Source organism: Somniosus microcephalus, chromosome 13 (genome assembly GCF_052327205.1).
Source record: "Somniosus microcephalus isolate GS21.2 chromosome 13, FLI_Smic_1.0, whole genome shotgun sequence".
NCBI lineage: Eukaryota > Metazoa > Chordata > Chondrichthyes > Squaliformes > Somniosidae > Somniosus > Somniosus microcephalus.
Genome location: NC_140999.1, coordinates 164,203,607 through 164,347,785, shown reverse-complemented (window position 1 = coordinate 164,347,785; position 144,179 = coordinate 164,203,607). Strand labels below are relative to the sequence as shown.

The following is a 144,179-nucleotide window of genomic DNA, read 5'->3' as shown; positions in this document are numbered from 1 at the left end:
CCTCATTCTTCCTACCAAAATGAATCACTTTACACTTCCCTGTATTAAATTTCATCTGCCATGTATCTGCCCATTTCACAAGTCCGTCTATGTCCTCCTGAAGTATGCTATTGTCCACCTCACTGTTTACAACATATCTGAGTTTCATGTCATCTGCAAACTTTGAAATTATTCCCTGTATACCCAAGTCCCGGTCATTAATGTATATTAAAATGTCAGGACCAGAATTAACACCAGAGCAAACTGAAGTGACATTCCCTGTGCACACATGGACACTAGAATTTGTGGTCTCAGTTCGCTTCACTCAGTTTGGGCCTTAATGTGTAATTTGCACACAAATTTAGCATTGGTGCAATGCTGAAACCACTTTGCACTCTCATTAAAATTGTAATATAACTGCACCCTAAATGCAATCTTTCCAGTTCTGACAAATTGCCTACATCCAAAACATTATCCCCTCTATTTATAGGTGATGAATGGTCTGCTGCATATTTCCATCATTTTCCAGTTTTGTTTCATATTTTTGTGTAACGTGGGAACCTTAAAATTCTTGCATGAAACATTCTCTTTGTTATTTTCCACATTTTCAAACAATATGAGAGAAATAGAAACAGAGAGAAGTAATCAAATATCAGTACTCTATCGAACAAGGGGAAATTCAAATTCAAATATACTTATAAATTATATATATCCATATGCTTCCTATCTGTCAGACTTCAGACATCACACACTGACTAATGACATTTTCTGTGTCGCACTTAAGGAAAGTATAAAGGTTGAATAGAATGAGCCTATATTCTCTGGAGTTTAGAAGAATGGGGTGATCCCATTGAAACGTATAAAATTCTTAGAGGGCTTGACAGGGTAAATGCTGAGAGGCTGTTTCCCCTGGCTGGAGAGTCTAGAACTAGGGGTCATCGTCTCAGGATAATGAGGTTGGCCATTTAGGACTGAGATGAGGAGAAATTTCTTCACTCAGAGTGTTAGGAATCTTTGGAATTCTCTACTCAAAAAGGCTGTGGATGCTCAGTCATTGAGTATATTCAAGACTGTGTAGGAATTATTTATGACTTTCACACCTTCCACATTCAGGACTGGATTTTGCCAGCCCTGGGGAGGTGGGTTTGGAGGAGTGACTGCCGGGAAAATGGCAGAATTTGGGAGCGGGTGCCTAACACGCCTCCATGCCATCTTGCCAGGAGGCGGGTAGCCGTCCCACACCGGGGCCCATCTCCTTGGAGGCAGGAAGGAATTGCAGCCACTTAACTGCATGTTAACAGGTAGTTAACAAGCAGAAAATAGGATTATCCCCTTTTGCTCTCACAAGTGCAGGCTTCCCGAAGGCTCCGAAACCCGCCAGGGTCACCGAGGCAAGTAGCGGGTCTGCGGGGGTCGGAGAGGTCCAAAAGTGTGCTGTGAAGGTAAGTGATGGGTGCAAGTGTGGAGAGGTGAGTATCTGAGGTAAGTGCAAAGTGTTAGAAAAGGTGTATTTACCTTTGTTTCTTCCTGCAGGCTTCAATCCTTGGGTGTGCAGAGAGTCTCGCACCTCCGCGGTAGAGATGACAGATGGCCATTGCATTCTCCAATGCAACAACCATCTCATTTCTGCAAAAGAAAGAGGTTTGATGAGGTCTTAAATTCAAGACCTCATCAAACTACAGAGAATGTCACTGTTTGACAGCTTCACAGAGCTGTCAAATGATGACAATTCAGCTGTCAAAAATTTTTGACAGATGAAACGTCATACGTTGATGTTCTCTGCAACCGGCTTTCCCTTAATTGGCCTGCTAAGCCCGCTGGGTGGGCTTAACAAGGTCAATCAAGGGAAAATAGCGTGGGTTGGCCAGAAGTTGATGGAGGTGGGACTGAAACCCGACAAGTGGGAGTCCTGCCTCCAAAAGCTCCACATTGGCAAAATCACCCCCTAGGTGTTAGAGTGGGGTTTTTAGTCCTGAATCCACCTTAACAGAAACACACAGATACACTATCTCTCACGGAGATCTTTTATTTAACCACTAACACACGGATTAAATAAGACACACAACTTGCCAGCACAGGCACACCGGGCCAAATGGCCTCCGTCTGTGCTGTAAGTTTCCAGGCCTGTTCTGGAGTCTTCAAGTGTCTGGTGGCCAAAACGACGATCACCTGAAGTCTGTTGAAACCTTTAGATGTCTTCTTTCCATTAGACCATGACACGTTTGTTCTGGCCGACTGCAGTAAAAGAGCTAGATATTGTTAAGTTCTTATATTCTTTGTGTCCAGACTTCTCTAGTGATGTTCACATGCACGTCTCAATGATTGGTTCCTTCAAGCGTGGCTATTCCCCTTGTTGTTCATGGTTCGTTCAAAGTTTAGTGGGGTTACTTCATCATGCGTGTCACTTGTTGAAGTTTAATGAGGGTCTTATCTCAAGACAGTACCAGTCGGTTCCATAGCAACCCAAGATTTGTCCTTGGTTACAAGCTGCCTTTGTCTGACATAATGGCCTGAAATTTGCGGTCAGCGGCAAAGCGATGGCGCTTGTCGCTGATCTTGAAGAAAGCTATCCACAATAATAATAATTCAACTTTATTGTCATTGTACAATGCACAACGAAATGTGATCTTGCAAGCTCCCATGAGTCCAGTACAAATAACATTAAACGTAAATAGCACCGTCCTGGGAGAAGCAAAGCCGTTGCGTCTGTGCGCGCCACCATTCCATTTCCACCATTCCTCCTGTCCGACAATCTTCAGCCCAACGCCCAGGTCTGCTCATCCAGCCGCCCCTCCTGGGGCTCCTTTCGTGACTTTCTCACCAACTGCCCCTCCTCGGGGCTCCTTCCGTGACATTCTGCACCTGGTCTTCCCTGATGGTCACCCCTCCAGGTACTAACCAGGCCTGGCTCTATGCTTAGCTTCTAAGCCTTGCCAGTGACCCTGTCCCTAGTCCCAGGAACAGATCTCTGTGGCATAGATTTCAGCTCTCCTGACCTTTGTTTGAATCTGGTGCCAAATAAAGTGAATCTCCAGCATCCAGCAACAGGTGTCTTCAAGCTGGCTAAGCAGCCACTCACACTGAAAAATTTACACAGACAGCAAACCAGGAAGTAAAATGCACAGATTCTAATTTACCTTTCATAGATTTTACAGAGAGCGAAATAAAGATTGAGACATAAGCATAGGATTATGCTAGAAGCTGAACTATCATAAACAAACTTAAAAAAATATTGTTTTAAAAAACATTTAATTCTTAATCATATTAATGGAAACATTTGAAATTCCACAAATACAAAATTCATTTTTCAGGGCCAGAACAGTTGTTCAGCAGTCAATACACCGTTAAAAACCCAGTTACACCTCTTTCAACAAATCTTAACTTTATTTTGGTGGGGGGGTTTGTTTAACAGCATAATGGGGGAAGTTTTCATCCTTCAGTGTCATTTAGAGTCATAGGGGAGAAATTGGGTTGTTAGCAGCACCGATTATCGCCTAAAAAGGCCGAAAAGTGGGGCGATAGCCAATTTCTAGGCCATAGAGTCATAGAGTTATACAGCATAGAAAGAGGCCCTTCGGCCCATCGTGTCCGCGCCGGCCATCAAGCCCTATCTATTCGAATCCCATTTTCCAGCACTTGGTCCGTAGCCTTGTATGCTATGGCGTTTCAAGTGCTTATCTAAATGCTTCTTGAATGTTGTGAGGGTTCCTGCCTCTACCACCCTTTCAGGCAGTGAGTTCCAGATTCCAACCACCCTCTGGGTGAAAAAGTTTTTCCTCAAATCCCCTCTAAATCTCCTGCCCCTTACCTTGAAACTATGCCCCCTGGTTATTGACCCCTCTACTAAGGGGAAAAATTCCTTTCTATCTACCCTCTCTATGCCCCTCAAAATTTTGTACACCTCAATCAGGTCCCCGCTTCAGCCTTCTCTGCTCTAAGGAAAACAACCCCAGCCTGTCCAGTCTCCCTTCATAGCTGAAGCGCTCCAGTCCAGGTAACATCCTGGTGAATCTCCTCTGCACCCTCTCCAATGCAATCACATCCTTCCTATAGTGTGGCGACCAGAACTGCACACAGTATTCCAGCTGTGGCCTAACTAGCGTTTTGTACAGCTCCATCATAACCTCCCTGCTCTTATATTCTATGCCTCAGCTAATGAAGGCAAGTATCCCATATGCATTTTTAACCACCTTATCTACCTGTCCTGCTGCCTTCAGGGATCTATGTACATGCACATTAAGGTCCCTTTAATCCTCTGTCCCTCCTAGGGTCCTACCATTCATTGTGTATTCCCTTGCCTTGTTGGTCCTCCCAAAATGCATCACCTCACACTTTTCAGGGTTAAATTCCATTTGCCACTGTTCTGCCCATCTGACCATCCCGTCTATATCGTCCTGTAGCCTGAGGCTTCCCTCCTCGCTATTTACCACTCCACCAATTTTCGTGTCATCTGCGAACTTACTGATCATACCTCCTACATTCATATCTAAATCATTAATGTACACTACAAACAGCAAAGGGCCCAGCACCAATCCCTGCTTCTTCTTCTTAGGCAGTCCCTCGGAACCGAGGATGACGTGCTTCCACATTAAAAATGAGTTTGCAGGTGACTGATGAGTCCAATGCGGGGCCTACAGTCTCTGTCATAAGTGGGGCAGACGGTGGTTGAAGGGGTGGGTGGGTAGGGTGCTTGGGTTGACGTGCGTTCCTTGCGCTGCCTGCGCTTGGCTTCCACTTGCTCCCGGCGAAGAGACACGAGGTGTTCGGCGCCTTCCCGGATGCCTCTCCTCCACTTTGTGCAGTCTTGGGCCAGGGATTCCCAGGTGTCGATGGGGACGTTGCACTTTTTCAAGGAGGCTTTGAGGGTGTCCTTGAAGCGTTTCCTCTGCCCACCTGGGGCTCTCTTGCTGTGCCGGAGCTCCGAGTAGAGCGCTTGTTTTGGGAGTCTCGTATCAGGCATGCGGACACTGTGACCCATCCATCGGAGCTGATCGAGCGTGGTCAAAGCTTCGATGCTGGGGATGTTGGCCTGAGCAAGAACACTGACGTTGGTGCGCCTATCCTGCCAATGGATTTGCAGGATCTTGCAGAGGCAGCATTGGTGGTGCCTCTCCAGTGCTTTGAGGTGCCTGCGGTACACCACTGGACACAGGCTTCCAATTCAATTGATTGCTGACTCTGGGGAGTTCCACAGCGGAACCTGTGGCGGAGCAGGGAATGACTGGCCGCAACTTCAGGATTTCCACGTTTATCTGCCCTTGCGCTAAATCCTGAAGTTGCTGTCAGTTTCAGAGGGTTAATGACGGTGAACACTGACAGTTTTGTGTGTTAAAAATGTTCCTCCATATTCCTGTTTCTCAACTTGCATTTTAACGTGGTTTAGCCATCATTAAAAGTTCTTGTTGTTGGGGATGTTTTAAAACAGATTTTTCCTTCAACTGAGATGGGTAGACTTTTGGACACTTAAGGGTATCAAGGGATATGGGGATAGGGCTGAAAAGTGGACTTGAGGTAGACGAGCAGCCATGATCTATTGAATGATGGAGCGGGGCCGTATGGCCTGCGCCTGCTCCTATTTCTTATCTTCTTATGAAACAAAGGCAATAATTTGGAATGTACAATGTCTCCAGTGGTGAAATACTAGAGCTACAATAACTGCAGCTGTTAATTGACTTTTGTATGAACACACCCAGTTTTTAATTAGCATCATTTAACTTTTACAATCTACAGGGACACACACCTATATTTCGACAGACTATTACAACATGTTATAAGTATGGGAACCTTTTATAATGTATAACAGCCATTGCTCTGACGTAATGTGAGCAATACTACATTAAATAGCAAGGGTAAAATTGGATAACTGGCGAGTTTGAGTCTGACGGTACGAATTATGTGCAGGGAGCAATCCCAGCACCGGAACAGGTTGGCCCAAGGCTCACTCAATTTTGGATTTCATTTAAGTGGATTTAAATGGCCTCATTTAAATTAGGCCAGCGAGATGTGGGTGTCCACTGGGCATCCCCAGGCATTCAAGAGGTGAAAGAGTGGGAATGTAACTCACTGCATCACCAGTTTAAACATCAAGGCCTAGAAATTCAGTTGGTAGCGCCAGCCACTAGCGCCTTAAGAGGGCGATAAGTGGGGCGCGAAGCGGCTAGTGCCCGGGCGCGGCACGATCTGTGCCTCTCGCGAGCTTGAGTGAAGATTTAGCGGCGGCGCAAAACCGCAACGCCCGCTCAGCTGCGCGCGCAGATCCTGATGCCATTTCATGGTGCAACGCCCTTGGTGCGCCCCGAACCGGAACTTCAGTGGCGCCCCCCTTTCCGCCTGGCGCTAGCAGCGACTGGTTGAGTGGAACGGTTCCCAGTCGCTGTGGGGCTGGGGGGGCGCTATTTAAATGGGACTCTTCCTGCATTCTTTGTGGTAGCCATTTTGGACCACTCCTTCTGTGTGAGAGAGAGAGAGATTTGCAGAGAGACAAAGGGAGAGAGCTTTCTGCATTGAGTCAGCGCTCGCACAGGTACTTCTGGCTTCAGCCCAGAGCTTTGCAGTTGGATTGATTTTTCAGTGCCATAGCCTTGAGTGGCCACATATAATGGGGGCTGCAATGGGTGGAAACGTTGGGTTTCTCCATTGCATTGAGAGGGCTCAGAGACACCGAGAGAGAGTGCCAATCATGGCCAGACGGAGGAGGGCCAACAGGTGTCGGCACAGGAGGCCTTACCCTCCCAGGGTATACCGCCAGCAGTTCTCATACCTCAACATGTCTGAGGAGCAGTGTATTCGGAGGCTTCGATTCAGCAGGGAGGTGGTCACTGAGCTCTGCCACCTGCTTCAGACAGATCTGCAGCCTCAGCTGAGGAGCAGGACGTCTCTGTCGGTGGCAGTGAAGGTGACAGTGGCTCTCAACCTCTATGCCACCGGCTCCTTCCAATCCGCTACTGGGGACATTGCCAATGTCTCCCAGTTTGCGGTGCATTGCTGCATCCGCCAGGTCACGAATGCCCTCTTCAAAAGGAGACGTCAGTACATTTCCTTCCCCATGACACTGGAAAGCAGCAAGAGCGTGCAATGGGATTTGCAAGAATAGCGGGCTTCCCCATGGTCCAGGGTGCCATTGACTGCACGCATGTGGCTTTGCGGGCGCCTCTAGAGAATGCCGAGGATTACCGCAACCGGAAGGGGTTCCATTCGTTGAACATGCAGTTGGTGTGTGACCACAGGCAGCTGATACTAGCTGTCAATGCCCACTTTCCAGGCAGCAGCCACAACACCTTCATCCTGCGCCAGACTTCTGTGGCAGACATTTTCGAAGCCCCGGCTCACCCAGGAGGCTGGCTTCTCGGGGACAAGGGCTATCCTTTGTGCACCTGGCTGATGGCCCCGCTCCGTGCGCCCACCACCCCTGCTGAAGAGCGATACAATGACAGCCATCAAGCGACCAGGAACATCATTGAGCACACAATCGGCGTGCTAAAGCAATGGTTCCACTGTCTGGACCATTCCGGGGGAGCCCTACAGTACTCACCTGAGCGAGTCTCCCATTTCGTTGTAGTGTGCTGCATGCTGCACAAACTGGCTATCCTCAGGACTCAGCCACTGCCAGCAGACATTGGAGGACCACAGGAGGAGGAGGAGGAGGAGGAGGAGGAGGAGGAGGAGGAGGAGGAGGAGGAGGAGCGCCAAGATGGGAGGGAGGCACAAAGTGCAAGGGCCATCCGTCAGCGGCTTATTGCAAGTCGGTTCTAGGCCCCCTCTCAGGGAATGGCTTGTGCCATTGAAAGAACATGAATGGACCCGCTCCGCAAACCCTGAGCCAGTCAAGGCAACAAATAGTTCAAAGTGCAAACATGCACAATCTGAACAAAGACAATTATTTATTTAACAAACTCTGTGCCCTTCCCGCATGACAAACAAATACAGAGAAACCCCCCAAAAAACAGTCAGACACATAACTGGCTCTCACAACCTGGAGACAATGAACAAAAGAGTTAAACAAAAATGACCATGATCCTCGGCCTTCACAAAAAAGAAACACAACATTTTGCCACACCTCCTACTTTTTGGCCTGCGAGGGTGATCTGCCTCACTTGCGAGATTGGCCCCTTCCCGCCCTGCAGCTCCTCCACAATGGGACCCCAGTGGCTGCAGCAAGGCTGGGGGAAGGCTGCTGAGGGTCAGATAGTGAGTCGGCAGATGCCCTTGGGGGATGGCCTGGACCAGCTCTGGGCCTGGAGGGCCCGGCTGCTGACTGCTCCAACTCTGCTTGGGTGGCAGCAGTCTGTCCTACTGGTGGTGGCAGCTGCAGTGGAGGAGTGACAGTGTTGGCAGCAGGAATGCTGCCAACCTGACAGAGCACAGGCACTCCCTGGTCGGACGAGACACTGGCACTCGCACGGGGCAACACTGAAGTATGCGCAGCAATCTGCTGAAGCACAGACTGCTGGCCTGCTGTGGCGCGACTAGGGCCCCGGCGAATCCTGGCCGATCCAGTGACGGTGGCAGCAGTTAGTGCTTGTGTGGCCCTGATCTGTGTCTGCATCAGACCAGCCAGTGACTGCATGGCACGACTAAGCACTTGGTTGGAAGCCGCGTGTGCTGCACCAAAGTCCTGAAGACTCCTTGCCTGTGCTGCCCCGAAGTCCTGCAGACTCCTTGCCTGTGCTGCCCCGAAGTCCTGCAGACTCCTTGCCTGTGCTGCCCCGAATTCCTGTACACTCCTTGCCAGTGACTCTATGGAGTCAGGCATCCTTGCCACTGCAGCCATGAGCTCAGTGTGCCTGTGCTCCGCCTGGGCGCCCATTTCACCAAGGAGCCGCACCTCCTCTGTGCTCACTGTAGCAGGACTGGATGCCACACTCACCCTCCGGAGAGAAGGCCGCCGAGCTTCCCTACCCCCCCGCGTTGCTGCAGCCCGCTGGGCCCCGGAGCTTCACCCTCCTCAGACCCTTCGCCCCTGCTCCCCTCCAGGGAAGACGTATCCCCATCATGGCCATGGGCTGCCTCAGCTGAGGGCGGCATTGATGTTCCGGTTTCCTCTTCCTCCTCCTCGCCTTCCGATTCACTCATAGTGCCAGCTTGAGGGCCCGCCTCCTCACCTGGCGAATCAGCATCTGAAAGCAGGGAGGTACAAGAGTTGCTTTAGTGTGAGGACAGGGTGGCAGCGAGGGAGGCATGAGTGCTGCAATGCACTGCATTGGTTCGATAGTGGCAAAGGATGCTGGTGTGAGGCACAAGTGGAAAGAGAGAGGTCAAAAAGGTGATGACTGTAATGTATGTACCTTTAAGGGGAGAACTACTTTTTACAGCTCCTGTATACTGTAGTACCGGCAGTGACCACACCTGTATATAAACCCTGAGTAGTGATCTGTATAGTTAGTTCTAGAGTAACCCTCATTCAGTAAACACCTGTTGATTGTTCCCTGCAGTCTCTTATCTGATTATTGAAGGACACAACATTAGATACACGGATCTACCAATGACCTTACCATTGCTGTCCAGAACGGGGTCGGCATCTCCAGTGGCAACGGGGCCAATCAGCTGGCCTGCCATAATCCATTCCACTCGCTGCTCCAGATCGCTGAGGTCTTTAAGTTCAGGATGGCTTCCCCCGGTCCGTTGCTGCTGCCTCCTATTGTGGGCCAACTTGCCCTGCAAGAGAAAGGACGGGCTCTGAGTACAGTGTGAAGCCCTGATCTTGCCTGCACTGCCTCCCATGGTGGAATAGCCCTGACAGTCTCAAGCCCTGATCTTGCCTGCACTGCCTCCCATGGTGGAATAGCCCTGACAGTGTGAAGCCCTGATCTTGCCTGCACTGCCTCCCATGGTGGAATAGCCCTGACAGTGTCAAGCCCTGATCTTGCCTGCACTGCCTCCCATGGTGGAATAGCCCTGACAGTGTCAAGCCCTGATCTTGGCTGCACTGCCTCCCATGGTCAAATAGCCCTGACAGTGTGTAAAGTGGTGAATGTGCATGTGATTTTCATGAGAGTCCCATAGGCGTTGGATGAGGGCTGGGCATTGGGGCTTTCAGGACCCTTTGGCCATAAAGTGAGGTGCACATGCAGGGATGAAGAGGATACTGGAAAGGGTACTCACCCTGACAACCCGAGTGAGGTCGTTGAACTTCTTTCTGCATTGCGTTGGGGTCCTAGGGACCATGCTGCTGGAGGTCACTCTGTGTGCCACCTCCCTCCAAGCTTTTCTATATTCGCTGGGCAGCGGCCTCCTGCCACTGTCAAGAAAGAGGATAGGTCGCCTGCGCTCCACTGCGCCAACCAGAACCTTCAGGGCCCCCTCACTGAAGCGCTGTGCTCGCTCCCTGGCCTTCTCCATGGTCGTAGGTGTAACGATATCGTAGCAGGTCTGTCCAGGCCTAGAATCAGTGCTCCAATGTGCAGGGCGTGGCTGCAAGCCAAATCGACCCTCCCCCTTTAAGAGGTGACTGACGCCAGCGTGTCTGCCTGCAATCGCTAACTCGCTGCACCTGCGCTGCGCCCGCCCTCGGTGGTAGCGCCTCGGCTCGCTGGCTTAGCGCCTTAGGATAGTCGTGCACCGCCTGCTTTAGTGCAGCAGCAACCTCTTGGGGCGATGCAACTCAATTTCGGTGAAGGTGGCACTAAGTTGCGCCAGGCGCTAAATTTAGCGCACGCTCGACTGTAGCGCCCCAAACATGGTGATACTGAATTTCTAGGCCCATATTCTTTTGTAAGTAGTCACAAAATCTTGCCATTTTAAACTTGAGAAATTGTGCTGTATCATCTCCATTGAAGTACAAAAGGCAAATACTGTATCATCTCAGAACATTTTTATTGTAGTTGAAGCATACAGCAGTATTACAACTCTCAATCAACAGGCAAACGACAAAAGCCTCGAAAACAAATGGTCAAAAATAAACGTCACACTTGTTTAGCTTGTTGCAGATTAAAATAAATCCAAATGTTTTTGAAAGTTTGTCACATAAAACTTTAGCTGCAATTGTAATTCTGTTTAACTGTTATTTCAAGGAAGTGATGTTAAATTTGCACACAAATTGGTTAGGCCACAGCGTGAACATTGTGTACTGTTTTGGGCAACCATTATTAGAAAGATATTAGAGTAATGGAAAGGATACAGCAAGGATTCATTAGAATGATACCAGAAACAAGAGGTATAGTTATGAAGAAAGACTTGAAAAATTGGAGCTTTTGTCGCTGCAGCGGAGAAGGTTAAGGTGGAACCTAATATAGGTTTTTAAAATCATGAAAGGTTTCAGAGGGTAAGCATTTAAATATTGTTTCCATTGGTTGGTGAATCAGAAACAAGGAGAAATAGAGTGATTATCATTAGAAGAATGAAGGGGGTAGTTGGAAGAAATTTTTTACACGATTATTAGAATATAGCTACTTGTGATAAAGCATTCTAGTGAGAAAAAGACTGTGGGCTAGATTTTCCCAGCGGAGGCGGATTCACGGCGGGAGTGCTGGTTGGCGGGTTCCGGTCCCGCTCCCAGCTACAGCCGCTCTGTCAAAAGGATTTTCCGTTAATAGGGCTTGTTAAGCCCGCCCTGCGGGGTTCGCGGCCAATTAAAAGGAAGCGGGTCTGATGATGTCACTTGATGACGCGTCATCAGCTGGTTTCTGTTAGATCTGTGATTCTGAGAGTATGATGTTTTTCAATAACCACACGGATGCTGTAACTTAACAATCAACAGGTATTTACTGGAGTAGGGTAGTCTCAAGACTGGGGGTACAGAGGCATGCGCAAGGCTTATATACAGGTGTGGTCACTGCCGGCACTACAGTATACAGGAGCTGTAAAAGTAGTTCTCTCTTAAAGGTACATACACTACAGTTTCCTTAAAGGGACCACGGCCACATTAATTTTGACAGTTGTGCTGTCAGTGTTCTGCAGCATTGAGGTGCTGCAAACACTGACAAGCACTGCACAAAGGTGCACGGCTGCACCCAGGCTCATGCATGACTCCCTCCATATGCTTATGGAGGAAGTCACAGCACGCAAGGTGATTCTCTTCCCTTCTCATGGGTGGAAGAGACCTCCCCAGGACACCAACGCAGCCTGGTTGTACATTGCACAGGAGGACACAAGCAGGGATGTCCTCAGGAGGACCTGGCTGCAGTGGCGCAAACCTTTCAATGATCTCAGTAGATCACGAAACGTTACTGCAAAACCACACTCAACCTTATCCTGGTGTGCCACTCATCACATCCCCATCACTCTGCCTTCCCTACCCTACTCCTGCACATCCTTACTCACACCAACTTACCTGGCACCTCCACCCATCCCTCTCTATCTACATTATCACTTCCCCATCTCACTAGCCACCCCTCACACTCACCCTAATCCTTGCCCAATCATTCCAACTAACAACACACAAGGGTAGGCACTTGGGTGTCCTATGTAATGTTCGTGTAAATTTTCTGTTAATATGTTGTCAAACATTGAAATCTTTATTTTCAACACTTTGCCTTATTGTACCAATCTGTGCTCACCTTTGGAAGTGTCTTGGTGAGTTGCAGTGAATGGTGAGACATAACGGAATCCCCTGCAATGGTGATGAGTGTGAAAGGAACAGCTTGGTCATTGTAGGGATGCTTTAAGGTGTTGTTGTCGGGTGCTGTTAACCTGGCGCATCGTGTGGCAGCCAGGGTGTAGAGCGTCAAGTGAAGTAAATCTGGCCATGGTGATGCCATCGCTGGCCTCCCAGGCAGCAGTGAGGTGGGGTGCTGATGCCCTGGGTCCTGTGCAGCATCAGGTGATTGCGGAGAAGGTTGCTATTGTTGTTGGTAATGTTGGTATGCCTGGTGATGTTGATGTTGGGGCTGATCGTGGAGGGATTCAGAGGACCAAGGTGAGATTTTTTCAAGGGCACCGATGTTGCTGGAATACATGGCAGCTGAAGTTGAGATGACAGAAGCGATCTGTCAATGGTGAGACAGCTTGCTCCAAGGAGGTGACAGTGGAGAGAGAGTTTACTCCAAACACTTCCAAACTGCATACAGCTCAAAAGTCCTGAAGGCTCAAGCTTCTGACATTGAAAGTGACCAGCTGTGAAATGATAGCTTTCATACCATATTTGCAGCTGTCACCTATTCACAGCAATGGGGTGACATAGAGAACCCGACCTACTTAGCTGATGTGATCTCCGAACGACGTGAACCTCGTTAAAAAAGTGGGAAAATAGAAAAAGGCTGGCAAACTAGTAGTTAACAAACACTTAACAAGCAGTTAACTATCTTAAATGCCTCACCCACCGCTTGGTGTTAGCTCTGTTCTGAAATTGGAGACCCGGCACTTTGGAAACGTACACGAAGGCGAGTTTGCGGTGGGTTCCCAACCCGCCGTCAATCATTTCGAATTTAACAGCTGACCCGCCTCCAAACCCGCCCTCTGAGCACCGTCAAAATTGCGACCTATATAGGATAAGCATTTGAAAAGGAAGAATGTAAAAGGTTACTGAGAGAGGGTGGGGAAATATGATTAGATGAATTAGCTTCAAGAGAAGAGTTAATGCCCTCACAGGCATGATGGACTGATTGGCTCCCTTCTGTGTTGCAAATTCTATAATTAAGATATCCAACAAAAGATGTAGGGGGAGAAATTCGGTTGGCAGCGCCTCCAATTAGCGCCTAAAGAGGCCGAGAAGTGGGGCGTTAGCCAATTTTCGGCCAGGCGCAGTGAACCCAGCGCCTCCTCCCATATTGAGTGTGCATTTTGCGCCGGCGCTAAACCTTAACGCCCGCTCGCGGGCGCAGGCAGATCATGACGTCATTTCAGTGTGCAACACCTTTTGGGCGCCCCGGACCGGAAATTCAGTGTTGCGCCCCTCCGTTCCGCCTGGCGCTAATAAAGACTGCTTACCTGGAACGTTCCCCAGTCGCTCTCGGGCTAGGGGGGCACTCTTTAAAGGGGACTGCACTGGTATAAAAGCGGCAGCCATTTTGGGAGCACAACTTCCTCGAGACTTTCACAGAGTTGCTGAGCTGCACTCTGAGAGCCATTGCTCCAGTGAGCCAGCACTGGCCAGAGGAACTTCAGCCTTCTGACCATCACCTTGCTGCTGGTGAGCATTTACAATGTTTACAATTTCTTGTGCGCTATTATTATGGGGGCTGCATTGGAGGGGAACGTCCTGCTGCTGAACCATCTGGAAAGGGCACAGAGACGCAGGGAGAGAGGGGCAGGAATGGCCAGACGGAGGAGGGCCAACAGACGTCGCCACACCAGACCTTACGCTGCCAGGGTTTTCCGACAGCAGTTCTCTTACTTGAACATGTCAGAGGAGCAGTGTCTTAGAAGGCTGCGCTTCAGAAAGGAGGTGGTGACTGAGCTGTGCCACCTGCTTCAGCCAGATCTGCAGCCTCAGATAAGTTGCAGGACCTCTCTGTCGGTGGCTGTCAAGATGACTGTTGCCCTGAATTTCTATGCGAGCGGCTCCTTCCAGGCCGCAACTGGGGACATCGCTAACATATCGCAGTTTGCGGTGCATTGCTGCATCCGTCAAGTAACAGATGTCCTATTTAAAAGGAGGCGGCAGTACATCTCCTTCCCTGTGACACTGGAGAAGCAGCGGGAGCGCGCAGAGGGCTTCGCAGCAATAGCGGACTTCCCCATGGTGCAGGGCGCCATTGACTGCACGCACGTGGCTTTGCGGGCGCCTGTTTTGAATCCGGAGGAGTTCCGCAACCGCAAGGGGTTCTATTCCTTGAATGTTCAGCTGGTCTCTGACCACCGACAGCTGATCCTCGCAGCCAATGCGCAGTTCCCTGGCAGCAGCCACGACGCCTTCATCCTGCGCCAGACTTCAGTTGCAGACCTATTCGAAGCCCCGGCTCACCCAGGAGGCTGGCTTCTCGGTGACAAGGGCTATCCTCTGTGCCCATGGCTGATGATGCCGCTCCGTTCGCCCAGCACTCCTGCTGAAGAGCGCTTCAATGCGAGTCATCAGGCGACGAGGAACATTGTGTAGCACACAATCGGTGTGCTGAAGCAGCGGTTCCGCTGTCTGGACCATTCCGGAGGTGCCTTGCAGTGCTCACCAGAGCGAGTCTCCCACTTCATCGTAGTCTGTTGCATGCTGCATAACCTCGCCATCCTACGCACCCAGCCAATGCCACCAGCCATTGAAGCACCAGCGGAGGAGGAGGAGGAAGAGGAGGAGGACCAAGACGGGAGGGAGGTACAAACTGGAAGGGCCGTCCGTCAGAGGCTGATAACAAGCCGCTTCGAGGCCCCTCTGACGGAATGCTTGGTGCCATTCGATGAGGAGGAATGGAACCGTCCGGATAACCCAAAGCCTATGAAGGGCAGTGAATGTAAATATCAGACATGGCAAATGTAAATTAAAAAAGTTGTTTATTTTGATAAATGTGCTTCCTTCCAACATGACAAAGCAATGGCAACAGAAAGCAAAACTAACACAGTAACTCATAAGTGGCTCGCACACCCGGGAGACTATCCAAAACATTACTAACATTCAGACCAGCATCCATGGCCTTGATTTCTACAAATAAGACGTCTCAGCTGCACCTTCTACTCTTTCCCCCTTGATGGTGATCTACTTCTCTTGCGAGATCGGCCCCTTCCCTCCCTGCAGCTCCTCCGTAATGGGACCCCAGTGGCTGCATCAAGGCTGGGGGAGGCCTGCTGGCTGTCTGAAAGCGCAGATGCCCCTGAGGGACGTCCTGGACAACCTCTGGCCTTGGAGGGCCCGGATGCTGACTGCTCCAACTGTGCATGGGTGGAAGCAGTCTGTCCTGCAGGTGGTGGCAGCTGCAGTGGAGACGTGCCAGCGGTGGCATCAGGAATGCTGACATCCTGAGAGCGGACAGCAGCTCCCTGGTCGACCGACACACTGGCACTCTGACGGGGTAGCACCGCAGCATGCGCACCAATCGGCTGGTCCACAGATTGATGCCCTGCTGTGGTGCTGCAAGGGCCCCGGGTAATCCCACCTGATCCAGTGAGGGTGGCAGCAGTCATTGGTCGCGTGGCCTCAATATGCGTCTGCATGAGACCAGCGAGTGACTGCGTGGCAGCACTCAGCACTTGCGTGACAGGTGCCAGTGCTTCGGTGAAGCCCTGGACAGTCCTTTCCAGTGCTTCGCTGAAGGCCGGGACAGTCCTTTCCACTGCTTCGGTCAAGCCCTGGACAGTCCTTTCCAGTGCTGCCCCAAAGTCCTGCGCATTCCTTGCCTGTGCTGCCCCGAAGTCCTGTGCACTCCTTGCCTGTGCTGCCCCGAAGTCTTGGACACTCCTTGCCAGTGTCTCGATGGATTCAGGCATCCTTGCCACTGCAGCCATGATCTCAGTGTGCCTGAGCCGAGCCTGGGCGCTCATTTCTGCGAGGGAACGCACCTCTTCTGCGCTCTGTGCAGCAGTACTCGCGGCCTGACTCGCCCTCCGGGGAGATGGCCCCCGAGCTTCCCTACCCCCCTTGCGTTGCTGCAGCCCGCTGGTTCCTGGAACTGCTTCCTCCTCAGAGCATTCCCCCCCGCTCCCCTCCAGGGAAGTAGTCTCCCCAGTCTGCAGAGGGGCTGGCTCGCCTGAGGGTGGCAGGGATGGTCCAGCTTCCTCCTGCTCGTCGCCTCCGGAGTCAGTGGCAGTGACAGCTTGAGGGCCCGGCTCCCGAGCTGGTGATGCAGCATCTGAAAGCAGGGAGGTTGAAGAGTGGCTTTAGCGAAAGGACAGGGTGGCAGCAAGGGATGCATGAGTGCTGCAATGCTCTGACATGGGTCCAGAGTGAAAAAGCATGCTGGCGGGGGGAAGAAGTGGAAGGAGAGAGTTCAAAAAGGTAATGACCTTACCATCGCTGTGCACAATGGGGTCAGCAGCTCCAGTGGTGACAGGACCAATCATCCGGCCTCCAACAATCTGGTGGACTCATTCCTCCAGGTCCGTCAGTGTCTGCAGCTGAGGAGGGCCTCCTCTGGTGCAAAGCTGCTCCCTCCAGTTCCTGGCCAGCTTGGCCTGCAGGAGAAAGGACGGGAAGTGATGAAACATACTGGCCTGAGCTGACATCACATGCCCCCATGGTAGAATAGCCCTTCCATTATGCATTGAGCTGACATCACATGCCCCCCATGGTAGAATAGCCCTTCCATTATGCATTGAGCTAAATGTGCGTGTGTGTTTCCAGAAAGGGCCATGGGTGCTGGCTGACAGATGGCCATTGGGGCTTCGCGCACCCTCTGGCCATAATGTCAGGTGCAGATGGAGGGATGAAGAAGATGGCGAAAAAGGCACTCACCCTAATGACCCGAGTGAGGTCGTTGAACTTCTTCCTGCATTGCACAGGAGTCCTGGCCACCACGCTGGTTGAGGTGACTCTTTGACAAACTTCCCTCCAAGCCCTGCGGTACTCACTCTGATGAGGCCTCCTGCCATTGTCGGGGTACAGCACAGCTCGCCGGCGCTCCACTTCGCCAACCAAAGCATCCAATGCCCCATCGGTAAAGCGCTCCGCTCTCTGCCTCACCCTCTCCATATGTTCAAAGTTTGGAATGCCACAGAAAGCACGGCGCCGATTTTGAGGCCTACAAGGCGCAGAGTGTGGCTGCTGCTCCTAATTGACCTGCCCCTTTAAGAGCTGGCCGGCGCCAGCATGTCTCGGGGGTAATTGATTATTGACAGCACCTGCACTGCGCCCGGCCGCCAACATATTGAGTAGCGCCGCCGGGTTAGCGCCTTAAGACTCCCGTGCAGCGCCTGAATCAACGCCGCAATCACCTTTAGGGGCGCAGCAACCCAATATCGCTCGAGGTGGCGATAAGTTGCGCCTGGCGATAAAATTTGCGCAGCACCAATTCTAACGCCCCAAACGGGCCTATACCCAATTTCTCCCCCGTAGAGTGTTTAGTTCATCATTACACAATCTTTTTTAAAACAATTAGGCCTAGAAACTGGGTTTTGGCTTAGCCAGGGCTTTAGCGCCGGAAATTAGTGCCGGCGCTAAGTCCCCTGCGCGCGCCAAAAATTCAGTGGCGCCGCGCCCAAACGGCTGCCGGCGCTACTGAAGGGTCTTAGCGCCTGGAAAAGGGCGCTAACTGCCGTTTCGCGCCGCAATTCCGGCGCTGCGGCACCCGATGCGGTGCGGCAGGCTGGGGAAGTGCAGGCCTCCTCCTTCCGTTAAGGAGGAGCTGCCTGCACCCGGCCGCGGCCCGCGCAAATCTGCTTAAAAATGAGCCCGGCACCTTGGACAAGTGCCGGGCTTGCATCTGTTCCGGGGGGGGGGGGGGAGAGAAGTCCGGGGAGGGAGCTGCGGGCAGGCGGCCGGCGGGAAAGCGGCCGGCCGCCGCGGGGCCTTTAATGCGCCGGCGCTAACTGCAGTAAGGCACCTCTGACAAAACGCTGGTTGCGGCTGCCACGGGCGAGGCGGCCGCAACTCAATTTCGGAGTTCGGGCGGGTTACCACGGCAACCGGGACGCTGCGCACACCGATGACGTCATCGGTGCCGGCGCAGCGCTACCGGAGCAACGCCGATTTAGGGCCCCAGGGAATTTCACTACTGGCCATAACTCCGGCGCAAGGCCCTCTAGCGCCTCAAATGAGGCGCTAAGGCTACTGAATTTTCAGCCGTTACTCTCTGTATGTTCTAAGTATACATAAGCCTAGAAATGACTTTTTGCAATATTAGTGGACTAATGGTTAATAAAGTCCTACAACATTCCTATTTTAACATTAACCTATTCATATTAAATGGCCTAATGTCTGCATTAAAATAGCAGGAAAAGGATCGTTCAGCTACATGTGCGTCCCCCTTCCTTCCAGTGTATTAATGGTGACCTTGCCTTCAGCCGCCTCGGCCTCATTCTCTGGAATTCTCTCCCTGAACTCTCCGCCTCTCCACTTCCTTATTCTCCTTTAAATCACTCTATAAAACCCACCTCTTTGACAAAGCCTTTGGTCACACTTCTAATTTTTCCTTCTTTCGTTCTGCGTCCATTTTTCCTTAAATTTCTGTGAAATGCCTTGGAATGCTTTTCTGCATTGAGGGTGCAGGTAAATGCAAGTTGTTTTTGTTATAGGGACTCATTACCTGATGGTATTAAATGCATTAACAGCTCTGCTAAAATAATATATAATGGAATATCATGTGAGTGCATTAAGTGTTAGCCTGTTAATGTCAACAACAGTATTTTCTGGGCTATACAATTTTTTGTAAAGCTGGACACAATTATTACAGTCCATACAAAAATACAAAATGCATAACATATTGATCACACTGCATGAAGAAGCTCGCTGTCTTCAACTAGCATTTGAGCTGAGAACAGATAAGCAAGTGCAGAAACAGCATTTTATCTCTTTCATTGCGGGGTCACATGGGCTGACTATCAACACCCGCAAAGAGCACAGCAATGTTAGTGATGTCTGCTGGCAGCCACATTGCTTCTCACTGCTGTCATTTCCATGATTAGGTGAAAGATATAACATTGTGCAATCATAATATTCATGAGCATTTCCATGAATTGTATTTACATGGCTTTCACCACTGGCCATTTCTTTGTGGTGAAACAAACAATGCAGGCAGACCTTGAATAACTGTTACCATCACTGCCATCTGCAGACACGATGACATGAAAATAAGAGTTTCCATTGATTTTTACCCAATTTATAATGTTGCTAATGTCTTATTTTGCTTTATTGTGTACCTACAGAGGTATTACAAGTCATCACAGAATGCTAGTTTACAGATAGCTATTTCACCAAAAAAGGGGCTTCATTTGATGTCAATATGAGGTATGACTGTAGGGGGGAAAAATTGGGTGAGTAGCGCCACCTGTTAGCGCCTAAAGAGGCAATCAGTGGCTGTAGCGCCACTGGCTGCGCCTCCCGTGATATTCAGCAGGGGCGCTAATGGTGGCGTTAGCCTTTTGCGCTGCGCCGCCACCGATGACGTCATCGGTGTGCGCAGTGCCCCATTCGCGCCCCGATCGCGATATTTGGTAGCGAACGCCGCTGTAGCGCCGTTCGCTACCCGCGCCCGGTTCACGGGGCCTTGCTGCGCCGGCAGAGGCGCAAGTTAAGGTGGAGGTGCGGGGCGGTCGCTTTATCGGCGGCCGCCTGCCAGCACCTCCGTCCCCGGCCTCCTGGTCCCCCCCCCCCCCGCGGCATTGCCGGCTGTTTCCCGAGAGCCCGGCACTTCTCCTTGGTGCCGGGCTCTTTTGCCGGCACTCGTGATCGGGGCTCGCGCTGTTGCAGGCCCCTCCCCCTTAACAGTGGGAAGAAGGCCTGCAGTACCGCAGCGTGCCGTGCCGCAGCGTGTGGCGCTGCGGCACGTAGCGCTGCAAAATTCACTTTCAGCGCCCTAAGAGGGACGCGGAGCGCCTCGAGCCGCGCCCCATCTCCCTCTAGGGGCACTTCAACTGAATTTGCGGCGATCGCGGTGCAAATTCCAGCGCCCAGGCGAACTTTGCGCCGCTTGGGCGCCTCAGGCCAATTTCTAGGCCTATATCTCACTTGTAAGAGAAGACTTTGGAGCTGAAGAACAAAAACAGTAGCCTAGAAATTACTGTTTGTGATATTAGCGGATGAACACTTGACATATTTGTATGACATTCTGCTGTCCACTATTGTAACAGAGGTGTTAAACCATTTATTTTGAATGGGTTGACACTTGTGTTAAAATAAAAAAAGAATGTCCTAGTAAGTGTTTGTCTGCCAATATCACCAACAATAGGTTCTGGTTTAATGTGCTTAAAAAATTCTACGTTAGTAATACAGAATCATAGAATAGTACAGCATAGAAGGAGGCTATTCGGCCCATTGAGTCTGTGCTGGCTCTTTTGAAGAGCAGTCCAGTTAGTCCTACTCCCCCTGGCTCTTTCCCCAGATCCCTGCAATTTTTTCTTCTTCAAGTATTTATCTAATTTCCTTTTGAAGGCGACTGTTGAATTTGTATCCCACCGTATCAGGCAGTGCATACCAAATCCTAACCACTCATTGTGTAAAAAAGTTTTTTCCTCATGTCATCTCCGGTTCTTTTGTCAATCACCTTAAACCTGTGCTCTCTCGTTATTGACCCTTCAGCCATTGGAAATAGTTTCTCTTTTATTTACTCTATCTAAATCCTTCATGATTTTAAACACCTCTATCAAATCTTCTCTTAGCCTTCTCTGCTCCAAGGAGAACAAGACCAGCTTCTCTAGTCTATCTTATTCCCTCATCCCTGGAACCATTCTAGTAAATCTCTTCTGTACCCTATCCAAAGCCTTCACGTCCTTCCTAAAGTGTGCTGCCCAAAATTGGACACAATATGCCAGCTGGGGCTAAACTAGTGTTTTATATAGATTTAGCATAACTTCTTGGCTTTTGTACTCTATGGGCTTGATTTTGTCAATGGGGAGGTGGGACTCCCACTTTTTGGGTTGTAGTCCCACCTCCATCGACTTGTGGCTAACCCATGCTATTTTCCCTTGTTAAGCCCGCCCAGCGGGCTCAGTAAACCAATTAAGGGACACCTGGTTACTGGTAACGTCAGCGATTGACATTTCATCTGTCAAGAGCTTTTGACAGATGAAAAATCAGCGTTTGGCAGCTCTGTGAAGTTGGCAAACACTGACAATCTGTCTTCTAACTTGAGTCCTTCTACTCAGACTCAGTTAGAGAGCTCTCCAGACCAGAAAGCAGAGGCTGCAGCTTTTGACAGTTCAGCGGCCATTCTGCTTTCTATGCCGGTGAGCTGAAGAAAGGAAGCCTGCAGGAGAAAGTAAAGGTAAGTCAAACTTATTAAAACACTTTACACTTACCTCATACACTTACCTCTGCATACATGCACCCATCACTTACCTGCACAATGGACATCTCGACCCCTCCAACACCTGCAGACCGACGGTCCGCCTTGCTAACTTTGCGTGGTTCGGAGCTGTCGGGCAGCCCACACTTCAGGGGCTAAAAATAGGGATTAGGCAAAAAACTGCCTGTTAACTACCTGTTAACAGGCAGTTAATTGGCACTAATCCCCTTCCCACCTCGGGGAGGCGGCTCCCAGCACAGGTCGGGTACCCGCCTCCTGGGACATTGGCACGGAGGCGGGTTGGGGGCGGGATGGGTTTCTGCCTCCCGATTCTGCAATTTTCCCACCACTCCCGCCTCCAAACCCGCCTCCTCGGGGCTTGGAAAATCGAGCCTTATGACTATTTCTAAAGCCCAGGATCCCCAATGCTTTACTAACCGCTTTGTTAACCTGTCCTGCCACCTTCAAAGATTTCTGCACAAGCACCCCCTTTAAAATGGTACCATTTAGTATGTATGGTCTCTCCTCATTCTTCCTACCAAAATATATCACCTCACACTTCTCTGCGTTGAATTTCATCTGCCATGTGTCTGCCCATTCCACCAGCCTGTCTATATCTTCTTGAAGTCTATTATTCCTCACTATTTACTACACTTCCAAGTTTTGTGCCTTCTGCAAATTTCGAAATTGTGCCCTGTACCCCCAAGTCCAAGTATTAGCCAATTAACAGTGCTGGGAAATCGCACAAAAAGACACAATGAAAGTCTTTAATTTATTTTTTCCAACATGTTAATAATAAACTGAACATAAAATTGTTGACCTTAGAATAAATAAAATACTACCCTATTTACAGTTAATTACAGGAATTTCTTACTTGGTAGATGCGGATCTCTTATTCTTAGAGCTATCCATGTAATCAGTTACTACGACTGTAATATATTGGACAAGCAATGGAGGGCCATTAGAACTGAATACCGATAGTTACCCCTTTCTTTCACAAGCTGCTGTCTCCTACCAGCACATCCTTTGATTCAGCAGGGAAGATGAAACAGTTTGAGCTGCAGAATTCTCTACAACTGACATTAGTGCTGCTCTATGTGCAAGTAGATTACATTGTTTCTGACTCCCCTCCCCCCATAACTCTTCATTCCCCCGAGATAGAGAGCTTCGCTGCTGTGCTAGCTCATTCTGGCAAGAAAAAAATAATTTGAATGCCAGACAAGGATGTGTTATATCTCCCACGGCCAAAAATCCAGTGTTCTAAATTACAATTATTTCTTTCAATTGTTATTATTTCTTATAGGGTATTAAAATATGTTGCAATTATTTGTTAAATGCATCAAACATTCATTAAATACATTTTGTTAAACAGTAGCAGCTCTCTGCAGTCCTATATCACCTATGAAACATTAAAGACACTGAAATGCTAATAATACATTCTCAGATTTAACTCATTCAATGCAAACAAAGTTCTCAACCCATTTGACTTCATGTTTGTACTGTATTAGCAGATATCCTCTGGTGAGTCAGCAGATATGCTAGTTTATAACAATTGGGGTGTTATGCCAGGTAATGCACATTGTATTATCAGGGCCAATGATTTAAGGTAACTAAATAAGTCAAATTCCATTTTTGCTACTTGCTATTCTTAGATTTTTATTGGTTTTTCCAAGCTTGAATTCAGTGATTCTTCACTTTCTGTGAAAACTGTAAACTGGTGGCCTTACATGTTCATAAATAAGTAGCCTTCATTTTACATATATTCTTTTACCTAGGTATTTATTTTAGTTTTAATTGTTTGCCTTTTTAAAAACTGAGTATATGTAGAAAGATACACTGGGTTGGAGATTGGTACTTTGTATTTAGTAGCACTTGATAGGGGAGGTCATGAGGTTTAGCAACACTGGGGTAGTTCAGGGCTTTGGTAGAACTGGGGGTCATGGCCGGGGTGGGGGGATTGATGGTCTTGGGACTCCTGTTGTCTATCAGCTATGGAAATAGGAAGGATAAGGTCTGACAGCACTGGTTTGTAAGTTTTTAAAGGATTTCTACAAACATTTAATTAATTATTTTGTGATTGGTCTTGGAAAACTATTATCCCCTTTCCCCTTAAGTTAGGCCATATAATTTGGACTGGTTAATACCTCTTCTCTCAGCTGCTACCCTAAATACACCTTCCTTATCATGCCTAGATCTCTCCTACTGGTCCATATAGTATAGGTTTCCCTCTGAATCCATTTTGACTGCTGTTCCAGTCCCAGCTCCTCACTCCCCCATTCATCCTTTCTGGCCATTGCGGGCCTTGTTCTCTATTCCTTTACTTCCCATCCAGCTATGCCCCCCTTTCTCCTTTTCCTTTTCCAGTGTCATTCCTCCCTCTTGCCACTATTTCCCAGCCTACGTTTTCTCTTGCTGTCATCCCAGGTTTCAGTCCCTCCTGAACAAGCCCACAGCCCCACTTGGTATGCATTACTATGCCACAGTGGCACCTGTCACTTGCTTTCCCAGAGTGGCAATCCCAACTACCTCACCCTCTGCTGCTGGCAGTTATCACACTTGCCTGTTTCTCGTGGGTTAATCTCTCTAAACCTCCTTCCCATCCCTCTGACCGCTTCATCTGCCATCCCCATGATCCTTTTGGCAAATTTACTTTTACTGCCCATTCTGTATCACCCTCTAGACGATTTACTCCTTTGTGGCCAAGTCCCTCACCATGCTAACTTTATTGTGAGGGAATCTATTGGCATCCTGGAATTGACATGAACATGGCTCATGGCTGGTGATTTCTTCCCTCTCACCGAAGCTTCCCCAGTTGACTACACATTCTATTGTTTGCCTTGCCCAAATCATCACAGCAGCGGTGAAGCTCGAATTGCTAAATCGCATCTTGTCTTCTCATTCGAGCACCTCACTCTCTTCCATCCTGCTCAACCTCCAATTGTGTACTGCCTTCCAATCATCCTTATATTTATCTATATATGCTTCCCCATGGTGACCATATTTTCTGAACCAAATCCAAGGACACACAGGGTGGGAGCACAGCAAGGTAGCCAGGACGGAAAATGCAGGTTGCGCAGTGTAGTTTCTAGTTTCTCCCTTAGCTCCTGCTCTTTCTATGAGAATGAGATCCACCTCTTGGCTCGCTTGACCCCATTCCCACTAAACTGTTGGCCACTAATGTATTACGAGTGTTTATTTCAGTATCACTGCACACAAGCTAAAAACAATGATGAAAGGGCCTAAAAAATAAATCTGTGGACTGTAAGGATTGATTAGATAAGATAAAGAAACTACATATGCTAGAAATTTGAAACAAAAACAAACAGCTCAATCAGCATCTATGAAAATAAATAATTTTTTGGGACCAGAGGTTTTTTAGAACTTGGGGTTGAATAAAGCACCTCAATTAGTAAGAATATCTCCACTTGGTAGTTCAGTCGTCTGTGTCTCGGGTGAAATATTAAAAGTGCAGTGAATTAGGTACTGAGGTGGGAATCCCAGGTGGAAATCCAGAGACAATAAATATTGTTCACCAAGGGCATGCTCCCATATTACAAGGCCTCGTTTCAGCTGATAGAAAGTGTGATCTTGCCTTTGGCAGTTGGCTTTTGTGTTGGGCCTGAGAAAACGTGTCTGAAGAAGTCCGAGTCATAGAGTCACAGAGTTATACAGCACAGAAAGAGGCCCTTCGGCCCATCGCGTCCGCGCCGGCCATCAAGCCCTGTCTAATCGAATCCCATTTTCCAGCATTTGGTCCGTAGCCTTGTATGCTATGGCATTTCAAGTGCTCATCCAAATGCTTCTTGAATGTTGTGAGGGTTCCTGCCTCTACCACCCTTTCAGGCAGTGAGTTCCAGATTCCAACCACCCTCTGGGTGAAAAAGTTTTTCCTCAAATCCCCTCTAAACCTCCTGCCCCTTACCTTGAATCTATGCCCCCTTGTTATTGACCCCTCTACTAAGGGGAAAAGTTCCTTTCTATCTACCCTATCTATGTCCCTCATAATTTTGTATACCTCAATCAGATCCCCCCTCAGCCTTCTCTGTTCCAAGGAAAACACCCCCAGCCTATCCAGTCTTTCTTCATAGCTGAAGCGCTCCAGCCCAGGTAACATCCTGGTAAATCTCCTCTGCACCCTCTCCAAAGCAATCACATCCTTCCTATAGTGTGGTGACCAGAACTGCACACAGTACTCCAGCTGTGGCCTTACCAGCGTTTTGTACAGCTCCATCATAACCTCCCTGCTCTTATATTCTATGCCTCAGCTAATGAAGGCAAGTATCCCATATGCCTTTTTAACCACCTTATCCACCTGTTCTGCTGCCTTCAGGGATCTATGTACATGCACACCAAGGTCCCTCTGATCCTCTGTCTTTCCTAGGGTCTTACCATTCATTGTGTATTCCCTTGCCTTGTTAGTCCATCCAAAATGCATCACCTCACACTTTTCAGGGTTATATTCCATTTGCCACTGTTCCGCCCACCTGACCAACCCATCTATATCGTCCTGTAGCCTGAGGCTTCCCTCCTCGCTATTTACCACCCCACCAATTTTCGTGTCATCTGCAAACTTACTGATCATACCTTTTACATTCACATCCAAATCATAAATGTAGACCACAAACAGCAAGGGACCCAGCACCGATCCCTGCGGTACACCACTGGACACAGGCTTCCAGTCACAAAAACAACCTTCCACCATCACCCTCTGCCTTCTGCCACTAAGCCAGTTTTGGATCCAATGTGCCAAGGCACCCTGGATCCCATGGGCTCTTACCTTCCTGCCTAGTCTCCTATGCGGGACTTTATCAAAAGCCTTACTGAAATCCATGTAAACCACATCCACTGCACTACCCTCATCCACACACCTAGTCACCCCCTCGAAAAATTCAATCAAATTGGTCAGACATGATCTTCCCTTGACAAAGCTATGCTGGCTATTCCTAATTAATCCTTGCCTCTCCAAGTGGAGACTAATTCTGTCCCTCAGAATTTTTTCCAATAATTTGCCTACCACTGATGTTAGGCTCACTGGCCTGTAATTCCCTAGTTTATCCCTACAACCCTTCTTGAATAATGGTACTACGTTAGCTGTTCTCCAGTCCTCTGATTAGCAACTAGTTGCCTGACCCAAACTTTCACTCTAGCCAGGTGATGCTAAGTAGTTATAAACACCAGCCATACCGATACTAATACAAAAAGAAAATACTGCAGATGCTGGAAATCTGAAATAAAAACAGAAAATGCTGGAGAAACTCAGCAGGTCAGGCAGCATCTGTGAAGAGAGAAACAGAGTTAACGTTTCAGGTCGATGACTTCACAAATGTTTCTCTCTTCACAGATGCTGCCTGACCTGCTGAGTTTCTCCAGCATTTTCTGTTTTTATACCAATACTAAGTGTTGTTAAATCAAATGGTTTCAAATTTTATCACATGCTCCCTGCCCCTCAACTACCCCCCATGGCTAGACCAGGATCAGCTGATATTTAAGGGATTGTGGTGATAGTGAGTCCAGGGAGGGAAAGGAAGAGAGACGTGGCCACCGGGCCTGGGGTGAGAGGCAGCTTCTGGGCCTGGGGTGAGAGGCAGCTTCTGGGCCTGGTTTCTAGCCGGGGAATGGAAGCATTGTGACGCTGGGTGAGGCAGGTGAGGAATCCGGGGAGGGAACAAAACTAAATGTGAAGTGGGATTTAACGAGCTGGCCGAGTCCAGGCTGCTTTGGACCTTGGAGCTGAGAGACCTCGGAATACCCAGAGGAGGATATACAGCCAGGCAGTAAGAGTTGGTCCTTATCTTCCTGGCATCGTTTGGCGAACTCCTGCCGGGTGCAACTGCACCTGAGGGGTTTTCACGGCACAAATGCAGCTTGCGCAAGACGCTCAGATTCTGGCCAGGATGGCCTGAGGCCACTCCGCTTCTTCCTTGAACAGTGGCCCAACCAGTCCCCATCCACCACCACCTTCTTCCGCCTGGCTGAACTTGTTCTCACATTGAACAACTTCTCCTTTGACTCCACTCATTTTCTCCAAATTAAAGGTGTTGCTATGGGTACCCACATGGGTCCTAGCTATGCCTGCCTTTTCGTGGGATATGTGGAACACTCTTTGTTCCAGTCCTACTCGGGTCCCTTCCCTCACCTCTTTTTCCGGTACATTGATGATTGTATCGGTGCCGTTTCCTGCTCTCGCACTGAACTAGACAATTTCATTCACTTTCCCTCCAATTTCCACCCTTCCCTTACCTTCACATGATCCATCTCCAACTCTTCCCTTCCTCGACTTCTCCGTCTCCATCTCTGGGGATAGGTTATTAACCAACATTCACTACAAGCCCACTGACTCCCAAGGCTACCTGGACTACACTTCCTCCCACCCCGCCTCCTGTAAGGACTCTATTCCATTCTCCCAGTTTCTCCGTCTCCGCCACATCTGCTCCGACGATGCCACCTTCCACACCAGTGCTTCCGACATGTCTTCCTTTTTCCTCAACCGAGGATTCCCCATTACCGTGGTTGACACAGCCCTCGACCGTGTCAGTTCTATCTCCCGCACTTCTGCCCTCACCCCTGCCCCTCCCTTCTGGAACCACGATAGGGTTCCCCTTGTCCTCACCTTTCACCCCACCAGCCTCCACATTCAACGGATCATCCTCCGCCATTTCCGCCACCTCCAACGTGATCCCACCACCAAACGCATCTTCCCCTCCCTCCCCTTTCAGCATTCCGTAGGGACCGCTCCCTCCGAGACACCCTAGTCCACTCCTCTATCACCCCCAGCACCCCTTCCCCTGGCACCTTCCCGTGCAAGCGCAGGAGGTGTAATACCTGCCCATATACCTTCCCCCTTCCCACAGTCCAGGGCCCCAAACACCCCTTCCAGGTGAAACAGCGATTTACTTGTACTTCTCGCAATCTAGTATACTGTATTCGCTGCTCACGATGTGGTCTCCTCTACATTGGGGAGACGAAACGCAGACTGGGTGACCGCTTTGCGGAACACCTCTGTTCAGTCCGTAAGGGTGACCCCGAGCTTCCGGTTGCCTGTCATTTCAATTCACCGCTCCATTCCCACTCGGACCTCACCATCCGCGGCCTCTTACATTGTTCCTCGAGTTTACACTGAGCTTCCGTGGAACAGCACCTCATCTTCCGATTAGGCACTTTACAGCCTTCCGGACTCAATATTGAGTTCAACAATTTCAGATCATAACCTCGGCCCCTTTTTTATATTTTTTATCCACACCTTTGGTTTGTGCCTTTTCCTCTCTCTCTCTCCCACAAGGCAGCTGTCTCTCACTCTGCCAGCGCATTTCACACTTCATCTAGAGCCATTGTTTGTTTCTTTACCTGTCCTATTACCATCTCATCTCACCTTGAATATCTCTTAATGTCTCTTCTTTCATCCCCTCCCCCATTTCCCAGCCCCCAAACTACCTTTTAATCTTTTCATTTACTGCCTTTTTTTCTCAGTTCTGTGGAAGGGTTTCAACCCGAAACGTTAACTCTGTTTCTCTCTCCACAGATGTTGCCTGGCCTGCTGAGTTTTTCCAGCGTTTTCTGTTGTTATCTCAGATTCTGTTCATTGGCGAGTGCTTAGAAAGATACTTAAAAGATACTGGTTAAATAAACTTATTTCCTTAAATTTAGCCTGCTGTCTGCTCCATCCCGCCTCTGCCTGCACTTTATTCGTCTAATTTATTTATGATGTAGCTGCAGCTCAATTTCCCCCTGCTTTGATTGGTCAGTTCTGCCATCAATCATCAGTCACCCTGGTTTGACGACATGGTGGGTGGCACCTCCAGCATGTCACGACCAAAGTTGTTGAAACATCAGCCGCACTTGTGATAATGGGGACGAGTTTCCAGAACCAGGGACTCTTCTGGGGACATTGTTTGCCTGGGGACACAGTCCCTAATCCCATGACTCTCCCCAGAAAATGGGGACGTATGGTCACCCTACCATGATTGAGTTACAATTTCCTTCAGCTGAAAATTTGAGAGGATGGAATCTATTGTTCTTGGCACATACCATAAACTGTTTCCTTGCCAACGACTTCATTCTGTCATCTAGTCAGTCAATCAGGTCGAACAAGATCAGGCGAAACCACAGTACACTGAGCTGAGCTGAACTGGCATTCAAACCATACATCGTCTCCATCACCAAGACACAATATTTCTACCTCTATAACATTACCTACCTCTGCCTCTACATTATCCCCTCCATCGCTTAAACCTTTCTGCATGTTTTTTCATCAACTCCAGACTAGATTATTCCAAGGCTCACCTTGCTGGTCTTCTACAAACTTTACCTTGTTTAAGATAAAGCTGCCCATATCTCATCCGGCACTAAGCCCCACTTGCCCATTGCCCTCGTCCTTGCAAGCCTACACTGGCTCCCTGTCCCCTACTGAATTACACTTAAAATTCTTGTCCTCTCCATGGCCTCACCCCACACTAATCCTGCAACCTCTTCCAGCACCCTTCAGCTTTCCAACCCTGGTATGTGTACTTACCAATATATTTACTTATCATTCATCCTGACACTAGGTGGTGCTGCTGCTCCTCCAAACTCCATTTAGCAGTTTAGTTTTTCCCTTTTTAGATTTACTTTTTCTTCCAAAATTTGTTTTTTCTCCCTCAGCCGCTATGCACCTCAGGTCTCTGTCTCGCTACTTCCCACAGCCCCTGGAACTCCCCCCCAGCCTTATTCATCCTTATTACTGCGAGGCTCCAGCTTCAACCAATCTGCTTCCATGCAGGGAAATAACCGAACAGCAGGCAGCAAACCTGGGCGAGGGCGGAATGAGACAAAAGGATTTGTGGGCGAGGGTGCCTGTAGGGGAAAGGAATGCAAAAGGGGACAGGAAGTTTAAAGGATGAGGAAAATGGAAAGGGTTGGGGCAAAAAGGAGATTGGGGAGAGAAGGAAGATGGGAAGGGCGATGGGAAAATGGCATGGGGCAAGGAGAAGCAAAAGGAGCAAACAGGGGCCAATATTGCATTGCACCCTGGTCATATCCCTAACCATGCCCTGAAACCTACTTGCAACTAAAACTCCAGTTAAGCTGCGCGGCCCCGCAGTGGTCTGGAGGTCCCGCACAGACCGCTCACCGGCTTTTCAATGCAATAAACCTCGTATGTGCAAAAATATGAATGGGCTATGCAGCCAGTTAAAGGGACCGCGTACCCCACCCCCCCAAAAAAAGGAAAGATTGCCTGCAACGCTGGCTGGATCTGTCCCCTGGCCACCGCCCATACTTACTATTGAGAAGAGAGCAAAGCCAAATAATGAGACAGCACACACAACAGATAAAAGTTTTTAAAAAGTCAAAGATCATGGAGAAATGACCAGAAAGAATGACATATCCACATCACACATACATTTAAACGATAACTTTGATTCAGAATTACTGCCTTGATTTTAATTTAATTTCTTGTTTAAAAACATTGAAAGTTATTTCTTTGAGAATATTGTGCAGGCTTAATATCTGAAAATAGGCTTTTTATATGTATGTGTGCGTGTACTAACACACTTGTGAAGCCTCAATAGCATGTCTTATTTAAGCTGGCTATCCTTCCAAAAGAGCTTCAACTACTTACCATGTAATTCATAGGGGAAAAAAATGAAAATAGATTCTTATAAACAGGGTATCGGTTGAAATAGCAGATTGAATGAATGAGAGATTGTTCTTTTTTCTAAAGAAGATGCAACTTTCGGCAACCCCCCCCCCCCCGCCTTTCCTCTCCGGAAGCTTTCAATTCCTGCTGGAGAAGGAACTATGGTTATTGATCATCCTCTGGTACCTCGGTTACTGTTCCTTATGTGTGAATCTAAACAGAGGGTAGATCATTCCGTCATGGGGTTACCAAACCTTTGTCCTTTTGATGGCCACACACTTTCCAGCAGGGGATGGGGCAACACTGGATAGCAATCAGGGGCAGAAACCCTGGGTGATTGTCCCCACGTCAGCCCAAGGGCCTGCTAAGGCCAATTGTAGTGCTCTGATCATCACCCTGATTGAGATCAGGTAACTAAGCACAGATCAGGAATTGAACTGGGGCCTTCTGCTCTTCATGGCTGTGTTACACGTTGCTTTTACCCACTGAGGTTGGGGTGGAGGGGTAAGGAGGGTCCCACTTGTTGTAGATGAAAAGCTTTACTACAGCACTTAATCAAATATGGCATATTGCTCCACTGTGTTAAAATTAATTTCATGGCTGAGCAAAATCAAATCATGGATTATGAAGTAAAATTTGCATAGGAGAATACAAGGCTGCAGCTTTGAAGTACATGTCCTATTACTGTTGGTGAGTTTCCAATTTCTTCTGCAGCTTGAAACACAAGAGTAGAAAGAGCTATGATTTCTCTGAACATGTATTTCAAAATTCTGATTGCTACATTCTGAAATTACTTATGATTCACAATCATATTTATTTCAAAAACTAAAAAATGATTTTCAGATGTTTGAGTTTTTTTGAAAACCCTATTTCAGGTCAAGATTTAGTTTTTCTGAAATTCTTCTGGTATTCTGTTGATCCTATAGATTGTAGCAACTAAGATTCTTTACTACAGCGAAGTAGTATTGAGCAAGATCACGGGGGCAACGAGAGCGACTTGTATATTCCACCCAAAGGCAGGGTATTTCTCACTACATTTTTGGCATTTAAAATTTTTTTTTTTTTCCCCCCTAAGAGGGTGGGAATTAATTAATTCTCAGCTCTTGAGACTGACAACAAAGCTACATGATAACATAAATAGTATTGAATGGACTTTAAAAAAAGACATAAGCCCACATTCTTAGATGTTTTTAAAATGCTGTTTAAAAAAAAAACAAATCTTCAAATAAGAGCAATATAATGCTCAGAGTGGAGCTGGGAAGGGAAGGCTTCCTTGGCGCACTGGAAGGGTGATTCTGCGATATGGCGCTCCCAGCAGGGAGCGCATCTCAGGAAATTGCGGACATACAGCCCTGGCTTTCCCCAAGATGCTCTCTGTGATCTGTTGGGAGTGCTGGACTGTGAAATCACTGCTTGTGTGTAAAGTAGTGGGGGCAACACTGGTTACTTTGCCCGTCAACAACAACAACAAAATTGCTGATGAGATTTACTCAGAAAATGACTCCCAGTGTAAATGAGTTTATAAAGATCAAATGCACCGATGCAAGCTTTAGCATGCTGCATCACTATCAATTCCATAGATTTGATTTGACAAATTTCAGAACTAGCAATAAGATTAAGGCACTTTATTTCACACATCAAGCATTAATACAAATATACACTATGAATGGCTACATTTTTGCAATTATAGTACTTTTCTTTATTTTGAAATCATTTTAAGCCATGTGAAAAATAAGAATGCATAGTTTATAAATCTTCAAGCATGTGCATACTCCAGTCCATATTAAACAAAGTTCCGATACACTTTAGCCTACACGTTGCCACAAATTAAATTTATTGGACCTAACAGTTATAAATTATTTCCAACATTTAATAAATCACACACCTGATAAAAACTTTAAACAAAAATATTCCAAGATCAAAAAAGAGACCGACTAAATTAATGGATTTAGTTTTGATTTGAGAGATTAGAATTAATTCTCAGATTTTGTCTCAGTAGCTATCTTTCTCATCATCAAGCTGCTCGCTTCCAGGAGCTTTTCTTCTGCTGCAAGAACAGTCTGATGGGCTGCAGACACCTCGGTGGCTCAATTGTCTGCAGGTACAGTCCCCACTCAGGGTGGGGGTGGGGGCAGGAGGGGGAAGGTGTGCTTTTCCAGTAACTCAAGCCAGAAGCAACAGGTTTTGCATGTACTGGTTGAATTGTAGCCTCTGCTTGGTTTTATCACAACAGAGCAAAGCAAATATGCTAACTAATATACTACCAGGCAGTTCAACCAGGAGTTTTGGCCTCGTGCACAGGCTGGGCCCGACAGCATCACATTGCCAGCATTCAGTCATGAAACGCGTCAAAACTCAATATTCTGGTTTACCTGCGCCAATGAACCTAATCCCAATTTACCCTGGAAAGTGAGCCTTGGAGAAATCACATGGCGAAGTTGTCATGCGAATGTGTGCAGTATTTTTGCCATTATTTGTCCTGAGTCAACTTGAACCCAATCTCAACCACAATAGAGCCCTCAAAAGTAGTATTAGGGATCATAGGGTACAATTTCTCCACAGTGCTACCACTGAGGCTAACTTACTAATATTGTGAACTTCCTCACAAGAAGAAACACTAGCAGGGATTCCATTAGCCACTATGAAATAGGGTACCCCCCAGCCTTTTTATTAATCTACAATAATATTTTCAAAGACTAATTTTTTAAGAACTCGCTCACCCCTTTGCAGATTCTGGGACCAAGTGTATGAAGTTTTCTTTGAGACATTGTACAAAATAGATTAAGTTCTTTCCTATAATTACTCCTGCTATATGGACTCAACAGCGGTGTATGTTATAGGAACCCTTTATGTTACAAGAACCCGACATGGGCTGAAACAATTCAGCTGACCCTTTTTCTATTTATAAAACACCTAAACATGACATTGCTGTAAAAGGGGCTGTAATATCCAAGGTTCTGCTATGTGAGTGCTACCTTCAGTATAAAAATAGTGCACAATTAAAGAAAAAACTGTGAGGTCAATGAAAATACAGTACCAATATTATTTTAAACATTGTTTCAGAAAAAATAAACCCCTTTTATTCAGCCCTCTAAGGACTGATGAACATTTTTAAGTTTCTGCAGAAAAATTGCTATCACATTTTTTAAAAAAATCATTGAAAATATAATACATGGAAAACATGTTTGTTTACAGTCAAGAATGTTGAAAATTATTCTTACTTTGGACATGGTGCAAAAAAATGCAAGTGCAGACTTTAAAAGAGTTAAATCTAAAATGGTGGTTTGAGTTACTTTTTTTTTTGCATTTCCCCATCGTCTGTACATATTTGGCACTTTGTTATGGCTGCTGCTGGTACTGGCTCTCTGTTGCTGTATAAAAGTCTTCTAGAACACTCTGTAAATATTCAAAAGTGGGACGCTCTTCCGCTTTGTTCTTCCAGCACTTCATCATGATGTCATACAGCTCTGTGGGACATATTTCTGGACGTGGCATCCGATAGCTGTGTTCTAGCGAACGTATCACATCCGGGTTTGACATTCCTTAAAATAAAAAAAAGTGTAACCAAGTGGTTTAATTCTTTTGTTTTACAAAATACACCGACACATTCCACTAATTTCATTGGCTCGCACCGCATCTCTCTCAAACGTCTACCATATCACCTGACCCACCATTATCGATGTGGATTTAAATTTATAAATGTAATAAAGATCAGAGAACTTCTATTAAATAATTTATTAAATGTGTTATTAATAGCAATATTGAGTGACCGGCATTTATTCCATGACCTCTGACTGGTAGCTATAGTACAAGTCGACAGTGCATTCACCCTACATGTTTAGAGTCGGTGTGATGTGCAGTTTTGGCGTTGCTCCAATGCTAAACTTAGGAATGTAAATGCCCGCTGCCTGAACTGACTCCAAAATGAAGTGGAGTGAGATTCCCTCCTTTTCAGGGAGACTCGCTCTCTGTTTCACTCCTGTGTCAGGTAAGGCCCCGACTCAGGATTCAGACTGCATTTGTACTATAACTGCAGCGTCAGCATGAAGTGAACCGACTTCACACCAACCTTACAGTTGTACTGAGCGCACCCTTCGATAAGTAATGCAAGTGTGAAGAGGAGCGAGATTCATGCAACAGAATTATTGGCCTGCTTGAAGAACTTGACTGTTCTTTACAGACCTGGGTAAGGGGTCCGGCCGTACGTGATGGTTTCCATGAGAAGAATTCCAAAGGACCACACATCAGACTTGATTGTAAATGACCCAAAGTTTATGGCTTCTGGTGCTGTCCACTTAATAGGGAATTTGGCACCTAGAAAGATACAGAAACGCAGATTATAAAATCAGTAAGTTGAAAATCCTGATTGCTACAAATTGGGGATGCTGAGCTCTCCACCCGATTCTCCAATCTGTACTAGCTTGGGCAAGACCCCCATAGGAACTGGAGTCTTGCCACTTTGCAATAGATATATTTAAAAAAATATAATATATACATATATACACACACACGATGGTTTTTGGGAGCCAACTAAAAACAGCATCTTTTAATAAGGCATGTGGAACAGCAAACTCCTACAATTACAGTGGGAAGTACTGTTGGTATTTTCAAAAAAAATATCCAATTGTTTCCATCGATATTTCACTGTACATAGCTATTCATATAGCACTAATGAAATTTTGCTTTTGAAACAAATGTATTAAAGAAAGTCTGCTATCCAACGGGGATACATTTCTCATATTTTGTTTCAAAATTGCTGCCAGTATTTTGGTTTTCCCGAATTTCTGTAATGAATGGACGACATCGAGATTAAAAGAAAAATAAAGAGCCCTGCAAATATGCTGTGGGATAACAGTTTGCAAACGTTTAATGTTAAAATACCAGAGGGAGGGAAATTTCAGAAATTTGTTGGGTGTTTGAATGCTGGTATCCAACAGAGCAAATTCAGGGTCATGCCACTTAAAATTACTTACTTCACTGTCATTTTCATAGCTGGTTATTAGCAGAAATATGGAAGCATATAAATAATGGCACTACGCAGGCATAGAACAGAGAGCTGCATTACTGTCAAATTGGACAAAAACAGCCGTATTCTCCTCTAAAGGGGCAGAATTTGCCCAAATAGTCAGGCAGGCATTTATAAATAAATTGAAACGAGTCAAATTTAGATGAACACAAGGATAATGCAGCACAAAGAGAACTTTAGCAAAAAGAGTACAAGATAATTATTACACAGATAAAAAGGTAATTTCACAATATCCAGAAGGCTGTTCTACACTAGGAGCTTCCAGATAATCCCAGTTGGCTAGCAAAAGGGTTTAAGAGACTGATAACTGTTGTGCAAAGCATGAAATCCCACTGCTGATATCATGTGCTAACTGAAACCATTTGTCATATGTGCTCAACATAGGCAAGTGCTGCTTGGCAAGGCAGATACAGATCCTGGAAAACATAAACCAAGGGCCACCGAAAATATTTAGGAGCTGGCAGCTGGAAATTACTGTTGACGATATTAATGGATAAACACTTAACAGTGAAAAGAAAGGATTATCAATAAGGGTGAACGTAGTGGAAACACAATGGGCAGAGCCAAAGATTAGTAAAGGACACAAAACTCTCGTGGGAGTTGTCTACAGACCTCTTGACAGTAGTGATGTGGGTGGCAATGTATAAATATGGCGATCAGGGAAGTATGTAGCAGAAACAATCTAGTTAATATGGGACATTTTAATTTTCACAGACTGGGAGAAGAAGAATAGCTCAAGAAAAGGCAACAAATTCCTAGAATGTATTGAGGAGAGTTTTCTGGAACTATATATTTTAGAAGGGATAAGGTCATACTAGATTTAGTGATAAGTAATGAACCAGAATTAGTTAACAATCTGACAGATAGGGAACATCTTCGGATAGTGACCATAATATGACTGAATTTGATATTCGGTTTCAGGGGGAGCAGGGAGAGTCACAAACCAAGGTTTTAAATTTAAGTAAGGCAAACTTCAAAGGGATGAGAAATAAGATAACCACAGTAAATGGGGCTAAACTGTTAATGGGTAACCCTAGAGAAAGAGAGAGTGGGAAGTATTCAAAGAAGTTTTTGGTACTATACAAACCAGCACATTCCCTGAAAAGGCAAAAGCTCCACATGTACAGTGAAGCAACACAATTTATGGCCAATAAATGAGGTAAGGGACAGTATCAAGCTAAAAGAAAAGAATTACACAAATGCAAGGAAAATTGGAAATCCAATAGACTGGGAGAGCTATAAAAAGCAACAAAGGGATACAAAGTGCGTAATAAGAGATGCAAAAAGAGAATATGGAAAAAATGTGCGAGGGATAACAAAGCTAACATTAAAAGGTTTTATAAATATATTAAGAGAAAGAGTGATAATGGGGAATGTGAGCTCAATAAAGACAGATTCAGGTGAGACTATAATGGACAATAAGGAAATGGCAAGCTTTTTAAATGAATACTTTGGATCTGTTCTGATGAAAGGTCATCAACCTGAAACATCAACTTTGTTTCTCTCTCCACAGATGCTGCCTGACCTACTGAGTATTTCCAGCATTTTCTGTTTTAATTCAGATTTCCAGCATCTGCAGTATTTTGCTTTTGTACTTTCTATCTGTTTTCACAGAAGAGGAAGAAAATAAAATACCAGTGGTATAAGGGAACCTAAAAATGTTCAGAGGAGGAACTTATTGGATTCAATACAAGTTTTTTAAAAAAGGGTAATGGAGAAAATAATGAGACTTAAAATAGACAAATCTCCAGGATCTGGATAAATGATAAAAGGGATTCAACAGGGTATATACAGCAAAATGATTTCCTCTGGTGGGGAATCCAGAACAACGGGGGCACAATCTTAAAATTAGAGCTAGGTCATTCAGGAGTGAAATCATGAAGCACTTTTTTTTGCAAAAAGTGTAGTAGAAATCTGGAACTCTCTCCCCATAAAGGCTGTGGATACAATAATTTCTAGTCCCAGATGCTTTAAGAATAATTAAGGACAGAGTTAGTCCACTCAAAAATCAGGCCTTTTTGGTGGCCATTTCTTAAAATATTTCACAACTTAGAAATAGTTATTGGTATTTATTTAGTTTTAGTGGTGACCGAGTTAAACAGACCAGCAGCCACATAATTCTTGTGAATTCTACTCTCTCTGCACTCAACGTGGGGGGCCCTCCACTGCAAATAGTGACAAACTGCTGTGGAATCCTCCCTTCCCCCAAATACTGACACTGCCAGGGACCCCTTGCCCCAACTTATGAACGATAGTGTCAGCTGCCCAAAACAGAACACTTGCTACCATTGTAGGAAATGTTTAATTAGTCAATACAGCAAAATAAAATGTGTGTTAGAAAAAAACAAAAACAGGATTTGAAACATATGCTCACAGCACATAGTATGCCCTGCATGGCCAGAAATCAATAGCTTCAGGGGATCCTCTGGGATCTTGTCACAGTTTCCAAGCTCATGTCTTATTACATAGCAGGAGACACAGCCTATTTACATAGTTTAACATACCTTCTCTGGCTGTATATTCATTGTCTTCAATTATTCTGGCTAAGCCAAAGTCAGCGATCTTGCAAACCAACGTCTGAGACACCAAAATATTGGCAGCCCTCAAATCTCTGTGTATATAGTTCTTCAATTCAATATAAGCCATTCCTTCGGCAATCTTAATAAAATAATAAAAAAGTAATTAGAGATGGTTACCAAACTTATATTTGATTCAGTTGAACAAAAATCTGATGGATAACAAGACATATTTATATTTTCTTTCAGAAACAAGAATTTACTATTAAAAAGGCCAGAAATGACCGTCAACTGCAATACAAATTGTTTGTATGAAATCCTCTGAACACTACTTCAAGGTTTACCATTTAAAAAGAAAAATTGGGAGCAATGTCATATGAATGCATTAATCAGTCAACTGCTAACACCACTAACAGTAATTTCTAGCCTAGACAATTTACTCTTTTGAAGGCACGATTCTTGCTGGGTGGCAGTTCCATGATCATAGACAGGGTACTAGAGGATTGCCGAAGTGGCCCCTCATCATACGAGAGTCTAGAGAGCGCGAGTGTCAGCGGGCTATTCATTATTTATTGCAAGTAAAAAATGGTTATCTGTAGCTTATAATAGTGTACTACATGCCTTCCTTTCCGACCTCACCTTTTCACCTCTGTCACAACACCCCCATTATCCTCAGTAAAACAACAGGTTTCCTCAATGCCTAAGCAAGTTTACCCTGACTAGCTAAGGCATGTACACCAGGAAGGTTCAAAAGGTCAATCCCAAGCTCTGTGCCAACGATGGGGATCTAAGTTAGGGTAGTGGGAGAGTGACTACAACTGCCTCAGCATCTCTGAATTAGGGAGGAGAAAAATTCCCAGAGTTCCCTCTGCTAATCACATGAATGGGCACAGCTAGTATTGCTGCAAAGTAATGGTTTTTAAATAATGCTTTTTAAGCCTCCTTTGGGTATGGCATTGCTTACAAAACAAGTCCATCCTCAACAATAAATGAGAGAGAGATAGAGAGACCAGACAGAAATAACTTGTGTCTACTGTTCTTTCTTAATCCATCTTGGTTTCTCTTCCCTGTGGTTCTCCTATTGTTGCTATGCTTCTCCACCCCCATGTGTCTGTGCTTCTCTCTCTTTCTTCCTCGTGTTTATGCTAAGCTTCTCTCTCTTTCTTCCTCGTGTTTATGCTAAGCTTCTCTGTCTTCGATTCCTTCAGATTACTATCTGTACTAGTCTTCTCTTTATTCCTGTCCATGCTTTTGTTACCTCTAGATTTGACTATGCCAATGCTCTCCTGGCCAGCTTCCTTTCTTCCATCCTACATAAAATTGAGCTCATCCAAAACTCTGCTGCCTGTATCCTAACTCGCACCACATTCTGTTCACCCATCACCCCTGTGCTTGCTGACCCACAATGGCTCCTGGCCCTGAAACACCATGGCCTAGAAATTCAGGTGGCTGCACCACCCGTTAGCGCCTTAAGAGGGCGCTAAGTGGGTCGCAAGCCACTGGCCACGCCTCCCGCTAAATTCTGCGGGACGCTAATGGTGGCGTTAGCGCTGCGACCAATGACGTCATCGGTGTGCGCAGCGCCCCGCTAATGCCCCAGCCGCAATATTAGGAAGCGCCCCTGATTTACTGCCGGACGCTATGTGCGACCGGTTCATGGGGGCCTACCTGCAGCGGCAGAGGCGCTAATTAAAGGAGGTGTGGGGCGGCCATTTTTGTTGTTGGCCGCCTGCCAGCACCTCTCTGCGCTCCCGCCCCCAGCCTCTGATCCCTGTGGCACACCACTCGTTACATCTTGCCAATCAGAAAATGACCCATTTATGCGTACTCTCTGTTTCCTGTTAGCTAGCCAATCTTCTATCAATGCCAATATGTTACCCCCTACACCATGAGCTTTTATTTTCCGCAATAACCTTTGATGTGGCACCTTATCAAATGCCTTCTGGAAATCTAAGTACAGTACATCCACCGGTTCCCCTTTATCCACAGCACATATTACTTCCTCAAAGAACTCCAATAAATTGGTTAAACATGATTTCCCTTTCACAAAACCATGTTGACTCTGCCTGAATACCTTGAACTTTTCTACTGCCCTGCTATAGCACCTTTAATAATAGCTTCCAACATCTTCCCTATGACAGATGTTAAGTTAACTGGCCTGTAGTTTGCTGCTTTCTGTCTCCCTCCCTTTTTGAATAAAGGAGTTACATTCGCTATTTTCCAATCTAATGGAACCTTCCCCGAATCTAGGGAATTTTGGAAAATTAAAACCAACGCATCAACTATCTCACTAGCCACTTCTTTCAAGACCCTCGGATGAAGTCCATCAGGTCCCGGGGCTTGTCAGCCTGCAGCTCCAACAATTTGCTCAGTACCACTTCCCTGGTGATTGTAATTTTCTTGAGTTCCTCCCTCCCTTTCATTTCCTGATTTACAGCTATTTCTGGGATGTTACTTGTATCCTCTATAGTGAAGACCGATGCAAAATACCTGTTCAATTCAACTGCCATCTCCTTATTTTCCATTATGAATTCTTCAGACTCACTTTTTATAGGACCAACGCTCACTTTGTTAACTCTTTTCTTTTTAAAATATCTATAGAAACTCTTACTATCTGTTTTTATATTTCTAGCTAGCTTTCTCTCATACTCTAATTTTTCTCTCCTTATTAATCTTTTAGTCATTCTTTGCTGTTTTTTATATTCTGTCCAATCTTCTGACCTGCCACCCATCTTTGCACAATTGTATGCTTTTTCTTGAAGTTTAATACTATCTTTAACTTTTTTTTTTAGTTAACCACGGATGGTGGGTCCTCCCCTTGGAATTTTTCTTTGTTGGAGTGTATATATTCTGTGTATTTTGAAATATCCCCTTAAATGTCTGCCACTGCAACTCTATTGACCTATCCCTTAACCTAATTTGCCAGTTCACTTTAGCTAGCTCTGCTTTCATGCCCTCATAATTGCCCTTATTTAAGTTTAAAATACTAGTCTTGGACCCACTCTTCTCTCTCTCAAACTGAATGTAAAATTAAAATCATATTATGATTGCTGCTACCTAGGGGCGCCTTCACTATGAGGTCATTAATTAATCCTATCTCGTTGCACAATACCAGGTCTAGTAAAGCCTGCTCTCTGGTTGGCTCCAGAACGTGCTGGTGTAAGAAACTATCCTGAAAACATTCCATGAACTCCTCATCTATGCTACCTTTGCCCATCTGATTTTTCCAGTCAATATGCAGATTAAAATCCCCCATGATTATTGCTGTACCCTTCTGACAAGCCCCGTTATTTCTTTCTTTATACGCCATCCTACCATGTGCTTACTGTTAGGGGGCCTGTACACCACTCCCACAAGTGACTTCTTGCCTTTATTATTTCTCATCTCTACCCAAACCACTTCTACATCCTGGTTTCCTGAACTTAGGTCATCCCTCTCTATTGTGCTAATACCATCATTAATTAACAGAGCCACCCCTCCACCTTTTCCCACCTTCCTAAATGCCATGTACCCTTCAATATTCAGGTCCCAATCTAGGTCATCCTGCAGCCATGTTTCTGTAATGGCTATCAGATCATATTTATTTATTTCTATTTGCGCTCTCAGTTCACCTTTCTCTATTGCCTTGTCTCTAATCTTTGAATTACCACATCTTCCCAAATTTGATCCCTTGCCCCCAATATTTAGTTTAAAGCTCTCCCTACCGCCCTAGTTATATGGCTCGCCAGAACACTGGTCCCAGCACGGTTCAGGTGAAGACTGTCCCAACGATACAGATCCCACTTTCCCCAGTACTGGTGTCAGTGCCCCAGGAATCAAAACCCATTTCTCCCACACCAGTCTTTGAGCCACGCATTCATCTCTCTAATTTTATTTACCCTATGCCAATTTGCTCGTGGCTCAGGTAATAATGCAGACATTATTACCTTGAGGTTCTACTTTTTAATTTAGCCCCTAGCTGCTCATACTCTCTCAGCAGAACCTCTTTCCTAGTTCTACCTACGTCATTGGTACCTACATGGACCACTGGCTCCTCCCCCTCCCATTGCAAGTTCCTCTCCAGCCCAGAGCAGATGTCCCGAACCCTGGCACCAGGCAGGCAACACAGCCATCTGGACTCTCGCTCTTGGCCGCAGAGAACTGTATCTATCCCCCTGACTATGCTGTCCCCAATTACCACTACATTCCTATTAACTCACCCCGCTTGAATGGCTTCCTGTACCTCGGTGCCATGGTCAGTTTGCTCATCCACCCTGCAGCCACTACTTTCATCCATACAGGCCGCAAGAACCTCAAACCTGTTGGACAATTGCAACAGCGGAGGCTCCTCCGCCTCCTGGGTCCCCATACCTGCCTCACTCGCAGTCACATCCTCCTGTCCCTGACCACTCACCAAATCAGAAGACCCTATCCTAAGGGGTGTGACTGCCTCCTGGAATAGAGTGTCCAAGTAACTTTTCCCCTCCCTGATGCATCGCAGAGTCCGCAGCTCGGTCACTAGCTCATCAACTCTTCTTTTCTCCCTCTTTCCATAGCTGCATTAGTGTTGTTCCCGCTCTTTCCTTCCCTCCATCTTAATTTCAGTTTCCCTTGCCTCCCTCCATGGTCTTTACTTCTTGTCCTTTCTCTCCATCACTACTGCTTCTCTCTTCCAGTTTGTCTCTGCTTCTCCTTCCCTCTGACTTTTCTTTCCGTCCGTGTGCACATGCATGCCGATGAAACCATTGATATAGACGTTGCATCAGCAACAGAGGGTCATAAGACATGGTGAGAAGTGAAGCCAGCTTTGGGCCCAGTTCACTCACAATTAGAACAATGGAATAGTGCATGGAATGAGAAAAGGACTTTCATTCTACAAACCATGTACCATTTTGCCAGTCATGGAATCTGCCCTGCTTAACTTCCTAAGAGAAAAGCTGGTAAAGATTCCTTTCCTTTCCCTCAAACATTAATCAAATTCCAGGAATATTTTATGCAGAATGTAAAATGCACAAGGCCTTTTTTTTTACAAAAAGAACCCTCATCAACATTTTTTTTTTTTTTTTTTTTTTTTTTTTTTAAAAAGTTTCAACATTTTCCTTGTTCGATCAATATTCCTTAAATGCAACTAGTTGCAAGTTGAGTAACCTCAGGGACGCAACACAAGTTTCACCACACAGCCAGGAACTATTGCTGGGCAAACAACAACTGAATTTTACTTGCCCAAATGGAAAATTAGTGGGTGGAAAATCCTGTGAGTTCATTGAACTCTGTTCCCAAATTCCCGACACGTGCTCCCAGCGCAGGAGGCTTCATACCGAGTGCGAAAATTTGGAAAAAGTCTACCAGATAGTCTGAAGAATGATTTCATAAACTAGGAAGTATCTGGCAAACACACCAGGGTAGTCAGTTTGCTGCATGAGACAAGGGGCTGCTTGCTCATATGTCTATTCAACATACCTCCAGCTGGTGGAGCTCCATTCAGTCTCACTTTCTTTCAACAAAACAAGTCACACGCTTCAAACTTGTCTATAACCTTACAAGGACATCAAGAATATTTGAGAAGGGTCTAAAAATGAACACTTATTTTAACAGTTCACACAGTAACTTATTTTAACAGTTCGCATAGCCTGTTAAGTGAAACAAGCCACAAAGCATTTCCTTGTTTCACAAGACACTCCCTTTAAAAGTGGTTTTATGTTGAGAGAACAATGCAACTCAACTATTAGCTTTTGAAATATTCACCATGGATAAGATTTTTGACTATATGGCAAAGGTTTGAGGTGGAAATGTGACAATGGGTTTCACAAACACAAAATGTGCCTAGGAGCTGCTTTTGGCCAGTTTCCTCTTCTAGTGCTTGTGCATGTTTCCACTTGTAAAGTGGCAGCCATTTACTGTGGCTAACGGATAAAAATTGAGGCAGCGGAGGAGTAAACAAGTAAATGAAAATGGCATTTTAACAAGCACTGGATTCCTGGCCCACAGAAGGTATTCATATCCAGGGGAGAAGGGTCTTTTTCCTTCCGTTCTCTTCTCTTTTTGTCCTCTCCCTTCCTTAAGGCAGTGACACATGGGTACTATAACTGTGGGAGGAAGGCCAATTGTAGCCAAGCCTGACCCCGTCCTCTCCCAAGATCCATATACATCCACGTTCCACCAGCGATTGCTGGACAGTGATCAGGAGTAGGAGCTCTGGCTGATTTCCCCACTCTCCTTCCTCTAGCGATGCTAATGATTACGCAACCCTGCTAAGATTAGCTAACTTGGCACAAACAGCGGATTGAACCTTGGCTACCCAGGCAAATATATATTTTTTGAAATGGTGGTACAAATTAAAGCCAAGCTTTGGTGGTGTCCTCCAGCCCCACAAGCAGCAAGAAAAAGGAAAACCGAGATGCATCAATAATTCCGCCAATCCATTCCCAATTACCTTAAACCATCCCTTTGATGGCAATTCACTGGTGCAGCTGGTGGTCATTACTGCTGTGGAAGAGTTACTCAAGACCTGAGCGATAACCACACACCAGAGCGGATCCAAAACAAACATTTCTATCGTTTCTAAAATAAATCAGATTGCTTACGCTGCACTCTCAATTTGTCTTTCTGCAATTCAACATCCTCCTATAGATATAGCTAAGCAGATTTGAACTTCCCTTTTAGACAATTTTTAAAAATAGCAGAGCTTTAAAACAGTAGAAAATGGTTTTCTGTTGACTCAAACTAAACTTTACTGGAATGTGCTCGTGTTCCCGCCCTGCCCAGATAATGGCAATGAGAAAGATGGCAACTACTAGATGACAACGCTGCCAGCTCAATGGCATATAAAGCATGAAAAATCTTTCAAAACAATAAACAAAAACAAACCCTACATTATCTGGCTGATTGTGAGAAAGTCACTGGGGGTAGGAGAATATGGGGGAAAAATTCAGTTGGTTGCACCTCCCGTTAGCGCCTTAGGAGGGCGCTAATGGGACACAAACCAACTAGCGCCCGGGCGCGGCACTGCCCACGCCTCCCGCAAAATTCAGCGGGAGGTTAGTGGTGGCGCTAACCGGTAGCGCCCTGCGCTGCTGGCGATGAGGTCATTGGTGCGTGCAGCACCCAGCTCATGCCCCGGCCACGATCTTCGGGAGCGCCCCCTGACTTAACGCCAGACGCTATGTCCGACGGGGTCAGGGGGGCATATATGTGGCTGGGGAGGCACAATTTAAAGGAGAGGTGCGGGGCGGCCATTTTTGTTGCTGGCCGCCTGCCAACACTCCCATCCCAGACCTCCTGAAACGCACCCCCCCACCCCCCCCACAACGGAGTGCTGGCTGCGCTCCAAGAGCCCGGCACTTCTCTCGAGTGCCAGGCTCTTTTGCCTGCACTCCCAATCCCCGGGGGGCCCCGGGTCACGTTGCATAAGGCCCCTCCCCTTTAAGAAGGGGAGGAAGGCCTGCAATACCGCGACGTGACGTGCCGCAGCGTGTGGCGCTGCGGCACATAACGCTGCAATACTGACTCACAGCACCCCAAGAGGGATGCGGGGCGCTTCCAGTAGCGCCCCGCTTCCCTCTTGGGGCGCAACCACTCAATTTCCAGCGTGGGGACGCTAATTTTTCCGGGTTAGCGCCCCGGGGCGCTACTCAATTTTTAGCCCTATAACTGTAAAATCACAAATATGTTCTTTTTGAAAGCATTTACAATATCAACTTAGAGCGATTCTACCCTAAAAGTGTAAAGGAATCTTAGGTACAGAGTTTACTTCTTTCTTTGATACCGAACATCCTATTTAAAAGCACTTTCCTCTTTTCTGTCACGCAGCTCCCCAGTGTTGCTTTTGAGCAGTCACAAGTGGGTAGCCTGGCCCATAATATTTGGTTCACTCCTCTCTCTGCTTTGCCACTGCACTTAGTTGCTGGGATAAATATTTCACAGATATCAGGCAACATCTGGTACTTCAACCTTACATGAGGCTTGAGAGGCAGCGTCAAGAGGCTATCCAACTACTGGGCCATCATAGCACAACCCAATCGTACTTTCCAAAATAGTAATCAGAAGTGATCGAGTGATGAAGGGATAGGGGTTGCATCTACTGTGATCGCAAGGGAAACTACCAGGGAAGAGTAGACAGACAGTAGATATAGACAAGTGAGTGGGCAAGAACATGGCAAATGGAATATAATGTGGAGAAATGTGAAGTTATCCACTTTGGTAGGAAAAATAGAAAAGCAGAGTATTTTTTTTTTTAAATGGTGAGAGATTGGGAAATGTTGGTGTTCAGAGGGACCTGGGTGTCCTTGTACACGAATCACCGGAAGTTACATGCAGGTACAGCAAGCAATTAGGAAAGCAAATTCATTAAATATATTCAAGAAGGAGTTGGATATATTTCTTAAGGCTAAAGGGATCAAAGGATATGGGGAGAAGGCAGGGACAGGGTATTGAATTTGGATGATCAGCCATGATCGCATTGAATGGCGGAGCAGGCTCGAGGGGCCGAATGACCCACTCCTGCTCCTATCTTCTATGTTTCAAATGGTATGTTGGCCTTTATTACAAGAGGATGTGAGTATAAGAGTAAAGATGTCCTACTGCAATTATATAGGGCCCCGGTGAGACCACACCTGGAGTAGTGTGTATAGTTTTAGTCTCTTTACCCAAGGAAGAATATACTTGCCACAGAGGGAGTGCAACAAAAGTTAACCAGACTGGTTCCTGGGATGATTGGGGGGGGTGGTGGGGGGGGGGCGGGGTGGAGGAGATTATCCTACGAGGAGAGATTGAGTAGGCTAGGCATATATTCTCTGGAGTTTAGAAGAATGAGGTGTGATCTCATTGAAACATACAAAATTCTTACAGGGCTTGACAGGGTAGATGCAGGGAGGATGTTTCCCCCGGTTGGGGAGTCCAGAACCAGGGGTCACAGTCTCAGAATGAGGGGTTGGCCATTTTAGGACTGAGAGGAGGAGAAATTTCTTCACTCAGCAGGTGGTGAATCTTTGGAATTCTCTAACCCAGAGGGCTGTGGAGGCTCAGTCGAGTATATTCAAGAAAGATCGATAGATTTTTGAATATTAAGGTCATCAAGCGGTATGGGGATAGTGCAGGAAAGTAGAGATGAGGTAGAAGATCATCAGCCATGATCTTATTGAATGGCGGAGCAGGCTCGAAGGGCCACATGGCCTACTCCTGATCCTATTTCTTATGTAGAAGTGGGAATGATGAAAGTGAACAAAGGCATTGTGGGTGAAATGGTCCCTGGCAGACAACAACTTGTATTTATCTAGCACCTTTAACATAGTAAAACGTCCAAGGCGCTTCACAGGAGTGTTACAAGACAAAAAATCGACACCGAACCACATAAGAAATTAGGGCAGATGAGGGTCAAAGAAGTAGGTTTTAAGGAGGGTCTTATAGGAGGAAAGAGAGATAGAGATAGAGGTGGAGAGGTTTAGGGAGGGATTTCCAGAGCTTAGGGCCGAGGCAGATGAAGGCACGGCCACCAATGGTTGAGTGATTATAATCAGGAATTTGTGGCGTGCAGATATCTTGGGGAAGGGGGTGGGGGGCGGTGGTTGTGGGGCTGAAGGAGATGAGAGAGAGATAGGGAGGGGCGAGGAAAACAAGGATGAGAATTTTAAAAATCAAGACAAAAAATATACAAGCTTGATTTGTCCATAATGCAACAGGAGGACGTGCCAGAAAACTTTGCTTATGAGTTAGCTACTGAACTTCATTTTGAATTTAAAATGGGTAACCCACAACACCACTGGTGTCCCGCTGTGTGGAAAAATTGACCCAAACCAAATACACCCCAAAGGGATTGGGTTAACCCGTCTGGCTATGCTACCCACATACCATATCTGCTTTAGACCTGAAATGTATTAAATATACACAATTAAACCATCAATGCACCCTCCTTTAAATGTCATGTTGAGAACATACACCCTGTATGAGTGAAAACCAGTGCATGATTTATCCTAAATAACAACAGAAAATGCTGGAAACACTCAGCAGGCCAGGCAGCACCCGTGAGAGAAAAACAGAGTTAACGTTTCAGGTCTGTGACCCTTCGTCAGTGGCCTGCTGAGTGTTTTCAGCATTTTCTGTTATTTCAGATTTCTAGCATCCGCAGTATTTTGCTACATGATTTATCCTAGCAGTTTTTGGAAAAAAAAAATTGAAAATGGTTTATACCTAGACTATTGGTCATCAAATGTTTGCTTGTTTTAACTTATAATCTTTGTAACGTTTAGTTTCTTGAAAAAAAATATGGAATAATGGGTAATATCTGAACTGGTACAGCATCAGCAGGCTTACCATAAGTATCATTAAAACACCCAAAGGCACAATAACTGTCACAATGCACCCTTATTTTAGCTTTAGTAGATTTTATACTGAAGCATATAGGAGATAGGATTGGCAATAAATTAAATCTGGCATATGGAGTGGTGAAGAATAATATATTCTAATTGCTATAAAATTCAAGAAACACCATATATGGTGATGCATTTCTGACAGAACAACCATGTTCTGTTTAGTAACTTTGCTCGATCTAATGAGTGTATTTTGAAATAAAAATGCAGGTGCTGTGTAAGTATATTAAAAAAATCGCAAGCTGCAGCTCATCAAAAACCCACAACACTTTTAAAGCACCAAACTGGAAAACACCTAACCATTACTTCCTAACTTCTCAGCCTATGTGCTGTTGACATACACCACAGTCCATGGTCCTTCACACATATAGGCTGAAATTCCAATCATGCCCAGGGAGCGAGAGAGAGAGAGAGAGAGAGAGGCAGAGAGAGAGAGAGAGAGAGAGAGGCAGAGATAGTCAAAGCAATGCAAAAGCTGCAAACCACACAGTAACACAATTGATGCAGAGTCCAGCTGGGTGGGTCTGTACTCGCCTGGTTCCATTCTTATCTATCTAATCGTAGCCACAAAATTACCTGCAATGGCTACTCTTCCCACTCCCGCATCATTACCTCTGGAGTCCCCCAAGGTTCAATCATTGGCCCCCTCCCATTACTTATCTACATGCTGCCCCTTGGCAACATCATCCGAAAACACAGCATCAATTTCCACCTGTATGCTGTCAACACTCAGCTCTACCTCAGCACCACTTCGTTCGACCCCTCCACAGTTTCTAAATTGTCAGACAGCTTGTCCGACATACAGTACTGGATGAGACGAAACTTGCGCCAATTAAATATTGGGAAGACCGAAGCCATTGTCTTTGGGCCCAGCCACAAACTCTGTTCCCTAGCCACCAAATCCATCCCTCTCCCTAGCATCTGTCTGAGGCTGAACCAGACTGTTTGCAACCTTGGTGTCATATTTGACCCATAAATGAGCTTCCGACCACATATTCATGGCGTAACTAAGTCCGCCTAATTCCACCTCCATAACATTGCCAGTCTCCGCCCTTGCCTCAGCTCATCCGCTGCTGAAACCCTAATTCATGCCTTTGTTACCTCTAGACTTGATTATTCCAACTAGCCTCCTACATTCCACCCTACGTAAACTTGAGGTCATCCAAAACTCAGCTGCCCGTGTCCTAACTCGCACCAAGTCCCGTGCACCCATCACCCCTGTGCTCGCTGACCTACATTGGCTCCCAGTTAAGCAACACCTTGATTTTAAAATTCTCATCCTTGTTTTCAAATCCCTCCATGGCCTTGCCCCTCCCCATCTCTGTAATCTCCTTCAGCCCCACAACCCCCCGCCCTGGAGATATATGCGCTCCTCAAATTCTGCCCTCTTGGGCATCCCCGATTATAATTACTCAACCATCGGTGGCCGTGCCTTCAGCTGCCTAAGCCCTAAGCTCTGAAACTCCTTCCCTAAACCTCTCCGCCTCTCTTTCCTCATTTAGGACACTCCTTAAAACCTACCTCTTTGACCAAGCTTTTGGTCACCTGCCCTAACTTTTGTGGCTCGGTGTCAGTTTTTTTGTCTTAACACTCCTGTGAAGCGCCTTGGGAGGTTTTACTATGTTAAAGGCGTTATATAAATACAAGTTGTTGTTGTTGATGCACAGAGTAAAATACAACCAGCATGAATGGTAACTAGGAAGGGGGGGGGGTGGGGGGGGGGGTGGGTGGCGGGGAAAAAAAAAGAGAATTTCACAATTAACTGTTGCAGTAGTAATTTAGGTTTAAGAATTGTACTTTATTCAGCAGTCCAGACCAGTGGAGGAAACATGTGCCCATTTTTCGTGTGAGCTCAGAGCCAGATGCAATACTCAGCTCGAGACCCTATTATCATAATTGTACCATTTAAAGTAACCTTACACTGCATTCTCCAGTAGGCTTATTTTCTTTTTCTTCACAAAATAGGGCCCAGGACCCACTGTGAATTGGCTACACTTGGCTGCACACTGATTCAGCCAAATACTCCCACCCAGCAATGCTTCACACCTCCAGCAGAGGTTGGTTTAAAAAAAAATTGTTTCTAAAATGTCTTTGATTATTTATTGTTCACTAATTTAGTGCAGGTTAACTAAGAAATTGTATCTCAAAAGTTTTCTGATGAAAAGAAACATTGCGAGACAGCATCACATGACAAAATGAAGTTGTTATGGGGATTTATTTTAAACATAGAAGGTAGGAGCAGGAGCAGGCCATTCGGCCCCTCGAGCCTGCTCCGCCATTCAATGAGATCATGGCTGATCATCCAAACTCAGTATCTTGTCCCTGCCTTCTCCCCATATCCTTTGATCCCTTTAGCCTTAAGAAATATATCCAACTCCTTCTTGAATATAATCAATAAATTGGCCTCAACTGCCTTCTGCGGTAGAGAATTCCACAGGTTCACCACTCTCTGGGTGAAGAAATTCCTCCTCATCTCTGTCCTAAATGGCCTACCAGTTATCCTTAGTCTGCGACCCCTGGTTCTGGACTCCCCCCGCCATTGGGAACATCCTTCCTGCATCTAGTCTGTCTAGTCCTGTTAGAATTTTATAAGTTTCAATGAGATCCCCTCTCATTCTTCTAAACTCCAGCGAGTATAAGCCCAATCGACCCAATCTCTCCTCATACGTCATTCCTGCCATCCCAGGTATCAGTCTGGTGAATCTACACTGTACAGTGCGTTGCCAGGATATCCACTGTGTGTTGTATATACTACCAAACAACTTGCTCAACTGAAATGGAAGTGTCCTGACTGGTACAAGTACATCAGTCCTCCAGCAATCAACTTGACAAGGTTAGCCAGGCTAACATGAATTGCACAGAGGAACAGCTCAACACGATATACAAACAAATGTTTTCTGAAGGATGAAGTTGCTGTATCGACTGTAGCATTAATGGACCGAGCAATTCAGCACAGAGAATTGGCAGAGGCTGAGAAATGTTAAGCTTTCTTCAGGAAACCTCAGATGACAACAGAAAACCAAAGACACGTTTCCTTTTCTGTTAATTTCTTCTATGGGGTGACACGGCTGCTTTGGTTATCTCCAGTTTAGGCGTTTCATCTAAGTATGCAGCCAACTACATGCGTGGATTAAAAATAGCCCAAGTAGCCCTCACATCTCTCTGTTCAAACTAAATAGCAGCTGCTGCACTTAGCTATTAACCACATATAAGAAACTCCTTTCCTTGTAAAAATCACTTAGCTCCAAGCATCTCCTACATCTGACTGTTTAGTATTTAAAACTTGACCTTGTGTCTGGCAGAATTTGAAAATACATCAGCTGTCTGTTCTGCTAGCTCACCCAGTTTAAATTAGGGGTAGTTTTATGAGCTGGAAACTAGAGAAAATATAACAAAGGGCTGAAACCATCTCCCTGAACAGTCCAACTGAGAGCAAATGTGAGATTTGTGGGTGTGATCTTTTATCAGAGCACATTGGTACATCAATGGCCACTGCCTGCATTCTGCTACCTTGGTGTCCTGTTCAATCCGGAGTTGAGCTTCGAACTCCACATCCAACCCATCACGAAGACAGCTGACTTTTATCTAAGCTCCCTACCTCACCCCGCTGCCAATGAAACCCTTATCCACGCTTTGTCACTTCTAGACTTGATTTCTCTAATGTTCTCAACAGTCATCAATCTTCCACTCTTTATAAACTCCAACTTGTTTAAAACCGTCCTGCATTCAGTCCCAATTGCTCATCACTCTTGTCCTTACTGACCTGCATTGTCTCTCTTGGTCCAAATTGATTGAATTGAAATCGGAGACCTTCTTTTCAAATGGTCTCCTCCCACCCTCATCTCTGAGTTCTATCTGCTTTACATTCTCTCCTGCATTCTTGAGTCTTCAGACTCTAGTCTTTTGTGCATTGCTCCTCACTCCATTTTCCCCCACATAGTCTTCAGCCCTTCTTTGAAATTACCTCACCAAACTCCTCTGCCCTTCCATTTCTTTATCATTAAAAGCCTCCTTAAAGTCATATTTTGAACCAAGTTTTCAGTCACATCCTAACTCTACCATCATGGCTAGTTTTGTTCATCCCTATCTCTATTTTCTATCCCTCCAGAATCAAGAGATGGACTAGTACTGAATGGTACAGAATCAAAGACAGATTTATAATTAAAGTTTTCACTTGGTGGAATAGTAAATTTAAGTAAGAGCAAAACTATTGATAAGATAACAAAGTAAGGGAGTTATACCTCTCGTTAGCCCAATGTAAAAAGAGCTTGTTAAGTAAGGAAACTAGGTTATTAACTAAAGTCATTGATGAGGGAGAAATTCAATTAAATTCTCCTTCTATGGAGTTGTATTTTAAACTGTGGTATAATCATGTAATACAGAAACGTGGATTGTCACACAGAGGGGCGAGAGAAATGTAAAAATAGTCGCAGTTTGTATAGATGTTTTGGATTCGTAAAGGACTAAAATACTGAGCTTAGAACTGTAACATGTTTGAGTCCCAACCTATCCATGATCTGGTGCAGTTGTTAAGTGCATGTTAAATACATTTGCATGTACTGTATTCTTAATAAACTATGAACGCTGACCTCAATGTGCAAGAATCTTACTGATTTGAGCAGTAGATAGAACATTTAAATCAAATAAAAATCTCTTAACAGGAGCACAGATTGAAAAATTGGGGATTGCCCGCTTCACAATTTTTGGGTCATTAATCCATATGAAAAAAAAAATCACCCATAGCATCCTTGGTATCATGCTCAAAAGTACCTTTTAAATCGGTACCTTTCTGCACTTTGAGTGTCAAACTTGTACACCCACAGTAGGTAAAGATATGGTCTAGCTGCAGATGTAGGTAAAATAATTTTTGAGCCACACACAGTTGGTTGTTGAAGGATTGGTATCATCAGTACTTCACAGGCAAGCTTTAGTGTTTTTCAGTTCAAACAATACTTTAAATCTTTTAGCAACCTTACGTCAAAAAGGGCCCTAGAGCAAATATGCACAATGTAACTTGACACCGAATTGTATAGATTATTGTTGCTCTTTCAATGATAAAATGTCCCACAACACACGAAGGGGTATGCCAGCTTCCTCTTTTTTTTTAAAGAAAAAAAGCTTAAATATACATTTTCAAATGTTTAATTATGTTGTATTTGGTTTTCTTTCTGCAAAGTTTTGTAAAACAACTGTGATCACTTACTTGGGCTGAAAAATCAATCAGCTTGGGTAATATCAATCTGTTCCCTTCATCACTCTTCAAGAAATCTAATAAACTCCCTGTAAGAGACAAAGAAGGGTTTAATCACTTGCGTGCCATTACATCTTTTACTAGGCTGAAAATGAAAGCACAGAATTTTCAGGGTTTGTGTATTTACACCAGTTTTACTAATACATCCCCATAATCCCCCTACCATTACCTCCTTGGACTGGGACCACGTGAGACAGGTTGTGATATGGGCTTTTCCATGGTCCACATCACTATCACTCTGATCAACCAACAGATAGGTACTACTATAATTCTTCTGGTTTTCTCCAACTTCCTTCTACTGCACCGCCAAAATGGAATGTTCCACTATTATGAAGTGTTCTATTCCGCCACTTCGCAAGTATTTTCCTACTAGAGAAAACTCTAGTTTGACCTTGAACTTTCACCCAGGTTTCAGAGTTTTTTTTTTAAATAAAAAGTTTTAAGAATATCTGTAGGAAAAGGGGAAAGCTGTGGGGAGGAATCCTTTTCCATATTATTAAGCATTGCTTTCTGGTTGGTTGACCAAGAATGACCCACTGGCCTCTGCTGGGAGGTCTGGGGACAGGGGGCTTGCTGAAGCAGGAGAAAAAGAGGTAGCTAGTATATTGCCTGATCAAAAAAATCTTTACTTTAACATGTCCACAATTTTTTTCAATGCATGGCAGTGCTCTGAAAGCACTTGAGCAGGCCCCTCATCAGTTTTTGTCCCAAGTCCTCCTCCAAGATATCTGAACCAGATTCACTGAATAAAAATCAAATCACTTGGTTGGGGGGGGGGGGGGGGGGGGGGTGGGTGGAGGGGTTGTCTGTGTGGGGGAAGCAGACAGCTTCGGCTTCAGAGTCCAACACTTGAACATTATATCAAGTGGAGCTGCCATAACAGGAATTGATTTAAGCATCTCTCAAAGTAAACCAATGATAATTACATACTGTGGCAGAACCACTGAATGACTCTGGCTGACTGTATAGAATTCCCTTTAATGATGTTCTAATACCAGCCTAAACCTGTACCAGTGTGTTAGGCATTACTGTGTTTTGTATATAGAGTTTGCATGTATGGGGCGTGGCCCCTTTAAGAGCACAGCATAGAAACAAACGCTGTTTCACTAAAGCTGCCACAGTTCTGGGAGCAGCAAGCGACCTCGTGGTTTATTCAGGTCGAGGCCCAGATCGCCCTGCGGAACATCGATGCGGATCAGACCAAATACCTGTATGTGGTCTCTGCACTCGACAGCTCTACCGCCTCTCGGACCGTCAGCCTCCTCGAAAACCCCCCAACGGAGCGCAAGTATGATACCCTCAAAGCGCGGTTACTGCAGGTTTTCGGGCTCACAAAATCGGAGCGCGCCCGTCGATTACTCGCGATGCCCGGCCTCGGGGACTCCAAGCCTTCAGAGTTGATGAGCCAAATGCTCACACTCCTGGGCTCAGAACTGGAATGCTTCCTGTTCAGAGAAATTTTCCTCAGCCAACTGCCTGAACAGGTGCAAGCTGCCCTGGTCAGATCTGAAATCGTGGACTGTGCAACACTCACTGCGGAGGCTGACTGTGCAACACTCACTGCGGAGGCTGACAACATTTTCGCTGTAACTCGGCAGTACTGTGCCGCCCCCAGCTCATCAGCCTGCTGGGCTGTGTTTCTACCACGCACAGTTTGGCGCAAAGGCGAAGCGTTGCCGCCCTCCCTGCAGTTTCCCCCCCCCCCACAAAAAACAAACTGTGACCACCGAGGAATGGGTCTAACGGGCACCCCGTGGCCGCGATGGCGATCGGCAACGCAGGAAAGTTGCTCTTCATCACAGACACTCCCTCCAGTCGCCGTTTTCTGTGCGACACCGGAGCGCAGTGCAGCATTTTATCTGCGTCAGTCCTCGATGTGCAGACGGGGAATCACGGCCCCACCCTTGAAGCGGCCAATGGTGGAGCAATTCGGACCTACGGCAGACGGCGAGTTGAGGTGTGCTTCGGGGGGCAACGCTTTCACTGGGAGTTTGTTACGGCCAAAGTTTCCCAGCACCCCCTCGGCGCGGATTTCCTGTGCGCCAACAGCCTCCTGGTCGACGCCAGGAACCGGCGACTGATCAACGCAGCAACTTTTAATTCTCTCCAGTGTTCCCGCAGTAACACTACGTCACGCACCATCTCCTGTGCGTTCCCGACTCCTGATGAGTTCGCCCGCCTGGCGAATTCCCCGACCTGACAAGACCCACGTTCTCCTCCTCGGCCACGAAACATGGTGTGGAACACCACATCACCACCAACGGCTCCCCCGTCTATGCGCGGGCCCGGTGCCTGGAACCTGGCAAGTTGGCGGTCGCAAAGGCGGAGTTCGCAACCGTGGAACGATTAGGGATTATGCGCCGGTCGAATAGTCCCTGGTCTTCACCCCTCCATATCGTCCCGAAGCCTGGTGGCGGATGGCGGTCATGCGGCGACTATCGACGCCACCACTCCCGATCGCTACCCGATCCCCCACATTCAGGATTTCTCTGCCCATTTGGCAAGGAACACAGTGTTTTCAAAAGTCGACCTCATCCGGGGCTACCACCAGGTCCCTGTACATTCACAAGGCGTCCAGAAGACCGCAGTCATCAACCCATTCAGCCTCTTCGAGTTTCTACGAATGCTGTTTGGGTTAAAGAACGCCGCCCAGGCTTTCCAACACCTGATGGACTCAGTGCTGCGGAACCTCAAATTCCTCTTCGTCTACCTGGACGATATTCTAATTGCCAGTCCTACTAAGAACATACCTGTCACCTACGCACCCTTTTTCGACGCCTCTGCCAACACGGCCTGATTATCAACCCGGCCAAGTGTCAGTTTGGCCTGCAGCAAATCGATTTCCTGGGGCATCGCATCACCTCCGAGGGAGCGGTTCCTTTACCTTCAAGAGTGGAGGCGGTGACATCTTTTCCACGCCCGCAGAACATAAAGGCCCTGCAAGAATTCCTAGGCATGGTAAACTTTTACCACCGCTTCGTGCCTAAGGCGGCACTGCTCATGCAGCCCCTGTATGAAGCCCTCAAGGGCAAGACTGGCAAGAACCCGGTAGACTGGACGGATGACATGGCCCGAGCGTTCGCCGACACCAAACGTGCCTTAGCCAACGCGACTATGCTGGCACACCCGCTGCCAGGAGCCACCATCGCCCTCACCACTGACGCGTCGGACTACGCAGTCGGTGCCGTGCAACAGCAGTGGGTGAACAGGACGTGGCAGCCGTTGGCATTCTTCAGCCATCAACTACGGCAGAACGAGAGCATACAGCACGTTCGACCGGGAGTTGCTCGCCCTTTTTCTGGCCATCCGCCATTTTCGGTTCCTGCTAGAAGGATGTCCTTTCACCGCCTTTGTGGACCATAAGCCATTAACCTTTGCAATGGCCAAGGCCGCCGAACTGTGGTCAGCCTGACAGCAGTGTCAACTGACCTACATATCCGAATTCACCACGGATATACAGCACGCGTCCGGTAAGGACAACCTGGTGGCAGACTGCCTCTCCCGCGCGATCGTCAATACGGTGCATTTGGGCATCGACTACGCCCTCATAGCAGCGGACCAAGCCTCAGACCCGGAAGTCCAAGCTTACAGAACGGCCATCACTGGCCTCCAGCTGGCCGATGTCATGTTCCATGCGGCAGGTACCACGCTGTTGTGAGACGTCTCCGTACAGGATCCTCGCCCTGTCGTGCCGGTTGTCTGGTGCCGCAAAGTGTTCGACGCCATACATGGGTTGTCACACCCAGGAATGAAGGCCTCTCAGAAACTGATGTCAGTGAAGTTTGTATGGCATGGCATGCATAAGGATGTCCGCGACTGGGCCAACACCTGCGTGGTCTGCCAAAGGGCCAAGGTACAGCGCCACATCAAAGCTCCGTTGGCCACCTTCACAGTTCCAGAGCGACGTTTTGACCATGTCAACGTCGACCTGGTAGGACCACTTCCACCCTCCCATAGTTTTTCACACATCCTGACCATGGTGGACCGCACCACCAGATGGCCGGAGGCGGTCCCCCCGTCATCCACTACTTCGGCGGACGTGGCCTGGGCGTTCATTTCCTCCTGGATCGCCCGTTTCGGAGTACCTGCAGATATTTCATCAGACAGGGGACCGCAGTTTTCCTCCGAACTCTGGAATGCAGTGGCCCAAGGACTCGGTGTCAAATTACACCGCACCACAGCCTACCACCCACAAGCGAATGGCCTCTGCGAACGCTTCCACCGGTCAACGAAAGCCGCCCTGAGGGCCAGTCTCCGGGACGCTGGATGGGCAGACAAGCTACCATGGGTCCTGTTGGGCCTTCGCACGGCCCCCAAAGAAGACCTTCACTCTTCATCAGCGGAGCTGGTGTACGGTCAACCACTGCGAGTCCCAGGGGACTTCCTACCAACATCGAGAGAGCCATGGTCCGCTTCTGCTCAGCTTGCTAGTCACCAAGAGGCGGCCAGATGTTTCGCACCAGTACCCACTTCGCACCACGGGTTGCAGAGGTCACACGTTCCCACGGGGCTTCACAAGGCTGAATATGTTTTTATTCGCCATGACGCACATAGGGATCCGCTCAAGGCCCCATATACCGGTCCCTTCTGTGTGTTGGAGGCAGGGGACAAAACCTTCACGGTAGATGTCGGCGGCAAACCGGACCACATTTCGGTCGACCAATTAAAGCCAGCACATTTGGACCTCGACCACCCCGTCGAGACTGCACAGCCGCCGAGACGGGGTCGGCCACCCATTGTCGTCACCGCAGACCAAGTGCACCCGCCCGCCAGACCGCTCCCGCCTCGAGAGTACAGGTGTCGTTCTGACAGGCTCGTCAGACCCCCTCACCGTTTGACTTTGTCCGTTAAAGCGAATTCTGGGGGCAGCGCATGTGGCAGAACCACTGAATGACTCTGGCTGACTGTATATAATTCCCTTTAATGATGTTCTAACACCAGCCTAAACCTGTACCATTGTGTTAGGCATTACTGTGTTTTGTATATAGAGTTTGCATGTACGGGGCATGGCCCCTTTAAGAGCGTGGGAAAACGTGATGACGTCACGTCGCAAGCCACGGGGCTGCCCAGGCAGTCCTCGTGGAGTCTCTGATCAGTAAAGACCTGTTTACTTGTTCCCTGGTGTCGATCTCAGTTATTTATAGGAATTCGTCAATTCCTGCAATACTATAATAATCCAGGAAGGAGGGAGTGGGGCAAGGCTATTAAAATGTGGAGTTGTGGCTCTTCCCACCCATGGAGAATGGGAGAAAGGTGATGTGTCTAATACAAGGAAAACTCAGCATAACAACTACTTGTATTTATAGAACACCATTAACTTAGGAAGACATGCCAAGCACTTCACAGGTGTGTTAGCAAACAAAATTTGACACTGAACCATAAAGGAGATATTAGGACAGATGACCAAAAGCCTGGTCAAAGAGGTAGGTTTTATGGAGTGCCTTAAAAGGCGGAGAGAGTGGTATAGAGGCAGAGGGGTTGAGGAAAAGGAATTCCAGTGCTTAAAATTGGCGATGTGCAAGAGGCCAGAATTGGAGGAGGGCAGATATCTCAGACAGTTGTAGGATGGGAAGAGGTTAGAGAGAGAGGGAGGGGCAAGGCCATGGAGGGATTTGAAAACAAGGATGAGGATTTTTAAAGTCATGGTGTTGCCGGACTGGGAGCCGAGGTAGGTCAACGAGCACGGCGGGCGGCGGGGAAATGGGTGAACGCGATGTCAAGGTTCTGAAAAGTGGGAGGTGAGGTAAGGAAGGAAGGAAGGTCAAAAAGAGAAGTTGCAGTTGTTGATTTGTACCATTGCTACTGGTTATTATTAAATACATTCTGTTCTACATACATAACTGTGTTTAGAGTTTTGTCTGGAAGAAATCGAAGACCCCGTTATCTGGTGCATACTTGGGTCTTCACTGTACCAACACTTAAGATTGAGAGAAATGTCTTTGGCCAGTATTCTAAATGGAGGTGTTAACCCATTTAAAATAGTAAACTCAAGAATTGAAATCAAACTGGTTAAACATTCATATGCTAGTATTGCACAGTGTAATTTCATTCAAATTTCTATTTATGAGTTATACTCTCCCCAAAGCCCACAATTCATCTTAAATGGGGCAAGCAGGTTCAAGTGAGAGGCAGACAATCTTAAAATTTAAAGCTACAGCTATTTCTTGCCTGCTGGGCCTAAACTACTCCACTTTTTCCTGAATATAATTTGATCACAGGTTTAATCATTTGCAAATAGTTTTGTTCAAACTCTGTCTGAGTGCACAGAAATAATTCCACTGGCTAACGCAGAGTGCTCTTGTATACATATTTTTGCATGAATAATTATAAAATGAATCTGCAGCTTTTTAAATGCAGTTTGTTTAAATTTGGCAACTCAAATGATTTGGAACCATCGTATCTAAAATTATGGATAGAAATTCATAATGACCTCATGTAATTGGTCATATTATGGACCAGCTAAATCATTTTGGGTATAGTGATTATATGGGGGGTGATTTTGCCAATGGGGACGTGATGGAGGCGGGACTGCTGCTCATCGGGTTTTAGTCCTGCCTCCATCGGCGTTCGGCCAATCCATGCTATTTTCCCTTGATTGACCTCGTTAAGCCCGCCCTGCGGTCTTAGCAGGCCAATTAAAGGAAAGCCAGTTACTGGTGACATCAACGAGTGACGTTTCATCTGTCAAGAGCTTTTGACAGATAAATTGTCATCGTTTGAGAGCTCTGTGAAGCTGTCAAACACTGACAATCTGTCTAAGTTGAGTCTTGGGACACAGGCTTACTTAGAGATCTCTCCTGAGCAGAAAGCAGAAGGCTGATGCATTTGAGAAGGCAGCGGCCATTCTGCTTTCTCTGCCGGTGAGATGAGGGACTCCCGAGACCTGAAGGATTGAAGCCTGGAGGAAGAAGCAAAGGTAAGTGAAGCTTTTAAAACACTCAAGACTCACCTTTCAGACTTACCTCTGCACACATGCACCCATCACTCACCTGCACACAGGACATCTCAGCCCCTCCGACCCCTACAGACCAACGGCTCACCTCGCTGACCCTGGCAAGCCCACACTTTAGGGCTCAATATAGGGATTATCCAAAAAACTGCCTGTTAACTGGCAGTTAATCGGCACTAATCCCCATCCCGCCTGGAGGAGGCGGCTCCCTGCGCGGGTCAGGTACCCGCCTCCTGGGATGATGGCACGGAGGCAGGCTGGGTACCTGCCCCCAGATTCTGCCATTTTCCCGGCAGTCCCGTCACCATACCCACCTCCCCAGGGCTGGCAAAATCACCCCCAAGATGTCCTTAATGGTCAGATCAATTTGGACAGTTAGAGAAAATGGCACAATTTGTATATCTGCTACATGATTTATGTGACTGCTTCTCCCATTAGGTCTTTCAAATTTCCTTTAAATACTAAAACCCCCTTCTGCTAGATTAGTCAATATTTCAAAACATGCCTTAAACATTAACGTTAGTGACCAGTATATTGCATTTGTTTTAAAATTGGACACTTTCTTTAACTAGTTCTCGAAAGAAACCACATTGATGTAAAATACATTATATTTTTTGCAACAATGATAAAATAGAATAAAGACAATTGTTCTGAAAGCATTGTGTTATATTTTTAAAAACAAAAATTTCTATTTCCTCCAACTGCTTGCCCAGCATCAGCTGTTGTGGTTTAATCGACTGTGGAAAACATCGAAGCTGAAATCTAGCACATAACTTACACTCTTGACTGACCACAGGAACTTGCATCCGCCCCCACACTGATCAAGGTTGCAAGTAATGAATTGTTTGTGTACTTTCAGTATGGCAACCCAGATATATACATAGATATGCATGTGTTTAGATGTGTGCATATTTTTCATGCACCATAAAAAGGAATTGTCTTTCTTGAATATTTTCCAAAGTATTACAAGCGATTAAATGTTTTAAGTCAAGGAGATATATACTGAACCCGGCTCTTTTGCAGAATCAACTAAACTAGTCCAATTACAATAAATGTGGGACGAAATTAATTAACTTATTTTGTTTAGTGGGGTGGGGCGGGGCGGGGCAGGAAAGGCTGCTCAGAATGGTTATTCAGGTTTCCCAGTCAGCCTATCTTTTGAATTTAAAGCGTGGAATGGAAACCAACCAAGTTGATGATTTTGATTGCCAAATTCTAAAACCTTGCAAAAAAAATTTGCCGGAATATATCGTTAGTGTAACGGATAGAAGTGCCTAAGTTGTGACAATATCTAGTTTGGTAATGGCTGAGGTAGGTCACAAAATATGCACAAACAATTGCAATTACAGAGGGTACATTATGGAGAGTAAAATTGAGCAGGGTGTAAAACGCATGTCCAACCCAAACCTGCCTGTTTCCGGCCCGGTGAGTTATGCTAAAATTACTTCCATTGATTTCGCCATCATTACTATATTTAAAGTTTTAAGTTTTTCTTCCTGTACTCTGGGATTCAGATTTAACTCTGCCCCCAATTTTCTCCCCTTTTGACGATGTGGTTTTATTAGGGGTGGTTCTATGGTGGCTTTACTCTCTCGTAGATCACCAAAGGTGACCATTATTCAGGTACAATTATTAACCATGAATTCGGTCAGGTTATTTGACCGCATAGAGATTCAAAGCCAAGCCCAATTCTGTCCTTGTGCAACTCCCATACACATGCACTTCCAGCAAAGGCCATTGTGATTAGCAGTGGGAATACTAGCTAAATTTGCTTTTCCCTAATCCAGGACAGCAAAAGTCAAATATAGTAGTGATGGGCCTTCAATAACCACAAAACTAGAAGTTATAGACTTAAACAAGTTGGCTTTTAATCACTAAGATCAGAGCTAACATCTCAACACGCCGACTGGTTCACAGGAATGAGTCATACAGATCCTGGGATCTTTATGTAAGAGAAGTCAGGGGCGGAGCCAAGAGCCAAGACCTGGAACCTCCCAGGTTAGTCGGGAAAGAGGAAGTGAAACTATACACAGCGGGGGAGGGTAATATACATGAGTGCAAAACGAATACAGGATCAAGACAAACAGGTTTCATTACATTCACCCCTTCTATAGATTTAGTCCATCGGGGTGATGTTTCTTAAAAGTTGGTATAAGTGAGTCTGTCAGGAGGTTTTGCAGTTCTCAGTGATTGGCACAATGCCGGTTAGGGTGCCTCTAGGGGAGTGGATTCTGGTTCCTCCGCTGTCCGGGCCTCCGCAGTGTCTTCCAGGTTATCTGCAGTGTCCTCCAGGTTAAAGTTGGGTATTGATACCTCTGGGCGTCCTGTCTCTTTGTAGTGTAGGTCTTCATCGGGTAGTCTCCGATTGTTCTCTCCGCTCCCCGAGGGAGCGAGGTCTTTTATGGAAACAGTGTCCGCTCACCCGTCAGAGTATTCGATATAGGCGTACTGAGGGTTTGCATGGAGGAGCTGTACCTTTTCCACAAGGGGGTCCGTTTTATGGCCTCTCACGTGCTTCCGCAATAGTACTGTCCCCGGAGAAGTCAGCCACGCGGGTAGAGATATGCCCGAGGTGGATTTCCGGGGGAAAACGAACATCTTTTCGTGAGGGGTAGCGTTAGTGGCAGTACATAACGGAGACCTTATGGAGTGGAGCACGTCTGGGAGGACTTCCTGCCAGCGGGAGGTCGGAAGGCCTTTTGACTTTAAGGCTAACGTGACAGCCTTCCAAACAGTAGCATTCTCCCTTTCCACTTGCCCATTACCCCGGGGGTTGTAGCTAGTGGTTCTGCTAGTGGCTATCCCCTTCGAGAGCAAGAACTGGCGCAGCTCGTCACTCATGAATGACGTCCCCCTATCGCTGTGTATGTAGTTCGGCATGCCAAACATGCAGAATAGATTACAGAGACACTTGATGACCGTGGCACTGGTCATGTCTGGGCAGCGAATGGCGAAGGGGAAGCGGGAATATTCATCAATGATATTGAGGAAGTATACGTTACGGTCGGCAGAGGGAAGGAGTCCCTTGAAGTCCAGACTTAGGCGCTCGAATGGCCGTGTGGCTTTGATAAGGTGTGCACGGTCAGGCCTGTAGAAGCGAGGCTTGCATTCCGCACAGATGCGGCAGGCTCTGGTCATTGCCCTGACCTCCTCGATGGAGTGGGGCAGATTGCGGGACTTTATAAAATGGTATAGTCGGGTGACCCCTGGGTGACAGAGGTCGTTGTGGAGACCCTGTAATTTGTCCGTATGAATGCTGGCACACATTCCCCGCGATAGGGCGTCTGGGGGTTCATTAAGGGCTCCCGGCCTGTACATAATATCATAGTCGAACGTGGATAGTTCGATCCTCCACCTGAGTATTTTGTCATTCTTGATTTTCCCCCTTTGTTTGTTATTAAACATGAAAGCCACCGACCGCTGGTCGGTGAGCAGGGTGAAACGTTTGCCGGCTAGGTAGTGTCTCCAGTGCCGCACTGCCTCCACTATAGCCTGTGCCTCCTTCTCGACAGAAGAGTGCCTGATTTCAGGTCCCTGAAGGGTTCGGGAGAAGAAGGCCACAGGTCTCCCAGCCTGATTGAGGGTCGCAGCTAAGGCAAAGTCTGACGCATCGCTTTCGACTTGAAAGGGAATGCATTCGTCCACTGCGCACACTGCAGCCCTTTCAATGTCCTGTTTAATACTGGTGAAAGCCTCCCGAGCTTCAGCTGATAGTGGGAAGGACGTCGATTTAATGAGGGGTCGGGCCTTATCAGAGTAATTGGGCACCCATTGGGCATAATACGAAAAAAATCCCAGGCACCTTTTTAAAGCTTTGGGATTGTGTGGCAGGGGCAGTTCCTTTAGGGGGCGTAATCGGTCAGGGTCCGGTCCAATTACCCAATCTTCCACCACACAGCCGAGGATACAGAGACGGGTTGTGTTGAAGACACATTTGTCTTTGTTGTAGGTTAGATTCAGCTTTAGGGCAGTTTTTAAAAATCTCGCAAGATTTAGATCGTGGTCTTGCTGGTTGTGCCCGCAGATAGTGACATTGTCCAGATAGGGGTAGGTAGCTTGTAGTTTACTCTCGTCAACCATGCGGTCCATCTCACGTTGGAAGACCGAGACCCCATTTGTTACCCCGAAGGGCACTCTGAGAAAATGGTAGAGGCGTCCGTTCGCCTCGAAGGCGGTGTATGGGTGGTCCTCCGTTCTAATGGGGAGCTGATGATACGCGGATTTGAGGTCGATAGTCGAGAAGACTTGGTATTGCGCAATCTGGTTGACCATTTCTGATATGCGGGGTAAAGGGTAGGCGTCCAGCTGGGTATAAATATTAACAGTCTGGCTGTAGTCAATTACCATCCGTTTCTTTTCGCTATTTTTAACTATGACTACTTGGGCACGCCACGGGCTGGTACTGCATTCAATAATGCCTTCCCGCAGGAGTCTGTCCACTTCCGCCTTGATAAAGTGTCTGTCTTCCAGACTGTACCGTCTACTTTTGGTCGCTATGGGCCTACAGTTCGGAGCGAGATTAGCGAATAAAGAGGGCGGGCTGATTTTTAAGGTTGATAGGCCACAGACTGTGAGTGGCGGCTGGGACCCGCCATATGCTAGCGTGACACTTTCGTGGTGGCACTGGAAGTCCAGGCCCAAGATTACATTAACACAGAGTTCTGGCATCACGAGGAGTTTAAAATCCTTGTAGTCCGTGCCTTTTACAGTCAGTGTTACCACACAGTAGCCCAAAATGTCCGAAGTGTGGGGCTTAGCAGCCATAGCAATTCTGCTCCGTGTAGGGTTACCGTTAATGAGTGCCGCCGTACCAGGCTAGGGTGGATAAAACTCTCGGTACTCCCACAGTCAATTAAACATTTCGTTAAATTCCCGTTTACCTGTATGTCCATCATGGATTTTGTCAACGGGTGTGGCCTGGATTGATACACCGTGATCGAAGCCACTGTTGGGCCCTGGGCGGCCGTTGAGTCGGGAAAAGATGGTGGATCCCAAGATGGCGGCCCGCACAGCACGCACGAGGCGGTGGCAGAGTTGGAAATCGGATTCCCCCTGCAGACTTTGCTAAAATGCCCCTTTTTCTTACATTTGGAGCATGTAGCGTCCTTCGCTGGGCATCGTTGTCTGGGGTGCTTGGCCTGGCCGCAGAAGTAGCATTTCGGGCCTCGAGACATTGCCGCTGTAGTAGGACTCCTGGGTGAACTTCTGTGTGGGGACTCCGGCGGCGTAGAGCTGGTCTGAGACCTGGATGGGGAAGATGGCTGATTCCAAGATGGCGGCCCCCTCTGCGCGCACGAGGCGGTGAGGGCCGCATGGCCGGAAGAATAAGAGTCAGAGTTTCTCTGGGCCACGTCCAGCGATCGCGCAGTGGCCACTGCCTTTTTTAAGTCCAGGACCTCCTTCTCCAGCAGTCTCTGCCGGATATAATTCGATTTGAGGCCCGTGATGAAGGAATCGCGGACCAATTCGTCAGAGTACGCGTTGGCCGTCACGGCCTTGCAGTTACAGTCCCGGACCAGGTCCTTTAGGCCCTGTAAGAAATCGTCCATTGATTCCTCTGGTCGCTGCCTGCGTGTAGCCAGCAGATGTCTGGCGTACACTTCGTTTACCGGCCTCTGGTATTGGGCCTTCAGGATAGTGATGGCCTCCGTGTAAGAGGTGGCGTCCCGGATGAACGAATAAATCCGATGACTTACGCGAGTAGTCAATAGACTCAGTTTATCTACCTCGCTAGCGGATGAGGCCCCCGCGAAGAGTTCGAAGCATTTGAGCCAGTGTCCAAATTGATTTGATGCTTCAGCAGAATGTGGATCCAAGTCCAGACGCTCTGGTTTTAGGAGTCGATCCATCCTAGTATTCTTTAGTGATTAAAATTGATGGGCCTTCAATAACCACAAAACTAGAAGTTATAGACTTAAACAAGTTGGCTTTTAATCACTAAGACCAGAGCTAACATCTCAACATGCCGACTGGTTCACAGGAATGAGTCATACAGATTCTGGGATCTTTATGTAAGAGAAGTCAGGGGCGGAGCCAAGACCTGGAACCTCCCAGGTTAGTCGGGAAAGAGGAAGTGAAACTATACACAGTGGGGGAGGGTAATATACATGAGTGCAAAACGAATACAGGATCAAGACAAACAGGTTTCATTACACGTAGTCTATGCATCAACCTGAGCTGTTAACATAGACTGGGAACCCTGGTGGCCTGTATAGTTCAGTTAGTGGCTATGCAATCCCACAAGCCCTAGTAGTTTAAGTTATACTCTGGAGGAACACCAGATTGATACAATTTTATTCCCCCACAGAATTGCTTTATATATCCAGTAAAGCCCAAGACCACCAGATGGTTCCCATACATCACACTGCTCTGCAGACCAAAGCAGAAAAGCCCATGCTAGCGCTTTCCCAGCTTAATTATCTGCCTTCAATTAGAATTGAAATCTTCCTTAGGTTCTGAACTTGTTCCTTTTTCTTACAGGTGTAAAACAGGCGAGATGAAGGCCAATGTACCACGCCCAAAGGACACCTGAAAGACGTCCAACCCAATATTTGGTCAGGTGATTTTAAATTTTTTTTAGGCTTCCATGGCAGCTGCCTGAAACAGGCATTGCACATTATACGTGTAAGTGAGGGGCCCAACGCCTGTTTTAGGCCTTTTCTGCTAAATTCGATATCAGAGAGAGGAGCAGGAGCCAGGCCTGCTCTGCTCAGGATTCTTAAGCGGTTGCTGGATAACTGCCACCAAAAGGCAAATTAAAAAAAAAAATCATTGTAGAGCCAGAAGGAGTAGGAGTGCTTGCCCGATTCCGCAGTATCCTGAGCAGCACCTCCCCACCCCCAGTACCCGTGCTGCTCCACCACTCTTTCCAGGACTTGCGCTTGGGCTACTGGCGAGGCCAGTAGCCAGATATTCATTTCTTCAAATGGGCAAGCTGCCTATGGAGGCACAACAAGCACCAGCAGTTTGTCCAATTAATATTAAATGAGGCCCAAGGCCCAATTTTGGACTGGCCTTGGGCCTCCCAGTTTGGGCACGCATCGTGGTCTCATCACCGGCCTCGCACCTGAAACCAGGTGCCAACAGATTTATACCCCTCTGTGTCTAATCTCCAAATACAAGTCAAGCAAATCTCTTGAATGCCTATTAAACATTACATCAAGCATGGCTGCTTTCCTGGGAATAGAATTTCTATAGTTTTTAAAATGGATAAGGAGCCACTGGGGAAGAAATTGGATAGCGCTGGCAAACTGTGCACAGGGAACAATACCTGCGCTGGAACAGGTAGTTCTGAGGTCCAATCAAAATTGGACCACGGGCCTCATTTAAATTAAGGACTGTTTAAGGACCAGTTGGTAGGCCACATATAGACTTAGTTATCCTGAGCGCAGCAGGCCCAGCGCTGGCGGTGTTCAAGGCAGCTCAATTTCGGGAAGGGGCCCCCAAGAACAGATTTTTGCATATGCCTTCACCAATATGGTGGGCAGGGTAATACCAGCACAGAATACACACACGCCACACTGGATGCATCGGTGCCCGTTTTACACCTAAAAAACGGGAGCAGCTCTATGGAATATTTAAGCTATTAACTCAATCCATATCTTTTCATTGTAAATTTGAGGTATGCTCTGAGGTACAAGGTACTCTGAGGGTAAATTCACTGACCCCACACTTCCAGGGACAGTATAGCAACTGAAAGGACACATTACAACTTGAAGTAATTTTTAAAATACAGGCGCTGATAAATTGCAGAAACATACGTAAAACGCTCATCTGAAATTCATCTTGTTGAGGGGAACTTGGTAATAGTGCTTAAGACATTCATTGTGTATCACTGTACTTGTTAGCTGGAGATTTTTCATTGCCAGAAGGGAGATGAGTTTATTTTTAATTAGATTATATTGGGCATTTCATTTACGCAAAATGAAGGTGTCTCCCCTTTTGAGCAAAATCAACTGTTCAAATTACCTCACAAGTGCACATTGCTATGCTAGTGACTACAAGCATATGGGAACTGAAGGAGGAGGCGTGTAAAGTGATCTTGGTTAGTTATGGTAAGAAATATATATATTTTTTAAATCCAAGGATATTCACTGGAGGTCTGGCAGTGACTGGATTATAAATTTAAGAGAAAGCCATCTTTAAATGATTCACTAAATAATCAAATGAATAAGAAGGCACAAATGGCAGTGTAAAATAGGTTCAACAGAAAAGGGGAACTATATGCAAATTTATTTTAGGGAACACTCATTATCACTCTCAGGATCTTTGCTCAGTCTGTCACTTTGAAAGTTAAAGCAGACACGCATCATTCTATACATGGATGTAAACAGCAGAGGAACTTAGCTCTGTGGTCAAAGTTTAATGAAAAAAGTAGATGGGAAAAAACAGATGAGCAAGATTGGTAGAAATGGTTTCTTCCATTTATAGTCAGTGTTTTATAAAGTTACCCACACAAGAAAAAGCTCATTTAGGACTTGTTAAATAGGGCAATTTAGAACAAATTAATAAAGATTTGCTCAGGATGGGCTAAGTATGAAGTTTATGTTCCTTACTTATAGTCATACCTGGGTGTTGCTTTTAAAAAAAATAAAAGGCAAGTTAGTGAAGTTTATACAGGAAAGAAGGGAAGGGAGGTGGCAGGGAGTGAAAAAGGTGGATGGGGATGGTACAACACCTTGTAATCTGTTTTAATTGGCAACCATGACCGACTCCCCAGCAGTCCATTTTGACTAAGTTTTGTCCATTTTGACTAAGTTTTATACACAAATATTCACTGGTTATGCACCATTTTAGATACTTGTGAAACTTGAAAACAGCGTTGCGACAGGCAGGTTCTGACTGGCTGTTTTTCTTTCATTAGTGTGAATGGATTTGAATTGGACCTAAATTTTGAGAACAAACTTTTCATGCACCCACCATTTGGATTGGGACTGGTTATTTTCTACAAGAAAAATGTATGGAAAAAAGTTAGTTAATTATACCGCTCATGCCTGCAGGCTGCATTTTAAGCTCTGAAGCTCTTTTGTTGTCGAGACATTTTTTTCATTGGCATAGCATTTTAAAAATGAATGGCTTGGAGCAGTTAAAACACGATTGGCTAGAATATGAATTTGAGAGCTTAAATATAATAAGGAATTATAGAGACGCCAATGGAGTGAGCCTTGGCTCAGTGGTAGCATTCCTGCCTCTGACTTGGAAGGTTATGAGTTCGAGCCCCACTCCAGACAGTCCCGGTGAGTAGAGATGAGAGTTCTGGTCTCTGAATACCGAGTTGATATCCAGCGGTATACTCGCGAGTGATATCCAGCGGTATACTCGCGAGTGATGGGAGCCACCACAATTGTTTCCAAGCTGGTTCTTCTGGTAGGGAGTTGCGAGTTAGGCTAACAACGTGTCCACATAAGACACCATCCCGGAAATGATTCAGAGTGCAATCTTCTGGATGTAAAGCAGTGTGAGAAAGGAGTTGCCTCATGTCGCTAGGCATGGAAAAGAAGAAAAGACAGCTGAGGCATCAAGAGTAGCCTCATAGACGTTAGAAGGCTGGAGTGATGGGTTTTTCTAACAATATTGCCAACTTGGGAGGTGGGGGGAGGGAGAAGATGCTACCAATGATATTCATTGCAGTTAGAACTGTTACTTAAAGCATAGCATTAGCTAGTGTCAGGTTCCACATATACACTGATGACACTCGGCTCTGCCTCTCTTGACCCCTCCACTGCCTCCGTGTAGTCAGAGTGCTTGTCTGACATTCAGTCCTGGATAAGCTGCAATTCCCTCCAATTAAACACAGAAGAATAAAGCCATCATCTTTGGCCCTCGCAACAAATCCTGTACCCTCGCCACCGATTCAATCCCCTTTCGCAGCCACCTTCTCAGACTGAAATTGACTTTCGTAACCTCTACTTCCTATTTGACCCATGTAAGAAGTCACACAACACCAGGTTATAGTCCAACAGTTTTATTTGAAATCACAAGCTTTCGGAGCGCTGCTCCTTCGTCAGGTGAAGTGGAGAGATGCCTATAAACACAGATTATATAGTCAGAGAATAATGCCAGATGATTACAGGTAATCTTTCTAACTGCCATTTATCACACCTCTGCAGAGAGATAATCACAGCAATCAAAGGTGTGAATGGTGTCCAAACAGGTCAGTCGGGAAAATATTACATCAAAGAACAATGAACCAGAACAGCAGACAGAGGGATCCGCAGTGCAGCAACCGAAGAAGAAAGAGTCAAATTGGACCCCTCCGGAGGGTCGCTGCCCTAAGCTTGACATGTATGCTCAAGCTGTCAGGAGATGCATCAACACCAGATTCATCAGCCGCACTCAAGACAGTCCAGAATGTCACCTGAGCACAACGCAACGCCATCCACGCTCTCAAGACCAACCGCAACATGGTCATCAAACCAGCAGACAAAGGAGGAGCCATCGTCATACAGAACAGAAGGGACTATTGCAAAGAAGCTTACCGACAACTGGACAACCAGGAACACTACAGACAGTTACCCGCAGATCCGACCAAAGAACACACCCGCCAACTCAACAGACTGATCAAGACCTTCGATCCAGACCTTCAAAGCATCCTACGCGCTCTCATCTCATGTACTCCCCGCGTGGGAGACTTCTACTGCCTCCCAAAGATACACAAAGCCAACACACCCGGACGTCCTATCGTATCAGGCAATGGAACCATGTGTGAGAACCTCTCTGGATACGTCGAGGGCATCCTGAAACCCATTATACAGGGAACCCCCAGCTTCTGTCGCGACACTACAGACTCCTTACAGAAACTCAGCACTCACGGACCAGTTGAACCAGGAACACTCCTCACCACGATGGACGTCTCGGCACTCTACACCAGTATCCCCCACGATGACGGCATCGCTGCGACAGCCTCAGCACTCAACACCAACCAATCTCCAGATGCCATCCTACAACTCATCCGCTTCATCCTTGACCACAATGTCTTCACCTTCGACAACCAGTTCTTTACCCAAACGCACGGAACAGCCATGGGGACCAAATTCGCACCCCAATACGCCAACATCTTCATGCACAAGTTCGAGCAAGACTTCTTCGCTGCACAGGACCTCCAACCAACGCTATACACCAGATACATCGATGACATTTTCTTCCTATGGACCCACGGCGAAGAATCACTGAAAAGACTACACGATATCAACAAGTTCCATCCCATCAGACTCACCATGGACTACTCCTCAGAATCGGTTTCATTCTTGGACACATGAATCTCCATCAAAGACGGACACCTCAGCACTTCACTCTACCGCAAGCCCATGGACAACCTCAGGATGCTCCACTTCTCCAGCTTCCACCCGAACCACGTTAAAGAAGCCACCACCCGAACCACGTTAAAGAAGCCATCCCCTATGGACAAGCCCTGCGAATACACAGGATCTGCTCAGACGAGGAGGAACGCGATGGACACCTACAGACGCTGAAAGACGCCCTCGTAAGAACGGGATATGACGCTCGACTCGTCGATCGACAGTTCCGACGGGCCACAGCAAAAAAATCGCATAGACCTCCTCAGAAGACAAACACGGGACACAACCAACAGAGTACCCTTCGTCGTCCAATACTTCCCCGGAGCGGAGAAACTATGCCATGTTCTTTGCAGCCTTCAACATGTCATCGATGACGATGAACACCTCGCTAAGGCCATCCCCACGCCTCCACTACTCGCCTTCAAACAGCCGCCTAACCTCAAACAGACCATCGTTCGCAGCAAATTACCCAGCTTTCAGGAGAACAGCGACCACGACACCACACAACCCTGCCACGGCAACCTCTGCAAGACATGCCAGATCATCAACACAGATACCATCATCACACGTGAGGACACCACCCACCAGGTACATGGTACATACTCATGTGACTCGGCCAACGTTGTCTACCTCATACGTTGCAGGAAAGGATGCCCCGGAGCATGGTACATCGGCGAGACCATGCAGACACTGCGACAACGGATGAATGGACACTGTGCAACAATCGCTAGGCAGGAGTGTTCTCTCCCAGTCGGGGAACACTTCAGCAGTCAAGGACATTCAGCCTCCGATCTTCGGGTAAGCATTCTCCAAGGCGGCCTTCGAGACACACGACAACGCAAAATCGTAGAGCAGAAACTGATAGCCAAGTTCCGCGCTCATGAGGACGGCCTCAACCGGGATCTTGGGTTCATGTCACGCTACATGTAACCCCACCTGACGTAGGGTCATCCAGACTCGAGTTGTCGTTGGCTTGTTCTCTCTACACAGATGCAGCCGGACCTGCTGTGATTTCCAGCAAAGAAAATGTTTGTCGTCTGTTTTTTGTTTTCCATACAGACCCCAGCATCTACAACATTTTACCCTTTGTGACCCCACCTCATTGTTCTTTGATGTAATGTTTTCCTGACTGACCTGTTTGGACACCATTCACACCTTTGATTGCTGTGATTATCTCTCTGCAGAGGTGTGATAAATGGCAGTTAGAAAGATTACCTGTAATCATCTGGCATTATTCTCTGACTATATAATCTGTGTTTATAGGCATCTCTCCACTTCACCTGATGAAGGAGCAGTGCTCCAAAAGCTTGTGATTTCAAATAAAACTGTTGGACTATAACCTGGTGTTGTGTGACTTCTTACATTTGTCCACCCCAGTCCAACACCGGCATCTCCACACTATTTGACCCAGAGCTAAGCTTCTAATCCCATATCCTCTCCATTGCAAAGACTGCCTACTTTCATTCTCTGTAACATTGCCAGCCTCTGCCCCACCTCAGCCCATCTGCTGCAGAAACCTTCATCCATACCGGTGTTACCTCCAAATGCGACTATTCCAATGTTCATTTGGCTGGCCTCCCGTCGCTTTGCCCCACCATTGTCTCAGTCTAAATGATTGGATAGGGTAGATAGAGAGAAACTATTTCCTCTGGTAGGAGAGTCCAGAACAAGGGGACATAACCTTAAAATTAGAGCTAGGCCATTCAGGGGCGATTTCAAAAAGCACTTCTCCACACAAAGGACAGTGAAAATCTTTAACACTCTCCCCCAAAAAGCTGTTGCGGCTAGGTCAATTGAAAATTGAGATTGATGGATTTTTTGTTAGGCAAGGGTATAAAGGATTACAGAACCAAGGTGGGCAGATGAAGTTCAGATACAGATCAGCCATGATCTAATTGAATGGCAGTACAGGCTCAAGGGCCTGAATGACCGACTCCTGTTCCTGTGTTGCTTCCTACGTTCCTATGGTGGCCGTGCCTTCAGTTATTTAGGCTCAAAGCTCTAGAAATCCCTCAAGACCCTACTTAAAATTCACCCCTTTGACCAAGCTTTTAGTCACCCCTCCTAATATCACGTTCTTTGGTTCGGTGCCAATTTTTATCTGATTATGCTATTGTGAAGCTCCTCGGGATGTGTTTCTACATTAAAGGCACTATGTAAATACAGGCTGTTGCGTGTGTTACACATAGGGTAAACACACAGCTAGTCTTGTATTACATCTTGGACACGACACATGGTTAGGGAAGGTGGGGGGGTTGCGGGGGGGGGAAATTTAACTGTCAGCAGGTTTCCTGCGGGGAATGGTTGGTTTCACTTTGTTTCCCACTTGCTCGCAACAGTATGAGGCCATTGCAATTTTAACTGCCAGGCCTCCTTAACGTGCCGTCGGTTCATTTCCTGAAAGTGTGAGGAAAGAGCGGGGGGACTAAACTTCCTTGTGGGGCCAAAAGGACCACTCTTGCTCTTCATGGCCTGACAAAAGGAAAGTAAAAATCCACCAGGCGGGTAGGGTTAAAATCCCCATGATTCAAATTGCAATACGTCTGGGAGAATAAAATATACTGGAGTTTATTGCAAGGCAGCCATACATCAAGAAACTCAGATGGTACAAGCAGTGAGAGAGTGTTAGCTTGAATGGTTTGTCAACACTCATATTTGTTACATAGAACACATGCAGATGCAGTTAACATTTTCAGAAATTGAGAACAGCAAGACACTCTCTGACAAGGACGACTCTAAATAGGGCGACATCCTACCAGGACACATACTGTTACTGTACCATTTGACACAAATTGCTGCCGTGACAGATTTTTATTTCACGGATAAGGTAATAAACTAAATACATTTCCTCTTATGTGCTCTGCTGAATGGTTTAAAAATAGATTGCGCGCACTACTGGTTTGGGAAAATGCACACAATTCAGAACAATGGTGTGATGTGGAGCTTTCACACTGAATCCATTTTTATTGAGGCCAGATGTAGTAAAGTATGATTGGAATCTCACCATTTTAATTTGGTAAGGAAAGCTTTTGTTCTCAAACATATATTTAAAATATGCATCTATTTCTCAGTTACATTCATTACTTATTTTTGTACCAACAGATATTGTAAATGCCTTCCATTCATTCCATATAATTCTATTGCAAATAAACCACAATAAAATCTTTATTAAAGCATATCCGAGTTTAGGAGACATGCATATTTATTATAGTTAAATGCAAGGCTGGAGTCTCCCCTTTGCGGCAGTGCTTTGGCAGGGTCATTAAAAGAGGCAGTAGCGCCCTGAAGACCAAATAGCAGATTTCTCTTTAGGCCTTCCTGAGGCTAAGGCCCAAACAGGTGCGATTTTGGGGCAGAAATGGAGGAAGAGAAGGCCTCTAAATGCAGGGAGAGGGTCTTGTAAAATAATTTGAGCCTCCTCGCTGCTACGTGGTCCCAGAAAGTGGCAGTAACTGGCGTGGACAGCAGGCCAGGCCCTGCCCCACCCACTGCCATTTACATTCAATGGGCGTGAAAGGGGTGGCCAGCGGCATTTCTAGTGAGGGTAGGGAAAATGGAGGTTGAGGCGGTGAGGAGATGGCGAGCCTCATTGCCTCATTTTTTTGTTGTGATCCCACCCAGGATTAGAAAGGAATTCCAGCCCAAGATGTCAAAACGACAATCTGGTCAGAATTACTTGATGCTACTTTATGAAACAAAATCAGCAGGGCAGGGGACCATTTGGCGATAAGCAACTCTTGTTCACCATAGCGTACACACAGGATAACTATCCCCATGTGATGTTTGTGCACTGATATAACCACTCTGTAAAGTGGCCTACTTCACTGAAAAACCCATTACCCAACAAGCAGAGAAAGTCAGTTACTTAAAAATTTCAAGACATAAATCGAGTGAACAAGCCTGGTAGAAGTGGATGCGAGCGGTGTTCTGAACTCCTTTGTGAGAGTGAACACATTGGGTCAAGGCTTCAGTAACAAGCAGCACTTAGAGCAGGGACAGCCAATAATGTGAAGTGGTTGGAGCAAATACATTTGTACACAGTCCTGAACACCTACCGTGTTAATGACAATATCTTCAATATTAATAGAAAACTAGCTGAATTGTAGAGATGTTTCAAAATGAGAGAGAAAAGCATTGCATAAATATCAGCATTCACTCTACCTTTGGCCATAAACTCTGTAATGATGTATATGGGTTCCTCCTTTGTAACCACAGCATTGAGCCGCACCAGCTTATCGTGTTGAAGAGACTTCATAAGATTAGCTTCCATCAGGAAGGCTTCCACAGACATAGTGCCTGGCTTCATAGTTTTCACTGCCACTTTGGTATGGTTGTTGTATGTAGCTGAAAAAAAGTTAGATTTTTGTCCTATAGTTAAACTTTCAATTTCATCTATTAAAAGTGTTAGGATTACTCAATGATTAATCAGTGCATTGTTGTGTTCACAAAAAGTGTCCTTATTATGGTGCTAAGTGCTGGATTTAAGTTTCAATTTGTCATCTACTGATTGATGGCATGCACCCTTGTATCGGAGTATGTTCTCCTACTTCACCTGGTCTTCATACCTTACTAGTCCCACGCACTTCCTGCAGTTAGCAAAGGCAGTGTCACCACCCCTGTTCCTTGGCCATTTGCCAGGAAATACATGAGAACAGTCAAGTTACCACTAGTGCCACTTGAGCTTACTTGAAGGGACACCCCCAAACCTCTGGTTGGTGCATCCCTACAGCTGACCTACAAACTTCAATAGCGTGGCATGACTGAATGTGTTCCATGTTGGCTTACTCTAATGCTTAAACACATTGTGCCAACATACTATTTGCCAAACTTGGAATATTTTTAATTTCATTGTAAATAACACTGAGAAAATCTCAACCCCAATTCCAGCTATTAAGATACATTAATAATTTTGTTTGTTATGGAGACATACTAATTTTGAATTTCCCAAATGGGTTGTTGGTGTTACCGAGACAGGACAAGAGATGGTAATTAGCTATGAACCTACCATATTTTGTTTTGGAGAGATGGATTGCAATATTTTAAGCAACAGAACTCTGCAAACACTACTTGGTAGCACTATTTTTGCATTTCTATAAGATTTATATATTTGAGCATAGCCAGGTTTTTAATTACAGTTTAACATGTCTCACCCCTTCAGTTCCACTCATATCCTACTTGTTCATTAGTTCACAACTAACTGTAGCACTCTGGTCATCACCACATGGTGACTGAGCTCACTGCTCATTACAAACATCAGTTCTAAATCATACCCACATTTTTTGACTGACAAAGATAAACAAATACATCATTATCTGATATTAAAACAGGATTGTTAGCCTATTTTTCAAATTGTGACTGGAACTATTTCAAAATGAAGGTGGAGATTGCAGGATTAAAGACAACTTTATTCAAGTGTACCGAGTTACCCTGATCCTACTTCATAATATACGTTTAAAATGTTATTTTTCCAATTGCTAAAAGGAAACTAACAATGTAAATGTTTGTCTTATCAGGCAGACATTGTTCAATGATTTGAAAGGCACATGCAAATAGCATTCAGACTTGTTTTTTAAATTTCTACGAGCACAGGAAATCCAGATAATTCGAATAGCAAAGTTAGAGGACATAGGATCAATCTTAGAGTGAAATTGATTATACTTCACTGCCCTCCAAAGGGTATTATATTCATGATGAAACAGCTTATATATTTATAATATGAATTTTATTTGTACTTCCTTTAGATTTAAGGAAGGTCATTTTGGTATTCTCCATGATGTTAAGGAAGCAATCTTTCACCTTTCTTTACACTGATTCTCTGTTATATTAACAACGATGACGTATTAACTTCACGGTCACAAAATGCAAAAAGCACAAAAGACTGCAGATGCTGGAAATCTGAAACAAAAGCAAAAATTGCTGATAACACGCAGATCAGTCAGAATTTGTGGAACTTTTCACCCAATTTCATGGGTTTAGTGATATTTTTAGCCCTGCAGCACTTTCTGAAAATACAAAAAAGTGTAAACTTTTTTTTACTGAAAGATGACACTGTTACAGCATCAGTCTCCTACAGCAGGACACAAGAGCAGTACATCCGTAATATTGCAGAATTTTGACACATGGCTTCAGAATTTTGACGCATGGCTTCAAAGGAGACCTACACTGCAATATATAGAATGATCAGTCGATGATTCATTCAGGCTGGAAGTATAACTGTAGCAGCATTGGACGTAATTTCCAGACAATGGAGCTTGGCTGTTCTTACTGCAAGAATGTTTATATTGAGAGTTATTGCTATCAGCAGAAGGATATGATCGATCTTTGGTCCAAGGCACAACTGTAAACTCTGAAAACGCAAGCTGACATGCAATCCAAGAAGTCTCTTCTCGGACATCAGTTAAGAGATCTAACTAAATTCATGCTGTACCTGAGTAAGTTACATCTTTAGTCTCATTAGTTATATGGCAAGAAGTACAGGAAACTCTCTTAACCGGCACCTAAATATCCAGAAATCTCTCTTAACCGGCAAAGTTCAAGAGTACGTTCAGGTAAGTTTTACTATTTATTAGTGGCCGTGTAACCGGGGTTCCTGGATCTGTGGCCGTGTAACTGGGGTTTCTGCACCTGTGGCCGTGTATGGGGCTCTCATACCTTTAGTAAGTATACCTCTCTGTAATACAGACTTTTTGATCAACCGGCACCATGCCGGTCCAGTCGGTGCCGGATAAAAAAAGTGTTTCCTGTAGTGTGCATTAGAAGTGATTCAGCTGTGAAACACTCTTCCAATGGAACGTTTGGAACTGACCTTTGTGCTCACATTTAGGATTCATTGATTAAAAGAGGGAGCAGGACTGAGAACAGATCTTTCCAAAACCACAAGCCCATGAAATGCAAACAGAAGAGATCAGCAAAATTAAAAAAAAAACAGAAGCACAAATAGAAACCGAGTTACTAGAGCTCATCACGCTGGGTAGCCAATGTTCCTGGGCCAGGCTTTGGATACCCCCAGATCTAGTCCAGTGTAGTCCTCCTATCAAAGTATTTTGTATTGTTTTGTTATATATCACCAAAAATAAAGCAAATGCATTTCAACAGCTGACAGTTATTATAAAGTCAAAAGTACTTTGGTTTTATTTTTAAAAAGCACTTTGTTTCCTATCCTTTCTGCTCACCACTGCAACCATGCTTTGGGATTATTTAGATAAAAACCCAAAACTTCTTGCATAAGAAATAGGAGCAGGAGTAGGCCACTCGGCCCCTCGAGCCTGCCCCACCATTCAATAAGATCATGGCTGATCTGATCTAGGCCTCAACGCCACTTTCCAACCTGCTCCCCATAAACCTCGACTCCCCTGTAGCTCAGATATATGTCTATCTCCGCCTTGAATATATATTCAATGACTCCGCCTCCACAGCTCTCTGGGGTAGCGAATTCCAAAGATTCATGACCCTCAGGGGAAAAAATTCCTCCTCGTCTCTGTTTTAAATGGGCGACCCCTTATCCTGAAACTATGGCCCCTAGTTCTAGATTCCCCCACGAGAGGAAACATCCGCCCTGCATCTACCCTGTCAAGCCCCCTCAGAATCTTATATGTTTCAATAAGATCACCTCTCATTCTTCTAAGCTCCAACGAGTATAGGCCGAAACTACTCAACCTTTCTTCATAAGACAACCCCTTCATCTCAGGAATTAACCTAGTGAACCTTCTCGGAACTGCCTCCAATGCAAGTATATCCCTTCTTAAATAAGGAGACCAAAACTGTACGCAGTACTCCAGATGTGGTCTCACCAGCGCCCTGTACAGTTGTAGCAAGTCTTCCCTACTTTTATACTCCATCCCCCTTACAATAAAGGCCAACATTCCATGTGTCTTCCTAATTACTTGCTGTACCTGCATGCTAACTTCTTGTGTTTCATGTACGAGGACCCCACCCCCCCCCCAGATCCCTCTGTAGTCTCTCTCCATTTAAATAATAATTTGCTTTTTTATTTTTCCTACCAAAGTGGATAACCTCACATTTTCCCACATTATTCTTCATCTGCCAAGTTTTTGCCCACTTAACCTATCTATATCCCTTTGCAAACTCTGTCCTCCTCACAACTTGCTTTCCCACCTATCTTCGGTAACAGTACAATCTTGTAATATGCTGTAAAAGGAAAAACGGTAATTCTGTGTCTTCCCACAAAAAGCGTAAAAATGAGGGTGGTTGTATGGCCCATCCAGCTCATCATTCCATAGGAATCTAGTCTTCTCCATCACAACAACTAACTACTCCCTTTTGAAGATTCAAGATGTTACTCATTGAAATTACTTGAAATGTTTCCAATTGTATGTAACATGGATTCACTGGTTCATGAAGAGGAAGGTAAATTTCTGCAACACGCTGTTCCAAACAGAGCCTTCCTGGACTTTGCCAAAGACCTAATACCACATCTATTATATGCTACAGGGAACAGTAGCATAGTGGTAATGTCACTGGGCTAGTAATGATTCAGAGACATGAGTTCACGGGATTTAAATTCAGTTAATTAAATAAATCTGGAATAAAAAGCTAGCATCAGTAATAGTAACCATGAAACTATCAGGTTGTTGTAAAAACCCATCTGGTTCACTGCCCTTTAGGGAAGGAAATCTGCCGTCCTTACCCAGTCTGGCCTATGTGACTCCAGACCCACAGCAATGTGGTTGACTCTTAGCTGCCCTCCGAAATGGCCTAGCAAGCACTCAGTTGTAACCGCTACAAAACAAAACAATAAAAATGAAACCAGACGGACCACCCGGCATCGACCTTCATCGGCGCTGGGTCAAAATCCTGGAACTCCCTACCGAACAGCACTGTGGGAGTACCTTCACCACACGGACTGCAGCGGTTCAAGAAGGTGGCTCACCACCACCTTCTCAAGGGCAATTAGGGATGGACAATAAATGCTGGCCTTGCCCAGATCCCATAAACAAATTTTTAAAAATTTGCACAGGGCGTGTACTTTCTGTACACAAACCTTACTTTGTTGTCATGCATTATATAGTTGTGATTATTTTATCTAGACTCAAGAATGATTTTGCATCCTCCGATGCCCCAACGAGCTCAACATCCAATGAATTACCTTCGGAAGTGTATCCAGTTCGTTATATATGGCAGCCAATTTGTGCAAATGTTTTGGTAGTGCTAATTGAGGTAGGAATGTTGGTCAAGACACTGGGAGAACTCCCCACTCTTCTTTAAATAGTGTCACTGAATCTGGGAACTCTGTTTAATACTTCATCTTAAGGATGGCACCACCAAAAACACAGCACTTCCTTAATGTTACACAGAAGTGTCTGCCTAAATTGTGCCTACAGAGAGGCTTGAACTGAGAACTTTCTCACTCAGAGGAGACTGCTACCACTGAGCCAAACTGCAGGTAGATTTTAATACTAGTTATGTACATAGCATTTGTGCTTGTTGCGTTTGGTATAAGTGTGTGCCAAAAATAGGGCCAGGACACTATAGCCCTGGTTCCCTAAGCTATAGCCACCAATAGTGAAGCTCTGTGCTAGCAGTGGAACCTCGCAAGATTAACCTTGAAGTATTGAACATTATTAGGCAAATCTAACTCCAATCTTCAGATCTTGAATTGAGTTCCAGGATAACCCACACTTTTATTTCCATTCCATTTTGGTGGGAAGTGCCTGGCCTTGACTCAGCAATTCTTCAAAGTTTTTAAAGAGATCGAAAACTCATGCTGTGGTGAAATTGCAGCCATCTCGTGGTCCAACATGTTGCAATGATGCCAGAGTCACTACTGGGACAATAATGGTCTCCACCTTCAGCTTGCTGAATTTCATGCCCTGTGATTCACTTAATTAGTCACTAGTTTAAAAGAAAGACATTTTAAAAAATAAATTGATGAAACTTACCCAACCATACTTCTCCAAATTGCCCGGCTCCAAGTTTTTTATCTAGTTTGAGTGAATCTCTTGGAATTTCCCAGGCATCTTTCTCCCATGGTTTTTGAGGTTTTTCACTGATACAAGGTTTTGAAAGCTTCTGACACAATCCGTCCCCTTGTTCTGATAATTGAAAAAATTAAATTAAATGTTAGCTCATCAGATAAGAGATTATGGGCATGAAACTCTCATTGAGGGTAGCCAAGAATGGTGTTATCAGCAGTGACAACTTGATCTTCATTCTGATAAGTGCAAAAACCATTGCCACAAGGTAATGCTAATGTTTTATTCCTTTTGGGCTTTTTCATTGCCTCACTGATGATCTTTCATATGATCTCTGCTTTCCTACGAAATAATTTGATTCAACACATTAACGTCTTCTCCGATTGGAATACATGTTTCTTCGCACCCTGCTTTTTTCCCCTTCCCACCCCCCCGCAAACATGATAATGGTCCATCATGCTGTTGGGATAGGACCCCAAATTTATACTTGATGTAGCATGCAATGAACAATAACAACTAGCAGAGCTCTCCTCGTGTGCCTTACAGTAAGCTGCAGGATATGCCATTTATTCTGCTGCTACAACAGAGCGGTCCCCTTAAGGCCACAGGGTACAACTGCTCTGCATTCTTGAAATGAACACGCAGGTCAGTTATTGGTAAAGTTGCAGATCAGAACCATTGACCTTCCCACATAAAAAAAAACAATGAAAAGGCAGCGGATAATCTGGGTCCAGTATTAAGTGTGATAGAGAAATTTGCAGTAGATTGTGCACGATCGGGACAATAATTCTGGACAGCACCATAGGTGCTAGTCATTACCTGCATCAAGTGGCCAATTGCCTTGAACAGACATTTTAGCAGTCATTCTCCATTATGTTTTGAAGGGAGCAAACCCAAGATTAAACACCATTTCTAGTCTGTGCGGAGTACGAGCTCCAAGGCCACTGCAAAGCAATCCTGGTGTCCAGCATCAGGTTACCTTCGGATTTTTAGGAGATAGTGAAAACATATAATTCAGCTTATTCTGGAACTTGAGTGTAAAATGAATTGCGCAGAAGCAGAACACTCATACTTTGTAGAAAACTTCATAGTGTTGTAAAAAAAAAAGTTGGCCCGGCCTAGCACAGCACACATCTGGTTTGGCCTTCTTAATTTAGGTTCATTATTTGCCTTGAAATTACACTTATGATAACAGTGTACCAACGCTTGGCACCATAATCTGAAATTTCTTTATCCACCATTTGGGTAGAGACATTAAAATAAATGGTTTAAATTAGTTAATGCCTCCACTAAAAGGAGGTCGATAAAGGAATTTCAGACAAATACACTGTGCTGGTACGCTGTTATCCCACAGCACTGTTTCAAGGCCATAGGATGTAGCAAGACTACTGCACTGTGTGACAATACTCACTCTTATAATGGTTGACCAGGTTATTCAAAGTGGTGAATGTTATTCGAGGGGAGATGTAGAAGCCACCATTGTCCAGGGTACGTATTTTGTAATGTTTCACTGTGTCACCTAATGAAGGATCATAATCTCGCACAGAGAGAGAATAACTACCTAAAAATCACAAAAAAGGAAGATTTCAGCAACACAGATACACATAACTGTCAACGTCTTAGTTCAAAACACTACATTTTTTAGTTTCTGTATTTAATTCATCCCTTAAGATTTGGGGGAAAAAAATTATAATTGATTGCCCAACATATTTCTGTTCTATGAGCATATGCTTACCAAATTAAGGGTTGATAATGAATGGACAGTGTATAATGCACAAATCTTTTTCCAGTTTACATTATTGATGTTCAAAGTTCACGTGTAGCAAAACAAATTAGGAATAAGAGCTCATCCCATCAGGATAGTCATGATATAACAACATGCATTTATATAGCACCTTTAACGTAGTAAAACATCTTGAGGCGCTTACTTATTATTCTTAATTACATTTCAAAAGTGCTCACCTTTGGTTGTTTCACTGTCTCGTATCATAAATGAGCCAGTTTTATTTCCTGATGCCAGAAGGTGCCTCTCTGCATCTTTTCGACTGACACCTTTGAAGAACCATCTCGAATGGAATACACAGAATTATGTTAGTAAAGAAAGAACTTGCATTTATATTACACTTCCTCGCACCTCTCAGTACATCCCGAACCACTTCAAATTCAATTAATTACTTTTTGTTATTGGTCAGCCGATTTGTGCACAGCACAGTATCACACATAGCAAAGGAGATGAATAACAGTAATCATTTTTTTTTGCTGGTGTTAGTTGAGGAATGTGGGCCAGGTTATTAAGAGAACTTCCTGCTCATCTTCATATCGTGCCATGGAATTTTTACATCCAGCAGAACTGATAGATGGGGCCTCGGTTCAAATTCTCACCTGAAGGTAGGCACTCCTAATAATACATCATTTCTTCAGTACTGCACTGAAGTGTCTGCCTAGGTTGGGCTCATTCCTGAAGTGGGGTTCTGACTCAGATGCAAGTGCACTCAGTTGGTATAATGCTGTTATTGCAATACCGCTGAGCAACACCTGAAGATTCTTCAGTAAAGAGCCACATTTAAATCCTCATTAGTGCCAGTCAAGGATGTCCACAAGGTCATTATGTAAAGAGGAGGACAGATAATCACTTTTAATGCAGCACAACCAGCACTACAACATTTTAGGCAGCATCGCTGAAACTACTATCCAGTGATGTTGATAATTCCACTGTGGATACATGATGCCATTAATAGGCTATTTACCCCCCCATCCCCACAGAATAATAGAGCCCTACACTAACTTAATGGCATCAGGTGTAGAGAGCTACAATAAGGCACATGTAAACAATACTTTTCTATCCTTCAGCCTTACTGTATTGGACAAAATACCATTTGTGTATTGGCAGCAAAAGCCATTATTAGTGCCAACAGATAGCTATAAAAACTGCTTCTATCTGCTTTAGACTGCAAAAGCAAACATGTCACAGGTACTCACTCCTCCATTTCCAATGAGTTATCTTTGGCAAAATAGTTACTTGGAACATAACCTTCCAGACCAGAGGACAAAGATTTTCCCAGCCACCATTCATCTTGTCTGAAACAAAACACAAGAACAATTCTATTAGCTTTGCTTATTTGTGCATTTACAGACTATGAATCAGACTGCTGCTGTATCAAGCAAGGATTTAACAAAAATGTTGGTTATTTTTACATATTTATTAAAAAGGTTGTCACTATTCTCCCATGGACTTTGTACATTATTTGGAGTTGGATGGGAAAAATTCAATGATAGCTCGACTTCTCCAGTTCTAATTAAAGGAGCCATGCAGTGCTGCACACCTGCCTTAAATATCAAATTATTCTCAGAGGTTTGACTTGGTTTTAACCATCCATTACCAGGCGTGTTGTCTTGGAGTTACCTTAACCTGAAAGAGACCCCCTCTCCCCACAACTTCAGCGATACTGCGGTTTGACTTTTTTTGTTTTTAAATTGGATTTTTTTTTGCTAAGCAGGATCTTTGGAGAATTTTCTGTTATGCTTTGAGAAGGTTCTGTAAACCTGATTGCATCTGAACTTGTCATGAACATCACCGTTAGTGTGTGTGGAATCTTTATTGAATTATGTTGATGCAGTAATGAATTATCCACACTGGCTTCCAGACAACTACAATTTGTTAATATATCTCCAAACGTCAAGGTTGCTGTGATACTCGCACCATGGAACAGACCAATGTTGCGCAATGTTGTATAAATAAAGTTCAGGAACTTTGGATGTAAACTCAAAAGTAAAATAGTCCTCTAGTTCTGTATAATCAAACATTCAACCTTTCTAAGATCAGTAATGCTTCAGATAGAAATTTCTAGTTCTTTAAATTCTGCCTCAATATTTTAAATATAACCAATTATTCGAGCAAGCTTGTGGATTGTTATAATACTATGGTATAAGTTTTAGACGGTTACTGTACTCATTCACACCCACCTCCCTCCACCCCGTTTAATGCTGATGCTAAGACACAACAATGGCGGAGTCAACTCTTACTTACTCAGAGAGCACTTGCACCTTTTCTCCTTTCTTAAAACTCAAGTCTCCTTCATGAATGCCTTCATAGTCATAAAGTGCAACCGCCACCGACTCATCATGTCCTATCAACAGAAAGAGTTCAATTGATTGGAACAATTACCTTACGTGCAAGAGTAAGAATTTCACATTAGCCTCTTTCGCAGGCAGTACTAAGAGCGACTGCGCCTGAAATTCTGGAGGCCTTGCTCCACAATGCAACAGAATTCCTGTCTGTCCAAGGACAGTGTCACAGGCCCCGTTTCAAATTGCAGGGACAGGGTTATTTGCGTGGTTGGGATGAGTTTCTGGTGCTTGTAGGGGCGCTTCAGTCTGCCCTTATAAAGCAGGATGTATGGAGGCACTTCTGGGTCAATGGAAAAAACACTTACAATTGTTTTCAGCTCCAACTTCTACCTCCAGCCAAAAGCTAATCAACGTCTGGGATAATCAATCCAGGATGGATTCCCTTAGTCTGGGTAAGGTTTTGGGTCCTTTCAAAAGGCCTTAATGTTATTGGCACTAGCTCTCAGCTGGAGAGAGTGCCACCGAGGCCATAAGGGCAGAATGGCCAAATTCTCAGGCTAGCCCAGAAGCACACCCAGATATGTGCCCTTAATGTGGGGGTGGCGGAAGGCAGGCACCCGCCACCCACGCCAACTGTCAGAAAATTAAAACCGCAAAATCCCAATATAACCAGGTTCCGCCGCAAATTCTGGTGACCCGCTCGCTATCTGCCTCTGACCCACTGGATCTTGGGAAGTGGTGCAGCATGTTAGTTCTCTGAAGACATTTGGATTTATGTCCGTCTTCAGTTGACCATTTCCCAATCTCTTCAGACCCATGCAGTCAAGTTCCGATGTTTGGCGATTTTCGAACAGGGATTAAGCAAAGTTTGATGGGCAAGCCACTTCAAACACCAACTAGCAGACAACTCAGGAACAGCACTATCAGAGGCTTGAGACAAACTGACATTATCCTCTTAGGAAATGCGAGATGGTGGGGTGGGAGCGGGAAGAGGATCTTAAAAATTGCAGCATCTATTTTTTTTTTATTTTTTTTATAAATGATTGCAATTTCAGGTCAACTTCAACAAGTACAGCACCTCAGATAATTATCTTTTGACACCTACAACATTTCAGTGTCAAAATGTATTCAGAAAATAGTATAATTACAAAATGCATCATTCCATGTACTTTCCCCCCCAGTGTTGTTTCGTATGACGGGAGGTCTAGTTTGGCTATCCATTCGATGGCCTCCGGAGATGCTGAGTGGAGAAATGAGGTGCCTCCCACAACAGATCTCAGTGGGCAGGTTGATGCGATATGTTCCATGGTCTCAGACTCATGGCCACAGTCGCATTTCGGGTTGTCCCTCATCTTCCACTTGTGGAGCAGGTGGCAGTCTCGTCTATGCCCTGTGCGGATTCGGTTGAGCGCTGCCCACTGTCTTTGAGGGAGGTCGTCAGGGACCTCTGCTGTTGGGGCAGTGAGGAGGTGTTGGTTCTTTATGTTGCATGCGTCCAAATATTAATAAACATCAGACACTTACAAAAATAACATTTGCAAACATTGCAGATAAGATGTGCAGCTGTGTAAAAGTGTCAAAAAGCCATTTAGTGCTCAGTTTTTAACCTTTAAAAGTACAACACTTAACTACTCTCACCAGTTAGAAAATCCCATTCTGCTCTGTGCTTTCCAGTTAGCAGAAGCCTTAGTGCACCATTCCTGCCTTCTCATAAGGGATGGGAAAACAACAACACTAACTAGTTTCTGAAAGCCTCTCCAATAAGTAATGCTCCAAAGATTTTCACCAGTTGGTAGGAGAGACACATGATGAACTCTCTGGCTATTAGAGCAAAGGGTTTTCCACATTTAGGACTATTGCATCCCAAGAAACTTTGTGAGGTAGTGTAAGTTACCATGAGGAAAGCTGTACATTTTTCATCAGCTGTATTTATTGCACAGAGGGGGGACCTCATGAAATTTAAATGGCATTTGTAGTGTTCCTCTGACTTTGTAGAGCTTCATGAAATTGTAAATCAGCTTCTGAAGCCAAAGGCCTTTTGCTAGCTCCATTGTTACTGAAGCTCATGTATTAGTTAATATTTGGTTGCAACTTCACTAAAATCCATGATTCCAAGTTAATTTCTAGTGACCCTGTACACTCGTGCTTGTTTCCATCTGAACCAACCCATAATATGTGAACTGCAATACTTCTGGACATGGATCTCCCACCCAGCCCTTACCACGAGATGGTAGAAATGGTGGACTAAGGTCACAGCATGGAAAATACAGACAAGAATTGATTTACTGTAGGAAATATTGGGGGAAAAATTCGGTTGCTTTGCGCCTCCCGTTAGCACCCTAAGAGGGCGCAAAACAACTAGCGCCCGGGCATGGCGATGTTTGTGCCGCTCACGAACTTGACCAGACATTTTGCAGTGGCGCTAAACACTACTGCCACGATCTTCTGCGCCCGGAGATTGTGACATCAGTCGAGCATGCAACGCCCTGGTCTGGATATTGAGTGGTGCCCCCTGCTGCTAGCAACGACAGGTTGAGGGGAATGTTTTGCCGTCAGGAAGGAACCGGGGAAACGCTATTTAAAGGCGACCGCTTCCTGACCTTTTTTTGTCGGTGACATTTTTGCACCACAGAGAGACTGACAGAGATTCAACGCTGTGTGAAGGAGTTTTAGGTACTGAGCTGCACTTTGCAGGTTCATTTTAGAGACTATGGGGACTGCACACTGAGCTCTTTCCCTGGGCCTCTCCATTGTTCTTTCCAGCAGAATTGATGTACAGTGGGTGAAGAGCAAGATCGACCCTCCCCTTTAAGAGCTGGCCGGTGCCAGTGTGTCCGTGTTCCATTGCTGACTGACATCACGAGCTTCGTCAGCGTTCTGAGTTAGCACCTCGCTTGGTGTTAGCGCCAAGAGAGGTGTGTAGCACCTGATTTAGCGCTTCAATCACTTCCAGGGGCGATAGAAGCCAAGTTTGCAGTCGGAGGCGATAATTAGCGGCAGGCACTAAACATTGCGCCTGGCTGATAATTACGCTCCAAACAGGGCGATACCGAATTTCTCCCCCATTGTTTCTAACTTTGATTAAAGACAATGAAAGCCAAGTTAGAACTACAAAGTACAGCAGGAGTTAGGGCTGCTTGAAGCAGAAACTTAACTAGCGCCATATCACCAGTGCAATTAAAATGAAGAGTTGAGTAAGTTAACTACACCAGTATTAACAGAAAGGTATACAGAGGAGCAATATATTAGTGTTCAGACAACAAACTGCATGTTTTACTCTGGGTGTTCAGTTGAAAGAGTAGACACAAGCATACAGGTAAGCAAGATTGGTAGGCTGGTAGCTTTGGCAGATGGAAATGTTCATTTCTACCACTACACGTAGTCTTGCTCCCACTGAAAAAATGCCTGAAGGGAATTCAACAAAAATATTCCTTATTAAGACATTGTAAAATTGCACAGAATTGCGAGAGGAAATAAACAGAAAGGAAATTCTGAACTCCAATCTCAGGTTAGTCGTCAGAAAGAAGTGCAAGATCTGAAAGCTTAGCTAGAGCACTGATGAGAGTTAGTAGTACATCAGCATGGTGCGGCTCCCATTGCCAGTTATAAAATAGTGCAGCAAATGAGTAAAGTATCAAAGCTAGCACAATACTTATTGTAAATCTTTTGTAAACTTTCCTAACAAATCTTTCCTTATTTCCTACAGAAGGTCTATTAGAGAGAGAGAGAGAGAGAGAGAGAGAGAGAGCAGATAAATTCAAGACAGGGATCTGATAAAGCTTCTACAAGGACTTTACCAATATCTACAAGTGTGAGATAATCAGGCTTGACTGTGTAACAATTAATTTGTCAGTACAGAATTACTTTAACAATAAACAACTCCTTCACTTCGATTAAATGGTGCAGCCACCAATTGGCACATTTAAATAATACCTGCATTAATCTCAATGAAATAAATCAAAGTGCTTCACCTAAATTACTTTGAAGTACAGAGAGTATGTCAGAGCGAATATTCTCTACTAGTAAATGTCCTACAAACAGTAATGAGATGAATGACCAAGTAATCTGCTTTTTTGTGTACATTAATTGGCAGGGGAATGTTTGCCAGGATACCAGGTGAACTCCTTGCTCTTCTTTAAATAGTGCTGTGGGATCTTTAACATTTATCTGCCTAGATTATGCACTCAATTCTTGGCATAGGGCTCAATCTGCTGACCCAGAGGGAAGTATTCTACCAGTGCAGAGCCTAGTTGATACTAACTCAGCATAGGAGCTATTTACTGCCCTGAATATGTTCAAAAAACAGAAGTTATCACTTTTTTAATTTTTTTTTAAATTTGTTTATGGGATGTGGGCATCGCTGGCAAGGCCAGCATTTATTGCCCATCCTTAATTGCCCTCGAGAAGGTGGTGGTGAGCTGCCTTCTTGAACCGCTGCAGTCCGGGTGGTGAAGGTACTCCCACAGTGCTGTTAGGTAGGGAGTTCCAGGATTTTGACCCAGCGACGATGAAGGATCGGCGATATACTTCTAAGTCAGGATGGTGCGTGACTCGGAGGGGAACTTGAAGGTGGTGGTGTTACCATGCAGCTGCTGCCCTTGTCCTTCTAGGTGGAAGAGGTCGTGGGTTTGGGAGGTGCTGCCGAAGAAGCCTTGGCGAGTTGCTGCAGTGCATCTTGTAGATGGTACACACTGCAGCCACGGGAGTGAAAGTTTAAGGTGGTAGATGAGATGCCAATATAAAAGGAGCAAGCAAGCAGCTCTTATTCTGCACCAATATCACAAATATTATCTCTCACTCATCATGGAAATTATGGTTTTGAGTTGGCTACTTATTGGTTTCACATCAGAAATACCCAATTTCCTTATACGGATAGCAGAAAATTATAAAATTATCAGTGGTTAGGTAGTATCATACAATGTGTTTATATATAGTGACTAAGCAGCTTAAATCTAAACTTTATTTTGAGCAGTATATTACTGGTGTTGTTCAGTAGCTTTATTCAAAGATAATCTTAGTGCTGGCAGCATCTCCAGATGTTTGTGGTGCATCTTGTGTTCTATCCATTTACCAATTGTATAACCAAAACAAAGTTCAATCACCGATCAGCTTTATGCTTCCAAATTTACAGTAAATTTAATAACTCTTTACTTTGATGTTTCACCATTCTGCCTTCATGTTGCTAGACTCCAATTAAGTTTCCATGCTGTTTGCCTTTAAAAATAGGGACATTTTCTTATGCATTCAGATTCACATGCTTAACTGGGCAATAATGAGGAGCAGCTGGGCATATAGAGAGCATCTGTTTTTTCACTGCTTTAATATTCCACAATTGCTAACAAAAAATTAAAATCAGATGTGGTACCGAGTTGATTGTTACCATCAGACCCTAGATAAAGCAATTAAAGACGCCAATGGCTCATTGGGCAAATACAACACCTTGTGTCATACTGAGCCGTACAGATCAGAAGGTCCTCGGTTTGATTCCTGGTCTGTGCTGTTATCTTATCTTAGCAAGGTCAGCAGCTTGGGTACTGCAATTGGCTTCAATACTCCCAGACAACTACAACCATAAGCAAAGGCTGTGGGCCCTGACAACATCCCGGCTGTCGTGCTGAAGACTTGTGCTCCAGAACTAGCCGTGCCTCTAGCCAAGCTGTTCCATTACAGCTACAACACTGGCATCTACCCGACAATGTGGAAAACTGCCCAGGTACGTCCTGTCCACAAAAAGCAGGAAAATCCAATCCGGCCAATTACCATCTCATCAGTCTACTCTCAATCATCAGCAAAGTGATGGAAGGTGTCGTCGACAGTGCTATCAAGCAGCACTTACTCACCAATAGCCTGCTCACTACTGCCAGTTTGGGTTCTGCCAGGATCACTCAGCTCCAGAACTCATTACCGCCTTGGTCCAAGCATGGATAAAAGAGCTGAATTCCAGAGGTGAGGCGAGAGTGACTGCCCTTGACATCAAGGCAGCATTTGATCGAGTGTGGCATCAATGAGCCCAAGTAAAATTGAAGCCAATGGGAATCAGGAGAAAAACTCTCCACTGGCTGGTGTCATACTTAGCACAAAGGAAGATGATTGTGGTTGTTGGAGGTCAATCATCTCAGCCCCAGGACATCACTGCAGGAGTTCCTCTGGACAGTGTCCAAGGCCCAACCATCTTCAGCTGCTTCATCAATTACCTTCCCTCCATCATAAGGTCAGAAGTGGGGATGCTCGCTAGTGATTGCAGTGTTCAGTTCCATTCGCAACTCCTCAGATAATGAAGCAGTCCATGCCTGCATGCAACTAAACCTGGAAGACGTTCAGGCTTGGGCTGGTAAGTGCCAGGCAATGACTACCTCCAACAAGCGAGAGTCTAACAACCGCCCCTTGACGTTCAACAGCATTACTATCGCCGAATCCCCCACCATCAACATCCTGGGGGGTCACCACTGACCAGAAACTTAACTGGACCAGCCACATAAATACTGTAGCAACAAGAGCAGGTCAGATGCTGGGTATTCTGCGGCAAGTGTCTCACCTTCTGACTCCCCAAAGCCTTTCCACCATCAACAAGGCACAAGTCAGGAGTGTGATGGAATACTCTCCACTTGCCTGGATGAGTGCAGCTCCAACGACACTCAGGAGGCTCGACACCATCCAGGACAAAGCAGCCCGCTTGATTGGCACCCAATCTACAACCTTAAATATTCACTCCCTGGACAACGAAGAAACAGTGGCTGCAGTGTGTACCATCTAGAAGGTGCACTGCAGCAACTCGCCAAGGCTTCTTCAGCAGCACCTCCCAAACCCACGACCTCAACCACCTAGAAAGACAAGGGCAGCAGGCGCATGGGAACACCATCACCTACAAGTTCCCCTCCAAGTAACACACCATCCTGGCTTGAAATTATATCGCCGTTCCTTCATCGCCACTGGGTCAAAATCCTGGCACTCCCTCCCTAAGAGCACTGTGGGAGTATCTTCACGACACAGACTGCAGCGGTTCAAGGAGACGGCTCACCACTACCTTCTCAAGGGCAATTAGGGATGGGCAATAAATGCTGGCCTTGCCAATGACACCAAAGTCCTAGGAACATATATAAAAAAAGGCCAGAGTTCCCATTCCTGGTCCAGTGACCCTCTACTGGGAAGTGTGCATGTAAAGATAGACTAAGACAAGATTTAGTGCCTTACATGGTCACATAGTCTGTAGATATTCAGTATCTAGGCTCATGCATGAAGACCCATTCCACTTTGTCCCCCTATTTTCCTTTTCTCTCCATCCCTCCCTGACTGCACTCTCCTGTCGTTTTGCCTCCTTTCAGCTCTCCTCTCTTGGATACACTGCCCTCCCAAATCCCTACCCCGATCCTACATTACTCTTTGACCTTCGTACTCTCCTGCTGCCGTCCCAGGCTTGACTCCCTCTTAGATAAGCCCACAGCTTCCCTCTGTGCCTCGAAGGGCATCCTACGAAGGGCCCATCGAGGCACTCGTCGCTGCCGCCTTACGAGCAGCAATCCCAACTGACCCATCCTACTCTCTCGCTGACCTTCCCGCCCACTGGGGGCAAATCTTGCCAACCTCCTCCCCATCCAACTCATCCCCACCCCCAGCGCTGACCTTGTGGACGCTGGCAGTGGGGCAGCCATCACCGACCCTCTCCGCATCTCCCTCCAGAATGTCCGTTCACTTGCGAACAAGGCCCTTGCCATCCATGAGCTTATCGTGGATGATTGCATCGACGTCATGGCCCTGACGGAAACTTGGTTGAGGGGTGATGACAACTTACCCTTAAATGAAGCCTCCCCGCCTGGCTATACCTTCCACCACTTGCCCCGCTCAGACCGCCGTGGCTCTCATCACCAAATCACACCTTGGTCTGTCCCCCTATTCCTCCAGCAGTTTCTCTTTGAGCATCTCACCTTATTCCACCCCCTCGGCTCTCATTTAAAATTCTCGTTCTCTACCGCCCACCCAAGTACCATAAAAATTTTATTACTGAGATATCTTCACTGTTCTCCTCCCTCAGCACCGAACGACTTCTCATCCTCAGTGATTTCAACCTCCATCTCAATTCATCATGCTCTCTCTCCTCTGAGTTCACTAGCCTCCTATCCTCCCTTAATCTCTCTTTCCATGTAAACTCCCCAGCCCATATTCACGGCCACCCCCTCGATCTTGCCATCTCTCATGGCCTCGCTACTCCCATCGTGTCAATCGCAGAGAAGGCCATCTCTGACCATTTTCTCATATCGCTCTCCAGCCACATCCCCCTTTCCCGCAACCCTACTTCCTTCCGTGTCCGCCCTTGTAAAAAAAAAACTCTCCCAACTCTCTTAAAACTGCACTTATGAAATCCCAATTGTCCAGCCTTTGGCCCTCCATTCACCATGACATTTTTGCAGCTACCGATCTGCTCAACCACACCCTCACCACCACCTTTGATGCCCTAGTCCCTACTAAAACAATTACCCTCTCACCCGGACTGATCCCCCGGTCCGGCTCTCATCTTTGCTCTCAAGTCCAAGGGACACAGACTTGAACGGATATGGCAGACAACTGGTTTACCCATTCACCGCCAGATCTGGCTGGACCACATAAAGCATCATCGGGCCTGCTCTCGTCTGCCAAAATTGCTCACTATTCCAGAATCATTCTGGCATGCAAAGATAAACCCCAGCTCCTATTCTCTACTGCTAACTGTTTTCTTAAAACCCCTCTCCCGTCTCCTCCACCCTCACCTCCGACAACAAGTGTGAGGATCTCATGGACGACTTTGTCTCCAAGATTGAGACCATCTGTTCAGCTGCCTCTGCCACTCCCCTTCCTTCCCCTAGCCCACCGGGCTAAACTTCCTCCAAGGTTCCCTCCTGCCCTAGCCCTGAACTCACATCTTTGAGTTTCTCTCCGATCTCCCTGCGCTCATCGTGTCCATGAGACTCACTTCCTGCTCCCTCGAACCTACTCCCAATAAACTGACCACCCAACTTCCTTTTCTGGCTCCCATATTAGCTGACATTGTTAATGGTTCTCTCTCCTCCATCAAATCTGCCGTCATCACCTCTCCTCAAAAAACCAACCCTTGATCCCTCCGTTCTTGCAAACTACCGCCCCATCTCCAACCTCCTTTTCCTCTCCAAAGTCCTTGAACGTGTTGTCGCCTTCCAAATCCGTGTCCATCTTTCCCACAATTCCATGTTTGAATCCCTCCAATCAGGTTTCCGCCCTTGCCACAGTACCAAAATGACTGTCACAAATGACATCCTTTGGTGACTGTAACAAAGGTAAACTATCCCTCCTCGTCCTTCTCAACTTGTCTGCAGCCTTTGACACGGTTGTCCACTCCATCCTTCTCCAACCCCTCTCCACCATCATCCAGCTGAGTGGGACTGCACTTGACTGGTTCCATTCTTATCCATCTAATCGTAACCGGAGAATCACCTGCAACGGCTTCTCTTCCCGCTCCCGCATCATTACCTCTGATCTATTCTTGGCCCCCTCCTATTTCTCATCTACATGTTGCCCCTTGGCAACATTATCCAAAAACACAGCATCAGTTTCCACATGTACGCTGATGTGACACTCCCTCACTACCACTTCTCTCGACCCCTCCATGGTGTATAAATTGTCAGACTGCTGGTCCGACACAGAGTTCTGGATGAGCAAATATTTTCTCCAATTAAATATTGGGAAGAACGAAGCCACTGTTTTCGGTTCCCGCCACAAACTCCGTTCCCTAGCCACCGACTCCATCCCTCTCCCAATATCTGAGACTGCACCACACTGTTCGCAACCTTGGTGTCATATTTGACCCCGAAATGAGCTTCCGACCACATATCCGCAGCATAACAAAGACCGCCTACTCCCACCTCCATAACATCGCCGGTCTGCGCCCCTGCCTCAGCTCATCCGCTGCTGAAACCCTCATCCATGCCTTTGTTACCGCTAGACTTGATTATTCCAATGCACTCCTGGCTGGCCTCCCACATTCCACCCTACGTAAATTTGAGGTCATCCAAAACTCGGCTGCCTGTATCCTAATTCACACCAAGTCCCGTTCACCCATCACCCCTGCGCTTGCTGACCTACATTGGCTCCCGGTTAAGCAACGCCTCAATTTCAAAATTCTCATCCTTGTTTTCAAATCCCTCCATGGCCTCGCCCCTTCCTATCTCTAATCTCCTTCAGCCCCACAACTGCACCCCTCCCCCCATCCCAGAGATATCTGCGCTCTTCTAATTCTGCCCTCTTAAGCATCCCTGATTATAAATCGCTCAACCATTGGTGGCCGTGCCTTCTGTTGCCTAGGCCCTAAGCTCTGGAATTCCCTGCCCAAACCTCTCCGCCTCGCTACCTCTCTTTCCTCCTTTAAACCTACCTCTTTGACCAAGCTTTTGGTCACCTGCCCTAATTTATCCTTATGTGGCTCGGTGTCAAATTTTGTGTCTTAAAATACTCCTGTGCAGCGCCTTGGGATGTTTTACTACGTTAAAGGTGCTATATAAATACAAGTTGTTGTTGTTGTTGAATGGGCTCTCGAGGGGAGTTATACAGAATTTCCAGTGGCCATGGAGCGGTATTCCAGTAAGAGAGTGAAGGGGGGAGAAGAGGGGGAAAAATGTCAATACCAATACTGGGATTGGTTGCCACACTGCATTAACCACACATAGCTTGGGCATCAGTTTCACAAGAGTGACACACCTCCAGTGAAATAGCAAAGGTAACAGTTTGCTGATAGTGTGTTAAATGCTCACATGATATTACCAACAATTTCTTCCCCATATTGATGTATTTTTATACTTTGAATCCAATTGAACAAACATTGACACTTTAAGAACCACACGTGGTGAGCACTTGGCACACTATTCCATTACTAATTGCACCATTAAAGCTTGAAAGTAAAAATATCAACAGCTGAACCAAATCCTTCACAGATATGACCAAGGATTAGGTTTTCATACGTACCTCCTGAGGTAGCTGGTGGCACAGAAGGAAAACTATTTTTGTTCTAAAGAAAAAAGAAAGATCAATAGTACATAAATATTCCATCAAATCCAAATACAGATGGGAATTATGAAACCTGTCATAATAATTAGACAAATTATATTTTTTCTTTAGATTTGGTGCATATACCTCCAAGTCCAATTGAAAGTGCTGCACTGTGAAAATACTGAAAATTACCACAGCATACCCACAATTAACAAGGGCAAACAAATACTCCCATGAATCTGACTACATGAATAGAATGCCCCCCTCATCTTTTAAGGTAAATTCTTCAACCATGGGCTTTTGACTATACAAAATAGATAGACACTGTCGTAAGATTATAAGGAATTATCCAGCAGGTTTTACACTGAAATAGGAGGCCATGAGTCGATTAAACATAAGGCAAGGGAAAGTGGAATACTTTAAATAGTTCTCTGTTCCAGCATAAAACCTACTGCATCATACACTGCAGTTATGACCACTCAATTCAGGTTCAGCCTTTTACATAAACTTTTCCCTTCAGTGTTTCTTCTCCTGACAGAACTTTTAAAAAAAAAATCAGGTTACTTTTTTTTTTAATGCGCGTCACACAGACTTGCAGAAATTATACTTTGCTCGTCACATCAGAATGCCTTAGTTACAATTGGTCAGACAACTAGAAGTTGTGGCCCACAGGCAGCGATGAGTCACTTCCGATGGTAAGCTTCAAATTTCCCAAAGCAAGCTCCCAGTGCAAGTCTTTGCACCGTCATTGTAAGCCCATGTTAAATACATTTTAAATTCCATTGCCAGTATTCTGCCAGTTCAACCCAGTGAAAGAGAGATAACTTCAACTGCCTGCATTTTTAAAAATGTATTTCCAGTTCTGACAAAGGCAGCTGTACCCCAAAAAATAAGCTTGTCTTTTCTCTTTACAAATATTAATGGAGCTCCTCCTGGCTCCACATTAAGAGAAGTTGAAATTGAAGAACTTAGCTTTTCGTTATCGACCTCCAGCCATCCTTTTAAGGACCGCTGGTCAGACTGCAGCAAAATCTCGATAAACTGAGGGGCGCATGCCCAGTGCATGTTCCGCTCTGTGCTGACAAATATCTGAAAGGGGTCTTGAAACCGGCATTAGGTCCCTCATTAGCATATAGAAGAGGCTGCTTTCAGGCAGCTGTCAGGCATATCGGAATATCACCCGTGCCAAATTGGAGTTGGACGTATTTCAGTCAGCCACAGGACATGGCGCTGAAAAATTGGTCGGTTTTGCTTCCATTTTATGCCAAAAAATGGGTGAAACGAGGTTTAATTTCTCCCCCTCGCTGTATAGACTCGCGCGTCAAGAATGCCCAGTTGGCTGAGGTACTGGAAAGACCATCAGCACTCGAACTATACTCCAAAAGTCAGCAACTTCAGGCATTTAATTTTTTTTGTAATTATTAAAATCTTCAATTAATTTCCATAGAAAAAGGTCGATTCTATTAGTAAAGCTAATCAGTCGTTTCAATTGGCAAGTCACAAAGCTGCTGAGTAGCAGAACCACAAGTATTACACCTCAGAATATCAACATTTCACTTCCAGTCCACACAATAGATAAACAAGCTGGTATGTTAAGAGTGTTGACATAAAACTGATTAATTTTAGTACATCAGCTAATTTAGTTTAAAGTAGTAGTGGTGTTCCTGTGAAATATCTAATATTTCCACTTAGTGGGCAGATTGTAACAAGGAGTAATAATCCCATTCTGTAGAAGAGGAGAGGTGTTTTAGAGAAATTGAGCTCCCCATGTAAACTTGAAGCTCAAAAGGTTCCAAATCATCTGTAAATATAGAATTTGCAGTCACCCCTGATTATTTTAGGGAATTCACAAATTTAGAGTTCTTCCAATAGTGATAACTAAAGAGGAACTACTCCCCGAATAATTAGGGTTTAAAAATTAAAAAAAAATAAAAAAATACTTCATTGCATGTGTATTGACTACAAGGAGAGCAAACAGTGGCTGGAAGATTTATTTGGACTCATAGGTCCCATTTCTTCAGCACTTTCTTGACTTTGATTTTTAGGTAGATAAATCATTGGACTTATTACACAAAGTCGTGAATTTGGTAGCGTGACAGAGTGGGGTCTGTGGTAAACCACTGTTTGTATTCCACTGTGTACATGCCTGGACATGCCTCGGCTGACTCCTCCCACAAGTCCTAGTATAAAGGTGACTGCTCCCCAGCCCTTTGTATTTCTGGACCGGTCGACCACTCGAGGCAGACCTTCATTCTTTTGTTAATAAAAGCCTTTAGTTACTCTCTTAACTCTCAGTCTTTTATGAGTAATTGATAGCGCACCAATTTTATTAACAAAATTTTTATAATGGAGAAGATCCTCACACCAGCATGCCTGGACTTAGATCATCGGGAGGCGGACTCATCCACCAAGTTTACTCACTGGCTTAAGTGTTTCGAAAAATTCCTGACCGCCTCCGAAGCAATCAAATCGGACGAGGACAAACTGGATGTCCTGACCTCCAAAGTGAACCACCGAGTGTACTCGGTCATCCAAGACGCGACCTCGTACGCGGATGCTATCAAGCTCCTCAAGGACCAGTACACGCGCCCAGTGAACGAAGTGTACGCTAGGCACCTTCTGGGGAGTCGTAAACAACAACCTGGGGAATCGACCGTGGAATACCTTCAGGCACTGTCTGTGCTTGGCCGGGCCTGTGGTTGTAAGGATGTAAAGGCCGCCGTGTACACAGAGGAACTTATCCGGGACGCTTTTGTAGCAGGCCACAGATCCAATTACACCCGACAGCGACTGTTGGAGCAGAGTGATCTCGACCTCAACAAGGCCTCTGAACTCGCACTATCATTGGATGCAGCCTACCGGGGCATGGATGCCTACTCCTCTGCACCGTGGACGCCGCGGGGAATGACAGCCTGGGACACGGTAGGACCGCCTCATAGCGCCGTGCCACCCCAGCCACACCCCAGCAACGGCCCAACTACCGCAGCAGTGTCCCAAGGCCAGACAGCAGTGCCCCAAGGCCAGAAATGCTACTTCTGTGGCCAGGCAAAACACCCCAGAGCGCGCTGCCCGGCGAAAAACGCGATCTGCTCGGGCTGCGGGAAGAAGAGACACTACGCTAACGTCTGCAGGGCCAAAGCCACCCCGAACCCCAGCAGCGCCGCGTGTGGGCCATGCGGGCCGCCATCTTGGGCCTCCCCGGCCATGTGCGAACCACCGGTACAGCAGCCATTTTGGACGCCTCCAGCCACATGGGGATCATGGACGCCGCCATCTTGGACGACAGCCGGAACGCAGCAGGCCCCCAACACCGCCTCATCTGATACCCGCAGCGACACACCGACCCCTACGCTGGCATCCGTTACACTGGACCAAGCGAGACCGCACCAGCTGGCCAGTTCCACAATGGACATTAAGGTAAATGGCCACGATACAATCTGCCTTTTTGACTCTGGGAGCACGGAGAGCTTCATCCACCCCGACACGGTGCGGCGTTGCTCTCTCCCAGTCCTGCCTGCGCACCAGCGGATTTCTATGGCCTCCGAGTCCCAGTCGGCGGACATCGGCGGCTACTGCGTAGTGACACTCGTAGTAGACGGGACCGTGTACGATCATTTTAAACTTCTGGTCCTGCCCGACCTCTGCGCTGCCGTCCTGCTGGGGTTAGATTTTCAGTGCCACCTTAAAAAAGTGTTACGATGGCGTACGGTGGACCCCTACCCCCACTCACAGTCCGCAGCCAGCAGCTCCCAAATTGCCCGCCGCGCACCAGGTGCAACCTCTCCACACTCAGAGTCACCCCCCCCCCCAACTGTTTGCTAACCTCACCCCCGACTGTAAGCCCATCGCCACAAAGAGCAGGCGATACAGTGCCGGGGACAGGGTTTTCATTAAAACCGAAGTGGAGCGGCTCCTGAAGGAAGGGATTATTGAGGGCAGCACCAGCCACTGGCGAGCCCAGGTTGTGGTCGTTAAGACCGGCGAGAAGCAGCGCCTGGTCATCGACTACAGCCAGACAATAAATCGCTACACCCTGCTGGACGCCTACCCACTCCCCCGCATAGCTGATATGGTCAACCAGATCGCGCAGTACCGCGTCTTCTCGACCATTGACCTGAAATCAGCGTACCACCAGCTCCCTATCCGCCCTGAGGACCGCCAGTATACTGCCTTTGAGGCAAACGGCCGCCTCTACCACTTCCTTAGGGTTCCCTTTGGCGTCACCAACGGGGTCTCCGTCTTCCAAAGGGAGATGGACCGGATGGTAGATCAAAATGCGTTGCAGGCCACTTTCCCATATCTGGACAATGTGACCATCTGCGGCCGTGACTTGCAGGACCATGACGCAAACCTCGAAAAATTCCTCCGCACCGCCCAACTCCTGAACCTGACGTATAACAAGGAGAAGTGCATATTCCGCACAAACCGCCTCGCCATCCTTGGCTGTGTTGTGGAACACGGAGTCATCGGCCCCGACCCCGACCGGATGCGTCCCCTTATGGAACTCCCACTGCCCCACTGCCTCAAGGCCCTGAAGAGGTGCCTAGGGTTTTTCTCCTATTATGCCCAGTGGGTCCCCTACTATGCGGACAAGGCCCATCCGCTGATCAAGTCCACCTCTTTTCCCTTGACGGCAGAGGCCCGCTTAGCCTTCCACCGTATCAAGGAAGACATTGCCAAAGCCACCATGCACGCAGTGGACGAATCCATCCCCTTCCAGGTGGAAAGCGACGCGTCCGACTTTGCCCTGGCCGCTACCCTCAATCAGGCGGGGAGACCTGTGGCCTTCTTTTCACGAACCCTCCAAGGCCCGGAGACCAGACACTCCGCTGTTGAGAAGGAGGCCCAGGCGATTGTGGAGGCTGTGCGTCATTGGAGGCACTACCTGGCCGGAAAACGATTTACCCTGCTCACTGACCAACGTTCAGTTGCTTTCATGTTTAACAACAAGCAGAGGGGCAAAATCAAAAATGACAAGATCTTGAGGTGGAGAATCGAACTTTCCACCTACAATTACGAGATCTTGTACTGGCCCGGGAAGCTCAATGAACCCCCGGATGCGCTATCGCGTGGCACCTGCGCCAGCGCGCAGATCGATAGACTGCGGGCCCTCCACAATGACCTCTGCCACCCGGGGGTCACCAGGTTCTTCCACTTCATCAAGGCCCGCAACCTGCCTTACTCTATTGAGGAGGTCAGGACCATGACCAGGAACTGCCAAGTCTGCGCTGAGTGCAAACCCCACTTTTATAGACCAGACAGGGCCCACCTGATAAAAGCCACTCGCCCCTTCGAGCGCCTGAGCGTTGATTTTAAAGGGCTTCTCCCCTCCTCCGACCGCAATGTGTACTTCCTCAATATTATTGATGAGTACTCCCGTTTCCCGTTCGCCATCCCCTGCCCGGACATGACCAGTGCCACGGTCATTAAATGTCTGAACGACCTCTTCGCCCTGTTCGGTTTCCCCAGCTGTATCCATAGCGACCGGGGCTCATCGTTTACGAGCGACGAACTCCGTCAGTACCTGCTAACTAGGGGTATTGCCACAAGCAGGACCACCAGTTACAACCCCCGGGGGAACGGACAGGTGGAAAGAGAAAATGCGACAGTTTGGAAGGCCGCCCTGCTAGCCTTAAAGTCGAGGGGCCTTCCAACCTCCCGCTGGCAGGATGTGCTCCCCGATGCGCTCCACTCTATTCGGTCACTGCTCTGCACTGCCACTAACGCCACCCCTCATGAGAAAATGTTTGTCTTCCCAAGGAAGTCCACATCGGGGACATCGCTACCGCCATGGCTGACGTCCCCAGGGCCGGTCCTACTGAGAAGGCACGTGAGGACCCATAAAACGGACCCCCTGGTCGAGAGGGTCGACCTCCTCCACGCCAACCCCCAGTATGCTTACATTGCATACCCGGACGGGCGGGAGGACACAGTCTCCATAAGAGACCTTGCACCCTCGGGGGCCGCAGTAACCCACTACTCACTACCCACCCCCCCCACGATCAGATATCCAGCCCCAGCAGACGGCAGGCCTGGGCCCCGCGACCCGCTCGACATCTACGAGGACGACACGCCTGTGCCACAGCCCACGCAGGACTCGACGCCGGAAGCTCCACTACCCCTGCCGTCGCCACGCCGATCACAGCGGCAGACAAGACCTCTGGAGAGACTCCAATACACTAACTTTTAATACACTTCACCCCGCCGGACTCAATTTTAAACAAGGGGTGAATGTGGTAAACCACTGTTTGTATTCCACTGTTCATGCCTGGACATGCCTCGGCTGACTCCTCCCACAAGTCCTAGTATAAAGGTGACTGCTCCCCAGCCCTTTGTATTTCTGGACCGGTCGACCACTCGAGGCAGACCTTCATTCTTTTGTTAATAAAAGCCTTTAGTTACTCTCTTAACTCTCAGTCTTTTATGAGTAATTGATAGCGCATCAGGGTCCCAGCATGCTATGCCAGAGGGTATGCAGCTGCAGTTTCAGATGGCGAATTACTGAGCTCAGATGTGTCATTGTGGGGAAGCAGTGAGTAGAGGCCAAAACACACAGGACAGACAAAACCACTCCAGACTCCTCTCACTACTCTTGTAGTTTCAGAGTTTCCCATCTGGCCTAAGAAACTGGCAAACTTAGTCACTGTCCTGGTACCCACATAACAGTAGCCTCCAGTGTAACATAAATATAAAGATAATCAAAAAGCCAACTTTAAACTGATGGATACGATAAACTAAAAGCAAAATAATTTGCATCTCTAGCTTGTAACTTTTATTGAATGCAGATTCATTTCTGAGATTAAAAGGGGCTAAATTTAAAAGGAGAATCTCGATGGTGGTAATCTCCAGATTACTACCCGAGCCACGAGCTAATTAGCATTGGGATAAACAGATCAACAGATGAACCAAAGGCGACATGAGGAAATACTTTACGCAGCGAGTGGTTAGGATTGGGAATGCATGCCTGAAAAGGTGCTGGAGGCAGATTCAATCCTGGCTTTCAAAAGGGAATTGGATAAGTACCTGAAGGAAAAAAAATCTGTAGGGTTACGGGGAAAGGGTGGTGGAGTGGGACTAGCTGAAGTGTTCTTGCAGAGAGCCGGCACAGGCTCGACAGGCTGAATGACCTCCTTCTATGCTGTATCCATTCTATGATTTTAAGGAAGTGAATATGTGGCTGAAAGAGTGGTGTGGGAAGGAGAGGTTCCAGTTCATGGGACACTGGTACCGTACTGGGACAGGAAGGAGCTTTATGAGGAGAGATTGGGTCGATTGGGCTTGTACTCGCTGGAGTTTAGAAGAATGAGAGGGGATCTCATTGAAACTTATAAAATTCTAACAGGACTAGACAGACTAGATGTAGGAAGGATGTTCCCGATGGTCGGGGAGTCCAGAACCAGGGGTCACAGTCTAAGGATAAGGGGTAAGCCATTTAGGACAGAGATGAGGAGGAATTTCTTCACCCAGAGAGTGGTGAACCTGTGGAATTCTCTACCACAGAAGGCAGTAGAGGCCAATTCATTAAATATATTCAAGAAGGAGTTGGATATATTTCTTAAGGCTAAAGGGATCAAAGGATATGGGGAGAAAGCAGGGACAGGGTACTGAATTTGGATGACCAGCCATGATCGCATTGAATGGCAGAGCAGGCTCGAGGGGCCGAATGGCCTACTCCTGCTCCTATCTTCTACGTTTCTACTGCCGGAATACATGGCATCTGTACCGGGCTTGGATCAAAGACTTAGTGAAAAGGATAAATAGGATTGTAGAAAGAACTTTAAACTAGTAAAGGGGGAGGCGGGGCGGGTAGATATGCAATATATAAAAAAATTGACAGGAGCAAAGGTCAGGGTCCAAACAAAGATAAAAATAATACTCATGAAACAGAAAAGGTTACAGGAAGTAATAAGAAAATGCTGCTAAAAATAAAGCAGGAGTACTGAAAAATAAGATCATGATGGGGGTTAAATTTGGGCGTGCCCACTTTTGGTGCCCCTTCCCCCAAATACAGCATTATTTCCCCGCTCACGAATGGGGAGGTCCAAGGAGCCCCGGATACAGGGCCTCAGACCTCATCATAATGAAGACTGCTCTGTGGGAGGAAGCAGCATCAGGGTCCAGGTAAATGAATCGGTAGCTGCAAGATTGCTGTCTGGGGTGGGAGGCAGAGAGATCCGGGAGCCTGGAGTTTAGACGTCAGAGATCTCGGGATTGGGAGCGGCAACAATTATGATGAATACGTACTTTTTTTTTTTTTATGCGCTGTTTAGGTTTGATTTTCCCGAGGCAGCCACAGTGACGCCAACTGTCTCAGGGCAAAATAAATGGACCAGCAGATATCAGGCCCTTTATTTGCATATGCAAAGGGCCCAACGTCTGCTTCAGGCGGGGGCAAAGGACGTCTCGTTTGTCCTTACCCGATATGATGGGTGGTGCAATTCTGGTTAGAAGTACGCACATGCTTTATGCCCACCATTATGGGACCTCAGGAGGTTGCAAAATGCCTGAAAAACAGATGCTACATGGCCCAATCTAGCCCCCATTAAATTGCCTGTATAGCAATCTGCAGAGCATCAGCAACAAAAAGGGGAAATTGGAGGCACTAATTAGAAATGAGGAAATAGATGCAATAGGGGTAATGGAAACATAACTGCAGACAGGACAGGATTAGCGGTTAAATATTGCAGGCTACAATGCATTTCAAAATGATAGGGAAAGAAGAGGAGGTGGTGAAGTTGCTGTGTTAATCAGAAAATACATAATGGCAGTAACAAGAAAGATAAAAACAGAATGCAACTTCTCAGTTTTGTAGCCAGTGGAAATGTACTAATTTTCAATTTTGAACCCAGTACAAGAATCCAATCCCACACCAATTCTGCTCGCCCATCACCCATCCTCACTGACCTACACTGGCTCCCAATCCTCCAATACCTCAAACTCACCTTGGTGTTTAAATCCCTTCATAACCGCACCGCTTACTATCTCTGTAACCTTCTCCAACTCTATACCCCACCCCCCCCCAAAAAACACTCAGTTCCTCTGACACTGGCCTCTCGTACATCCCCCTCCCACCCCACCAATAGCAGCCATGCCTTCAACCACTGAAGTGCCATGCTTTGGAATTCCCTTAGTAAAACCCTCTGCATCCCCATCTCTCTCTTTCTCCTCCTTAAAACCCACCTCTTTGACCAAGCTATTGGTCACCCCTCTCAACATTTCCTTCTTTGGCTTTGTGTCCATTTTCCCCTTATGACTCTGTGAAATGCTTTGGGACGTTTTTCTACATTAAAGAAGCTATATAAGTTGTTGTGGAGGGCATCACATCTCGATCTTACTTGATCTCTACACATATATTTTCCATCAAGGGTAACTGGTTAATAATCAGAAGTGGGAAATTGTGACTTTCTCCTCCCTGGCCCAAAGGTACCGAGACTAATTCCATCACCATCAACTGCTACCGTGGCAGAGATCAGCAAACTCACTGGAAATTAAAATTGGGACCTTCTGGTCTGTAAGGTTGGTGTTGACAATGCATTTACCCACTGAGGAAGTTACTTTTAAAATGTAGTATTAAGTGAAACATGCTCTTTAACTAGTGTTTCTTTTATCAATCTGTTTTGCACCCACATTCTGAAGAGTCAGTTCATACAGGCTTCACTCCGTACAGATATACATCAGTAGTGACTATTCCTATAGTGCTGGTGTTTGTTAACCATTAAAACAAAATCCTCTTGACAGTATGGTGTACAGACTAATTTTTCCAGTAGTTGAAGAATTACCTTAAAACTTTATTTTTATTCTTACTTACTGTCACACGTAAGTTGGAGGTGGGATCTTTCACATAAAGAGCAGTTTGAGATTTACGTACGGGATCATTTAAACTTTTTTCTTGCTGGTCAGAAGACTCTTTTGATTTTGCACAGCCCATGTTTCTGAAAAACAATTGTTGAAAACCATCATTTCTGATATACTCCAGAGAGGCCGCGGTTCATCAGTGACTCAATGTACATTTAATATGGCAACAATACAACAAACGCAAAACCTCAACTGTGCACCTATATTACCAGGTGCACAAGAAATATTGGCTGGAATACTTACACTGGTGTAAACAAGTGGGCCACGAATTTACACCATGGGACACCAGCGTATGAATGACCTACTACAACCAAAAGAAAATACTGCAGATGCTGGAAATCTGAAATAAAAACAGAAAATGCTGGAGATACTCAGCAGGTCAGGTAGCATCTGTGAAGAGAGAAACAGAGTTAACGTTTCAGACCTTACGTCAGAACTGGAAAAAAGCAGGAAATGGAACAGGTTTTTAAGCAAGTGCAGGGGCTGGGAAAGGGGGGGAGGGGAGGGGGATGAAAGAACAAAAGGGAATGTCTGTGATAGGATAGAAGGCAGGAGAGGTTAAGAGACATTAAGAGAGATATTCAAGGCAAAAGGAGATGGTAATGGGACAAGTTACTAGATGAAGTGTGAATTGCGCTGGCAGAATGAAAGACAGCTGCCATGTGGGAGAGAAGAAAAAAAGACAGACAAAAAGTGTGGATGAAAAATATATATGTGATAGGGGCCGAGGTTATGATCTGAAATTGTTGAACTCTTGTTGAGTCCAGAAGGCTGTAAAGTGCCTAATCGAAAGATGAGGTGCTGTTCCTTCAGCTTCTGCTGAGCTTCAGTGGAACAATGCAAGAGACCGAGGACGGTGAGGTCTGAGTGGGAGTGGTGCGAAGAATTAAAGTGACAAGCGACCGGAAGCTCAGTGTCCCCCTTATGGACTGAATGGAGGTGTTCCGCAAAGCGGTCACACAATCTGCGTTTGGTCTCCCCAACGTAGAGGAGACCGCATCGTGAGCAGCGAATACAGTATACTAAATTGTAAGAAGTACAAGTAAATTGCTGTTTCACCTGGAAGGGGTGTTTGGGGCCCTGGACAGTGGAAAGTGGGGAGGTATAAGCGCGTTTGTTGCATCTCCTGCGCTTGCACGGGAAGGTGCCGGGCGAAGGGGAAGGGTTGTTGGGGGTGATAGAGGAGTAGACGAGGGTGTCGCAGAGGGAGCGGTCCCTTCGGAATGCTGAAAGGGGAAGTGAGGGGAAGATGTATTTGGTGGTGGGATCACGCTGGAGATGGCGGAGGATGATCCGTTGAATGTGGAGGCTGGTGGGGTGAAATTCTGAAATCTGAAATCCCTCCCTGCTATTTTAGCAGAGGTGTAAATCCAGTTAAAGCAAAGAAATAGGGAATTAGGTAGAAAACCAAAACAATTGTGCCGGAGATCTCGCAGATTCCCATCCTGACATGAGATGATGGAGAGATGTAGACCAATGAGGAGGAGAAGCAATGGGAGGTTGACTTCAAGCTAATGGTATGTTGTTAGAATCGAACATTATAGCACTTGAAACTCTCACATTTCACAAGTTTGTCACAGAAAGCTTTGAGTGCCAGTTTCAGCACCTTTGGTGTAACTTTTGCAGTTCTAAAAAAAATCTGCGTGAATTAAAAATATCAGGCGTTTGCAGCATTTTCATCACATGCTTTGCTGCAAAAAATATATATATATTTTTTTAATTAGTCAGCACATAACTTACAAATCTTGGAGAAAACTATCCAGGACCCACCAAGCAACCCATTTTACCAACAGGAAATCATACAACAAAAATACTTCAGCATAGTTACATGTTTTAAAAAGTACGTAGTTTGACGTGCACATCATCTTTCACAGCAAAGTGAAACTATTGCTGAGGAATTATAGCAAGTCTGATGATCTAGAAGCTACACAACATCAAGTTTTCTTGCTTCTCCACCCAAAGTATTAAAAAAACAGGCCTCGTGGCCCCAAAGCCAGAGAGACCAGAAGGTCGAGGTTCCATTCCTGGTCAGTGCTAAGGCAGCAATGGGGGTGCTAGAATTGGACTTGGCTAGGGATAGGAGAAAACTAACAAAACTAAGATTTCTGCTCTTGATCACTATTCAAATGATCTCTTCTGGAAAAAGCATGTGCGTGAACATAGGGTGGAAAAAAGGGTTGAGCTTGGTTGTGATGCCCCTCCATGCTCCAATAACCCGTTGACACTCTGTTTAGGCACATACATGAATAGTAGCCAATTGGGCCAGGAACAAATGAGCTACTGACACTCACTGAACAACTGACTAGGCGGAGTCAGCACCATAAAGTGGAGTGGGGGCAGGGGAAAGAAAGAATTCAGGAATGGATGGGAGAAAATAGAAGGAAATAGCATGGAAACATTTTCTTTTGAAAAAAGAACAACAAGCCTGTAAAACAAATGACCAATTCCTAAACTAGCACTAATTAATCACATTCATAATTACATGAACAAAAGCACTGAAAAATTTTCCTATTCAAACGCAAAAATTGGAGCCACAAAATGGCTTTCTGCTCCATAAAATATTAATTTGTAATCATTATGCTATAGCATTATAATTAGTAACACACACCTCCGTTAACTGTGGCTCTAGGAGTAGAAAGGAGGACTGTTATCCAGGTTTGATCATTCCACGTTTGAACAACTGACTGACCCAGGTTCACAAAAGATGGAACGGGAGGATGCCAATACCCATGCCTTTCCCCCAGAATGCCAACCAAGAAACCGAGACTATGCCCGCTGCAGCGCAACTTCCTACCATGTCCCGGATAAAATGGGCACTAAAGCCCACAGATACAGAAACAAATGAGAGCACAGGAGAGAGAGTGAGAGCAAGAAAGAGCTCCTGTACAAGAGTGGTCAAAAAAAACAAGGTTGTTCAAGGATACCAAGAAATGCAAAATAGATGGGGAGCTGGATGTAGCAGTTACAAGTGCCACCATCACCTTCTATTTATTTAGGACATTTACCACCTTTAATGTAAAGAAGTGTCCCAAAGTGCTTCTCAAAAGGCTCAAAGAAAATGGATGTCAAGCCAGGAAGGGAAATTAGGAGGTGGAATGCACAAAAGGCTGTAGTTAGAGAAATGGAGCATAAGAGGGGTTATGAGGCTGGGGGCAATTACAGAGATAAAGTGGGGCAAAGCCATGGAGGGATTGATATATGAAGTTTAAGAATTAATGCCTCAGAGGACAGGGTGCCAGTTTAGATCAGGGAGAGAATAGGGGTAATGGGCAAGTGGGACAGGATATTCGTGCTAAAGATTTAGACAAGCTGGAGTTTATGGAGAGTGGAAGACGAGAAGCCTAGCAAAGGGTACTTTAGAATAGTTGAATCTGGAGGCAGTAAAGACATGTAAAAGGGTTTCATCGACAGAGGGGTGAACATGGTGCAATGCTCTGGAGGTGGGAGTAATAGCTTTATCACTATTATTATTTATGGTGCGGAGACTTAAAACGCAGCTCAGAATCAAACAAGACATCAAGATTACGAACAGACTGGTTCAACCAGAGCGTGCGTGGCTGGGGGAGAAGGATGGAATCAATCCGAAGGGAGTGGACCTAGGTTGATGGCTTTGGTTTTCCTAATGTTGAGCTGTGTAGGAAGTTGAAAGTTTTCTAGGACTTGACATCGCACAAACATTCTGACAGCAGAGAGACTGTTTAAGGGATTGAGAGAGTAAAGGAGAAACAGTGCTGGGTGTTATCAGCATATATGTGAAAGCTGCCTTTGGAAGATGTTGCTGAGAACCAGCAAGTAGATAGGAAGGTAGAGGGTTCGGAGGATAGACCCTTGAGGGACCCCAGAGGGGACTATGCAGGCTCACCGACTAGTTGGGTCACAGGGAGCTAGCTCCAAAAGTAGACACAGCCTATTGTATAAAATTTGCCCCATCAATAGCTCTTCTCAAACTTATTTAATCTCCTGAGGGAGAAGACGAAGCATAGGTAAAGCTTCCAAGAAGAGATTTCTCCCCAACAAGAAAATCTTGTGAATCTCAGTCTAGCAAAAAAAATGGCAGTTATTTGATAGATGATATTTCCACAGTCCCAGCAGAACTATTGTGTTCCGTATTTGACAATTTGATTCGACCCAATTTTTAGAACCATCTACTCTGTTCTTAACTAGGCACCAGTTCTATTAGTCAACAGTCTTAATTACTTTTCCTGGGAATCTGATCAATCTACTGGTCACTATGTTGGTGAGGGGGTGGGGGGCGGGGGGGAAAGGGAATCACTTGAGACCTAAGTTTTTGCCAATGTCCTCCAACAATTACAGCAAATTAAATATCCTTTCACCCAAAAAGTTCCAATGACAACATAAATCAATCCAGGGTGAGAGTTTCTCTTCATACTATAGTCCTAGAATTATGCTGGTTACTTTGTCCTGAATGCTGTCTAATTCGTCAAAATCCTTTTGGAAGTAAGGTGCCCATAACTGCATTTACTATTCTAAATCTGGCCTCAAATGAGTTTTGCCGGATTAAAGCAACCCGTGTTCTGACGAAGTGTCCACACCCTAAATGTTAACCTGTTCTTTTCTTTATTAGTTGCTGATGGACTTGCTGTGCATTGCCAACATTTTCAATTTTTATTTGCTGATTTATAATCAAAATCACCTTAAGATGCTTTTGAGTAGCCAATTATCCTTAAATTTCAAATGAAATGCTTTGGTCAATAATCACAAATCTTTTTTCCAATTTATATTTACTATAGAAAAAAGATTATTGGCACAAATAGGTCATATGACCTACTATAGTTACCCAATATAGACAACATATAGATCCCAAACCAAAACAAGCAAGACAAAATACGCTACACAAGAATATGCATAGAAAACAGGCTGGAATATCTACAGCATTTGACCTGTTTGCACTACTTGGTTAATGATAAAGTAATGATATTATTCACTTGATAGCACACTCCTCTGAGTCAGAGGCTCGCGGCAGGTGTAGGGATATATCAAGGCCTCATCTGTCCACATGGTTAGACGCAAAAGTTCTTGTGGCATGAATCAAAAGAGTAGACCATTCTTATGTTGTCTTGAAGTTAGTGGATTGGGAAGTCAGTTGGGGCGTACAACAGGCAGCCAATCCACTACTACCAGTTTTGTTAAACTTCATTCAAGTTTTTCCAGTCTTTCCTCATTACTCAGATATCCAAGTCTGGTGAGCAGCCTTGTGGCTCTTCATTGCACTGCCTCCAAATATTGAGTATCTCCCTTTGTGTCTCGGTGATCAGAACTGAACTCAGTACACAAGGTGTGGTCTGACCAGAACATTAAACAGTTCGACCACCGATTCTGGACTTATAATCTAGTGTTTTGGCTATATAGTTCAACATTCTATTGGTTTCAATTGCTGTTCTGCATTGGTTGGACATGTTGAGTGTCTGGTACAACTTTATCCTTAGCTATTTCAGCATATTCATGGAGTATGTTAATCACCTATTTTTTCTTTCTGCATGCAGTACTTCACATTTGTCTCCATTAAGTTTCATTTGCTATTGTTTTGCTCACATACATACTCGGGCCAACTCATTCCATAATTTATGAGCTATCTCTTCAGATACCACTGCCTCACCTCGTTTGGCATCATTGGCAAATATGACCAATTTGCTTTGAGCTTCTGAATCCAAATCATTTCTGTAAATTAGAAACAGTAGTGCTCCCAACACCAAGTCCTGTGGCACCTTATTCAGTACTCCCCTGAACATGACTCTTCTAACAAGTATTTTCAGCCAATTTATTATCCATTCCCAAGATTTACTCTGGATCCCAACAGTCTGTTTAACTGATACCCTTTCACATGAAACTTTTTTACATAACTTTTGGAAATCTAGGTATAGCATGTCATATTATTTTCCATAATCCACTTGGGTCATCACTTCCTCAAAGGGTTTGGTCAGGTAGGATCTGAATCCACATTGACTGCTGTTTACTAGGTCATCATAATTTCATATCTTCTTTCCTTGGAGAATAGTGTGAAGTAGTGGGAAGATTTGCAGGTGGAGTAACAGTCTAACGAGCTATGACGTGAATGCTCGTTCCATGGCTGTAACCATCTTTATACTAGCTGATTAGTCCTTTATGGGCTCTCAACCATACCATGAGGTGGGGCCACCCACACCCATCGGATGAGAGCATTCTGCTGGATGTCAACCCAGAGTTCAGAGCCGGAGTTCCAGTCTCCACTCGCCGGGACTGTCTGGAGCGGAAGAGATTAATGGGTCTGTAGTTATCGATCTCTGTTTAGTTACCATTTTTGAACATGGGCACATTTGTTGTTTTCAATCTACAGGTACCTCCCCGGTGTCCAGCGTCTCGGTCATAACAATCGTCAATGTGTCTCCTCCCTAGTCTTCTTTAGCACTCTAGAATAAAAACTATCCATCCCTGGGGATCTGTTTGTTTTAGCCTCTCTACAATTTCAATCATATTTATTCTGAAGTCCTTAATTTTAACTAGGTTATCCCTGTGTGGAGTAGGCATGTTGCTCATGCCTTTCCTTGTGAATAGTTGGAGGACATAATCATTCAGATTTTTTACTATTTTGCATTCATCCTCAATTTCAAGCTTGTTTTGCAGCTTATGGTTCCAACTTTTCTCAGTGCCATCTCACGATTTTAGGACACTCTCTCTGTATCTACTCTATCAAAACCTTTCATAATTTTGAAGACCACTATTAGGTCACCCTTCAGCCTTCTCTTTTCAAGAGAAAAAAAGAGACCCAGTCTGTTCATCCTTTCCGGATACCCTCGCATTTCTGGTATCATCTTTATAAATCCTTTTTGCACCCTCTCCAGTGCCTCTATATCCTATTTATAATCTGGCAAGCGGAATTGTATGCAATACTCCAAGTGTGGTCATAAGAACATAAGAAATAGGAGGAGGAGAGCCTGCTCCGTATTTCAATAAGATTATGGCTGATCTACCTCAACTCCACTTTCCTGCACTATCCCCATGTCCCTTGATTCCCTTAGTATCCAAAAATCTATTGATCTCTCTCTTGAATATACTCAACGACTGAGCCTCCACAGCCCTCTGGAGTAGAGAATTCCAAAGATTCACCACCCTCTGAGTGAAGACATTTTTCCTCATCTCAGTCCTGAATGGCCGACCCCTTATTCTGAGACTGTGACCCCTGGTTCTAGACTCCCCAGCCAGGGGAAACATCCTCCCTGCATCTACCCTGTCAAGCCCTGTAAGAATTTTGTATGCTTCAACGAGATCACCTCTCATTCGTCTAAACTCCAGAAAATGTAGGCCTAGTCCACTCAATCTCTCCTCATTAGGACAATCCCCCCATCCCAGGAATCAGTCTGGTGAACCTTCATTGCACTCCCTCTATGGCAAGTATATCCTTCCTTAGGGAAGGAGACCAAAACTATACACAATATACTCCAGGTGTGGTCTCACCAGGGCCCTATATAATTGCAGTAAGAGGTCTTTACTCTTATACTCGAATCCTCTTGTAATAAAGGCCAACATACCATTTGCTTTCCTAATTGCTTGCTGTAACTGTATGTTAACTTTCAGTGATTCGTGTACAAGGACACCCAGGTCCCTCTGAACACCAATATTTCCCAATCTCTCACCATTTAAAAAATACTCTGCTTTTCTATTTGTTCTACCAAAGTGGATAACTTCACATTTCTCCACATTTTTTTCTATTTGCCATGTACTTACCCACTCACTTAGCCTATCTATATCCCCTTGAAACCTCCTTGCATCCTCCTCACAACTTAAGTTCCCACCCAGCTTTGTATCATTAGCCAGCTTGGATATATTAAACTCGGTCCCCTCATCTAAGTCATCAACATTGATTGTAAGTAGCTGAGGCCCAAGCACTGATCCTTGCGGTACCCCACTAGTTACAGCCTGCCAACCCAAAAATGACCCGTTTATTCCTACTCTCCGTTTTCTGTCCGTTAACCAATCCTCAATCCATGCCAATATATTACGCCCAGTCCCATGAGCCCTAATTTTGTGTAATAACATCTTGTGTGGCAAATTGTTGAATGCTTTTTGAAAATCTAAATATACTACACCCACTGGTTCCCCCTTATCTACCCTGCTAGTTACAACCTCAAAAAGCTCCAACAAATTTGTCAAACACTATTTCCCTTTCATAAATCCATGTTCACTCTGCCCAATCATATTATTTTCTAAGTGCCCTGTTACCATGTCCCTAATAATAGATTGTAGCATTTTCCTTACTACTGGCCTATAGTTTCCTGTTTTCTCTCTTCCTCCTTTCTCGAATAGCAGGGTTACATTTGTTACCTTCCAATCCGCAGGGACCATTTTAAAATCTAGGGAATTCTGGAAGATCAAAATGAATGCATCCACTATCTCGGAGGTAGGTAGAGAGATGGGCGATAGTCTGGGGTAGAAATAGATAGTCTTGGTGATGAACTGGATGTGGGGTTTGGAGCTCAGCTTACGGTCAAGCGGGAAGCCAGATTAGTTTGCTAGTGATTAGCCCTTTCTTCCTGTGAAGTTGCGTCACCCTTTTGCTTGGACTAATCCCCATATAGCACAATTGAAATTAGGAACTCTGTCATGGGCACAAGCCCACATTGATGTGCTCAGAGTTACAGCATATCAATGGTCAGAAGGGTGGCATTAACACACTCACATTTGATAACTATTTGTGTTGCGCAGCATCCCGCTTGCAAGGATGTCATACACACACACACACACACTTAAGTCATAGGCTATAGACATTTTTGCTCCTCAGTTAAAAGGGTAATTTCTGTTCATGGGAAGTCTCTCTGTACATTCCAAAATACCAGTCTCTCTCTCTCTCTCTCTCTCTCTCAAAATAATTTGAAAGAAATTGTCATACGAGATATCGTCCTGATAAATATTTGCCTGAAAGGAATTTTCCTATTAATTTGTTTTTGGAAATGCACACAGAGTTATATTATAGACATGACTTAGTTTTGTTTAGGTAAAATTTCTGAATGATTAAATAGCAGCAATGCAAAGATTTCAAAACGTCTTCATTTCTATCTTCCATTTAAAGTAAGTCATGCAAGCAATGTATTTTTCACAATCGACAGGTTTATTCAAATTCAAATGTAAAAGGTTCAAAGTACGAGAGGTTGAGGGGATTAATTACAGACATATGTGGGTCTCTTCATGGTTCAGGCCAATGCGTGCAGTTGTAGCTACAACTTGTGCACTAAGCCAACTCACCACCACACAAAAACACTCCTATAAATTTACCATTTGTTCTTCTGCATCTGAAAAGATACAACTGCATTTTATTTATTTATTTTAAAATGACCCTTTCTACTCTCTCCAGGATGACCTCCTGACCTACACAATTCTGCTCTTTTCACTTTCTGCATTCTCAAATCTAAACGCCCGTGTACACAGATTTGGCCTTAATGTTGTTGTTGTAATGGAAAATCTTTAGCAGGATCATAATGCACACTTATCTTGTGTGTTGGACAAAGTCCTCTTCCCCTTGGTTTAACAGAATGCAGAACACATTTGTAGCAGAAAAAAATATATCTAAACAAATCCATGTAAATAGCTAAATTAGTTTCCTAGCAGAATACAATGTAGGCAACTCACCTACAACTTCATTGTTGCATTGGGATTTATTTTAATAGACTGACACAGGGTAACAGTACATTATTCTACATGCTCTTTGTTTTCAAGTAACGCCCCAGCTTGGTGCATTCTCCATGTAACCAGCCTTCATAGGCTTTCCCCTATTTACACTCACCTTTTTGGTCTTTTCTTAGGTTATGTAAAACTGACTCCAAACCTTACAACATAACTAGATAATCCAATACTTCAAGAAATATTCAAATAAAGGTTTCCCCTCCCGGATGAGTACAGCCTTTTAAGGTGCAAATAACCTCTTGGATCTTGCCCTAGTACTACTGTCATTCTATTCCTCTGGATTCGAAAGTGGTCTCTGGCCCAGCTTTAGGGAGCTTCCATCTGCTTGGGTTATCAATGTTCCCCATAATGCTATGTTGAAGAACTCTGTCCCTTTTTGGTTCTGGTTGATTTGAGGATACGATTAAGTTGATGTCAACTCCTTACAGAACCACAAGGTATTCTGACAACATACAATTAAAGTGTTGACATTTCTTGTTATACTGTCCCTTTGGTCTTTAAATCGGTCACCCAGACTTAGTCATCTTCATTCACATTTGGTACCTGTCTCACTGCAAAATTGTAGTTTTCCATCTGGTAGAACTTGTACTCTTTTCCTTTGAAGTTGGCTAAATGTGATCACTTTGCTGGTAACATTAAACTTGTTCTCAACAAATCTCTCATTAGCAATTATGCTGGACTATAGCCATTCTCCAATGGCATTATGGGATGGTTCTGTAAATATTTATCTTTTGATTTCTTTAACAGATCCTTTAAAAATTTTGCTTTTGTCTCTGCTTCCCCATGGACATTTAGGGTCACTTGCAGAGTAAAACCAACACTTGAATTTTGTAGGTACTCAATGCCAGCTAAGTATGAACCTCAGATGCATCATCACTACTTGAGATGTAGCCTTGGTTAATGAAGCAATTTCTATATTTCTTGAGAATTAGTCTAACTCCTTTCAATTTGAACATGTTAGTTCTGACCTGCTGCCAAAGGTGTTACAACAGAACAGAATCATTGGGCTAGATTTTCTCAATGGAGACGTTCTGGAGGCGGGACTTCTGATTTCCAGGTTTCAGTTCCGCCTCCAGTTACATCTGACCAACACATGCTATTTTCCCTTGATTGGCCTTGTTAAACCCGCCCTACGGGTTTACCAACCAATTAAGGGAAAGCCAGTGACAGATGACGTCAGCCTATGACGCTTCATCTGTCGACAATTTTTGAGAAGCTGTCAAACACTGACAATCTCTATTCTAAGGTGAGCCCTTTCACACAGGCTCACCAAGACCTCTCTCCTTAGCAGAAAGCAGATGGCTGCTGCACCTGAGAATGCAGCAGCCATTGTCATCTCTGCCGTTGAGATGAGGCACCTCCGGATCTTCAAAGGTTGAAGCCTGCAGAAAGAAGCAAAGGTAAGTAAACTTTTTCCAACACTTTACACTCACCGCTCATATTTACCTGTCCACACTTGCACCCATCACTCACTTCTACAGCTGACATTTCGACCCCTCTCACCCCCGCAGACCCACTGCTTGCCTCACTGGCCCTGAAGAGGTTGCAGCCATCGGGAAGCCCACAATTGCAGGTGTAAAAAGGGGAAAAGCCTCAAAACTGCCTGTTAACTACCTGTTCACAGGCAGTTAATTGGCTCTAATCCCCTTCCCGCCTCGAGGAGACAGGTCCCTGCGCGACTCAGGGACCCGCCTCCTGGGAAGATGGCCAGGAGGCGGGGTCAGTACCCACTCCCAGTTTCTGCCATTTTCCCAGTAGTCCCGCCTCCATAGGGCTGGGAAAACTTCCCCCATAAGTTCAGCTAAAGAAAATTCTCTACACTGCATGTTTGGAACAAGTCCTTGACAATTTATTCAAACTGCTTAGCCTTAGTGTTCTGCTTGTTCTCTGCCCAATATTTCAGACCACACCGATAAGATCACCAGACACTTGCCTTTTAATATTGCTCCAGTTTGAACCATCAGATCCCAACCTGCTCTCGAGCTTTGATTTTTATTAGCCAGCATATATTGTTTCATGATCAGCTTGCAGATCTCATCCTGTAGCCTGTTCCCTATCTCATGTAGTCAGGATGCTCTTCAAAATATTATCTACATATAAATGTATCTATGCTTAAAACCTTTGATCTGATCTCGTTCTTTCTGATGTTGGAGGTCACGACAAGGCATCTGCTGAGATCAGGGTTCCCCCTCCCCCGAGTATGAGAGAAATCATATGCAAGAATCTTACAAGAAAACCCTTTCATTCTAAGAGGCAGCTAGTCAATATTTTTATGGCCCAGTAGAGATATAAATGGCTGTAGACAGTCAGTACGAAAAGATTTTCCAATAAAATAGGTATTTGTGATCTTTACAAGTGTGTTACCCCTTACATCGTTACTATATTAGTGAATGCTACTATATCTGGTCAATATCAATGGGATACGATAGTGTAGGTAATGGCCCAGTAATTCCGGGCCGAACGCGTGAGTACGGACGGGGTACTCACGCATGGGCCCGATGGAAGTGCCGGTTTTCAGCATGCAGTGCATGCGCGGAAAACCGGCATTTCCTGTCCTCTGAACCAAGGGGACGAACGCGTGCGCGCAGAAGTCTGCGCGCTGAAATTCCTTTCCCCCCCCCCACAGGTTTACACGTGTGCAAGGGCCTCTCCTTTTTACGAATGTAAAAATGAGACGCAAGGACTTCATTCTTTAAGGTAAGTGGTCTATTACTTAAAATAACATTTTTTCCACAGCTTTATTGTTTTTAAGGACTTTACAGTAAGGTAAGTGTAGTTTTAGACCAGATTTTTTTTTAATTATTTTTTTCAAAAATTTGATTAATTGTTTAAAATAGTTTTTTTAGTTATTTATAGTTTATTTAATTATTGGGATGTTTTTAAAAATTTTATTTAAAGTTAAACTAGTCTTTTGGGCGCCCATACTTTTCATGAGTTTGACAGTTCTTACTATCAAACTCATGAATAAAGTTTCCCCTCCCCTGATTGGCTGCACAGTGCTCACCTGATCCCAGCCGGCACATCGAACTAACTACGCCGCTGGATCAGGTAAGCACAGTGCGCCGACATCTGAACCGGGCCAGTGACAGGAATTCCAAGCAGGCCCAGGCTTCAGATGTTGGCGCGCCGGGTGAGTGCACATCGGGGGCCCCCGAACCTAATTTCTGGGCCATTATGTTATTGGACAGACTAGTAATCCAGAGGCCTAGACTAATAATCCAGAGAATGTAAATTTAAATTCCACAATAGCAGTTTTAGAGTGTAAATTTGGTTTCAAAGAATTGTCTGGAAATAAAAAGCTGGGATCAATAAAACTGACCATGAAGCTGTGAAATTGTTGTAAAAAAAATACAGGCTCACTATTGTCCTTTAGGGAAGGAAACCTGTCATTCTTGCCCAGTCTGGCCTTTATGTGACTCAAGTCCCACACCAATGCGGCTCTGCGCAAGCCAGTTTTATCAAATCACTACGAAAAATACCACATGGACTGCAGCAGTTCAAGAAGGTGGCCCACCACCACCTTCACAGGGCAATTATGGGTTTATGGACAATTTACAATTGAGGAGCAATAAATGCTAGCATTCCCAGTGACACTCGCAACCCCAAGAATGAATTTTAAAAAAAAACAGGATAAATTTATGTAACAAGCAACTTCATAAATAATCACATCCAAATTATGTACAGTAATTACATATTTCAGATGCAGGTTTTTTTATTCAATCAGTCATATGCCTGTGACACTGCATGGTGTGGCAATGCTTCAGTTCCGACGGCCATTTTGGGAAATGCTTTGGTTATATTGTAATTGTGTGAGCTCTACACGTTAGCTACAGACTGGTAACAGCAAGAGCAACAGCTTTGACTGGAGTGCTAGCGACCTGACAACAGAAATAGCCATTTTATAATTTTGAAGAAAAGAAACTTAAAATGATCTTTTAGAAAACCAAATTATAATGCTAAGTCAAATCAGTTAATACAAAAATTAATAGAAACTTAATTTAACTCCAAAGTGAGAAATATAAGAATGTTTTTCTCCAAAAATTTGAAAGCTTACGATTTAAAGATCTCAACTGAATGTGAAAAATTCAAGTAAAATTTACACCAGTGTGTTCTGACTGGGCCCAAGCAATATATCATTGGTTTAACGCACAGAAAGCAAGATAAATTTTTATAATAAAATTGAAGGTGAATATGCACTATTCTGAACTTTGAACACCAATGGCTAGAAATTCGATTGCTCCTGAAAACTAGTGCTGGGATCATGATGCCTGCTGATTAACATGATTGTGGCATGCAGCCTAGCGCTGAACGCAATGCTCAACAGGGGACCCAAGTTTGTGCAAGGCTAGCACCAATTAAAGCTAGCCTGCACTTCTTAAAGGCAGTCTGCACCTCTTACAGGGAAGGTGCATTCTGGCTGCAGCAGGTGATTCAACTGGCTGGGGAAACAGAGTCTGAGCAGGAAAAAGTAATACTGATAGCACAACAGGGGAGAGATCATGCTCCAAGGTTCTCAGATGCAGCACTGGAGGCCTTGGTGCAGAAGGTGAACAGGAGGCGAGAGGTCCTGTTACCACAGGGGGCCAGGAGGCCCTCCAGGCAAATTCAGAAAAAGACATTGGGAGCAGACATCTGTCGCGGTCAATGCCAGCAGTGCAGCCCGAGAAACCTGGATACAGTATAGGAAAAAGTTTAACGACCTCACAAAAGTGGTCAAGGTCAGTGAATTCATCTTCAAATGCCATATCCCACCATCTGCACCACCAGCCTCGCACGCTGCTCAATGCACCACCACCCAACAATCTCTACCAAACACAACTCATACTTCACATTCATAGCTTAACACACACTTACCACTGCTGCAAGCCTCACCCACAACTCACAGCTTGCACACACTGCCAGCTATTCAACCATGACAAGCACATCACCCAAACATATTGCACCACACTCACTGACACATTTCCTTTGTCTTGCAGGACAAGGTGGTTCACAACCGGAGGCAGCAGAACCTAACTGGCGGGGGGACAGGCCGCCTGCATAACCCTACTCTGATGGAGGACACAGTGCTGGCCATTATTGGGAGGGCCATCGCTGAGCCAGTGGCCAGTGACAGGGCTAAAACAATACAAGATGATGATATCCTCATACGCAATCCTCCTTCTCACATCCCACTTCCCCCTCATCCCACAATCTCTTCTGATTTACAAGCTGCACTTGGTATAAGCATGCACGTGTGCTTTGCCCCCCTTCTCTCACCACAACCTTACCCTTGTGCCTTCCTCCTTTCTGATAGCCAAGAACTGCCACCTGGCCAGGCACTGATGGAGGAGCTCGAAATTGAAGAGTAACAAGATGCTGATGATTAAGACACAGCACCGTCACTCGATTTCACACTTGCAGTCACCAGCTCAGATACTGACACTTCACGTACTTTTGAGGACAGATTAGAGGCGGGATCTGCATGTGGTGAGACACCAGGCAGGAGTGGCCTGCAGCCAGGGCAGGGAGAGAAAGGGTAACACAGGTGCCAGCTCCCCAGAGAGCGAGGTTGCACACAAGTTCTGCTGCAGAGGACTCAGATGGAGGATTTTGATGGGGCAGCCTACAGAAGAAGGCTGAGTGCAATGTCAAGGAGCATGGAGGAGTCTGGCACCAACCTTGCACAGGGCTTTGCACAGAGCTTGGAGCTCCTGATTTCCAGCAACTCCATTAGCGCACTTGTGGACCCAACCATGATGCAGCCTCTGATGACCGATGTCTCAGCTTCCACTGCAGCACAAGCAGAAGCCACCCAACATCCGAGTGCTGCAGTGGAAGCTCAGACTTCTGTCATGCAAGCTCAGACTGCTCTCATGCAGGCTCAGCTTGCTGCCCCACAAGCTCAGAATGCTGCCATCGTGGCTGCATTTACCAATGTGGAAAGGGGCTTGCAGGGTGTCACAGCAGTCCAGCAATCTGTCCTCCAACAGATTATTAGGATTGCTGAGGCGCTGCCCCTGGGGAATGGCAACGGATCTGTGGAGGCCAACCCTGCTGTCCTCTCTCAGGATGATAGCATTCATCCTCCCACCACTGCCACTCCCCTCGCTGCTGCCAGTCAGCCCAGACTGCTGCTGCTCATGCCGAGGTGGTGCAGTCTAAAGCCAGGCCCTCTCGGCCCAGAGCTGCTCGAGGTCATCCTGGAAGACCATCTGCAATCTCCCCCAATGAAAGTCAGCAGCCTTCCACCAGTCATGCTGCAGCCACTGGGGTAGCACTTCATAGAAGCGCTAGGACAGGCAAAGGCACATGGAAGACAGGCACTAAGGGAATTCACAAGGGTGATTAGTTGACTTTATTATTTAATATTGAATGGATTGATGTATAATGTTGGATTGGAATGTTTCTTTTGTGGTTGATTTTATTTCAGCATTGTGGCCAAGAGGATGCTGTGACAGTCCAGAACAGAGGGACAGTAAGGTGCGCGAGTGTTGTACAATGGAGATTTGGGGTTGTGTTCAGTGGAACCGGAGTCGAATGAGGTGATCACGGACAGCCCGGCCGGAGACGGGATGTGCTGTGCTTTCCTCTCCTCTCTGCAAGCAGCTTGTCCTCTTCTTTGCTGCCTCTGCTCCAGCTCCCTGTCATGCTGCAGGCCAAAGGGGATGACAACTAGAGCACCCATGACTGGGAGCAAGTGGTCTGACCAGAACACTTGAAGTCAGAACCAAGGTCATCTCTATTTGCAGCACCACTGCGACACCTCACCAACTTTAAAAAACTCTGAAAAGCACCAAACACTTCTACAAACTTAGAGCCAGTAGAAAGGAACCAGCAACTAACCAGAGAGTAGTTGATGATCCCTTTAAATAGCACTGGTGGAGGAGGTTCCTTGCTGCTGCTGAACACATGTTCAGCTGTGCGAGGTTAAGACAGGGTGTTAGCTCCAGTGTGGAGGATGAAAATGGCAGCGCTGGCACGCTGATTGATGTCACGATCTGCCTACTCTACATACTTCTGGCGCACGCCAACACCCGCCCTACTGCCTTCACCAAAATGGCATCCACCACAACCCACACCAGAAGTGTGCACGCACGCGGCGCGAATGCCATTTTTGACACAAAACAGCACCTGTAGCGGAAACCCCCACCCTCCCAAAAAAAAAAGGGCACTACGGAGCCAAATTTCTATTTTAAGAGACCTGTGAACTATGTGCTGCGTTAGTGTTGTCATTTTGTTTGGGAACTTTGCAGCAAATTTGATCTATGTGTTTCCCGTCTCTCCCCTCCCCTTAGGATAACTTTAGTATTGCACCTTGTTCATAGTTACAAATGGGAGTTGAATCTACCGAAAAAAGTTAACTCCACTTGCCACTAAATGGCCAAAAAGATGCAGTTGGAAAAAATGCTCCTAGACTCACACCTGCTTAGGAACATGTAGACAGGCTTTACAGGGAATAGAGCAACTGCAACTTGAAACAGTTTACAAAAAAGAGAGTAGCTTCAAATTCCGATAACTCAAGTCATTGCCAATTATGCTGCCGAGACATACACATCAAGAACGTCCCAGATTCAATCCGCAGTTTAGGCGTCAGCCTTGGCTCTGTGGTAGCACACTCGCCTCAGTCAGAAAGTCGAGGGTTCAATCCCCACTCCAAAGACTTGAGCACATGACCTAGTCTGACACTTCAGGGCAGTACTGAGGGAGTGCGGCACTGTCAGAGGTGACGTCTTTCGGGTGAGACGTAAAGCTGAGGTCCTGTCTGCCATCTCAAGTGTATCTAAAGGATCCCACAGCACTCCCAAGAGCAGGGGAGTTCTCCTGGTGTCCTGGCCAGCATTTATCTCTGAACCAACACCCCAAAACAGATTATCTGGTCATTTACCTCATTGACGTTTGTGGGGCCCTACGCTGCGCAAATTGAATGCCACATGTCCCTACATTACAACAGTGATCACACTTCAAATGTAACCCATTGGCGGTAATGTGCTTCGGGAAGTCCCGAGGTTGTGAAAGGCAACATAAAAAAATGCAAGTTCTTTCCTCTTTTTGTGTCAATTTATGCCGAGTTAACTGATTCTCAGCTGGTGTTGGAGGGCAGTGGGGAGGCTACAACTGACAACAGCAGCTCTAGGCCATAGACATTAGCCAAGGACAGGATCAAGCCAAGTTGTGATCTGTCCAATCAATGAATAGCCTACCAACATTCATTAGCTAGGTTCACACACGAAGAAGGGCCACGTGGCTGATGTACTGGAGGGTGACTGGCACCAATCGAAGTACATTCCAGCATGAAGAAGGGGAGGGGACAATAGATATAGAACAGCCTTAGTAATAGTCAGATTCAGAATCATTCTCGGGCCTTGACCAAAGAGTTATATCCACCTGTATTGAGAGGTTACCAGAGTAGCCACAGGGTTTTCTATTTCCATAGAAGAGCAAATCTACAGATGTAGGCAGCCAAACATCTGCACAATTGTTGGCTTCCCCACAATCTTGGGCGTTATTAAAATGCAGATTCTGGTTCCCAGTCAGTCCAATGGCACACACTGAGTAAACTGAAGGCTTTGCAGTCAATGTACACGTAGCCTGTGATGTACAAAAACTGTTACATGTGAATACCCATGATCAACACATGACTCCTCTATCTTCAGTCAGTCAGTCAGTCAGTTGTGTCTGCTTGCAATGATCAGCTGCAAGTATAGGGCTTGTACTACAGCAGAGAAATGTGTCCCTTAACACATTGAGCAACCCACTGATGCAGCAGAACCCGGGTACAAGCACATACAGTAAACATTTGGTCTCCTCAAGGATCACTTAAATGGGGGTGGGGGTGGAGGCGGAGGCGGAAGAGAGCAAAAGCTTCACACAGTGAGCCAGCCAAAGTGTGCAGAACGTTTGCTTCATATTGCATAACTCTGACAGTGAGGAATTATGCCCGTCCTTCCATTCCCATGGTCATAGAGGACAATGGATACCAATGCTCTGCACCAGAAAATGAGATAGTATTTACATTTGCCAAGGTAAGAAACTTCAAACACCAGGGAGGTGAATTTACATGAGGGTTCTTCTGCTCATCCGCTATAACTTTGGTGAAAGTGCCATGGAAACCCCAGGAAAAGAGTGTAAATGTAATTTTTCCAGGATTTCCACAGCTCTTCTGCTGACATTACAGTGGACAAGCAGGAGAATCCACACGGAAATTCACCCCTGGTCACACATGCTCATCATATTACTCTTATACCTGTAATAACTGGAGGATAAAATAAGTTTTCTGCTATAATACAGCTCATCTTTCTCCTATTGTCAGATCAGCCATTACTGGAACCCAAATTGAGGTTAGTCTCTGCAGAAGTATATATATAAAAGACAGAGACATGACAAAGCCAAAGGTAGTGATAAAAACTGCATCCTCTTAAAGGTAAAAGTGCCCGCTTATACATGTTCACATCATGGTCTTTCCCATTTTCCTCTACTCCTGTGGTCATGCTCAATACAAAGTTGCTTAATTCAATTAATTGGATAATTCTATTTTTCCAGCACTAATTCCCCACTTTGCTGCATTGCTTGTGTTTAATTTGAATTATTGGTTACTTCTCTCCCATCAGAATAGTACAAAGACTCAAAAAATTCTAAGTGTTTTATAAAGTACATCTAACACCTTTAAAGATAAACTGAAATGTTTGTCACAGATGCAAATTACTTCAAATTCAAACCTGTGGCTTAGACTCACTCTCTCGCCTCACATTTGTCACACCCATTTTAGTTCTTTTTCTACATTTTTACAAAGCCCTCTCCTTCAATTCCCTCATTGATACTTAAAACTGATACCAACTCTGCAAATCCTCTAACCAGCTCACTATGTTGCACAATTTCCTTCCAGCTCCCCGTCTACAGTTTAAATTTCACTGGGGTGAAGCATGTTACACTTCCCTTGCAAATGAACACTATGTCCATGAATCTGTATTGCAGAATTGTAGCATATTTTACATCTTTGTCATATAGAAACAGTGTGCATTGTGTCATACCCATTTGGAGGGCTCACAAGGTCAATATAAAACACTATGGCCAGAATTTTCCGAGGGGTCAGCGGGCAGGATCAGTGGCGGGTCGGGTGACCCGCTGTCAACCTGCCTTTCCAAATGTCGGGTCTGTCAGCGCTGAACAGACCAGACAGGCAGTAGCATGAAGCCCAATTAATCTTTAACATCTAGTTGACAGATGATGAACAGGCTTTTTTAATTTACCTTTTGACTTTAACTTCATGGCCACGGGAACCAGACTGTTCAGTGACCACATCTGTCAACCTGAGGCGGGAGTTCAGTGGCCATTGCCCCAGCTGATTACTTGACAGCTTCAAATGTACAGTAAAAGCTTCCACCTGGCAGATCATCACTTTCCTCAGCCACAAGCTATATCTCAGTCCATTTCCAGCACAGATTCTGCAGGCTTTCCACTTTCCATCCAGTATCACCTATTGGAAGAACTCTCCCACCATTGACAGATTGCTTGTGTCATCTCTACTTCACCTGCTATCTATTCCATCACCATGGAGCCCTTTATACTCACCTTGTTCCTCAGAATCCGACCATGATCAGCCCAAACACCAGCAGCCCCAACCTTCTCCGCAATCACCTGATGCTGCACAGGGCAGAGGGCATCAGCACCGACCACATTGCTGTCCGGGAGGCCAGGGATGGCCTCGCCATGGCCACATTCACTTCACTTGACGCTGTACAACCTGGCTGCCACATGATGTGCCAGGTTGGCACCACCCCACACCAACACCATAAAGCATCTCTGCAATGTCCAAGCCATTTCTTCTACACTCATCACCATTGCAGGGGGGTACCGGTATGTCTCACCATTCACTGCAACTCACAAAGCCACTTCCAAAGGTGCACACAAATCCGTCTAAGAATGCAAAGTGTTGAAAATAAAGGTTTCAATGTTAGGCAGCACATTAACAGAAACTTTACATGAACATTGCATCTAACACCCAAGTGGCTACCCTTGTGTGTTGTTAGTTGGTATGATTGCACTAGGCTGAGGGCGAGTGTGAGGGGTGGCTAGTGAGATGGGGAAGTGATAATGTAGATAGAGGGCTGGATGGAGGTGCAAGGTAAATTGGTGTGAATAAGGATGTGCAGGAGTAGGGTAGAGAAGGCAGAGTGATGGGGATGTGATGAGAGGCACAGCAGGATGAGGTTGAGTGTGGCTTTGTACTAACATTTCGTGATCTAATGAGATAATTGAAAGGTTTGCGCCACTGCACCTTGTGCCCTCCTGTGCAATGTGCAAGCAGGCTGTGTTGGTCTCCTGGGGAGGTGTCTTCCACCCATCGGAAGGGAAGAGGACCTCCCTGCATGCTGTGACTCTCTTCATAAGCATATGGAGGGAGTTATGGGGGAACCTGGGTGTAACCCTCTGCCTCTGTGCAGTGATTGTCAGTGTTTGCAGCACCTCAATGCTGTAGAACACTGACAGCACAAATGTCAAAATAAAGTTGCCCATGGTCCCTTTAAGGAAACCGGCTGATGACGCCTCATGAAATTACGTCACCAGACCTGCTTCCTCCAATTGGATCAGCAAACGCGCTGGGCGGGCTTAACAAGCCCCATCAAGGGAAAATCAGTTTGGATAGCGGGATGGAGCCAGCAGCGGGCTTGGGACCCACCAACGACGTCACCCGCCCCGGACCCGCCGAGGTAAGTAAAATCGCGGCCTATGTTTTTAATGCAGATTGAAAGCAGTTTGAGGTCAATGGAGACTTCCATTCACAACCTTCTGCTGATATTTGTTATTGGTTTTCTTCCAACATACTAACCATGCTGAGGTATAGTCAAATCAATGCTGATACATTTTCAGCATCTTGCCCATGTCGCCATTCTTCATGTGTCAGCTTAGACAGTGGGCATTCTGCCCATTACTCTCCGCAGGCTAGTCAGAAGCCACACCAAAAGAGAGGCATAGGTTCCATTGTAAACTTAGTAATGGCCCTGGAAAGATTTTCCAGCAATGGTAATTGATTCCCAGGACCCAGGGGCTTGATTATTTTAGAACAGAGATTCCCATTTCCCCTTGGGGAAAGTGCAAACAATTTTTAAAGTTTCTTTGGCCCATTAGGAGCTCTGCCATCCATCATCAGAATGACAGGCTGCCATTCTGATTTTCCATCAGGCAGACAGACAGAGAAGGTGCCTCTGTTGCACTTACACAGGCACAGCCTGTCCACCCCAATTAGTTAAATTACCCCATCCTCGGGATTGGGTCCACATCCTCTGCTGCAAGCAGCTGGAAATCCTGCTCCATCAGCCATCTGGAAGCAGAGCAGGGACCTCATAATTTTGGCCCTAGTGTCTGTAGCCCAATCCTGTACAATTACAGATCTACTTTCTATCAGACAGCACAGGAATCCCGGCTGATGTTTAGCACAGAGAATGGAGACTAAATATAGCGACCAACTACAACTTTGTCTGAGATTACTCTAGAAAGGCATAGACTTTGCAGAGACTTAATTGAAGTATTTAAAATCATGAAAGGACTAGACTGTGTACATTTAGAGAGTGATATTAACCTCTACTAGCAATTTGTCCAGCTCCTTTTTGAACATTTGCAGCGAGTCCACGTCCACTGCACGAGCCAGCAATTTGTCCCAAAGATGCATGCACTATGGTGTATAATATTAGTGTATATGAAAAACATTAGCGCAGGTTTTTTATTGCAGATGCCTGAAATGGAGAAAGATACCAAAGAGGTGTCAGAAAACTGAGTTGTGAAGAAAACTTGCACTCCTCATATTTGAAGGGAAGAAAATGAGCAGAGCTCTTAGAGGTATACAAGCAGAACAGAAAAGGTTCATCCTGTGTAGCAGTGCAGGAGAAGGAAATATAGGAACAAAACAATAAAAGACAAATTCAGAACTGATGTCAGCAAACACTTCAAGAAAAAGTGATCACTATCTGGAATGGTCACCTGGGTGGGATAGTGGAGGCAAAAACTCAAAAGGCAGTTAGACATTATGATTTTGTGGGGGGTTGGGTGGCGGTGGGTCATAGATTTCTATTGAAGGAACCGTTATATAGGCCAAATAGCTAGCCTCATTTGTGCCTATTTTTCAGGTGTAAATCCAGCAGCAGCTCACAGTCAGACACCTGAATTTGTCCTCACTTTATTTGCAAGCTCTGAATGGTGGTGCCAGGATACAGGCAGCAGAGTTTTGGATGAGCTCAAGTTTATGGAGGCCAGCAAGGAGGGCATTGGAAAATTCGAGTCTGGAGGTAACAAAAGGCATGAACGAGGGTTGCAGCAGACGAGCTGAGGCAGGGGCGGAGACACGCGATATTACGGAGGTGGAAATAGGTTGTCTTTTTGATGGAGATATACAAATTATGCAAAAATGATTTCTAGGATAGCCTACACATTAAAAAAATATTTGAACTTTCAAGAAGATTAAGAGCACTGCATCTCTGCAGTGGGCAGCCAAACTACACAATGGAAGTATACCACAACACCAGTACCCTGGTGGTCTTGTTGATGGTCGCATCAAGAAACTTGAGACAGCACTGACAATAGGGATGTTACATCTTAAACCAGATATTTTGCTGATAGTGGCTCCAGTCCCAAAACTGCATCACGACAGCAATATTTCCTCTTTCTCTAAAGATCTTACCAGTGCCGGTTCGAGGCAAATTTAACTGTGCTGTATGCAGTATGACCTCACCTGGCACCTCCCCTAATTCTACAAACTGCACCAGCTAGAACTAGAACATTTTACTTCCCACAGAATCAAGTATTCCACATGTCAAGGTCAGTTCTCAGATGGGTAACATATTAATGCTGCTATATTCAGAATACAACAAGGTACCAAACTGAAATGGAGCAAAATCAGCAGGTACACCGACAGTTCATTAAAAATTAAGCAAAGGAACAAACTTGCATTTATATAGTGCCTTTCATGGTCACCGGACATTCTAAATCACTTTACTGACAATTAAATACTTAAGAGTCATCACTGTTGTAATGAAACATGGCAGATAATTGACCAGATAATCTGTTTTAGTGATGGGGGTGTTGAGGGATAAATATTGGCCAGAACACAAGGAGAACTCCCCTTCTCTTCTTTGAATAATGTTATGGGATTTTTATGTCCACCTGAGAGCAGACAGGGCCTCAGTTTAACATTTCATTTGAAAGACAGTACACGGAAAGTGTGGCATTCCTTCAGTATTGCACTGAATTGTCAGGTGCTGACAAGTATGCGTCTCTGGAGTGGGTCTTGAACCCACAACTTTCTGATTCAGAAGCGAGTGCTACCACTAAGCCAAGGCTGACAATGTGGGAGAATTAAGACACTGTTGAGACTATCCGAGTTTGGATCTTTTGCTGAAATTGTCAAATGGAATTTAACACACAAAATACTACTTTAAGGTGTGAAATTAATGAACTTTAAGAACTGTGCCACATTCGTCAACATCACAGTTCAAGGACTGTGCTGTGGTGTTTATCCAATCATGTTGCGAACTCTAGTTATCTTCACACAGACTGACCTCATTTCTCTTAAACAAAACTTGGCAAGGACTGATATTTTTTTAATATAGAAATAAAAAGGTTGCTTATAGTCAGTATGGAAATTGATCAACTGCTGTCATTGTTGGGTATTGCACGTGCTCCATGAGGATCTCCTTGACGGAGGTCAGCAGAGTGCACCTGCTTCAGTTCCTTATTCACAAAAGGGTCGCCTTCGAGCTATGCGAGTACGGTATCCTTTCAAATTGCAATTTAGCTTAAAAGAAAGATTTACAGAAAACACCACTTTCAGAATGTGTTTATCCCCAGAGCATCCTTCTTCTTTAAGCACTGTGGTTTATGCAGAACGTTGGCACACCAAAGCTCTACATTTCAGAGTGCCAAAAATAAGCTTGGGCCTGTAATTCCCTACATGATTCTCCATCATTTTCTCAAGGAAGATGGGAAACTATAAATTTCCACTGCATGGTTCAGATATCCCCCAACTTCGACGCTCCCACAATGCGAGTTAACATGTGCTCAACTAGAGAACATCAATGATCGGTAATTAACATTTCTATAATACTCATTACGTACAAAAATACATCTGAGTATTTTACAGGGCAATGGATAGCAAGAATATTACCAAGCAGTAGGGAGAAAGGTTAAAGAGTCAGGAGCAGGCAAAAGTACATTTAAAAAGAAGAGACGTAAGGAGGCTTTTGAAGGCATGAAGGGGGTTGGCAAGGAAGGAATTGCAGAGAATAAGGGCAGAGTAACTTCTGATGGAAGAGAGGATAAGTAGGCCAATGTTGGAGGCCATGGATGGATTTGATGGCGATGATCATCTTGAAAATTAATTCTCTGGGAGATGGGAAGCCAGTGGAGGTTGGCAATGAAAGGGGTGACAACGGAGAAGTAGAGCAGAGTTTCATTGACATTAATGTGAAAGCTGGCCATGCTTCCATGTGATGTTGCTAAGGGGTAGTGCACAAATGATGAAAAGGAGAGGGCAAAGGATGGAATCCTGGGGTACATTAGAGATGACAATGCAGGCAACTGAGGAGAAGTCATTGGAAGTGATGTAATGTCTACAATGTGAAATGTAGGAGTGGAAACAGCGGCAGAAAGGTGGACCATGGAGGAGATGCGTTCAAGATCAATCAAGTGATTGTAAGTATTGAAGGCAGCAAAGAGGTCAAAGATGAGAAGGAGGGAGAACAAGCTGCAGTTACACAGGATGTCATTGGTGACTTTGACAAGTGCAGACTCGGGGCTGTACATCAGGCACTTGGGAGGTAATTTTAACCTAAGCCGCCCGGTGGGAAACTAACAGGATTGGACTGGATGCCTGTTTTACTCACTGCCCAATTATCATTGAAGCTAATGGAAAGTAACATCAGGTGGGGTGTAGAACGGGCGCCTGGTCCCGTCCTGTCAATTTCTCACTGAGTGGGTTAGGTTATAATTACCCCCTTAATGTTGTAGATCACAGTGTTCAAAACTGGAGTCCCCAAGCCAAGGGGTCCCGAGGTTATCAGGTTTCTGTATTTTTGATTAACAAGTTACAGTACTTCTGTATTACATAAATAATAATAATCAACTTTATTGTCATTGTTAGTGCACAAGTGCAGTACAACGAAATGTAGGCTTGCAAAAGGCCGGAATTTGCTGAAAAGATAATGGCTGTGAATGACGCACGCATGAAAATTGGTCAGTTACTTGTGCCGAGGAAGCGAGACCCCGAATTGCCAATTGCCACAAGTTGCTGGACGATTTGTACTGCTCCGCTGTTAGCTTCGTAAAAACGGCATTTCACCCTTAACCTCATGAGTTTCATGAAGTTGCTGCATTTGCGCATTAATTGCCCATTAAACTCGCTGCAGAAAGTCAAATCTAGTAATCAATATCACAAGTACCCTTTTAATGATGTGATAATTGCTAATGCCTTCCAATCAAGCTCTCTGGCCCAGAATGTGAACAATTAAAAATGTGGAGTCTCAGTCCTTCAGGTTGTGAATTGTTGGGAGATTTTTAAAATTAAAAAAAGTTTTCTTACTTTGTCTCTTTTTTTCTCTCTCTTAGCCCAATCTTTCTTTCCCTCTCCATTTCTGCTCCTGATTTGACATTGAATTCACCCTAATCACCCTCCTTCTCAATCCTTCCTCTGTTTATTTCTAAATCCATTAATCGCACTGGTTAAGGAGATACACTGTTGGTCCCATCATTCACCAAGGTCCCAGATGCCCTTGCTGTGTCGTTATTAGCTTGCACTTCCAGCAAATTACAAGGCAAAAAAAAAATTGTGCTGGTGTGCAGGAACAAGTCTAACTGGGCATATCATGAGATGCCCCACTCCAGAAAATTCCAGCCCATTAATAAAAATGCACACCTTCTGCAATGATAGCACTGTTTTCTTTTGGATAGCCGACACTCTCTTTTGAAAGCTATAAGAATTTTAACATTTATGCAGGTTCCTCGGAATGTGTCAATGTTTGCAGGGGTTCTCTCTCCTCCCTCCCCAGGAAGAATTGGAAAATCTCTGTTGTAAATGGAAGTTCAGATTGTAAGTCAGAATCCAGGAACTGCTCTATTCTAAATGACGAGACACCCCAGTTTGATGAGATAAAGCCTTTTAGATCACTTGGAGATCCAATTCTAGTTCCCTAATTCTCACTTTAAAAAGAAAAGTAGTTTCTAGGACCATTTCATGCAGCTTTGTGAAAGTTGGAATTAAACACAGACACCTATCTTCTTCCACCCTTCCCCTCAACAAGCTCCAAGTAAAATTCCTTGAACAGTTGGTTCAATGTTTGGAGCTTTCTCCACTAACCCCTTCCCCTCCCCACCCCCCCAAACCTCAGGTCATACAATAACATATAGCTCCAAAGTTATCACACGTATTAAGATTGGAAAGTTGGACTAGCTGCTTAGTTACTGTTATACTGTGTGCCCTATTTCCAGGTATCGGACAAATTTAAAGCTAAGCTTGTATTGGAAAATCAAGTGGTCAACAGTATGGAAGTCTCATCTTGTCTCGGTTGAGTTAGCATATACGGGCTAGTTGTACTCCACCAATTTGTGAAAATGACCAGATAATCTGTTTTAGTGATGTTGATTGAGATATAAATATTGGCCAGGACACGAGGGATAAATCTCCTGCTCTTCTTCAAAATAGTGCCATGGGATCTTTTACATTCACTTGAGAGAGCAGGCTGGACTTCGGTTTAACGTCTCATCCGAAAGACGGCATCTCAGACAGTGCAGCACTCCTTCAGCACTGCACTGGGAGCGTCAGCCTAGATTTTTGTGCTCAAGTCTCTGGAGTGGGACTTGAACCCACAACCTTCTGACTCAGAGGCGAGAGTGCTACCAACTGAGACATAGCAGACAACAACAAAGAGGACAAGGATAACGAAAAGCGACGACGAACTGATCCCAGTCACGCAGAACATTATTGGCAACGTCAACCAGTATAATGCTGCTCCAAATCAGGTCACAGGTTTGGTAACTCAGGTCCTTGGTCCTAGGGGGTCCAGGAGGTCTCCAGAGATGTCCTAGTAGATTTGCACCCCCCACCACCCATCATAAATCTTGAAAGCCTCTGGTGTATATTTAAGTTCCCGTTGTTAGTCAAAATCGGGGAACTGCTCCGCACAGTATTGTGACAATGAACGTCCTAGTTCGGCGAGAGAACGCTCTTTAGAACACTCGAGATGCTTTTCTAGTTCCTCAATTCTCACCAGTTTCTTTCCCAAGTGTACAATCGACACAAGTGTATTTTTGTTTAATTTAATTTTAAAAATTGATTTTTTTAACGAAAGACCATCCGGCGAAAAGAGAATATCGCCCTCGGTGCGGAAGTAGCCCACAGACCGAATCGATCTGATCTCTGCCACCCATTGGTTTCACGAGATAGACGACCAACCAGCAAAGTGGAGCGGTGAAGATCACTCGCACAACTCGGAGCCAGAGCAGCCAACCCCGCTCCTTGCCCGTGGTGTAACTGCAATTCAAAGATCCCAATTCAGTTACAAATAGTCTGAAATTACAATCTCATGCAGCTTCTATGAAAGTCCGAATTAAACCCAGACACCTACCTCTCTCTCTCCTGGGAATCACTTTATAAGCCCTATATAAGTAAACAAAAATCTCCAAAAGAAAAAAAAATCGGCTCGATGTTTTCTTGCCCTTGTCAGACAGCACAGTAAAGTCCCATAGTTACCGCAGGTATTAGGGCTGAAAATTCCGAATAGTTGCCTGGTCACTTATTACATTGTGTGACCTATTTCCTGGTATCTGGCTGAGCTTGTGAAAGAGTCCAGCTCGGCTGGGAAGTTACCGCCCCTCGAGCTGTTCATTGGTGCTCGGGAAATGCAATGAGCATTCAGTAGGCGGTGTTTCGGACACACTGAACTGCAGGGAACGTGTGCTTCAGCCTCGGCTCCCAGCTAAATAACTATATGATTAGAAACGGAAATATAGCCCGCTGAGGCAAGCGACGCAAGCCCAGTTTATTTTAGTCGCTCTATCTGTTGCTGCGCTCTGGTTTAATTCTTAACCACCGTTTTGAGCTCTGTTTCTCGCTGAACTGATCTGTTTATTTTCTCTCTATTTCAGGTGGGTCACCGCTCGATCTTCAAGAGTGACACAAATGCGTCTCAAACTAACCTACCTAAATCCGGGGGGTCATTTCCTGCAGCGCCCACTGGTCGCGAAATTTATTAAACGATTCAGTGGACACCGCATAATGTTTAGTGACCATCTGGCCATAGCCCAGGGCTCTGAACACGGGCAAGCTGGCGAAGAGACCATCCCCAGGGATCCTGCTTAACGCACACTTGTATTTGGCAGCTTTTGCTGGGAGCGGATCTATCAGGAGTTCCAACGACCTGCTTTCCCTGCACACGGGTTCAAGATTATGAAGGGTTTTGATAGAGAAAATAAGGAGAAACTGATTCCTCTGGTGGTTGGTTCAGTAACCAGAGGACACAGATTTTAAGATAATTGGCAAAAGAACCAGAGAGATGAGAATTTTTTTTTTTAAACAGAGTGGAATTTGCAGGGTTATAGTGAAAGAACAGGGGAATGGGACTAATTGGATAGCTCTCTTAAAGAGGCGGAAAAGGCACGATGGAACGAATGGCCTCCTGCGCTGTATGATTCTATCACATTGGTCTTGGGCGGGAACACAAAACGGAATAGGAATCGGCGACATTCGCTGAAGTCAATGAAAAAGAAAATCGGGCAGAGTGTAAAGCGGGCTGCCGATTCGCTGTTGTGCCACCGCCCAATACCAGTTTTATCCCTGGAGCCAAAAATCAAGTTGCGCCCCTTCAGGTAGTGAAAAAAGGCTGCAACCTTAGGCTGCCGAACAGGGTGTCAGCCTGGATAATGGTGAAGTGGCTGAGGTAGTGATTAGAGGCCGCTGTGCCATGCAACACTTTCCATCCCAGGTCCCCAGTGGGCCATGGAATGACCTATGGCATAAGGGCCTAGAAATTGGGTATGGCCCCGCTTGAGGCGTTAGAACTGGCGCTGCGCAAAGTTTATAGCCAGACGAAACTTATCGCTGCCTGGCGAGATATTGGGTTGCGTCGCCCCCAAAGGGGATTGAGGCGCTAACTCAGACGTTGCACGGGGCTCCTAAGGCGCAAAAGTTCAGGCGCTACCCAATATCGTCGCGGACGGGCGCAGCGCAGGTGATCTCAATTACTGGAAACCACGAGACTTCCAGACGCCGGCCGGCTCTTAAAGGGGTGGGTCAGTCAGCCTGAGCTGCTACACTCAACGCCCTGTAGGCCTCAGAATCGGCACTCGCCCTTCTCTGGCGCAACAAGCTTGGTGAGGATGGAGAAGGTGAGACAGAGAGCAGAGCGCTTCAGCACTGAGGCTCTGGACCAGCTGGTGTCTGCAGTTGAGCGCCGTCGAGATGGCCTGTATCCTGACAATGGCAAGAGGCCGAATCAAAAGGCTTACGGGTGATCTTTGAGGGAGGTTTCTCAGAGGGTCAACTCCAACAGCTTGGCGACCAGGACCCCTATTCAGTGCAGGAAGAAATTCAACGACCTCACTCGGGTCGTTAGGGTGAGTTTTGGTTATGCAAACTTCTGATTCCCTCCATCTGCACCTAACTTCGAGGACCCTGTTGCCATGATGCCCCAATGGCCATCTGTCAGCAAGCACCCATGGCCCTTTCTGGGCACACGCATAGACATTTCTCTCAAGGCCACATGTAAGGGCCCTTGCACCATGGGGGGCATGAGATGATCTCTCAAGGCATCATGTAAGGGCTGTTGCACCATGGGGGGCATGAGATGATCTCTCAAGGCATCATGTCAGGGCTGTTGCACCATGGGGGGCATGAGATCATATCTCAAGGCATCATGTAAGGGCTGTTGCACCATGGGGGGCATGAGATCATCTCTCAAGGCATCATGTAAGGGCTGTTGCACCATGGGGGGCATGAGATGATCTCTCAAGGCATCATGTTACAGAACTTCCCCTTCTTTCCCCTGCAGTCCAAGCTGGCGACGATGCGGAGGGAGCAGCGTTGAACCGGTGGCGGACCTCCACAAGTCGTCACTCTGACGGATCACGAGGAGAGAGTGCACCAGATTCTTGGAGGACGTCTGTCTGGTCCTGTTACCACTGCAGCTGCCGACCCCATTTCCGACAGCGAGGGTAAGGCTCTCTCCTTTTTCAGCTGTTTCCTTCCACTTGGTCCCCCCGCCAGCATGCTTCCTCAGTGTGCAGCCATGTCAGAGCCTTGCTGCAATCTGCCATGCCTTTCCGCCAACCTGTCCTTTTGCTAAAGCCACTCTTCCACCTCCCTGCTTTCAGATGATGCATCACCAACTGGGGATCCACGCCCTGAAGCTGCCAGTGCCAGTGCCTCCGGAGTTGAGGATCAGGAGGAAGCCGGCCCATCCGCTCCAATCTCAGAGGAGCATACACATGTACAGACTGGGGATAGTAGTTCCCTGGAGGGGAGGGCGGGGGGGGGCTCTGATGATCAGGCAGTTGCCGGACCAAGCGGCATGCAGCAACGCAAGGGGGGTAGGCAAGTTCGGCCACCGTCTCCCCGGAGGGCAAGGCAGGCAGTGATGACTGCTGCACAGAGTGCAGAGGAGGTGCGTCGCCTGGCTGAAATGAGCACCCAGGCCCGGCTCAGGCACACTGAGCTGATGGCTGCAGTGGGGAGGATGCCTCAGTCAATAGATTCACTGGCAAAGAGTGTGTTGGACTTCGGGGCAACAATGGAGAGGACTCTCCAGGGCTTCGGGGCAACAATGGACAGGACTCTCCAGGGCTTCGGGGCAACAATGGACAGGACTCTCCAGGGCTTCGGGGCAACAATGGACAGGACTCTCCAGGGCTTCGGGGCAACAATGGAGAGGTGTGTCGAGGGCTTCGGGACAACAATGGAGAGGTCTGTCGAGGGCTTTGCACCAACAATGGAGAGGACTGTCCAGGGCTTCGAGGCCGCTATGGAAAGGACTGTTCAGGGCTTCGGACAATCCCTGGAAAGGTCTGTCCAGGGCTTGTCCGAGGCAGTGGAGCGGTCAGCACTGGCCTTCTCCGAAGCAATGGAAAGAACTGTCCAGGGCTTCTCCGAAGCACTGGCACCTGGCTCACAGGTCCTCACTGCTGCCACGCAGTCACTTGCTGGCCTCGTTCACACCCAGATTGAGGCAATGCGAACTCTCACTGCAGCCACCCTATCTGCCTCAGCTAGGATCACCCCGGGCCCTTCCAGTACCACACGAGGCCAGGAATCAGTGGAGCAGTCGCTTGTGGCAGTGGAGCCGAGCCGGTCCCCTCCGAGAGCCAGTGTGTCGTCCGACCATGGTGCAGGTGTCCTTTCTCGGCAGGTGACCATTGCTCATGCCACCGCTGGAACGTCTGCAGTCCAGCTGCCACCACCTGCAGTTCACACTGCTTCCAGCCATGGCCAGATCAAGCAGCCAGCCTCCGCACCCTCCAAGCCCAGAGGTCATCCAGGCCGTCCATCAGGGGCTTCTGCACTTCCAGACAGTCAGCAGGCGTCCCCCAGCCTTCACCCCGCCACTGGGGTTCAATTATGTAGGAGCAGCAGGGAGGGAAGGGGCCGAGCGCGAAAGGGAAGTCGTTCTCCATCAAGGGGCTAGCAGTAGAGGGAGGTCCTGAGATGTTTCTTTGGCCAAACTCAAGGTGACCCTCACCTGTTGGAATTGTTGGAAAAAGTTTGTTCAGTTTGGCGGCTTTGCCGAAGAGTTTATTGTTATTTTGTTTGTTATGGTTTCTGTTGACATGACGTTGTTTTGCTGTAAGGAAAGACTTTTGTGACAATAAAGAGAAGTTTAAATGTGCTAAGGTGTACGTGAATAATTACAGTGATGCTGGCCTTCAGATGCTTTCAAACATCCAAAGTGCGCAGCAGTTAAGACACTCATCATTCCGCCAGAGGGGCCTCGAGACGATTCCTCATGAGCCAGTGACGGATGTCCCTTCCACTTTCAGGAGCCCTTCCATCTTCCTCCTCCTGCTCCTCCTCCTCCTCGTCCGCATGCTCCTCCTCCTCCGCCTGCTTCTCCAGGGTCAGAGGGAAGGTGATGAATTGACGCCTTCTCCTATAAAGAGCAGCTGTAACTTGCTGGATGCAGCAGTGGACTGCAGCCTGAGAGATATCTGCGATGTCCCCAATGGCTCACTGAAAGGATCCGTTGCCATAAAAATTGAGGCCAACAGTCAGTTTAGCGGCCACCGACAGAGAGGTCATGCACCGTTGACGCGGCTGCAGATCCTCAAGCAGGTGGCACAGCTCAGTAACAACGTCCATCCCGATTCGGAGCCTTCGCACACACTGCTCCTCCGACATGTCAAGGTATGACCCCTAAAGACCCTCGCAGCATACCCTCGGATTGGGCAACCTCCATTGCCCCTCCTCCTTCTGGCCAATCCTGGCCCTCTCTCCCGCCGTCTTTCTGCCCCTTCATAATGTTCGGCCAGGAGCCCGTCGCCCTCCAAAGCATCTCCCATTCCGATGCCAGTTGGTCAGAAGGCTGTTAGGACTAGTGCTCCAACTGCTCCGGACAGGTTTGAGGGTCCCAATTACTCTAATGCTAAAATCCAAAAACTCTGCTCCACAGTAGCTCCCCAAATCTCTCCACCAACGATCGCAATGAACAGGCCAAGTGGCTGAAGCTTTTATACTAGAGCTGTCCCCTTTAAATAGCGCCCCCCGACTCCGAGAAGGGCCTGCTAACGCTCCCTCGAACTGTCACTAATAGCGCTAGGCGTTAAGGCTCCGGGCACCACCCAATATCCGCTCAGGCGCCCCTAAAAGGCATTGCACGATGAAATGACGTCATTATGTGCTTGCGCTCGCGGGCGCGCGCAAACACTTAGCGCAGGCGTTAAATGTATAGTCAATATATGGGAGTTGTCACTATCTTCATTGCGCCCGCCCCAACATTAGGCAACGCCCCAATTCTCGGTCTCTTAAGGCGCTAACCGCTGGCGCAAACAACCCAATTTCTAGGCCCAGGTCTCTCATCTGTGAGGGCATAAAATGTTGGTGTATTTACTAAGAGTTTTGCACTCCTGATCAAGTAACCAGATTGTTAAATCAACTAGAACTATATCCAGACATCTGTCCTTAAACATTAAATGACAAAGACCTTTGTAGTCTGTTATGCCTTCACTTAACATGTCTTTAAGCTGGTAATCATTTCTCTATAAGTACCATCCAGATCCTTTCTTCGTTTCTTAAATTTCTAGCTGTATGTCTTAAATAAGAAGCCCTGATTTACTCCTTCCAGGTAAAACAGCGATTCACTTGTACTACTTTCAATTTAGTATACTGTATTCACTGCTCACAATGCAGTCTCCTCTACAATGGGGAGACCAAATGCAGATTGGGTGTGTAAGGGGTTTTCAATCGACGAGGTCTCTCTCTCTCGCTCTAGAGGCCTCTCTTTCTTGCACAGTAATTTACCGAGTGGTTCGACCCACTCACCCCTTAGGTTCTATACACTGGATTTTGAGGCAGGAACTACAATGCAGAGAATACTCTATAGACCAAGTTTAATGAAACGAAATGAAATTTTATTGCATGAAGGAAAAATTGAATGTGAGCCAAATTAAGGTACATGGGAGGGAAAAACAAATCATAATACAGTACTAACCAACATATCTACAGGCATATTACGCTTTACAAGGTTCATCATGAAATAGGGAAGCACACGGAACATCGAGGGACAACAACTCATTGTTAACTATCCCCTAAAATGCCCACCCCCTAAACCTAGCTAGATTAGATTATGAGGGGCCAGAAACATGCTCACCAATCCCAGTTAGAAAAAATAGGGGTTTTGAAGTCTGCGTTTTGGTCCTCTCGGGCGTCCTGCCTCCACGTGGTCAGCGGAACGCAGCAGGCTGCGACACACTCTTCTCTCCCTCAAGGTGATGGACTCAGACAGACTGGATGTTAGCAGGCCTGGACGTCGGCGTGGAGAGAGACCAACTGTTTGACCATTTTCATATAGGTTTCTTCTTGTCCCGTCAACGTCCCGGGGTTGGTCAATGATCTCCCGACAGTTACCCCGGGGCTGGATGCTGACTTGATCTCCCCTCTCGAACCTCTCTCTCCCTCTCGAGCTTCTCTCCGAACTCGAATCTAGATCCTCCGAACCCGATCCTCTCCTTGGTCGTCTCCACTCGAACTCTGCACCAATGAAGCTGATGCTCCTCAATAGCTACTGAAAACCCGATGGTCTCCCAATTCCCTCTCAACGCTACCCCAGGACTCCAGTTATACTTTTCCATGGAGGCCCTTATCTCCCGCCAAATCAAGGTTAGTCTTTGTTTAACTTTTGGCGGGCTTGTAGCACAGCGGGGTAGTCTTTGTTTTTAAAGTATCTTCGGGATGGCCGGTAACTGCCATCTCTGGTCTGGAATGACCTTGTATTGTCTTTAATGCCCCTCTTTGAACTTGAAGCTGTTTCCCCTTGTCTGGGTAAACATTTAGATGGCCTTTATCTACAGGCCGATCTGATCGGATCTGCATCCAATCTGTATGTATGGGGCTCTGTTTGGTTTAGTTTTCTCCGAAACTGCCTTCCAGAACTTACTGTGGGCTGAATCCACAAAAGCTGTCTGGGGACTGCAGGAACCATTTTAAAATGTCCCAAAAAGCTGGTCACGGGGTCTGGCAGCCATTTTGTGTGTCCCTTTTTCTGGGCTTCTTTTAAAACAGTCTTTTAAAATTAAGGCCTTTTCTGCCAATAGACCCTTATAGGACGATGTTCAATTTTGCGAATTCTACAGTGACCGCTTTGCGGAACGCCTCCAGTGAGTCCGCAAGTGTGACCCAGAGCTTCTGGTTGCCTGCCATTTTAATTCTCCGGAGCACTCCCACTCTGACCTCTCTGTCCTCGGCCTCCTACACTGTTCCAGTGAAGCTCAATGTAAGCTCGAGGAACAGCACCTTATCTTTCTATGTATTTCATCCTTGCAGCATTTTTCTGGGTCTCACGGCATTGCAGCTTTTTGTTTTTAAAACCTACCTGCCCCCATCTCTATCTTATAACTCTTGCTGTTCACAGCCACAAAAAGGGATCAAAACTTTCCAGTACAATGGGACGTAAGGTATTTATCAATTATCGAGACAAGCTAATGAATTGCTTATTATTAACAGCCTATGAGGAAACAACCTCAAAGATAGCTCATTAGTATTGTAATTACCTATTAGCCCCAATTTTAACCTAACCCGCCCAGTGGTCGCATGCCTGATTTACATTTCATCCGATTTTAAGCTCCATTGAAGTTAATGGGGCATAAAATCAGGTAGGTGTAAAATGGACATCCGACCCTAATGCCCCATCCCCGTCAGATCAGGGATTGTGTCTCAGAACCTCCCCGCCACCCCCACCTTTTTAACTATACTCTAAAACACAACATTGAAAATAACTCTTTTTCCAAATACTGTCTGTGGGAAAAATGGTCAACATCAATGTTCCCTTTAAGCATGGCCACGCAGCGTTCTGTAGCTCCCGCGCAGCCGACTCACCGGCTTTTAAATAAAAACCAGGCATGCGCGGTATTTTGAATGGGCCACGCACCCAAAATAAAATTAAAGGAAACATTGGTCAACATATCCTGAAATGTGACACTCCCTTTTAATTTTCATGTTGATTCATTTTGAAGCAATTAAGGAACAGAGACAGGTACTGCAAAATGCCGTCTGGGTTGAAAGGTACTTAACTTTTTTGATTTCTCCACCTTCAGACTGGGATGTGTCTAATCAGAGATATTAATAGTGAACATCCTCAACAAAATTATTGATTAAATAGCAATCTCTCAAACTCAAAGAGCAGCTAAACATACATGAATAAAACCTGCAAGGGACTTGATTTAAATTGAATAGCCTGCCTCCGCCCATGAATCCCTGATCAGACAAAACATTTATATTCTGCAGGT

General features: G+C 45.7%; 2 protein-coding genes across 7 annotated transcripts; one reads left to right on the top strand and one right to left on the bottom strand.

The window, feature by feature from the left end:
* Positions 1-32,939: 32,939 nt before the first annotated feature.
* Positions 32,940-136,134, bottom strand: LOC147108747 (tyrosine-protein kinase HCK-like). Of its 6 annotated transcripts, none has more exons than XM_086005510.1 (14): positions 135,818-136,134; positions 107,799-107,895; positions 107,509-107,632; positions 97,677-97,719; positions 86,671-86,770; positions 85,623-85,721; positions 84,606-84,709; positions 84,055-84,204; positions 82,611-82,763; positions 76,873-77,055; positions 54,418-54,494; positions 38,860-39,013; positions 35,512-35,643; positions 32,940-34,871 (listed from the first exon to the last, which is right to left on the bottom strand). In XM_086005510.1, the coding sequence occupies exons 3-14, from the start codon at positions 107,626-107,628 to the stop codon at positions 34,669-34,671; spliced, it is 1,518 nt and encodes a 505-aa protein (XP_085861636.1). In that variant the 5' UTR covers positions 107,629-107,632; positions 107,799-107,895; positions 135,818-136,134; the 3' UTR covers positions 32,940-34,668. The 6 variants fall into 6 exon arrangements, with proteins under 6 accessions (XP_085861636.1, XP_085861639.1, XP_085861635.1 ...); XM_086005513.1 differs by having other exon boundaries at positions 107,569-107,632; XM_086005509.1 differs by lacking the exon at positions 107,799-107,895.
* LOC147108746 (uncharacterized) lies at positions 136,125-140,068 on the top strand. The gene is made up of 2 exons (XM_086005515.1): positions 136,125-138,401; positions 138,561-140,068. The coding sequence occupies exon 2, from the start codon at positions 138,758-138,760 to the stop codon at positions 139,865-139,867; it is 1,110 nt and encodes a 369-aa protein (XP_085861641.1). The 5' UTR covers positions 136,125-138,401; positions 138,561-138,757; the 3' UTR covers positions 139,868-140,068.
* The last annotated feature ends 4,111 nt before the right edge of the window (positions 140,069-144,179 follow it).

Bases quoted from the DNA above. Each gene is read 5' to 3' on its own strand.
- LOC147108747 (XM_086005510.1), bottom strand. From the start codon at position 107,628: ATGGGCTGTGCAAAATCAAAAGAGTCTTCTGACCAGCAAGAAAAAAGT. The intron at 77,056-82,610 runs GTAAGTTTCATC...ACTTTTTTTCAG, and splicing joins ATTTGGAGAAGTATGGTTGG to CTACATACAACAACCATACC. The intron at 34,872-35,511 runs GTCTGTAAAGAA...TTTTATTTTAAG, and splicing joins CGGCCGGACCCCTTACCCAG to GAATGTCAAACCCGGATGTG.
- LOC147108746 (XM_086005515.1), top strand. From the start codon at position 138,758: ATGCAGCAACGCAAGGGGGGTAGGCAAGTTCGGCCACCGTCTCCCCGG.